The sequence below is a fragment of the Phytophthora ramorum genome (assembly GCF_020800215.1).
Source record: "Phytophthora ramorum isolate Pr-102 chromosome Unknown Phyram_PR-102_s0001, whole genome shotgun sequence".
Classification (NCBI taxonomy): domain Eukaryota; phylum Oomycota; class Peronosporomycetes; order Peronosporales; family Peronosporaceae; genus Phytophthora; species Phytophthora ramorum.
This window is the reverse complement of record NW_027150647.1, coordinates 446,658-579,212: the sequence shown is the minus strand read 5'-3', so window position 1 is coordinate 579,212 and position 132,555 is coordinate 446,658. Positions and strand designations below refer to the sequence as shown.

Genomic DNA, 132,555 nt, shown 5'->3' with positions numbered 1-132,555 from the left:
CTCCGTTCAGGTTGCGCAGGTGGGTGGACGGGATGATGGTGCCCTCCTGGTCCACGCCCACAGCGTTCGCGACGTCCTCTCCGAGACGAGACTTCAGAGCCTCCAGCGTCGAGATCTGGCGCTCCGGGATGCCGTACGCGCGCTCGGCAAAGTTCGTGCCGTGCGTGTACTGCACTCCGTTGGGGACCGATGACCGCGATGGACGAACCCGCCGCAATGGGCAACGTGCCGTTGTCGTTCTTGAGCAGGATGCCCGACTTGACGGCGATGTCGTACGAGATCTGGGCGTGGTCCTCCACCACGTCCTGCGGCAGCGGCGACGACCCCTCGGTGGTGGTGCCCAGCAGGCCGAACTCGTCGTACTTGGCCAGGATGTGACCCACGGCGCGGTTCAGGTACGACTCGCTTAGATTGTGCGAGACGTAGATGTAGTCGTACAGCGCGTCGTAGTACGAGCCCGTCGGCATCTCCAGGTCCATGCCGGCGATGAGACTCTCGGCGGTCGAGTGTGTGGCCCCCCAGTCGCTCATCACGATGGCGGAGCTGTTGTAGTCGTTGCGCACCGTGTTGAACAGCGGCTCGTACTGGCAGGCCGGGATGCCGTTGATCTGCGCGTACGAGCACATGAGCGTGGCGGCGTTGCCTTCCTGCAGGAGCGTGCCGGGGGCCACCCAGTACAGTTCCTGCAGCGTCTGCAGATCCACGACGCTGTTGGCATCTCCAGCGCTTGCTCCAGTGGACGACGGGCCGATCTGCTTGGCGTTGGCCATGGAGCCCTGGTCCTGCAGACCCGTCACGCCCTGGATACCTAGGCGAGCGTTCAGATACGGGTCCTCACTGTATGACTGCCAGAAGTTGCCCTCCACAGGGTCACGCAGGATGTTCACGCGCGGGGACAGAGCCACCGCCATGTTGAACAGCTTCGACTCTTTGCCCGTGATCACGCCGTGTTGGTAGGCAGCGCTCAGCGACCAGGTGGCTGCAACATTCAGCTGGGTGGGCGACCCCGTGGCGTTCTGGACGATGTTGATGCCGGCCTCGCCATCGGTGAGGCGGATGGCCGGGATGTTCTGCGAGGTGATTGGGACGCTGTAGCCGGCCTGCTGCTGGTCGCCGTCCGAGTCGACGGCGCCGTGGACGAGGCTGACCTTCTCCTCGGCCGTCAGAGCCTCGATGATGGTGTCGACCTTGTTATTGCCTGTGCGCCAGGAGACGGTGGCCAGCGGGTCGCCGGCGCTGACGAGTTGTGTGCAGAGAGCCAATGCGATTCCCCACGTGACGGAGACCATGGTTTGATGAACAGAGCCGATACTCCGAGTGTCTGCGTAAGTTGTCGGAGAAAAGTTTGAGAATGAGCTACGGAGGCTAGCTCTGTGGCAAAATACTTCTGCTCGTGCAGCTATGTATGTCCAAGCTCAGTGTTTACAGGATGGCGAGTATGGGGAGGTGGTCGCAATCAATCGCTGATGCCGTTGAAGGCAACGTGTTTGAGTTTTCAGCACGCGGACTTGATTTATTTTTTGCCAAGGCTCGACTGGCAGACTGCCTGCTATCCAAAGTGCTCTACAAACTTCAAGATGGCTCACCAGTTGCTGGAGACTGGTGTGTGCACGTTTTTGGTCAAACAGGTACCACTTCAACTTGAAGCTCAAAAGTCAAAGATCGGGCGATAACGTGATAGACCGACTAGCGATATACGATGTGGCCCGTCTCCGCCTATGTAAACCGCGTCGAACTTGGCACAGACAATCCTCTCGGTCGTGATATCCTGAGTAGTGATACCCTCCACGGAGAGATATGGGGAGGGCTCCCGATGACCGTCACCAAACAAGCACGAGTCAAATATACCTCTACCCTCTAGTTACTGGTTTGTGATACAAAACACGTCATTATCACTATTCAAAGGTGCTTAACTATTGCTAAGGTCCATTTGGTGCAGGACGTCCGAAGAAGTCGAGCATCGACTTTTGCTGCTTGTGGCCTTGTCTACACGCAAGCTCCTCTCTAAATACTCGCTGCATCGTTCGAAGCCCGATAACGTCCCTTGAACGGACCCCCATCGCACCGGCGGTAACGAAAAGTTGTGCTATCCATTGAAGACGCTCCTTCAGCTCCTCTGTGGACAGGTTTTCGGGCGTTGGATAGGTTGAAGAAGTGCTTTCTTCTTCTTCGTCCTCGATACCGCCATCACCGACATCTTGACCGCACCCATTCTCGCGCTCTGAAGACTCGACCCGGCAGAAATCTTCGTCCGTTGGTTCATCCGCGAGGATGTTCTCGTCCGGTGGGTTCAGCAGCTCTTCAACCGACATCGGATTCGAGGGGTGGAGACGCGTCAGCATCTCTGCCAGCTCGTTCACGATGTCATCCTCCACGCCCGGCTCGGCGTACTCGCACGTGTAGTAGTCAAGCAAGCCAGTCTTCTTCCAGCAGTTACTGAAGACGCTGGGAAGCAGGGCGTTCCAGCTCTCGATGCTCCACAGTACTGCCTGCTGTACGTCGACGCTGTAGAGCTGTTAAGTTCAAATGTACCAATTTTACGGCACATTTCTGCCTTGTAATAACTCCAGCGAGTGATAATGTGGTGGTTCCCGACGCTATCACAAAGGAGAGGATTGTCTGCATTTGTATGCTCGGGATCGGGATCAGCTCCAAGTGCCTGTCAACGGCAACCACGCATCAGCCATATGCCCGCGACTCCATTTCTCTATGCCCGCTGGCAGCAACCGCGGGCCCGCTGCACTGCAGCGGCCACGCGGTCTCCCCCTTCGTGCGGTGCGCTCACACACGCAGAAAGGAATAGTGCGTGTACATGTACAGTGGAGGACTACAGCGTTCTTGCAGCGGCGCTGGGCCAGTATTGAGCGCTATTGGGCAGCACCGCGACTTGGAGAGTTGTCAGACGCATCAGAACGGGAAGTCGTCCATCAGCCGACACTTGATTCAGAGGCGGCATCTTCGCCTTTTCAAATTGAACTTGAACTTCCCGGTGCCGACGAGATCCGTTGCTCAGGTAGCACCGCGCCATACCGGCCGCCCATGGACGGTAGCAAGACTCGGTGGTAAAGCGCAATTCTGTTCGGCGCGTGGTCTCGAAGGAAGTGCCCCTACAGACTGTAGAATACGGCAGAACACTGCAAGCAACCAAGCGCCAGCTCGGAATCGGCTTGCTCGAAGTTTAGCATTATTTAGAGTCGGGCTCCTCCGGCGACGGTCGCCGAAGCAGCGCTCGTACTGTAAAAATACTTCAGCCGAGAGATGCATTTGCGCCCAAGCACCGGCTCGATTCTCTGCTGCAGAGGTCGCAAGCAACCAAAACGAGCGTCTGGTAGGCCACGCGTTGCTGCCGAGCTTTCAGGCCGACTGTAGAAACGTGCAACGAGTCATCGTTTCGACAGTGAGCGACGAACTTGGCACTTCAACCTGCGTGGTTGCAGCATGGTGAGGCCCGTCATCAGGCAACCACAAACGATGATGCGAGGTCCCGGATTTCTACAGCGCGAAAGCAAAGTACACGTCCTCACACTGAGCGGAGCAAAGTGCTCGTTGTAGGATAGCTTCTTCATTCAACAATTTGGGGTCTGGTGCCTACCACAGCTTCCCCCTGAAGCAATTCACACGATGAGACCGCTCGCATACACCCTCGCCATCGGGTCGCTTCTCGCTGCGTTCTCTTCCGCCAGCGACTCGCCCACGGTCACCGTCAAGAATGGATCCTACTACGGCGTTTACCAAGACACCTACGACCAAGACCTCTTCCTCGGTATGCCCTACGCGCAGCCTCCCGTCGGAGACCTCCGCTTCCGCAACCCGGAGCCGTTGAACTCGACGTGGTCGGACTCCAAGAACGCGACGGAGTACTCTCCGGAGTGCTACGGCTACGGCAGCGACCAGTGGGTGCTGGGCAACGTGATCTCGGAGGACTGCCTGACGATCAACGTAGTGCGTCCGAAGGGCATCGCGGAAGGTGCCGAGCTTCCGGTTGCTGTGTGGATTCACGGTGGTGGATTCACGGAAGGCGGTTCTCGCGACCCTCGTTACAACCAGTCGCATATCATTAAGGAGGCTACCGATGCCGGTATGCCGTTCATCGGTGTCAGTATCAATTACCGCCTTCAGGCGTTCGGCTTCTTGTGGGGCACGGCCGTCAAGGAGGCTGGCGTGTCGAACCTTGGTCTGAAGGACCAGCACCTCGCGTTGCACTGGGTGCAAGAGAACATCGCAGCGTTCGGCGGCGACACCAGCAAAGTGACGATCTGGGGCGAAAGTGCTGGCGCTATGAGTGTCGGCTACCAACTTCTTGCCTACGACGGCCGCGACGACGGTCTCTACAGCGCCGCCATCATGGAGTCGGGTGCTCCAGCCAAAGTACCCTCAACGTACTTGAACAAGACTGAGTGGGATGTGTACTACAACAACATCACTTCGGCGGCCAACTGCAGCTCCGCTGCCGACACGCTGGACTGCTTGCGTCAGGTGCCGATCGATACGCTGTCGTCGATCTTTAACAGTTCTGTCGGCGTCTTCTGCGTCGTACCGTCCGATCATCGACGGCGACTTCCTCACAGATGACGGCCCGACGCTTCTCTCCGACGGCAAGTTCGTACATGTGCCGATCCTTCACGGTGTGAACAACGACGAAGGCTCGGCTTTTGGTGCAGCCGGAGCCACGGTGAGCACGACGGAGGAGTTCGTGTCTTTCTTGACCGACTCGATGGGCGAGACGGAGGAAACGGCTGCCATCCTCACCGAAGTGTACCCTGACATCCCGGAAATCGGCGTCCCGGGGACCATGCACGGCCGCCCCGCCACTGACTCTGGCTACGGCGTCATGTACAAGCGTGCTGCTGCCTACGGCGGTGATGCGGTGATGCACGCCCCGCGTCGTTATTTGTCGGAAATCTGGGCTGCCAACGACCTCCCGAGCTACAGCTACGTCTTCAACGTACTCACGGCCGGCAACGACGAGTACATTGGCGCGACGCACTTCACCGAGGTCGCCTTTGTGTTCTACAACCTGCTCGGCGACGGCTACAACAACTCGGTGGCCACAGACCCGTTCCTGAACAAGCCTGAGAGCTACAAGCAGCTCGCTCGTGTCATGACCCGCATGTGGGCGAGCTTCATCGTGCACGGGAACCCGAACGAGAACGGTGTGACGGCTCTGGAGTGGCCCGAGTACACGTCCGACAGCGCTCAGAACATCGTGTTCGACGCCAACGTGACGGAGCTCGCCTACGTCGCGCCGGACACGTACCGTGCCGAGGGCATCGCGTATCTGACGAGCCTGTATAATGCGACGGCCTAAGTAGGTTTCTGTGTTGTGTTTGACGAGTGGCAATACGTACTTCATCCTAAGGTCGTAATAAGCGAAGAATAAGAGTGTTTTAGCTTTGTGATACTGCGAGCTTGGGGAGCAAATACATGTAAGCTTATCTGTAAGTTGCCTTCTCTTGAGGTCTCAGCAGAAGAGCCTTTTTGAACGGGAGGAGCGAGAAGATTTCCTGAAGTTGAAGTTGACCGCTGAGTCAGCAAAATCTCAGAGCTATGCAAATGGCAACAAATGGGTAGAAACAGACCGGAATTAGATCAGGAGGCGCTTGTGTGCTACATATACATGCAAATGTAAGAGAGAGAGAGAGAGGCAGGTTGATCTATTTAGTTGTTAGTACTTCTAGATGCCTGATTGATCCTTAGCCTGGTTAGCAACGCCGGTTCCTCATTCGAGTGCGGTGGTTGTACGGGGCTTGTCCTTCTTGTAGACTGCTCTCGTGGTGGTTCTTCAAAAGCTGCACAGCATAGAAGCAACCAGGTCCCTTCTAGTATCATGTCTGGGCGTCGGCGTTCCCGCTTAGCCAATGCTTTCACTTGTCGAAGCCCTGTTGCCCAGAATTCTTGTGTGCTCTGCTCCAGTTTGATCTCTTCGTGCTGAAAGATGACTCGGTTCCTCTGCATCCATAGCATGGTGATGCAGACGCTGCTCATGATGCGCCATAGCCGTTTCCATTGTGTGACTATCTCTTCTTCCGTGTCTGGATATTCTTTTCTGAGTCTCACCGCTGTCACTGCTGACATTGATGGTGCTTTCCTGTTGGCACAGTTTGCCATCACGAGCTCCAGCTGCTTCCCACTCCATTTTTCCTCCATCCAGTGTCCGATGAGTTTCTGCCAACAGGCTTGTGCCGCTGGGCAGCTCCAAAAGATATATACATGCAAATGTATCAACCCCGACGAGCAGCGAAGCGCCTCGTCCTCAGCCAGTTCGAGAGTCGCGTCTATGAGCTGATACCTTGCGGCGGGACTAATCCGCAGATGGCAAGCATAATCCCCCAAGCGGGTCAAACTGGTTATGCTTGAATAACGCACTTCAACTTGGCCACAACATGCAGCCATGTCCTCAACACATCCATGAGCGGCGCCTTCGCCTCCGTAGCTCATTCTCAAACTTTTCTCCGACAACTTACGCAGACACTCGGAGTATCGGCTCTGTTCATCAAACCATGGTCTCCGTCACGTGGGGAATCGCATTGGCTCTCTGCACACAACTCGTCAGCGCCGGCGACCCGCTGGCCACCGTCTCCTGGCGCACAGGCAACAACAAGGTCGACACCATCATCGAGGCTCTGACGGCCGACGAGAAGGTCAGCCTCGTCCACGGCGCCGTCGACTCGGACGGCGACCAGCAGCAGGCCGGCTACAGCGTCCCAATCACCTCGCAGAACATCCCGGCCATCCGCCTCACCGATGGCGAGGCCGGCATCAACATCGTCCAGAACGCCACGGGGTCGCCCACCCAGCTGAATGTTGCAGCCACCTGGTCGCTGAGCGCTGCCTACCAACACGGCGTGATCACGGGCAAAGAGTCGAAGCTGTTCAACATGGCGGTGGCTCTGTCCCCGCGCGTGAACATCCTGCGTGACCCTGTGGAGGGCAACTTCTGGCAGTCATACAGTGAGGACCCGTATCTGAACGCTCGCCTTGGTATCCAGGGCGTGACGGGTCTGCAGGACCAGGGCTCCATGGCCAACGCCAAGCAGATCGGCCCGTCGTCCACTGGAGCAAGCGCTGGAGATGCCAACAGCGTCGTGGATCTGCAGACGCTGCAGGAACTGTACTGGGTGGCCCCCGGCACGCTCCTGCAGGAAGGCAACGCCGCCACGCTCATGTGCTCGTACGCGCAGATCAACGGCATCCCGGCCTGCCAGTACGAGCCGCTGTTCAACACGGTGCGCAACGACTACAACAGCTCTGCCATCGTGATGAGCGACTGGGGGGCCACACACTCGACCGCCGAGAGTCTCATCGCCGGCATGGACCTGGAGATGCCGACGGGCTCGTACTACGACGCGCTGTACGACTACATCTACGTCTCGCACAATCTAAGCGAGTCGTACCTGAACCGCGCCGTGGGTCACATCCTGGCCAAGTACGACGAGTTCGGCCTGCTGGGCACCACCACCGAGGGGTCGTCGCCGCTGCCGCAGGACGTGGTGGAGGACCACGCCCAGATCTCGTACGACATCGCCGTCAAGTCGGGCATCCTGCTCAAGAACGACAACGGCACGTTGCCCATTGCGGCGGGTTCGTCCATCGCGGTCATCGGTCCCAACGGAGTGCAGTACACGCACGGCACGAACTTTGCCGAGCGCGCGTACGGCATCCCGGAGCGCCAGATCTCGACGCTGGAGGCTCTGAAGTCTCGTCTCGGAGAGGACGTCGCGAACGCTGTGGGCGTGGACCAGGAGGGCACCATCATCCCGTCCACCCACCTGCGCAACCTGAACGGAGATGCCGGACTGAGCCGCAACGACTCCTTGGGCGGCTCCTCGACCGACGAGATCGTGTACTTCACGGGCACGTCTGCATTGGCCAAGAACGCGTCGTACACGTGGCAAGGACAAGTGTACGCGGAGACGGACGGCTACTATACGTTCTCGTTCGCGCGCGCCATCCCGAACTGGGAGAACCACTCGAACCCAGACTACGGCTCCATCTTCGCCATCGGCACTTTCAGCATCAACGGCACAGAAGTTGGTGAAGGCTACCGCTTGTACTGGTGATGGCGGCGTGAAGCCGTGGAGTAACTCGATCGCCACCCGCGACAACTGGGACAACATCAAGTCGTACGTGTACCTGGAGGAAGGCTGGCACGACCTGGAGGCGTACATGGTTGGTCTGATCGACGAGCCGACGTCCGTGCGCTTGAGCTGGGTGACGCCCGCCCAGCGCGCTGCCAACATCCAGCTCGCCGTCGACATCGCCAAGGAGGTCGACACGCCCATCGTGTTCGCGTTCGCCAACAGCCCCGCCGAGACGGGTCTGACGCTGGACGACGGCCTGGACGAGTTGGTGGCGAAGGTGGCGGCCTGTGAACCCGAACACGGTGGTGGTGCTGAACAACGCTGAGCCCGTGCTGATGCCGTGGCTGGCCGACGTGGCGGCTGTGCTGGAGATGCTGTACCCGAACCAGGAGGGCGGCTGGGCCACGGCGGACCTGCTGCTGGGCAACAACGTGCCACAAGGCCGGCTGCCCGTGACGTACCCTGCAAGCCTGGACTCGACCATGACCCGCAACCCGGACTACCCGGAGCGCGTGGCCACGGAGAGCGGCAACGCGACGTTCAGCGAGGGCCTCAACAACGGCTACCGCTGGTACGTGCACACGAACACGAGCGTGCTGTTCCCGTTCGGCTACGGTCTCAGCTACACGACGTTCGACTACAGCAGCCCGAACTTCGCGGCGGCAAGCTCCGCGCAGCAGCAGAGCAGCGATGGTCTGAACTACGAGGTGTCGTGCAGTCCGGACGACGCCGAGGCCGTCTTCAGCGTGTCGTTCACGGTGACGAACACCGGAAGCGTGAAGGGCGTGGAGGTGCCTCAAGTGTACATCGGCCCGCCAGCTGACGCCGCGACGGCGTATCCGGACGTGCAGTTCGCTGCGACGGTGCTGGCTGGGTTCGCGAACGTGGAGCTGGAGGCCGGCGGGAGCACGACCGTGAGCATCGGCGTCCGCGAGAAGCAGCTGAGCTTCTACAACACGAACACGACGAGCTGGGAGCTGGCGAAGGGCGAGCGTGCGGTGTACATCAGCAAGAACGCGGAGGAGGCCGTGTTCACCGGCCACGTGCAGCTCTAAGCTCGTTGGTGTGTGTGGTGAGTTTGCAGCGGGCCGAGCGGCGAAGCAAGACTGTAGCAATGTGCAGAAGATAATATCAGCGTCGCTTAGCCTGCCTCTCCATCTTGGGTTTGTCTTGTACGTGCTAGGCCTCCTACTTCGACCACCAGCGGAGAGGCTCGCTGAAAGCAACGGTGCCGCAGGAAACAGGGTCGGCAGCAGATGACGTGGTTGAAGAAGATGATCACTCCTCGGAGCGGATTACGGTACCATTTCAGAAATGTGACGAGGCAGCGGCAAGTTGAAGTCGACGGCGACGGGAAGGAATCTAGCCGCAACAGAGGCGTCAACGAGGCCACCTTCGCGTGGAGTGTTCGCCCACACATACACTGGACGCCGGATCAGATTCCGCGGGCTCACGTGTTCGCCGTCTGCCTGTGTCAGTTGCACTGTGTGCGTGTTCTCCTCCCCAGGGGCGATCTCCTGAGATCGAGCATTGTTTCCATTGGGATCGTTGGCATCATTGGTATTTTAAAATGCAAGTACAGTTTGATACCGAGCGCACCACCTGGTTGGTCCTAAGAACACAGAGTCCAAGAAATAGGCTAACCACGGCTTGCCCTGCCCTTTGAACTCAGTCCGTTGCAGTGAGGGCATTATTGATAAATGCAATAGCTTCGGCGCGGTAGATGTCCGGCTCAATGTACGCCAAGTCCGTCACGTTGACGTCGAACACGATGTTTTGCGGGTTGTCAAGCGTGTACTCGGGCCACGTGACATTGGCGACTCCGTTGTTGTTGGGCGTCTGGTCCACGATGAAACTCGTCCACATGCGAGTCATCATGCGCGCGAGCTGGGAGAACGTCTCAGGCTCGCTCTTGAACGGGTTGACAGAGACAGCGTTCTCGTACCCGTTGCCGTCGAGGTTGTAGAACACGAACGCGACTTCTTGAAAGTGCGTAGCGCCAGTGTATTGTGTAAGTCCGTTGACCAGCACGTTGAAAACGTAGCTGTAGCTTGTGACGTTGTTGGCTGCCCAGGCTTCAGCCGCGTAACGACGTGGAGCGTGCATGCTGCGGTCGCCCGCGTACGCACAAACCCGTTTGTACATTGCTCCGTACGCGGTATCGTTGCCTGGGTGTCCGTGCAGGGTGCCCGGAATACCGATTTCGGGGATATCCGGGTACAGATCAGCAAGGGCTGCCGCCGATTCCTCACGACTGGTTCGGGAGAAGAGGTACGCTAGGAATTGTTCCGTGGTGTTGACACCACGGGAGCCAAACGCTGTGCCTTCGTCGTGGTTCGCTCCGAGTAGAACAGGCACGTGAACGAATTTGCCCTCGCTCAATAGCACTGCAGTAGCTTCCGGAATGAAGTCGCCATCCACAGTTGGGCTGAAAGGCGCCGAGGAAGAGACAGAGCTGTTGAAGATAGCGGACAGTTCACTAACCGGTACTTGACGGAGGCAATCCAGCGTGTCCGTAACTGAACTGCAGTTGGTGGCGTCCGTGATGTTCTTGTAGTATACGTCAAACGTCGAGGCATTCGTGTAGCTGGATAAAGCACTAGCAGGAGCACCAGATTGCAATATCCCACCACGAAAAAGACCGTCGTCACGCCCGCCGAAGGCGACAAGCTGACTGCCAACGCTTCCAGCGCCGGCACTTTCGCCCCAAATCGTGACCTTGTCCGGGTCGCCGCCGAATGCGGCGATGTTCTCCTGCACCCAGTGCAGCGCTAAACGCTGATCCTTGAGTCCGAGGTTGGCCACACCTGCTTCTTTGACAGCGCTTCCCCACATGAACCCGAAGCCATCTAGACGGTAGTTAATGCTCACACCGATGAAGGGCTTGCCTGCTTGCGTAGCCTCGTTAATGATGCTGGAAAAGTTGTAACGAGGGTCGCGGTTGCCACCTTCGTAGTACCCGCCACCGTGAATCCAAAACCCCACGGGGAGCTTCGCGTCTTCCGCGACGCCACTCGGACGCACTACGTTGATCGTCAAGCAGTCCTCCGAGATCACGTTGCCCAATACCCATTGGTCACTACCGTAGCCGTAGCACTCCGGAGAGTACTCCGTCGCGTTCTTGGAGTCCGACCATGTCGAGTTCAACGGCTCCGGGTTGCGGAAGCGGAGGTCTCCGACGGGAGGCTGCGCGTAGGGCATACCGAGGAAGAGGTCTTGGTCGTAGGTGTCTTGGTAGACACCGTAGTAGGATCCATTCTTGACGGTGACTGTGGGCGAGTCGCTGGCGGAAGAGAACGCAGCGAGAAGCGAACCGATGGTGAGGGTGTACGCTAGCGGTCTCATACGTGGCATCGCTGGAGCACTACTCTGCTGTGAATCACGAAGCAGATTGCAGAATGAACTCGCTTTGGCTCACCGAGCTGATCAAAGATTGCGCGCTCTGGCCTCACCATATCGGTACATGTAGTTGCCTTCATGCGGGTTGAATGAATGAAGCCCGTAAAAGTTGCCACGTGAGCCTCCCTCCCATTGCTGCATGAATCTGCTTCCAAGTTGATGAGTGCTCTCTTGAACTCTGCGTTCCTCACTTTGCAGCTGTACTCGCGGGCGTGGCCGCTTCAACGTCAACTATCTACGGTCCTTGAATTATTCCCGCGTTGGCACCTGATCCCTTCGTGTCTGGTGCGGCCGCTATAGAAGTCGCACAAACCGCCAACGGGATTAGTTGGACGGTAGTGGAAACAGGAGCAGAAGACAACGCCACAGAGGCAGATCGAGCCAAGTTGCGGAGATTCCAGGATACGGGGAGCATTGTGTTCTACGCGCACCCTAGCGTGCATAGTATTCAATGGAGCGTACCGGACAACATAGCGAACAAGCACGTACTCACAGCCCTCAAGCAACAACCATTCCGCAGATGCAAGGAAGCCCAAGCCGGACTAGCAGCCCAAATTGACAAGTTGCACGCGCTAGCAAGAAGTAGTCCTTGGCAAGCGGCGACGCTCCACCAGTCTCCGAAGAAGCTATGGACTCACAGGCGGGAGCTTACAGCTTACCAGGTCTGGGTCTCTTATAGAGTCGCAACAGCGCAGTTGAACCTCTATCACAACGGGCGCCAAGATGACAACAGTTGCCGCAAGCTGCAGGCATGCAAAGGAACAAAAGAAACGTTAGTCCACGTGATGTGGGGCTGTCCGTGCGCTAAAGCGTGTTGGCAGAAGCTCCTCAGTAACTGGACGGGCAAGCACTGGGCAGGAAAAGACATCGAGCGATTCGTCACTAACTGTGCAAGTCGGACAGCACCGGAGCTCGCACAAGGCATAGCAGACCGCTTCAACCGCGAACATCCAGATGATGCACAGAAGTATGCGGCGATCTGGAAAAGGATATGGCACATACTTTGCAGCGTATGCATCACAACGCTATGGATCCAGCGGAACCGCGTCGTGTTCCAACAAGAGGATGCCACAGAGGAAAGCAGTGTCCAGGAATTCTGGACCACAGGAATGAGGCAGCTCAAGGCGCTCGCTAAACGCGAGCGCCGAAACCCCGACACAGTCATTCAAGGAACTCGGTTGTTTGTGTGCCAGCAAGCACTAGAAGAACAACCACGAGAGCAGTCAGCAAAGACGATAAGCCCCGTACAACCACCGGATCTCCAGGAGACACCGGCGTTGCTAACCAGGCTTAGGCTGTACCAGACATCTAGAAGCTGATAAGGTTAAATAGACCAGTCTGTCTCTCTCTCTCCCTTCGTGTCTGGTGCTTGGCTCGCTATAGTCGTTCAAGTTGAAGCGTACATGTATGTTAGCAAGCGACGCGAAAGAATAAATTGCACTCTGCTCAGCGTCGCCTCAACCTCGAACACAATTGCGTGCACGTTCACGAACGCACACTCGGCATACCCGCAAAGCATGAAACTTCTGCTGGTCTACGTAACTACGTAGAGTCAAAAGCATGAGCCCCTCCCCCCCCCCGGGGGCTTCCAGCGATCGGGTTGACCGCTCTGCTGAAGAAATTGTTTCGCGGTCAATTACTGTGGTGCTCAGTTTTGTTTGCTCAAGGGCTGCCTTCAGCAAAGCGGACGCTGAAGCAACGACGCGTTGTCTCAATCGAAGGGGAAGTTTTCACTCGACGAGTTGTTGCCTATCCAGGGCATTTTTCTACTCTCCGCTGCATCGCGCCAATCGCGGGCTCATTCCTTGATCTGCTTGGCCCCCCCGTAGCATTGGCAAGCTCATTCGATGCGTCCTCTCCAATCCTCTTTCGTTGCGGCACTCCTGCTAGCGACAGCTTCTGCAGCCAACCCACCCACGGTCACCGTCAAGAATGGATCCTACTACGGCGTTTACCAAGACACCTACGACCAAGACCTCTTCCTCGGTATGCCCTACGCGCAGCCTCCCGTCGGAGACCTCCGATTCCGCAACCCGGAGCCGTTGAACTCGACGTGGTCGGACTCCAAGAACGCGACGGAGTACTCTCCGGAGTGCTACGGCTACGGTAGTGACCAATGGGTATTAGGCAACGTGATCTCGGAGGACTGCCTGACGATCAACGTAGTGCGTCCGAGTGGCGTCGCGGAAGACGCGAAGCTCCCCGTGGGGTTTTGGATTCACGGCGGAGCGTACGTGCAAGGCGGCAACCGCGACCCTCGCTACAACTTCTCGTACCTCATCGACGAGGCTACGAAAGCGGGGAAGCCCTTCATCGGTGTGAGCATCAACTACCGTCTGCATGGTTTTGGTTTCCTGTGGGGTAGCAGTGTCGAGGAAGCCGGCGTCGGAAACCTCGGACTCAAGGACCAACGCTTGGCACTGCATTGGGTCAACGAAAACATCGCCTCGTTTGGTGGTGACCCGAACAAGGTCACGATTTGGGGCGAAAGTGCCGGCGCTGGGAGCGTTGGCCACCAGCTTGTCGCCTTCGGTGGACGCGACGATGGACTCTTTTGGGGTGGTATCATGCAGTCGGGAGCTCCCATTAACGGACCCTCCAAGTACACGAACGCCTCAGCGTTCGACGTCTACTACAACAACATCACTGCAGCTACCAATTGCAGCTCTGTCGAGGACACTTTGGCTTGTCTTCGCCAGGTTCCAGTCGCCCAATTGTCGGCCATCTTGAACAGCTCCGTGACTTCCTCAACCCCGTTCTATCCCGTTGTGGATGGCGAGTTCATCGAGAAAGCTGGCTTCACACTGATGAACGAGGGTAAGTTTGTGCACGTGCCAATTCTGCATGGCACAAACCACGACGAAGGCACTGCGTTCGGAACGACGGGCATCGATACTACGGACGAGTTTCTAGAGTATGTCGAGAGTGTCACCGATAGCACCGAAGACGCCGCTGTGCTTGCAGACCTGTACCCAGACATCCCCGAGGTCGGCATCCCGGGCACCCTGCACGGACGTCCAGGCAACGACACTCCGTATGGAGGCATGTACAAACGAGTGTCCGCGTACGCTGGTGACAAGACGATGCATGCCCCCCGGCGCTTTACGTCTCAGACCTGGGCGGCCAACAACGTTACCAGCTACAGCTACGTTTTCAATGTGCTCGTCAACGGACTCTCGCAGTATCTCGGCTCGACGCACTTCCAGGAGGTTGCGTTCGTGTTCTACAACCTCGACGGCAACGGCTACAACAACTCGGTCTCGGCCGACCCGTTCCTGAACCAACCCGAGACTTTCACGCTGCTCGCGCGCACGATGAGCAGCATGTGGACGAGTTTCATTGTGGATCAGATGCCCAACAGCAATAACGTGACGGAGATCGAGTGGCCAGTGTACACACTCGATGACCCGCAGAACATCGTGTTCGACGTGAATGTCTCCAATGTCGCCTACACCGAGCCGGACGTTTACCGCGCTGAAGGCATCGCGTACATCTCAAGCGGCTATAGCAAATTGAACTAGACTCGTGGAAATCGGAAACAGTAAATCCCTCTTGTCCTGGAATTCACCACCGCTGTCAGTCACCTTCAACTGGGGCTTTCCTGCTTCAACCACGAAGCAAATCGCGAATATAAGTGCGGTGGAGTCGATACTGTACATGTATTCGCAACAATGTATTATGCTGCTTGATTGGCGTCAACGTGACGTCCATTTCCTGTGCATGGTAGACACCATGTAACCATGCGCTCAGGGTCCCAGCTTTCTGCTTGCTTGATGCACTTCGAGAGCCGTCAACACAAATTGTGACCTTGGTCCAGTTGATTCCTTGGACACATCCGACGGGAGACCAAGTTGCAGTTGTTGGCGGCTCGTTTTTGGCAATCCTAACGAGCACACGCTGCTCGGTTGAGTCACAGCCACACTTTCCAATAGTCGACAACTTGGCCATGCGCGCGTTCCTGTATCCTATTGTGGCCGCCACGCTCTTGGCAGCGCCGGTTGATGCCTCGGATGCCCCGACGGTCACCATCAAGAACGGCTCCTACTACGGCGTCTACCAAGACACCTACGACCAGGACCTCTTCCTCGGGATGCCCTTCGCACAACCCCCAGTGAACAACCTCCGATTCCGGAACCCAGAGCCGCTCAACGCGACGTGGTCGGACGTCAGAAATGCGACGCAGTACTCTCCGGAGTGCTACGGCTACGGCAGCGACCAGTGGGTGCTGGGCAACATCATTTCGGAGGACTGCTTGACGATCAACGTGGTGCGTCCGAGCAACGTCTCCGAAGGGGACGACCTGCCTGTCGGTGTTTGGGTTTACGGTGGGGGTCTCATCCAGGGAGGCGCCCGTGACCCTCGCTACAACTTGTCGTACATGATGGAGGAGGCTGTGGCCGCCGGCAAGCCGTTCATCGGGGTGAGCTTCAACTACCGTCTGCAGGCGTTTGGATTCATGTCGGGTTCTGTTGTGCACAAGGCCGGCGTGGCGAACCTCGCGCTGAAAGACCAGCGTCTGGCACTGCACTGGGTGCAGGAGAACATTGCGGCTTTCGGCGGCGACGCCAGCAAGGTCACCGTTTGGGGCGAGAGCGCCGGCGCTCGAAGCATTGGGTACCAGCTCATTGCCTACGACGGTCGGGACGACGGCCTCTTCCGCAGCGCTGTGATGCAGTCGGGCGCCTCAGCGTATTGGCCTAAGAGCTTCAAGAACGCCTCCGCCTGGGACGTATACTACGACAGCATCACAGACGCCGCCAACTGCAGCTCTGCTGAAGACACGCTGGAGTGTCTCCGTCACGTTCCGATTGACACGCTGTCAGCCGTTTTCAACAGCTCAGCAGCTACCACGGCCATGTACGCGCCGTCCGTCGATGGCGACTTCCTCACGGACGTGGGCCCAAAGCTCATCGGCGAGGGCAAGTTCGTGCACGTCCCGATCCTTCACGGCGCCAACTTCGACGAAGGAACAGCCTTCGGCAAGACGGGAATCGACACGACCGAGGAGTTCTCCCAGTACCTCGTTGGAACCATGGGTTATAGCGGCGACGAGGCCGAGGTGCTTCTGAAGATGTACCCCGACATCCCTCAGATCGGCATCCCTGCCACGCTTCGTGGTCGTCCAGGCAACGACACGACCTACGGATACATGTACAAGCGTGTGGAGGCGTACGCCGGCGATAACAACCAGCACGGTCCTCGTCGCTTTATGTCCCAGATGTGGGCGCGCGACGGCGTGCCAGTGTACAGCTACCGCTTCAACGTGCTGCCTGCCGGAATCTCGCAGTATCTCGGTTCGACGCACTTCACCGAGGTCGCCTTTGTGTTCTACAACCTGCTCGGCGACGGCTACAACAACTCGGTGGCCACGGACCCGTTCCTGAACAAGCCCGAGAGCTACAAGCAGCTCGCTCGTGTCATGACCCGCATGTGGGCGAGCTTCATCGTGGACCAGACGCCCAACAACAACAATCTGACGGACGTGGTGTGGCCGCAGTACTCGCTGGACGACCCGCAGAACATCGTGTTCGACGCCAACAAGACGGATCTTGCCTACGTTGAGTCAGACCTGTTCCGCGCCGAGGCGATCGCGTACATCCACAGTCTGTACAACACCACGAGCTAAGCAGCTTCGTACAGATCAATATTGCGTACATGCAGGAGATTAAGTTGATGCATCGGAGTGTGACTGATAAATGCAAGCTTATCTATAGTCGTTGGTGGAAGGCAGTCGTGGACGTAATCGACGCTGTGGCGCAAACACACTGCGCTGTAGCGCCTCCTTATCCGGGTGGTGTCGGGAGTTTGGGCGACGAAACATGGCTGCAAGGCCATTGCGAGTGCATGGACGGCGTCGTGTCGGTAGAGTGCTCAACGATAGCCCATCATAAGATGTGAACCCCCATTACCACAAAATAAAGGGCGTTGAAGGGCAGACATCTTGCAGCAGCAGAATTGAGTTGCGAGCTCACCATCTCGTGACTCACGGGCCCTGAGGTTGCGCCGTTTGAAAGCGCATCGTTTTGCTGGCTTCATGCCCTTCACGAGCTCGCGGCCTTCAACGACCAGGATCGGACAGGGGTGCCACGCGCGACTTGATCGTGAGGACGTGAGGGCGTAGAGCTCGCTAGCAAGCCCGAGATTAGCTTTCAGAAAGACAAAAAGGTCAAGCGCTGCCTCCCACCCCGAGAGCACTTCTACACTGGGAGCTCTTTTACCGAGACTGTCGACTGGCTGGTCAACCCCAGCCAGCCTGTTACAACATGCTACATGTCCAGATCTGCTGTACCTATTGCTCTCCACTAAAAGGAAACGAAGCTCGCCGTCGTGGAGGTGTAACCGCACGAGTGAGCTAACGAGCATGCGAGCCGAGTCAGCGCAGCGAGCGGAAGCGATGGCAAAATGTCCTTGAAAAATGCTTGTGAGCCCCAGCTCAAATCGACGACAACGAAGCTGTAGTAACGCTGCGCACAGACGAACGAACGGAATCCGTTCACACAGTTTATTAATATACACGTTAAATCAATTATTACAGGCAAATTACAAACAAGACGTCCAAAGTTATAAAATGCTTAGAAGTGATAAATAAAACGGCACCAGTTGCAGCAGTAAATCGAATGATGCAGGTGCGGACAGAAGCGGGCATCGTTACATTGTGGTGCTTGGTGATCTGCTCGCGATTGTAGAGCTCAGGACGCCCAAGCTGCTGTAAATCCAGCCAGCGCGCTTCTTCCGCCGTCGTGTCATTCGCTAAACGGCCTCGAGCAGGAGGAATCGCTCGCCCCACCCGGTCCGAGTCCGCACTAGTGCCGACTGCATTCGTCGCTAGTATCTATCTACGTGTACCGAAATCCATTCAGACCAAGACGGTGCTGACTAGTTCAACCTGCGTAACGGCCGCCAGCGGAGACCAGCATGAAGTTTCCGCTGCCCAAGAACATCTTCCCGCCGCTGGAGCTCTCAGAGAACCAGGAGCAGAACTACGAGCAGCTCGCCAACGCGCTCATCAAGGCCACGCTGGCCGAGTATGACCAGTTCGTCATGCACGACCGCAAGCGCGTGGACGCCCGCAGGTGGAAGGGCGTGCGCTCGCGTGACGACGTGTCCATCTACCGCGAGCGCCTCGTGGACGGCGTGCGGCAGCAGACCCCGGCCAGCCTCGCGCTCTATCAGAGCGTCATCTCCACTACCAGCAGCCGACCCAGCCAGAACGCCCGCGGGTCGCACGTGACGTCCGACCTTTCGGACGGCCGGAACCCCAGCATCACGCTCAACGGCGGACTGCACTTCGGGCCCCCCATGACACCCAAGAAGACGTCGTCCTCGGAAATGGACCCCACAGAAGACAGCCGCGACACCACCGGCAACGACAGCTACGGCAGCGGCGGCTTGCTCTCGGAGCCGCGAATCACGACGGGGGCTTTCTCCAACCTCGAAAACGAAGAAAACTCCGGCTTGCCGAGGCTGCTCGCCGTCGGCACATTGCGTGGCTCGCTGGACGACGTCATGTACGGCGTCGTGTCGCCAAACGCGTCGTCCGTACGTCTCCGCAGCTCGTACCTCGGCGACCACATTGCCGATTGCGCGGTGCTGCGTGAGATCAAGAGTCCGTCTCCGGCCGACCCGTTCCGCTTCCTGGGAATTAAGTGGTTCGTGCGTGCCAAGCACCGCGGCGCTGCTCGCATTGTTCTGCCCCGTGACTTCGTGGTGCTCGAGTTCTCGGGCGTCATGATGCGGCCGGACAACTCTCGCGTGGGCTTCCACCTCATGCACTCAATTGAAATCCCGACGTGCCGCGAGCTGCACGAGCATCGCATCCTACGCGCTAAGCTATCCAGCTGCTATATCTTCGAGGAGACGCGCAACAACCGCGTCCAGGTCTTCATGACGGCGTCTGTGGAGCCGAATGGACACGTCCTGCCCCGCATGGCGATGCGCTCGGCCGCCACAGCTCTCAGCAACTGCTGGAAGTCTGTGAGCTGCGCCCACAACAAGAAGCTCGCCTTCTGTCTGCAAAACGAACGCCCGTCGTCGATGGGCACCAGCGCCATCACTTCCTCTCGAGGCGGTCACGCGCTTGGTACTGCTGTTATCAGGTCGTCGCGAGGCGGACTGTCGGCGCTTACGCCGGTGAACGAGTCGGCTGTCCGCGAGCGCGACTCGGTCCAGATGGAACCCGTATCCCAGCGCAGCAACTACAGCTCCACGGCCCACCGCCGTCAGTGTGGTGTGTGCCGCGGGAAGCTTGGAGTGCTGTCCAAGACGATTTCGTGCCAACTGTGCTGCGAGCAGATCTGCAGCCGCTGCCGCATCGTGCGCAAGCTCAGCAGCGACACGCTCAGCTCGCAGGTCACGCAGTCGTCCATTAACTTCTGTAAGAAGTGTGTGGCCAGCGTGAGTGATGAGAGCGCGTTGGAGATTGCTCGTCAGGAGCTGTGGGTCCGCGCCCGCGGCCGCACGCGCGCGTCGTCGGCGATCTCCAGAACGACCGCAAGACAGAGTTTCTCGTCGGAAAGGAACACGTACGCGACTGTGGTGCTGGGCCGTGGCAGTGAAATGAACAGCCGAGGCAGCACTGCTACCAGTAGTCTCGGGTTCAGCCGTGGCCCGAGCAGCTTCAGCCAAAGTCGCGGCCCCCAGCAGGAGGAATCCGCACTCGGGTTCTCTGTGGGTCCTCGTCCGTCCACTTCTACGCAGTCGTCGACCCCGGTGCAGCGACCCAGCTCTGGAGAGCGGTTGTCGAAGAGCTTTTCACTCAACACCTTCAGCATGAGCGCCGGCCCGTTGTCAAGCACCACGCTGACAAATGACGCGCTGTCACTTGCTGACCTGGACATGGACAACAACAAGCTGGCAGCTGCAGCCACCGCTGACAAGAACCCATCCGAGCCTGAGGAGCCGGTGGTGCTGGATCACCGCATGACCCTGACCATCCGCAGTCTGCGGCACTTGGACTACGTCTTGTCGGTGGGTGAACAGGACCTGGTGGACGAGCTCGAGAATGAGGACACGGAGGACTACGGCGACTTTGAGTGTGGCGATGAAGACGAAGGGCGCTCGAGCTTCGCCTCGTCAGTAGCTGTGCTGGACGATGACCACGAGTCGTGCGCGAGTGAGGCTGCGCAGTCTCAGCGCGAGTCTCCTATCGTCGAAGGTGAAGAAGAGGAGGAGGAGGAACCTACTAAGCAAGAGGTGCATCCCGAGCAAGAGACGGCTGAAGAGGAAGCGCAGGATGAACAGCTCGAGCAAACGATCGTGGAGCCCGAACAACAAGTGGAACCAATTGTCGAGGAGCCCCAACAAGCGGAGCCAATTGATGTGAAGACGGAACAAGAGGAGCTTGAGCGGTCTGAAGATGACAAGCAAACGACTGAGCAAGCTCCAAACGACAAGAAGTCGGAGCAGCCTCTGGAGACGGAAGAAGTGGACGAGACGTCGGTGGTGATGGCTGTGCCCGTGCACGACGACGGCCAGTTCGATGCGGCAGTAGCTGAGGAGGTGGAAGTGGTGGAAGCCGCGCCCATTGCCGAGGTGCACGCCATGATGCTGTCGCAGTACGAGCTGCAGAAATCGATGCCCGAGTCGGTCCCGGAGCACGATCTGGAGGAGCCGACGCCGCGTCTGCAGCGCGCGCACACCACGGTTCCGTCGTCCGGAGACAACTACCAGCACCAGCTCTTCCAGCAGATGCAGGATCTGCACAACGTCGTGGAGTCGACGTACCAAGTGGCCCGAGCCAACACGGAGGCGGCGTTCAAGGAGCGCGACAGTGGCCGCGTATCCAAGGCCTCGCCCAGTGACCAGACCGACTCACTCCACAACGTGCGGACGTTCTCTCAGCCTTTCGCCTTCAACGTGGTGGGTCTGCGCTCGACGCGCGCCATGACCGTCGGTATCAGCAAGTGAGTATGAGCTGTGGTATTTATCGTGGAGCAGAAGGATGCAACCGAACGAGCCCTAGACTCTAGGCTAGAGGGGGGAGCATTCCAGAATAAAGTATGTTTTGAGCTTTGCTAGTCGTTTCCTTCGTTGCTAGCCAAGTGTTTGTGCTGCTGGCCGACCTGGGGCCCTGATGGTTTCGTGCTTGCCATGTCATGCTGGACGCGTGTGCCAACTGAAGCAGGTGACGCGCGGTAAATGCCTGCAGCCAGCTGGAGCATGTCGTGTGGCTAAATGCTGCACGAGCTCGACTTATTCCGTCAGCGAAGGCATGTCTGTAGCCGCAGCCTACTGCATGTGGCTGCGGCGTTGGTTGGCCGCTAATTGCCGTGCACCTTTGTTGCTTCCTATTCAAAGGCGAGAGGCTACTCGTGTGGACGCATTCGAGCGAGTGGATATTTCGTGCCGGTGTGTCGTGCAGCACCGCTGCGAAGGTAGCAACGCGGACTGTCGGGCTCAGCTCGAGCGCTGGGCCCAGATTCGACGTTGAAGACGGATACAGACAGCAGGCTGAACGCGCGCGGTGGGACGGCGGCTAAAAGATGTCGCGCATGAGTGCAACGTAGCAATTACTTCGCGATATTAGCTCTCTCTGGAGCCGATCTTCACTTGGTCGCTGCGGCCTCCTCAATGTTGCATTGGCCCCCGAGATGGACAACACGCCCGCCGTCGTACCACGGCTTCAGCTGTGAGAAAGTTAAGCACGAGTCGCATTTAGCGCCGGGCAGTGGCACCAGCAGCAGTGGTGCTGCTTGGCCCTCGCCGATGCATGCGGAGAATCCACTTTCGCGTGGATTCGTAAAGGCATCTTGCTTCTGCTCAACAATTTTGCATCGCAGCCAGCCGTTCGTACTCGCCCCAGTTGGACTGGAGCTTGAACTCTACATCGGGGGACTTGTGGCCGAATTACCTCGAGACAGCCTCAAACGCACTTGGAAGCCACGAAAAGAGCTCGAGTCGAGTCTCTCGCCTGCCTGCTGGCACTTCCGAGTTTGGCGCATTCGGCGTGTTCATTTCGCAGTGGCAGAGCTCTGCCACATGGCTCATGGCCAGGGTAAACAATGGACACAAACAGCTTGCCTAGTTGAGTGCATGTGTCGCTCCGAACGTACACATTGCAGCCAGCGTCGTCGGCAACGATGTCCTCCTCATTACACAACCTTCTCGCTAGCGACTAAGTGAACCCCAGCGCTTCACACACTCAGGATGAAGTTCCCGTTGTCCCATGCGCCGTTCGGCAACTACCCAACGCTGTCAGAGGCGCAAGCCGAACTGATCGAGCTGGTTGTCCAGCAAGCACTAGCAGAGACCCTCGCAGAGTACGAAACACACCAGCAGAAGCAGCAGCGATTGCTACCGCGATCTCAGTACAAGGTCGTTAAGAGAGTCGAGAACCTCATCTGCTACCGTCGGCGCTCTGGAGTCTCTTCCGATGCAGCGATACCGGTCCAAGCGCTCAGTTCATCCCAAACAGCTACGCCATCTTCAGTATCATCGGTTGTATCAGCCTCATACGCAGTTCCGAAGCTTGTTACCGTAGGCACAATGGTCGGCACTTTGGACGACGTCATGTACGGCCTGCTCGCGACCGACGCCACGTCCACGTTTATTCGAGCTTCGTACACCAACGAGGAGCTCCTGGACTCCGAGCTGCTGCACTGCATCAAGTCTCCGACCCCCGAGAAGCCTTTCCAGTTCTGTGGCGTCAAGTGGCACGTGCTCGAGCTGTCCAAGATCACTTCCAAGCGGGATTTCGTGTTCGTCGAGGCATCGGGAGTCATCGACCGCCCTAACGGCGAGCGTGTAGGCTACCACATCATGCACTCCGTAGATCTCCCGGGCCTCGGTGAGCTGTCGGATAAGTACCAAGTGCTGCGGGCTCGCGTCGTGTCCTGCCACCTCTTCCGTCAGCTCCCGAACAATACCGTCGATGTGTTCATGGACGGCGTCGTGGACCCGAGCGGCCTCATGCCGGGCTCCGTTGCCATTGCGACCACAGCCAGCGCTCTTCTGAAGCTTGGCCACGCTGTCGAATGTGCGCAGAGCAAGAAGCTCGAGTACTTGCTGGAGCAGGAGCAACTGAAGCGCGCAAGCACAGCGTCCCGAACAAGTGGCGTCAGCACTCGGAGCAGTGGCTCGGTCAAGTCTACGAAATCCAACAACTCATCCAAGCCCTGCGCTGTGTGCGCCACCACCCTGCACTTGTTTCGCAGTGTCGCCCACTGCGAACTCTGCTCCCAAGCAGTCTGCTCTCGGTGCCGCGTCACCAGGAGGTTGAGCTACCGTGTCGCGCGCCCCAAAGAGCTCAAGCAGCAAAACACCATCTTCTGCACGTCGTGCATCACGACCGCCATCAACTACAGCTCTGCGGCAGTTGCTCGTGCTGAGCTGACGGTGCCGCCCTCCGTCAAGAAGACGCCAAGCGGTTTGAACACGTTGGTCTCCAACCAGCTCCGCCGCTTCCTGACCAACTCGACGGTGTCGAGCAACAACAACACTGTGCTGTCATCGTCGACCTACTCACGACTGGAGACGCCTGTGGAGGAGGACGAGGAAGATCTATCGTCCCGACGAAGGAGTCTCAGCTTCGACGGCGTCCATGTGCCGGTACGGAGGCGCTCGGTGACCCACCCGCACGTGGCGAGCGACAAGGTGGAGAAGCTCGCGGAGCTGGACCTCAGCCTCAGCATCGTGAGCTCCAGCAGCGACTACCTGTACGAGGACTTTTGCGAGAGCGAGGCAGGTCTTAGGCAGACCCATCCGCCCAGTGCGTTCTCGGACCTGCCCGAGGGCGAGTCCGCGGACCCGCTCGCGTGCTCAATGCCGCCCAAGCCGACGACGGCGGCCATGAACAGCCAGTTAAAAGGGCAGCGCGAGCTCATGCGGCGCATGGAGAAGCTGCGGCAGAACGCCGAGAGCGTGTACCAGCTCACGCGACGGAACACCGAGTCGATGCAGTGTGGCGGCGCGCCGTTCCAGTCGCAGTCCGTGTGTATTATGACGGGCGACATTGACTTGGACTGAGCTTCCCCGAAGGCAGGAAAGCTCCAAGTAAAAGCGAACCATTAAGCTAGATAATCAATTCCGAAGTTCGTCAACCGATCGATGCCTGTCAACGAGCCTCGAGAGTCGGTACTTGCATCAAAGTGACGCGTTCTCCATTGCCACATGCCAAGGTGGCGGAGTAAAATCCACGAGAAGGAGCTCATGCCACATGCAGTCAAGTTCGTCTATCGGTCCGCCCTGGGCTCTTCTGAGGACAAATCCAGAGACTGCCCGTACCACAGACGCATTCTCTATCGTTGTTGCACACAGCCAGCAATCAGCCGGAGGCGGCGCGACCTCGGCGCGAGAAAGTGGAGTATGAAGTCGCAGCAATGGCGTCTGCTGTCGCTACACTAAGCTGTCGGGTACATTCAGCGCTAACACTGAGTCATGCTGGTGATGCAGGCTTTACGTGTCCCTCGTGGCATCTTAGCGAACACGACGAGCGCACAACTTCAAGTGTACATGCCGGAGCTCCAGCTGTTCGAGCAGCAAGATACCTTTACACCGAAGACAGACGCCGATCCGCCGTTGTTGACACCAAGCCACTCTCGGATCTGCCGTCTACTGCGCACGTCGAAGCTGACCGGACATGAAGAAGTTCCCATTAGCGCACGAGGCGTTCCCGGCCGTGCCGATGTCCGTCGACGAGCACGAGGCGCTGGAGACGCTGGCCGAGCAGCAGTTGGCTCTAGCAGAGGACCAGTTGAACCTGCACTTGAGCCGAGACCAGGCAATCGTGGACAAACGCCGCTGGAAGTCGCTTAAGACGCGCGAGCGCATCACCGTCTTCCGAGAGCGCTCGAGCGCGGCGTTCCATCGCCAATGCCACAACCGCAGCCAAGTCAAGAGCTCACCAGCTGCAACCTCGCCCAGTGGAGTCCTGTGTCCCCAGAATGACGACGACTGGCCGTTGCCGCAACTGCTAGGTGTCGGCAGTCTGGAGGGGACGTTGGAGGACGTCATGTACGGCATCCACACGCCCACAGCCATCCACATGATGGCGAAGGCGGCCATCTCGGACGACGAGGTGGTGGACGCCCAGGTGCTCCAAGAGCTCAAAGGACCCACCATCGCCCACCCGTTCCGGTTCCTGGGCGTCAAGTGGCTCGTCAAAGCACACCCGTCCGCCATGGGCGCCGTCGTGCTGCCTCGAGACATTGTGTACGTCGAGCACGCGGGCATCAAGAGTCGACCGGATGGCTCCAAGCTCGGGCACTTCCTCATCCACTCGGTGAACCTGCCGCAGTATCCGGAGTTGAGACGCGAGCTGGGCCTCGTGAGGGCGCGAGTGTCGTCCTGTGTGCTGTTGCGACAGCAAGAGAGTGACCCGAACCAAGTGGACGTCTTCATGACAGGGCGAGTGGCTGCACGAGGCCGCGTGCTGGACAGCCTCGCGCTGTTGTCGACAGCCAACGGACTCACGTACTTCTGGAAGGCTGGAGTTTGTGCACAGCGGCGCAAATTGGCGTGGCGCCTTCAGCACAAACACAGGTTACCTCCTGCTGGAGCATCAGTGCCTCCAGCGCAGTGTCCGCTGTGCATGAAGCGACTGGATCGAGTCTTCAGCTCGCCCACACGCTGCGAAATGTGCGGCGTCCGAATGTGCTCGCGCTGTAGTGTGACCCAGAAGCTGCTGTTCCCCGGTGCGTTCGGAAGTAAGGAGACGCACTTGGTCGCGGTCGAACTCTGCACGCCCTGCATCACGCGTACGACCGAGGAAGACGCGATGGCCATTGCTCGACAGGAGATTCGCGCTGGTCAATATGGTGCGCTCACGTCCCCGCGGGGTGCCAGACAGCGCAACCGGGCATTCAATGTGGTCAAGACTCGTCGTAAAGCTACCTTCTCGGCTTCTGCAGGTCCACCTGCGACTAAGACCTCGCTGCCTAGTCGACCGAAGGTGGACTTCGCCGCTTCCGCTGGCCCAGCACGGATGAGGGGCGATGAAGGTGAAACAGTGACAAGACAGTCCTTGCAGGCTCTAGACACGTTGTTGGAGGACTCGACAGGTCCTAACGAGCAGCGAGAGCGTCATTGGGACGATTTAACAGGCAGTGAGGACGAGCCCAGCTATCCCCTGACACCGAAGCAAGCGCCCATGAAGTTGGAGGATCTTGAAGAACCTGAAAAGGGCGGCAGTATCGATGGAGCTGGGAATCGAGTGGAACCCACACCGAACACGACACACAGGAGCGGTTCGATGGCGCTATGGCAGCGAATGCCAGCGTTGCACGTTATGTCAGAATATACAGAGAAGACGCTGCACTGGAGCCACAACGGCAGCTCACCGACACTCTCTACTCGTCTCCAGGAAAATGAAGCCAAGGAAAGTTAAAGTGTCGAGCTGTGAAAATGGTGCACGTATTGTTGTTACCAATTGTCAAATATTGGAGCTGTCCTTCTGCTAAAAGCTACTTTAAAGTACGAGCGTTGCTACCATCTGACAGAAGTCGCGAGGAAGTCTCCATTGAAGTCACGCGAGTACAAGTCGATCCAAGACCTCAAACAGCACAACAGCCACTACTTGATGCTGTGTCATCCAAACGAACATTCATGAATCTGTGCTGGAGTATGGACAAGCCTTACGACGCTGCTCGTCCTTTTCGCGAGCAGCAAACTTCTCCAGCGACGCCAATACGTCTTGCATTTTCGGTCGCTCCTGACGCTGAGGAGATGTCATCTTCTCCACCAGTTGCCATTCATCATCTGCCATCGCTCCCGGCTTCTCAACCACTCGCTCCATCGTGCGCAGCTTCTCTCGTATCTCGACAGTTCTCCACCCACCTCCCCACGGAATGGCTCCAGTCACTGCCTCAATGATGCACATACCCAACGAATACACGTCCGACTCGAACGACGGATCGGTCACGGTCATCGTAGCGTACTCTGGAGCGCGCCACTGCATCGCTCCTAGCGTCGACTTCCTTTCTTGAATGGAGGAAGATCCCGACGGATGAAAACTCAGGCCGAAGTCCGTCAGCATTGCAGTTCCATTGGAGCTGACGACGATGTTGTCGCCCTTGAGGTCCCCGTGGACGACTCCGTTGTCGTGGAGGTGGCTCAGCCCCGCCGCAACCTCAAGCATCTTGCGCCAGACAATGCCCTGGTCTTCCTTTCCCAAATACTTCAGCAGCTCTCCGTTTGAAGCATACTCAGATATGATAAAGTATGGTTCGTGACGGTCGTTGGCGCCGTAGAAGTGCACGATGTTGGGGTGTTTGTTGTCACTCCAGACGTTCGCTTCGCGCCGAAATCGTTTCATGTCTGCATCGGAGTGGATGGCGATTTCCTTCAGAACGACATCGCTATTCGACCATCTCGCGTGATAGACCTTTCCGAAGCCGCCAGATGCAAACGGGGTTTGCTTGCGACTCACAACGCTAGGAGATATATACCAGGTTGATTCCTCTGCTTCTGGTTCACCTCGGACAATAGTACGTCGTGTAGGCTTTGATGCGTATTCGTCCACGAGAGCTTCGACATGGTGAAAGCCTCGGACACGCGCGATGGACTTTGCCGATTTGCCATCCTTGTTTGACTTTAGTGGGGGCGTTCCATGTTCTAGCAGCTCCCTCACAAGCGGACAGATATCATCTTCCTTGATCTTCTCGCGCAGTAGTAGCAGCACCAAAGCCGTGCTCTCGTTGTTGTCGAGACACGCGGCATCCACTCCAGCATCAAGAAGAGCGCGGATAACTTTAAACTGACCTCCCTTGATTGCTTCCCCTAGTGTTGTCGCCGCGTTTATCGAATCTTGCTGAACAAGATAATGCACCACCTCCAGATGACCATGATTCACAGCCCAAATCAGCGCAGTATTGCCATTCTGGTCTTTTGCGTCTTTCTTAGCTCCTCGTTCGATAAGATAACGCACCACTTCGAGGCGACCATGACAAGCAGCCCAAATCAGCGCTGTATTACCATTCTGATCTATTGCGTCTTTCTTGGCTCCTTGTTCAGCAAGATAGCGCACCATATCCAGACGACCATGACAAGCAGCCCAAATCAGCGCCGTCTTGCCCTGGTTGTCGGTTGCCTCTTTCTTGGCTCCTTGCTCGACAAGATAGCGCGCCACTTCCAGATGACCTAGAGAAGCAGCCAACATCAACACCGTCTTGTCCAACCAGCCTGTTGCCTCTCTGTTGGCTCCTTGTTCAACCAGATAACGCACCACCTCTAGATGGCCACTCTGAACAGCCAACGCAAGCAATGTATCACCAGTCCTATGGGCGATCACACCAGTACCATCCCCAACAAGACGCTTGACACCCTCAATGTCGCCTTTCCGAGCAGCTTTTCTGAGCTCTCTTCTTCCCTCCGCAGCGTTAACGCGCTCACTGCTTCCTCTGTTCCCCATCTCCTGCTGCAGTATAAACTGTGAAAATGAGGCCGTGAGGGACGTTCCGAGAGTGTACGACCCTCGATTTTCCCGCCTCGAGAACTCGCGAAGTCCATCAGGAACTGGCCCGATGTACCCAGTCTTAGTAAAACTCGTAAGGGTCAGTGCTTTGGACGCTCCGACTGTTTCCAGACCAATGGGCCGTCTGCAGGTTATCCATCGCAAGGCACTCTATGTCGACCATACTAATATAGCAAACAAAGAGGAACTTTGCTGCAGGCAGCTAGCTTCACAGACCGTACTTCACCCCGTTCCTCGCACGGCGACTCCGATGGTCCTTCCGATACTGCCGACTGGAGGATTTGTTTTTTGCATTTTTAAAGTTCTTTTCCACCAATCAACGACCAGCCCATCTTCAACACAGCATTCACTCTGCATTCCGCATTCCTCCCCTTCCTGGCACATGTGGCGATTCCCGGCTCGCTCGCTGGGCGCGGCATCCCTGGTTGTGGGCAGCGTCTCCTCCTTCTGCGAGCCCATCGCGGCGCCGGACGAGCCGCGCGGCGACAAGCTGCGGCTCACGCGCCGCTTCACGCGCCGCAAGCAGACAAAGCTGCACCGCTACGTGGTCGTGGGCTCGGGCACGGCCGCCAACGCCGCCATCGAGGCCATCCGCCAGGAAGACGCCAGCGCCGACATCCTCGTGCTCAGCGACGAGAATGCGCTTCCCCGTCTGGACTTCAACGCGGCCTCAGAGCCCGACGGGGACGACGCCGAGCCCCGCGAGGAGCCGCTGGCGCCCGCGCTGCTCGAGAGCTACAACGAGTGGCGGCGCCACCTGAGCGCACGCTTCGAAGAGGACGCGTCGCCCTCGGCTGGGCCGCCGCCGCTCACACTGCTGCTGGACAAGCGGCCGCTCGAGTTCGATGCCGAGAAGAACCGCGTGCTGCTGGGCGACGGCACCGAGGTGCGCTATGAGCGCTGCCTCATCGCGTCGGCGGGGCGGCCGCGCCACTTCTACGTGTTGGACAGCGACCGCCTCTCGTACGCGCTCAAGGACCGCGTCAACACATGCACGACCCGCGCGGACTTTGTGCGTCTGGATCAGCTGGCGGCGGGAGGCGGTGACGCGCACAGCGTACTGGTCATCGGGGCGGGATTCCTAGGCTGCGAGGTGGCCTGCGCGCTGGCCACGGATGAGCGAAACGACCACCTGAAGACCAAGCTCGTGTTCGTGGAGCAGGCGCCCGCCGCCAGGACGCTGCCGCCGTATCTGGCGGACGAACTGGGACGAAGATTGAGTCGCGCGGGCGTGGAGGTCGTACCGGACAAGTTGGTCACGAGTCTCAGACCGAGTGTGGACGACGATGACAATGAGAGCGACAGCGGCGTGACGGTCGGCGTCCTGGGCAAGGACAAGCCCGAGACGGCGCTCGATGCAGACTATGTGGTGCTCGCGTCGACGCACACGGACCCAGCTCCAACGCTGCGGATGGGACGAGCTACACGAGCTGGAGGAGGACTCGAGCGTGATGAGAAGAACGGCGGATTGGTGGTGAACGCTCAGCTAGAAGCGGTGTCGGGGCTCTTTGTGGCAGGTAATGCTGCCAGCTATTATGACCCTTACTTGGGAAGGCGGCGCGTGGACCGGTACGATCATGCTGTGAACAGCGGGCTAACAGCGGGGCGCAATATGGCTCGATCTCTTCGCGGAGCTGGAAAGATGAAGACGTACCGCCACCAGCCACTGTTCCGCAGCCACCTCCCTGGAGTAGGCGTTTTGATTGAAGGTATTGGCGAGGTGGACTCATCGCTACGGACTGTAGGCGTGTGGGTGCAACCGCCCAATATCGGCGTAGGTCCCAATGGAGGCCGGGGCATGCCGTACGAGCGAGGGGTGGTGTACTACCTGAAGGGGAACAAGATCATGGGCATTTTGCTGTGGAACGCCTCTGATGTGCTTGAAAGCGCGCGTCAATTGATGCTTTCGCGGCCGGAAATCCGCGACAATGTGGTTGAGGAGCTCAAGCACTCCATCTCGCTCGCGCCGAACGACTGGCTGCACGTGGTGTCCACTTAATTCGTTTTGTGCGATCATGTAGCGTGGGTGTTGACGTATCTTTTGCTTAAAGCCTGTACTATCCAACAGAGCTCGATGCAATGAATGACAGTTGGCGAGGTTCTCCTGTTTTCACCGCCTTCACCGAGATCTCGATAACTAACCGTTGCTGACTGTTTCATTTGTGAGGTTGCAGAGCGTCGCCCACTTTTTAAGAAGAGCTCCCGAGGTTGGCGATGAAAAAGTCCACTAAGGTTTACGTCGAAGGCGGTGACGCTGCGAGTGCTGCGCCGGAACCTTCAGCTGCTGAAAGGAAGGCAAAGAGGAAGCTGGTGTCCAGGTTGTCGCACGATATCTCGACGGAGCAATTGTTTTCTGATGACCTCATTGACGGGAAAGTGGCCGATGGTGAGGACGACGAGAACGGCTCTGGTACCGACAGCGAGGACCATGTCTCGAATGATGGAGCCCAAAAGGGACGCATGTACCGCATCGAATCACATTCAGCGCTGAGCTCGCTGGACGCAAAGTATCTCGAGAAGGTGCCCTCCACGGACGGCAGCTTGATAACAGCGATGGAGCCGCGAACAAGAGCTCGGACGCACAAGCTGGCACCTCTCCCCGGGAGTCCTACCGTTCGTAATGCTGAAGCCCCCACCTCCCCTGGAGAGTCGACATTTCAACCGCCTACGTTGGTCGCTAGTCCTGGAAAGGAGGAAACCTTTACTCAGCAGCAGCCACAAGTGTGTTTGCAGTGCAGCAAGAGCCGTGATATGCCGCCAATGCACTGTGCATCGTACAGTGGTCATGTCACCTGTCTAGAGCTTCTCCTTCGGAAAGCTGATGCAGAGCCTGAGCTAACTGAAGACCAAAGCAAGAAGAAGAAAACGACGTGGCTTGACAAGAAGCAGCGGACGCCGTTGTTCTATGCCTGTGCAGCGGACAGACTGGGGTGTTGTGCTTTATTGGCACGCGTGCGTCGAGTGTGGCTGAACACGCCCGATCGTCAGATGGACACTCCAGTGCACGTGTGCTGTTTCTTTGGTTGGAACAAGTGTTTGCAGCTACTACTGGATGCTGGCGCTGATCCCCATGGCCGCAACGCCAAAGGTTTCAAACCATCGCACTTGGCTGCCACACCGGAGTGTCTTGAGGCGCTTTTAGCCTTTGGAGACGATCTCCTTCAAGGTGATAAGCTTGGTCGGTCGCCGCTATTCGTTGCCTGTGCTCGAAACCGAGTCGCGTGTGTTGAGTTCCTCTGCGCCTGGAACAACCAGTCACGCTCCTGGATGCTGGAGCTAGAGGATCAGCGTGGTGACCGCGCCATTCACGCAGCTGCTTGCAATGGCAGCACCGATTCGCTGGCCGTACTTCTCCGCTATGGTTCCGATCCATTAACGAACAACGCGAAAGGAATGAGCCCGAAAGATCTAGCAATTGCTAACAAGCATCCTGGCTGTGAAGCACTGCTCGTCCAGGCCGAAAAAGAACTAGCAGCAAGCGCGGGTACATCATGGCTTGCTCCTGCAAATGCAGCGGACACCAACGACAATAATTACGGCGACTCGGAGACTGAGGGCAGCAGCAGCGATTGGGTCGAATGCTGGGACAACGACAGCGGGCAGGCATTTTACTACAACAACCTCACAGGAAAATGTCAATGGGAGGTCCCACCTGGCTTTGATGCTTCTCTGCAACAAGCGCAGAGCTCATCTAACAACAGCCAACAATACGGTGGATACTCGGAAAACGCAGGCGACACGGACGATGGCAATGAAGAGTACGTGTGGGTAAAGAAGAAGAAGCAAACGGTGTGTGTGGTGACTGGCCGCGAAACGGAGTGGACTGCGGTGCAGGATCAGGTGTCTCGGGCCATCTACTACAAGAACACCCGAACTGGCCAATCCCAGTGGGAAGAACCTGACGCAGTGCGCGAACTCGCGAGTGCTGCGGGGGCTCGTACATCGCAAGAAGTCTCGCGCGTGTGGGAAGGCCTAGATAAGTCTCGCTCGGCACTGGCAGCTGCTATAGCACGTGAAAAGCGCAGACAGCTTGAAGCACACGAGCAAACCTTGTTGCAGGCAAGGCTTTACATTCGTCAACGACGGGAAGACATTGCGAAGCGCGAAGAGCAGGCTCGACTGGCACAGTTGTTACCGCGCTCCTCCTTTGTGCGTCGTAAGAAGCAATCCATGATGATGAAGGTGACGACTCACAACCGTCAGGCTACGAACACTACTGGGAGAATACCCGGCGGCAAAGGCAAGAGGCAATCGAGTCTCGGTGAGGCTTTAACCGAGAACGACGAAGAAAATGGAGGACCAAGTAATGACAATGACGCGGAAGACGGGGAGGAAGAAGGAGGCGCCGAGGCGAGGCTGGAAGAAATTTGCTCCAATGAGCCTGCGTTGGACATGTTCTTGAGCACGTACCTAAAGCTGCGCGGTGTCCGCGACCTGCAGGTTCTCACTACGGAGAAGCGCCTGAGCAATTGCCTCTTCCACTACTATGTGGCACTTGTGGATCCGGTGAACCAACGCGGCTTGAGCAAAAGTCAGTTTCGAGTTGTGCTGCGGGATATGAACGTGATTCCAGGAGGAGCGCCTGCTGCATCGTCTTCAGCATCTTCCTTGGTGCCGTCTCGAAGCGGTGGAGGTGTTGGTAGCAGCGTACCTCCGCTAAAGTTGCACGTGACCGACCTCATATTTTCTCAGGCTGAACGCACAATGGCACAGGAAGGTTCACCGACCCACGCCTCGAGAATGGCTCACCGGCAAGCAGCTCCAATTGCCGGCGGAGGCGACACGCACCTGAGCCTCAGTGGGTTTACGACAGCAATGATAATTGTTCGGGAGCGGGTGGTCGCACAGGTGGAGCAGGCAATGCAGCAAGCTGGTGGAGAGGACCCCGAGATCGATGACGACGAGGAATGGTTCATGCTGCGCTATCTCGTACCGCTGTCGTTACGGCTTGGGGCGCGGCTTCTTACACAGATCCGTTGCTGCAAGGAACTGGATCTCCAGCTCACTGGTTCCCAAGAGCCTACTGCAGTAGCTGCGCGCCAGCTACTTGCAGCCAACCGGGCAGCTGTGCAATTGCTGCATCGTCACTACTCGCGCCGCGAGCTTCACGTAGACACTGATGGCGCTATTCCTATTGTTTCGACTCCAAAGGCTACGGCTCCGCGCCGACTAGCGATGCTCACGTTCCGCGGTCTGGCCATGTTCGCCAGCGACTTCAACTTGCTAACCCCGGGTGCCGGGCTTCCTGCGCTACATTTCCTCTTGGAGGCAATCAATTGGATATCCGGCAGCACCCACACGGAGGTGATCTCGTTCGAGAAGTTCCAGCTCTTGCTCGTGATGCTGGCTGTACTCCCGTTGTCAGCACCTGGCGCCAGTCCCTGGTCCTCTTGGATGAGTGAAAGCGGCAGTAGCGGCGCGTCATCCCAATCTGCTTCTCGACCACTTACTGAGCAGCTAATTGCGTTCTTCAAACGTCTAGCAGGTAGCCCAGCACTGGTTCGAGTCACTGCGGAATCGAATATTGGGGGTAGCGATGAAGGTCCCGCTGATTCAGGTCCTACTCCGACACTCAGCAACCCTCGATCTCTGTTTGTTGTAGTGGCACCTTCCGATGGCCCAGGCTCGATAAGTAACCAGGACTAGGTGGTATGTATTAGAGATATTTTCTTGGTTAATAGAATAAAATAGAATAATGTGTTCTTGCTCTTAGGAAGCTCCTGAGAGGTACGAGTCGCTGCAAACGTTAGCGTACTCCAGCTCAAAGCTGCATCGTCGACTGGGAATTGACAAACCAGTGCTGGTTCCATGCCTTGAGGTATTTTATCCTGCTGGGCAGCTCGTCTCGTCCGTCTTCGCCTCGGTCCATTTGCAGCTTTCTTGGCGTGCAAATTGCTCCAGCTGTCCGGCCACGAGCTTCAACGACACGCGTTGGCTCGGATCGCACACGCACATCCGCTGTACGAGACGCCACGCTTCATCGTCCATGCCCTTGGGTTGCTGCAGCTCGCCACTTCGTTTCATCTGGCGGATGTCTGTTGGCGACTTGCCCTGGAACGGGTCCTTTTTGCCGATGGTTTCCATGATCGTCAGGCCGAACGAGTAGATGTCCGACGCGAACGAGGGACTGTGGCGCAGGCCGAGGCTCTGTCCATTCGGACCAATAAAGACGCACTCCGGAGCAGCAAACTCCTCGCGCGTCTCGGGCTGGATGCTGTTGCTCTGGTTTCTGTCGCGGATGTACGACGCCCCGAAGCCGAAGAGCTTGACGCGGCCTGTGTCGGTCACCAGGAGCTTGGAGCAGCTCAAGTTGCCATGGACCACTCGGTTGCGGTGCAAGTACAAGAGTCCCAGCGCGGCTTGATGCAGCAAATGCCACAGTTCCTGCGGTCTGCGCTGGGCCCTGTACTCATAGAGACTCCGATTGCTCGCGTACTCGTACACGAAGAACGGATAACCGCCCCTCGACCCCGCGCCATACAACTGCGCAACGTTCGGGTGCAGAAGCGTCCGCCACACCGCCAAGTGCTTGTCGAACACTGGGTTCTCGTCCAGGAGCAGGTCGAACTTCTTGACAGCGACTTGAACCCCCTGCCACCTGCCCACGAAGATGTTCGTTTGGCCTTTGGGTCCAATTGGGCCTTCAGTGACGACTTCATCTGCAGCAATGAGCCACGTCGGAGGCTTCTTGACAGCTTTTCCGTCGGGAAAGTCCTTCTCGGCGATCGCGATGATCCGATGCAAGCCTCGCTCTAGTGAGGGAGCTGCAGTGTCCGTTGCGTCGGGCAGGTCACGCTTCACTGTGAGCACCAAGTCCCTGAACTCGCTCAGGGTCGGCAGCTCGTCTATGGCCAGCCAGATCTTCTGACACAGTCCATACACACACGACAACTCTTCCATCATAGTATCTGCGTCCAGCTTGAACTGGTTACGCCATTCGACCAGAATCGCCGTTTGCTTGACCGACAGGAGCGCGATGAGACTGTCAAGACGCTCGTTCAACAACTTGATGTCGTCCGAGAACTTGGAGACCTTCATCACGCGGTTGATGACGTTTCGTTCGCTGGCGTATTGCGTGACGGTGGCCATGCACTCCTGGATCAACATCTGGAGTCGAGGCAGCAGAGCTTCGGCTTGGAGAGTGACCGGGTCAATCTGATCCAGTTCCTTGGCGAATTCTACCAGTCGAGAGTGCAGACTGCGACACAGTTTCTTGCCCTCTTTCAGCTGCGTGTACTTGTTGTAGAGCGCTTTGAGGAGGGGGCTCACCGCCGGCAGCACAGCACCCAAAGCTACCATCGGAGTCGACGTGTGGGGAACGAGGGTGAAGTGATTCTGTGAGCTACCCACCAACGTTCCTCTCTGCTCGCTCGTCCAACATGGAATCCACTGCGCTGAAAATCTAGCGGGCAGTTCGTTGCCCTGGAAACATTGTGAATGTCCGAAACCGAAAGCACTGGACGTGCTCCCCTACGACTGGGTGCACGGGCCTGAGTCTGACGGACTGTTCTCGTGAAGAAAAGTTTCCTGATGTGATTTCTGAGTACACCTTCAACGGTGCTGGCGGTAACCGGATCTTCCTTCTCTCGGGCGCGAGCTCCCCCCCCCCCCCCCCCTCCCCTGTGTAGAGTCGAGGCTGGAAACAGGAGTTCTCCACCAAAGCACAGAGGACTTGGTGGGTCCCTCGTGCTCACGTTTTCCTCACCACCGAACGAAAGGCCATGAACAGGGTTTGGTAGTAGTCTCATCATTAGTATGGTTAGTACTAATAGTGTGCTAAACTATTAGTATTAAGCATGTTGTGCCCTGGCCTTCGGCTTTAGTAGAGCTAAACGGTTTAGTCGTGTGAATTTTGAATCGTTAGTACTACATAGCTCTACTAACTCCATGAACGCCTGCGCGGCTTTTGGATCTTTGATGACCGCTCGCAATGGGGGGCTCTCCTGTGATCTCCAGCATTCCTACACAGAAAGGATTATCAATAAAGCAAAGCCTCCAGCGATACCAGGACTCTATAGTTTCTAAGCTAAACACAAATAGAGGACCTCTTACCCCCCCCTCCAGCATTCCTCCACCTTTTTGCTCTCATTCTTCGGTTTTCGTTTGACCCCTCACTACGATGAAGTGCGCCAGGATCGATTGCAGCTTTGAAGACTTGGAGGAGACGTCTTAAGAGAAAATTATCGAGAAAAGCTGGGACGAGGAAGCTACAGTTATTTGAAGACGCTGAGATTTAATCACACGCTCAAAAGAAAACGCATTCATTCCAAAAGCTGCGGGTTGTCACTCAATACACTCAAGATGTGCAAGACTGTTGCCTACGCCGACCTTCAGTGCCTTAGTGCTCTTAAGTCGTTGGCTTCCTGTTACGTCTCCCTTCTGTATTTGCGGGCGGCAGGTGCATCACCTATGTAGCAATGATCTCTGCAGTAAAGCAGATCTATCACAACGGTGCGTTGGAAGAAAAACAACTTGGCTGAACTACCGTATCGAGTGGGTTGAAGTCGCTAAGCTCCAGATCGCAAATGAAGCCGAAGAAGCACTGTCCAAGTTAACAACAGAGAAAAGAAGAGCGTATGGAACGTAGAGCAACTCTGTAAGCACATCGACGTTTGCAAATGGTTTGCTGAGTCCGGGGAGAAAGCCTTCCCGTCGATTGCAAAACTTGCGCGAGTTTCGGAGTTCTTCTACGGCATTTCAAGAGCGTGCATTTTCAACTGGGTCGTTCGTCATGAGCTCGCTGAGGACGCGTACAGATAACGAGCGCGCACAGCGGCAGCTCGTGCTGCGCCATAATCGGGCTGAGGTTGAGCGAATGGAGGCGAGCAAACGAGGTCTATGGTGAGCCGATGATAGTACTGGGTTTAATACTGGTAGTAGCGATAATTAGTCTTAGTACTAAGCCGTCGCTGCGCATTTAGTAAGTAGTGCTAAACTAACACCTGAAGAAGCGAGGCAAATAGTTAGTCTTACTAGTATTAACGGACCAAACTACCAATCCACCCTTCGCATCGCATGCAAGACTTCGACCCACCTCCGCGTGGAAGACCTCCAAATCGCTGCCTCAGTTTCAACCCACAATGTCGCTCAGCCAGAGGATATCGACGCCGTCACCTTCCTGGTGGATGGCCCCGATGCCGGCATTGGTGGCTGTGCCCGAGCTCAAGACCACGTACCGGTGCAGCGAGCGAGCCGCCATGCCAGGAAGGGAAGGATGCGGAATGCAGAGTGAATGCTCTGTTGAAGATGTTCCGAGCGTTGATTGGCGGGAAATGACTTTAAAAATGCAACAACAACAAAAAACAATTCTTCCAGCCGAGTGGAGTGGAAATTCGAGGACTCTGCCATCCGAGCCACCCGGCGGTGAAGTGGGTCGGGAGCTACCTGTACCAGCCTACGTGCAACAAAGTTCTTCTCTGCTTGCCAGTCTGGCCGACATGGAGTGCATTGCGCTGGATTATCGAGCAAACAGGCCGTTACAAAGATTCTGAACAAGCACTGGACGTTGCCCTACGACTGGGTGCATCGGGCCAGGGTCTGACGGATGTATCTCGCGCAAGTGATTGACCAGTGCAGTGGGGTTGGTGGTGCCGCATTTTCAGTTTGGACTGAAGTAGGAGATGGGGAACACGGAAAGCAGCGAACTCGTTAACGCTGTGAGGGATCGCGACATTGAAAGGGTCAAGCGTCTTGTTCGGGGTGGTGCTAATGTGGACACCTCGGATACGAGTGGTCATACAGCGCTTACGTTAGCTGCTCGGACAGGTGATCTCGAATTTGTGCGCTATCTTGTTCAACAAGGAGCCGACAAAGAGGCCAGGGACCGAGGTAACAATACGGCTGTGATGGGGGTTGCTGTGAAAGGGGGTCTGGGAGTTGTGTCCTATCTTGCTGGGCAAGAAACCATCAAGGATGCAGGAGACTATGCGGGTGTGACGCTGATGAAGGCTGCTTGTGGAGATCACTTAGAAGTGGTGCGGTGCCTTGTTGAGCATGGAGCTAATAAAGAGGCAAGACGTTGGAAGGGGGAGACGGCGGTGATTTCAGCAGCTTCTTTTGGCCATCTTGAAGTGGTGCGCTATCTTGTCGAGCAAGGAGCTAATAAAGAGGCTACGGGCGGGAGTGACAAGACGGCGCTGATCTTGGCTGCTCAGAAGGGTCACCTGGGAGTGGTGAGTTATCTCGTCGAGCAAGGAGCTAATAAAGAGGCTAAGAGCGGGAGTGACAAGACGGCGCTGATCTTGGCTGCTCAGAAGGGTCACCTGGGAGTGGTGAGTTATCTCGTCGAGCAAGGAGCTAATAAAGAAGCAAAGGACACTGATGGCAATACGGCACTGACGAGGGCTGCTGGTCGAGATCATCTGGAAGTGGTAAGTTATCTTACCGGTACCCACCAAGATAGGACGAATGCGACGACGGCATTACTGAGACTAGTTCGGGAAGGTCCGACTAAAGCTGCTCATGTACTTCTTGACGCTGGAGTGGATGCTTCCTGTCTCGACAGCAACGAGAGCACAGCTTTGGTGCTGCTACTACTGCGCGAAGACATTACAGAAAAAGACATTTGCCCACTCGCGAAGAAGCTGGTTCAGCATGGAACGCCCCCACTAAAGTCAAACAAGGATGGCAAATCGGCAAAGTCCATCGCGCGTGTTCGAGGCTTTCACCATGTCGAAGCTCTCGTGGACGAATACGCATCAAAGCCTACACGACCTACTATTGTCCGAGGTGAACCAGAAGCAGAGGAATCAACCTGGTATATATCTCCTAGCGCTGTGAGTCGCAAGCAAACCCCGTTTGCATCTGGCGGCTTCGGAAAGGTCTATCACGCGAGATGGTCGAATAGCGATGTCGTTCTGAAGGAAATCGCCATCCACTCCGATGCAGACATGAAACGATTTCGGCGCGAAGCGAACGTCTGGAGTGACAACAAACACCCCAACATCGTGCACTTCTACGGCGCCAACGACCGTCACGAACCATACTTTATCATATCTGAGTATGCTTCAAACGGAGAGCTGCTCAAGTATTTGGGAAAGGAAGGCCGGGGCATTGTCTGGTGCAAGATACTTGAGGTTGCGGCGGGGCTGAGCCACCTGCACGACAACGGAGTCGTTCACGGGGACCTCAAGGGCGACAACATCGTCGTCAGCTCCAATGGAACTGCAATGCTGACGGACTTCGGCCTGAGTTTTCATCCGTCGGGATCTTCCTCCATTCAAGAAAGGAAGTCGACGCTAGGAGCGATGCAGTGGCGCGCTCCAGAGTACGCTACGATGACCGTGACCGATCCGTCGTTCGAGTCGGACGTGTATTCGTTGGGTATGTGCATCATTGAGGCAGTGACTGGAGCCATTCCGTGGGGAGGTGGATGGAGAACTGTCGAGATACGAGAGAAGCTGCGCACGATGGAGCGAGTGGTTGAGAAGCCGGGAGCGATGGCGGATGATGAATGGCAACTGGTGGAGAAGATGACATCTCCTCAGCGTCAGGAGCGACCGGAAATGCATGAAGTATTGGCATCGCTGGAGAAGTTTGCTGCTCGCGAAAAGGACGAGCAGCGTCGTAAGGCTTGTCCATACTCCAGCACAGATTCATGAAAGCTTACACTAACCGCAATACAATGGAGTGAGAAGCAGGTAAACGCAGCAAACATTTTAGCACACGGTCTACAAGCCGCTGAATAGCACGGTGAGGCAGCATACACATATCTAGCGTAGATAAAACAGCGCAGAAAGCGATCAAAACAGCAACAGAAACCACAACTGAAGACATCCAAGCTCACGAACTGGATCAAACGCTACAACGCTTCTGCACAGTTCAATGGAGCACCCCAGCGAAAGCAAGTCTTGAAGCAGTTCGCATACTCGCGAACACCAAACAGACAAGAACATTCAATTTACGAATATCACTACAAGCTGTGCAAGACCCGATCCATGCTTACCTATGCCGATTCACTCCCCACGACCAACGGCAATCTCCTCCACGACAGACGAATGACATCAAGTCACGTCTTGCATATTATAAGGCTTCTATAAGGGAAAAAAACACATAAACATCAAATAGAAGGACATGATGTCAACACCCACGGCAACAGAGCCATTGCAACTCGACATGTGAATGATTCGATACCACACCAGCACCACAGCGAAAGGTGGTGGTTGGCTCGTATACCGATTGAAAGAGGAGGAAGTCTGGGTATTGTATGCAGCCGGCAGTCTCATTCTCGATGCACAAAAGACGCAAAATGATACCACGACATATCTCCTGAACCAGGGCCGGGAAATTATTGCTAGGACGGCAGACCCGGCCAAGATACTTCGCCAAGTTGAAAACCTTGAGTCCGCTCCACGCAGACAGACTGAGATTCCACCGACGAACAATGCTCTTGACAAATTATTTGCAGTTCAATGGGTCAAACCAATATGGTCATCTCTCGCAGCAGCGAAACTCCTGGCCAAGTCGAAGACCTTGACTTAGTATACCATTTTCCAAGCAACAGCACACCCAGCCCGACTCAGATCTACCTTGACAACAGCGTTGGTCGCCTCACAAGAGGCAAAGCCACAGCACAACCCCGACAGACGGACTCTTTGTTTGGAAAGCGGAGGTATCCGTTGAGGCGGATACCTTTATTTCCGGAAGCATGAGGCTTCGCATCTTAGGTAACCACTCTGCCAACAATAGACATAGCGGTAGGCAGAAGCAGTGGAGAGAGAACCATTCGGGTTTTCTCCCAGCAGCACACAAGTCGACAAAGCGCAGCAACTCAACCTCAAGTTCAACTCTCTTGTCCACATCAAGATGGCCACTCCCCCTGCTCTCGGCGATCTGGCATTCGTGGGCCCAAGTCATGTTGAAGGGCTTGCGGACTTTCAGTATGTGGCGTTAGTTGCAATCGAAGCCAACATGGCGATCGTCAAGGTGGTGGGACCAGACGCAGAGGACGAAGCAAGCCGACTGTCCATACCGTTGGACATGTTCGGCTACCGGACTGTCCAGAACCTTGAACGAGAACTCTGGCCGGGTTCATTCGTAGCCCACCCCGTCGCGTTCATTCGCACCTCGGCTGCAGGTCCAGACGAATGGGCTTATGGAGTGGTGTCCGGCTACACAGCGAGCGAGTCTGTTACAACATTGCACCTTGGCTGTCAGGATACCACCACTCGACTCCCGCTGTTACCTGAAACTCCGGTCATTAAGGTCGATGCTCTCAATTATGCCATCCAAACCGGCGGAGGTGCGAACCCCATCGCTCTCAGCGCCACTGAACTACTCGCGGCGCAGAATAACGTCGTTGTCTTGTTCCGCCGCCGGCGCTCGGGCCTTCCCGATACGATCACAAGGTCCCTGACAATACCATTTAATGGTAGCGACGTGGTCCCGCTTATACGGCCCACAACGCTGCAGCTCGTCCGCGTTAGACGGCAACACATCGTTGATTTTCACGTCGCTGCGAGAACCAAGCGTCCGGACAACATGTATGTCGACAACCACGCCCAAGACATTAGTACCACAACGGCATCGGAGGATAACCCGCCAAGGCTGGGCCGCCGCCGGACTCGACCCGATGATGATGACGAGAGTGATCCCGACGACAGCTCTGAGCACGATCATGAACCAGTATTAGCAGACATTTCTTCAGATGACGAGGATGTAGACATTGTGAGGCAAATGCATCGGCCTCTCTCCAAACGACGGCGGATCAGCCGCAGGAGGGACTCCAGCTCCGACTTCGGCAGCAGCGCCAGCGAAGATGAACACAGCAAACGGAGAGACCGAGGAGTTGTCTTTCACCCATCCCCGACGGAGCGCCGAGTCCACAAGGCCATCGTTCGCCGACGACACAAAGGTAAGCTTCCTCAATTCTTGCTCCAGACGGCCCAACAGTCCTCTTCTGTCGATTTCATTGGAACGCCACCGATACTCCGGGGCGCCTGGCATTTTGCGTTCGGTGCTGGCCTCTCAATCATGCACTTCCGGCGGGCGCTCCCAACGGATGAGGTCGCGGTCATCGAAAATGGGGTGAATATGTGGGATTTCTCCTCAAAGAACAATCTAAGCCCTCCTCCGAAAGCTGCCAGCTGCAGCGATCTCATCGGCGCGCTCTCAGCTTTCTACAAGTTCGGGAAGTTTCTCTACAACAAGGCCACAACGCGTTTTATTGCTGCTGCGCGCAACTTCATCATTGGCTACGCCGACAACGCACCGCAAACGGTAGTCATGGCACGGCTGCTCACTCACTGGATCAACTGCAAGTTCAGCAGATTCCGTAGCCTACTGGTCACGAAAGGACTGGAGTCCGCCCTTCATGTTCGCAAGGAGTTCACCCGCAACGACGAAAAACTGATAGCATTGAAGGAGTCCATCCCGTCGTGGCAGCAACAGACGGTCGGTAGTTATCCTAGGGGAACCGAAAGCACCGGCGGTAAGCCCCAGCGTCAGCCAGACCAGCGCAGGCCGAAAATTCCATCATCTGTGATAGCATCGCTCCCGAAAGGAGATGACGGCCGACGCTTGTGTCTTCGATATGTGTCGAAGGCAGGCTGCACATTAGCAGACTGTGCCCGAGCGCATTTCCGACCAGAATCGCTGACAACCGACGCCAAGAACGTCATCATACAGAGGTGGAAAGGTCTGGCCGACGAGTGCAAGGACTTATGAGGCCAGGCAACCCGACTGGGGATCGAACCCAAGAGCGGAAACAGTGACAACCACAGCGCTAGTTCGTGCCATCAGCATTCACGATTCATGGCGACTCTCAGCGCTACACACCGGCTTAACGTCACTACAGTTCGCGAGCACTGGGCATCCGTGGCGGCTCAGTTCGACATGAAAGTGCCGGGGTCAGAGTCACTAGCCGATCAAGATGACATAAATTATGATGAGGTGGCCTTCTGGTCCCAATTGGCGTATCGCGGCAAGCTAAGCTTACCCGAGGTTGTCAAGGTGTTGCGCGGCCAGACTCTATCTGATCCACGTCCAAATAAGGATCTCTTCGAGCTCCACCAATCGAGCGACCCAGCAATCGCAGATACCGTAGCTCAATGGAACGAGATCGTACGACACGGCATCGTTCCAAGGTGGAACGTGTCAAAACCGAACCTTCAAACCATTCGGCCAACGAACCAGCGCGGCGTCGATGACCATCGGCAACATATACGCCGTCACCTCCGCAAAGGTCAAAAAGAAGGCCGGTACCTGATTGTCAACGCGACATTGCTAGACCAATGGCCAGAGGTTTTCATCAGCCCGTTGGGGGTGGTGGACAAACCCGGTGCAGGCGAGAATGACATACGTCTCATCAACAACTACGCGTACCCATCTAATGCCTCGGTGAACGATTACACGGATCGGAGTGATCATCCTCCGATCTCGTACAATCCGCCGAGAGCAATCGCAAAACGAATTCACGGACTCAAAAAGTCCGACCCTGCTGCATCCGTACATCTAATGCTGGGAGACGTGGCTGGGGCGTTCCGCCACATTCCCCCTCGCGCAGAAGATGTACACATGTTCAGCTTCCTGTTCGATGACCTCCTAGTGATCGACCTCTCCCTCGGTTTCGGTTGGTGCGGATCACCAGCTTACTACGCGGTAGCTGGAAAGCTCATTAACCACCTCTATGAGTTCGGCGACAGCGACTGTCAGCGTTTCAAAGGAAACGTGTGGTGCGACGACCACACGCTGGTGGAGATCAACGAAGGCTCAAAATGTCTCGAAGCCAATCTGGCACTCCACCGGGCAATGGCGACGGTGCTGGGACCGATCGCAATTAACGAGAAAAAATTTACAGGGTGGTCTACAAGACTCAAGGCCCTGGGACTATTGTGGGACACCGAAGCTGCGTCCGTCTCGATTCCACCAGACAAGATCCTGAAAGCGATGAACAGGGTATCGGCGATATTGGCAGCTCGGGTTTCAACAAAGAAGACGCTTGAAAAGGTTTTGGGCAGCTTACGTCACGTTGCATCGTGCTCAAGACCAGCTCGTGCCTTCTTCCAAAGATTACAAGTCAATGCCAATGAGAGGCCAAGATTCGGATCGAGAGCTCTATCAGAAGATGCTCGTAATGACCTTATGTGGTTCCGCGCGGTACTCCACCAGCCTCAGCACTTCAACTCGATCCCGGTAGCAGAATTTGCAGACTTACTAGAACCCGAGGTCTACGTACACATGGACGCTAGCGGTGACGGACTTTGTGCATTGGACCCTCAGGCGAATCGATATATCCGTCAACGGTTTAGCAGCGGTGAATCGGAAGCCTTATCTATCAACGTACGAGAACTCCGTAGTGCAGTACTAGCCGTACTTCACTGGGGTCCACGCTGGAAATCCCCGGACAATAAGCTCAAGCGCATTGAGTTTCATATCGACAACACTACCGCTGTTACCTGGGCTAATCGGCGAGCCAGCAGACATCCAACGGCACAGATGTACAACAGACTACTCTCACTGGCAGAATTCCAGTACAAACTAGTGTGCACGGCATCACACATACCCGGCAAGCTCAATGTGATGGCAGACGCGGGATCGAGGGCCTGGAGTAACGCCGATCCCATCTCAACACTGTGGACTAACGTATCTAAATCGTGGTCACAGGACGCAATCAAGCCACCATTCGACGATCTATCGGCCGTTTGGGCTCAATGCTGCTCCGGCACTCCCTGGCAGGCGCTACCAGTACCAAGTATCGTCAGCACTGGAAGCAATGGTGCAGATTTACACAGCAGATGGGGTGGAATCGGTGGCTCACTGCAACAAACGCCTCCCGTCGACTAGGATATTTCGCTACTTCATGCTGGGCACAAGGCGCCAACCAAGAGTTCAAGGGCAACCAACACAGTACCATCATGCTGAAGCTCGCCAGTATTAAATGGTTCCACCGGCGGTATCGCGATATACAGCTCGTATCATCTCCGCGGTTGAGTATGCTACTCCAGGGCATCAAACGACTGTCGCTTCCCAAGAGGAAAAAGCAACCAATCACTACGCCATTTCTACACCTGCTTCACCGCACCCTCGACTTGTCTCGGCCGCATCACCAGCTTCTGTGGGGCAGCGTCCTGATCGGCTACTTCTTCATGCTACGAAGGTCGGAGTATCTGCAGATCGGCAAGCAACGTCACTTTTACTGCCTCAAAAATGACAACGTGTATTTCTCAGACAAACACGGCAAGCGGGTCAAGCAGTCCAAGGCCTCTGCCGTCACGATGGGACTAGAAGGCGCAAAAACTGATCAGTTTGGACGAGGCTCGTGGAGAACCATGCATTCATCGGGAGATGATCTAATCTGCCCGGTCCGAGGGCTGAGCCACATCAGGCAGGCCCGCAAGAAACTACACTGTGAATTGAACCCCTACCTGTGCGGGAATCTGACGGCGCTCGCAGTCTCAAACGCAATCAAGTGTACGGCACGACTTGCTGGAGTCCCTGAGCACGAGTACGCCACGCATTCACTTCGCATCGGTGGGGCGACAGCCCTCGTCGCGGGCGGGGCAGATCGGCTGGCCATAAAGCTACTCGGCAGATGGGCATCGAACTGCTTCGAAGAGTATCCTCGTCTTTCAGCAAAAGCGTCTATGGGGATGTCGAGAAGAATGGTGCTTCACAGAGAGTCAAGTCCACGGCGAACAATTTAACAACATGGGGCCGTCCACCGCGCCCTTCAACTCTCAATGAACACATTTTTCCCCAAGCCGGTTGCGTGATGGAAAGCGGAGGTATCCGTTGAGGCGGATACCTTTATTTCCGGAAGCATGAGGCTTCGCATCTTAGGTAACCACTCTGCCAACAATAGACATAGCGGTAGGCAGAAGCAGTGGAGAGAGAACCATTCGGGTTTTCTCCCAGCAGCACACAAGTCGACCCGCCTCACCGCGCCCTTCAACTCTCAATGAACACATTTTTCCCCAAGCCGGTTGCGTGATGGAAAAAAAGATAATTGCCATAATAGAGCGCCGTTACCCCATCGGCCACCTTACCACCACTACAATGGAGTGAGCATGCTGCATTGGCCAAGAAACTACATGTAGCACAACTAAGAACAGTCAGCCTACAAATGCTCTCACTCACTCATTTCCGGCATGTAGACACTACAAATCAGGTCAGCCAACGCACCCACCTATTAATACATCTCGACTTAAACTTCGCTCATTCTCCATTTTCCCTCCTGGTACCGCAAGTCCAAGTCTCCATTAGCTCCGATGCTGAACCTGTATCCTCCGGCCAACCACGCCGTGCACAACGGGGTCACGCTCAACTTTGCGCCGGATATCGACCACGCATGCCAAACCATCCACGACGCCTGCAAGGGGCTGGGCACGAACGAGAAGAACCTCATCGTCGCTCTCGGGACCAAGTCCGCAGACCAGCGGTACATCATCTCCGTCCGATACCAGCAACTGTACGGGAAGGAGCTCAAGAAGGTGCTCAAGGGGGAGACGTCGGGCCACTTCGGCCGCCTACTGCAGCTCATCTCCCGGCCACTACCAGAAGCCGAGGCTGCCATCATCCGCAAAGCCACCAAGGGGCTCGGGACCAAGGAGAAACTCATCTACCCCATCGTCATGGGGAGGACCAACGTAGAACTAGCCATCTTGAAGAGAACCTACTTCGATAAGTTCGGCCACGACCTGGGCTCCGTCCTAGACGGGGAGCTCAGTGGCGACCTGAAGAAGGTCATCTTGGCCGCTCTGCAGGCCCCGCTGGAGCAGTTCAACCCCGCCCTGCACACGCCGCAGAAGGCGGAGGCAGATGCGAAAGCGCTGTACAAGGCCGGACAAGGCCGCCTGGGCACGGACGAGCGCACGTTCATCGGTATCCTGGTGACGAGTCCACCGCAGCATTTGCGAGCGGTCAACGCGGCCTACGTGATGAAGCACAAGAACGACCTTATCAAGGCGGTGAAGAAGGAGTTTGGCGGGGACGCGGAGGACGCTCTGCTCTTCCTCGTTCGCATGGCGCTGGAGCCACTTGAGCTACTGTCGGAGCTGTTCGAGAAGACTATGAAGGGCTTCGGCACGGACGAAGACGCGCTGAGTGCGGCGCTTGTGCGCTACCAGTTGGTGCTGCGCGATATCTGCCCCGTGTACAAAAAGACGTACCGCAAGGAGCTCCGTGACCGCATCCACGGCGAGGTCAGCGGTGACTACAGGAAACTCTTGCTGGCCGTTTTCGACGCCCCGGGCTACTAACTGGCCGGGTACTTGTGGAGGTTGAGCAATGCTTCGTTGGTGTTGGCAATTTGTAGCCAAGATTGATCCTTGTAAGCTCAAAGCCCCAACACGATCATTAACTGTATCGCGCAGTTGCCAAGTGCTTCAAGTAATCCAACGTAATCGATCAAACAAAGGATGTGTTGGTGACAGCAGTTGACGGAGAACCCCTAACAATTTTGTATCCGCCAGACACGATATGTTGCCTGCTTTCATTTTCACGTCGTACAACGAGCATCATGACCTCGATGGAAGAGATTGGTGGTAAGGTGGCCTTCTATTTGATGTTTATGCGTTCTTTTCCCTATCTTGGAAGATCTCAAGCACCCGAGACAAAGTTGTGTTTTGATTTTCGTCAACCGTGATGCTACGACTTCAAAATATAACTCTGCAAATGCGAGTCCAAAATGCTAGTTTCCTCTCCAACAACTCAAGATCGGCGTTCACGTATTTGTGTACTCTTCACGGGCTTTTGCCTTCTGCTCGCCCTAATCGCAAACGACGATCTTTTTCGACGGTCAGACCTGGTCCACGACTGCCAGATTCAAGACGCTAGCGCTGTTCCTTGAGTACGAAGGAAACATGCAGAGGTTGCCGCGTAAACGCAATGGATTCCAATACAACGAAGGACGCTGTCTCAGGTCTCAAATCGAATGAACCGATTAAGCCGGTTCCCAAAGCCTTAGGTGTAATCTAACGATCGGCTATCTAATCATGAGCACAAGGTGGCACCCAGCAGTGTGGATCAATACCACCAGTCCGCAATCCACTCGTTTGAGCTCAAGCTCGTCAGCTGCTTGTTCGTCTCCAAATATGCGTCTCTACATTATTTTGATGGCGGCCGTCTTCAGCCAGCTCGCCACCTCCGGAACCCTCGCATCAAGCTCTCACCGAGTCCCGACGTCATCAATCACCTCGCTCGATGCTGAGCACAAATTTCCCGCCAATTACTTCACCGTCGACGGCAGGAGATCACTACGAGCCTCCAAGTCTATTGACGACGAAGAAAGAGTTATCCCGGCGATCTCAAAGTGGATGAAAACAACGTTTTGGCTCAATACCGGAAAGTCTGACGAGCACGTCAGGAAGACGCTGGGACTGGAGGGATTATCCGGAGCTTCTCTCAAGGCTTCCCCGAACTACGCGTACTACGAGCATTTCTTGTACGCCCTTGAAGGGCGGAAACTAGACGACATGCTGTCCAGAGAGGTTTCCACGCAAAGTGTATGGAACGAGAACAAGTTGGATGATATCCTTGCAGCCCAACTCAAGGACAGCGACGGCTTCAAGACGTACGCGCGTTATGTGACGATGTATGACGACAAGATGATCAGCTTAAGAAACAAGGACAAGGATGTCAATCTTGAATTTGGGAGTTCGACAGCGGAGAAGAATGCGAAGGTGGAGATCTGGATCTCGGCAGAGAGGCCTAGCTGGTACGTGCGGAAAGTGCTGAATCTCGATGTTCGATCTAAAAATGCGCGTCAGGGAAGTGAAAACTACAAGTACTACAAGAACTTCCTGCATGGTATTGAAGGGCGTAAGATGGACAGATGGCTGTCCGCGGGAGTCACCACGCACCAACTCTGGGGACTCTACCAGCTCGATGAAATGTCGTATACTCTTCTCAAAAAGAGGAGCTCGCTCATGTCGTACGTGCGGTATGCAACGATGTATGACGACGAAATGTTCAAGTTGAGCAGCAGCGGTAAGGAGGTCAAGATTGGCAGCGAAGCCAGCCCAGCAGAGATTAATATCAACGTGGAGATCTGGGCCTCGGCGAATAGACCAAAAGAGTACGTTGAGAAAATACTGGGCCTGGAGAAATCTGCGCTGACGACGAGTCCAAACTACCCGTACTACGAGAGATTCTTGCAGTTACTGGCAAAAGAAGCAAATTAACACTACGTAAGACATACTCGACGTTACCAGCATTTGTGATTCATATCCGTTTAACATCAGCACTGGAATTCGCTGTCGAGGGGCGAGCATTGAGCAAATCCAGCTGGTCTGCTGTCAGAATCGGGGCGTTCTCGTAGCAAATACTTGAGAACCCCGCCGACTGCCACACCATAGGGGGCGAGACGTCTCCTGACAAGTGGACACGCGCAAAGTCCATTTCTCCCAATGACTTCGTGTCGTCGACTGCGTATCTGCCCTGGCATTCCGAGCTTTGCGTAGAAAGCGATCCTGGTACCCAATGGGATGCCTGACCAATCTGCCGCTCGACTTTTGTTGTCCCAGCAGCCAGTCAGCGAGTAGCACCGTTGCGCCGTGCTGAATGAAAACGTTTTTGAAGCATCTGTAGGTCAACTGTGAAGGCTTCCGAGGGTACGGAAGGTCAATTTTCGTGAATCTTAGGTCGATTTTTATTGTTAAGATGGTTCTTTGTTTGCAATATTTCTAGGATGTTTTCTTGTTGCTTGGCTTGTGCCGCTACTCGTATTGTTACACCTACTTCTGGGCCAAGAACGCGTGCTCAGCGAGCTCTAATGCCGTCGCTCGCTCTGTTTCCAGCAACGTAAACAGTCAGTAGTGCATAGGAAACATCGCTGCACGAGTAGGTCGGTTACCTTCCGGGTCGATACAGAAGCAGCGCCGGAGAAACGATCTCGCGTCGGGCGATAAATGCTCAGGCAGCGGCGGTGGAGAAGTAGCCATCGCGATGGTGTACATGACTGCGAGGCCGTTATGACAGTGCGGCCACGGATGTTTTGCCGTCGCCATTTCAATCACGGTCGCTCCGATACTCCAAATGTCCGCCTTGTATCCATGGCCAGTTTGCTTCACTATCTCGGGCGCCATCCACGGAATGGAGCCCCGAATCGAGCGCAGAGATTCCTCCAGACTCGTAGTCAACATCTGCGGGATTTGCTTCGAACAACCGAAGTCAGCTAGCTTGGACACGCCTTGCTCGTTCACCAAGACGTTGGCGCCTGAAAAATGACAGCACCATAAGAGAATATCACTCGAGAAACCCGAGTTTACCCAGCTAACCTTTGATGTCGCGGTGGATGATGCCCATTTGATGCAGATAAATGACCCCGTGCACGATTTGCCGAGTGAATATCCGAATAAGGTCTTCACTGAAGGCGTCGAACTGCTTAAGCATACTGATTCGCAGCATGGACAAGTCAGCGACTTTCAAGAGCAGGAGGATGATCCAGTATTGGCGGCCACGCACCTGGCTATCGACCCACCCGGAACGTACTCCATGAAAATGAAGAAATGGTTTGCCGCTCTGTGGCTCCCCTTGTAGCTAGACACGGAGGGAAAATACATTAGAGCTAGCCGTGCTGAGCAGAGCGCACAAAGGACGCTGAACACACCGAACAATGTGCTTGTGGCTGAGATTATTCATGACTTCGATCTCCTCGCCGAGTTTCTGCATCTGGGTGACCTGGTCGGCGTTGGGGCTGGAGTGGATCTCAATTTCCTTCAGTGCAAAGAGCTCGCCTGTAGAAATGTTCAGGCCTTTGTAGACCTGACGTACCACAAGAGTATGAAGGGTTAAAGCCTGTAGTGCTGCCAGCGCAACGTACGTCGTACCTTTCCAAAGGTACCCTCGCCAATGAGCTCACCCCGCTTCCACTGCGTAATCGGGTTACGGCCAGAAAAGTTTGTTTCTGCCTCCACTTGCTGGTTGTTTGTCCGCTCTGTTGCTGCTCGTCGAAGGGAAGTGTCTGGTAACGACGAGAACGGCGACCGTCCGATCCGTGGCGATGTCGAGCGTGTGAGAGACATCGACTTTGGGATATCCAGCGCTGACAGAGCTGCTAGATGTGGGTGCGTCGCATTCAGCTGCGAAACCATTTCTCGAGCCGTTGGAGGCTGGGTTTGCGTACTACCTTTAGCCCCCAAAGACTGCATCCTGCTGTGGCTGACTGGCTTGGCTTGCTCCACGCCGGACCCTGAGAAGATAATCGCGTCCGGTAAGCGTTTGCTCTTGGAAGCGTTCCCCCACAGTCCAAAGTTCGACATGGCTTTGGCTTCGACCTGCTCTTCCTCGGCCGGTTGCCCGTGTGCTTCCGAGTTGTTGTGTGATACGTGGCCGTGTGCGTCCCAGTGGATCTCGTCGCTCTCGTCGCTGCTGTATCCATGCTGCTGGTCGTCATCGCTGCCCCTCGCAGCAGTCTCTGGCTTTTCACACAGCTCTGCGAGTCCTTCCGGGTCCGTAGCGGATCTCACCCGCTCGAGGTCTTTCAGGACATGAGCCGAGATGGAGAAACTGCTGCTGCGTTGCAGAAGACTGTCATTGTTCCCAGGTCCATTGTTGTTGTTGTTGCAGTCGGCGCTATACAGTCGTTGCCTGCTTTCAGGCCTCCGTCCGGACGGTGCTCGAGGCGTCAGCGCGTTTGGCGCCGAGAGCAGCGCTCCGTCGGCCAGAGAGAGGTGTTTGAGCCTCAGATTGCGTCCGCTCGAGCTGCGGTGCATCTCCACCACTGGCGATTGGCGCAAAGCATCCACCGCTCGATGACTCAATGGCGCGCCACTGGTACCTGCAGGTTCATTGTCCGATCCGGACGCGGACATGGCACCCTTTCGCCTCTCGCTCGATCCGTCGGATTCGGTCGTGCTCGAGTCGTCGTGGGGCGTCCGTTGCACTGCAGCAGACACTTTGGCGTCCTCTTCGTCCAGGGAAGCCGCCACACTTGGAGCAGATCCGCCCTTCATCGAGAGACTGCGGTATCGGAGCCCAATCCGCGGCAAACAGGCGACTTGGCCGCTGGAGGCGCAGCTTGAAGTGATCTGCTGGGCGGGCGCGCGTCGGTTCAAGCGCATTTCGGTTAGCTGCGACTTGACACGCATCCGCCACGCTTGACACGAAATGGCTTCATTTACGACAATGCCGGAGCGTTGGCTAGCGCTACCAGTACAATGTGAAGCTGCCTACGTTGCAGAAGCATTGGCGATGATACCTGCCTCTCCGCTGCCACTTGACGAACTATTGTTCACGATGGCGCTTTCCTCACAAATGTCCACTAGTCCGTTCACAGGGTAGACGCTGTACTGCCAGACCATGAAGGAGCTCGTCTTGCCCTTGAAGCCCACGGTGGAGAACTCGAGCGCCCAGGAGGATTTGTCGTACCCTTTGACGTACGAACCTGTGCAGCCGTCGCCGTCGTAGAAAACGAGGCGCCCGTCACTGGCGAGGTCCTCCCACGACACGAACGCGGCCTTGTTGTCGAAGCACGACATGGAGTAGCACCGCTGAGTCTCGTCGGCCGAGTAGTTGATGTGCTCGGCGGAGAGGCTCGCACTGGTGGAGAACACCAGCCGCGCGGCGTCGACGAGCGACAAGATGAGTGTCAAGGTGGTGATTGTCAGGAGCACCACCTGCATCGCTCGTGTGCGGTTGTCGATGAATCTCGAAATGAACTCGAAATGAACACGAGGGGAAAAGCTTCTTTTCATGTCGCCACCGGCTACTTTCTATTACCGGTGGCTTTTTTCCATGAGTGCAGTTACATTGTATTTCGATGACTATTATTGATTTCGTAGCTGTACGAAATTGATGTAGCGTTCAAATGAGGATGCACAGAGACGAAAGGGCAAGAAGTGCACGTTTTGGAAACTGATTGGAATTTTACATAGAAATTACTTGATAATATCATACTTTATCTGACGATATGTTCTCTATGAAATCTCTGCTCGGCGGAGCGGAGGCGATGTTCACTTCGCATTTGCCATGCGAGCTCTCAGGCACATTCGCTCCGCCGTCAACGATGCCTACGACGGCATCCGGCGCCTTCGACAACAGCTTCGCGATGCTGAAGAGACGATCCGACGCCAAGCGCGCGAGATCGATATGCTAACGACCTCGCTGCGCCGGATCAGACAGGGCCGCGAGCTGGTCTCTGAATCCGCTTCCGACACGGAGGACGAAGAGATGTGGGGCTTTCCATCGCCGCGCCGACCAAGGACACCGGAATTCGTCGACAACTTCAACTCCACCACGCCAAGCCCAAATCTTGCAGGCTATTATAGCCAATCAAGCGACGACGAATCTGAGGATAGCGATTGATTCTGATTGGGTTGTAGCCAGAAAATTTCATTCATTGCAAATTTCATTTTGTTCGTTTCAGTACATTGTAGGGTAGTAACGTTTAAGTCAAATTTCTTTCTGGCGTTAAAAAATTATCTGTGCTGCTTACAATGCGGTTTCTACTAAATCCAGATAATATACCACAAAGAATTTTCTGAAGCTCAATAACTGAAAACAAATGACATTCGTGCGCTATCCTTCCAATATAGAGCGCCTTTGCAGCTGACGTCTCCGTCGGCTGCTCACGCTGACATGCGTTTGTGTTCTCTCGTTGGAGTCTTGCTCACTTTCAAATTAGCCTCAAAGCAGTCTGCCTATAGACTAACCGCTCAAGTTCCAACCGATCCAGCCACAACAGAAGCCTCCCACCACATCAGCTTTCCGCATCTTCCCTTGCTGTCAAGTTGCTCCGCTTGTTGTGACCCGCTAGGCTCCATACGCTCGCGTAGAGCTCAAAGAAGGCATTCCCGCCGGTTGGTGTCAGCTATCAGCAGCGACGTCCCCAACACTCAACCGGCGACGGCCGTACCCTCGCAATCACCGCCCCGTGTCAGTGATGCTCAAAGTAGTTCACGGCGGTCACTGTCGTCAAGCAGCAGCGACATTCCCACGACTCAACCCGCTACCACGGTGCCCTCGCCATTGCTTCAAAGTGCGCGTGAAGATAGTAGTACACCGACTCCGACTAGCCAACCTGTGATAGCTTCGTCATCCAGCGAAAGCGAGGACTTTGCATGTGAAGTAACCCCGCGACGACAACCACCTGCATCAATTGGAAGCAGTGGCAGCGGTAATGAACTGTTGCAGAGCCATACAAGCGCAAGTGCTGCTGAACTATCGGCTAGTGACAGCAATTATTCGTACGCGAGTGGTGGCGAAGAACACGAAGGTGTATCTCTCGTAGCGAGCATGGAATCCGGATCCAGCATACCTCACAGTCGAGAAGAGTTTGTTCACCCAGTCACATTCATAACGAAGGCCGAAGCCCGGGCGCAGCTCGACGGGTTGGAGAACGCTCGATTTTCTGTAACCGGCAACAGTCGCTTCTCCACGCGATTGTCGTGTACAACTCATGTTGATTGCACTGCAGAAGCTCGAATTAAGAAAGAGCGCAACGGACAGTTCCGCCTTTTTCGAAGTGGGATTCACACTACCGCAAAAGTGGCTGTGATGGCGCAGCGCACTGGCATCCACAAGCCGTTCCTTTCGGAGATTGACAACCTACTTCTTGGTGGTCAGGGCCCGCGTCAGTGCTTGATCACACTGCAAACAAAGTACATCGACAATGAAGATACATTGACTTTGCTGCCTTCAGTTACACAACTGAAAAACCGAGCGCATAAACTCCGAAAGCGAGGTGATTTTGACATTACGACATATGCAGACATCATGGAGTGGGCATCGCCAAGAATGTGCTTTACCAAGACCACATTTTTCAAGGATATGAGGTACTTTGTGGAGGATGACGCGCTCCGGGTTAGCCACCAGCCCTTGCAATACCAGAACGAACTGCTCGTTTTAGACATCTTTACGGACGCATTGGAGATTGGACAGACTTCCGTGGGGATTATCTTCACATCGAGGCGATTATTTCGAACGGTTACTCGCATGTTGTTGGGCCAACGGAAAGAAGTACTCATGGCCACCGATGGAACGTACAAGCTTCATTTTGGTGGTTGGACCCTTGTCTCCTTCGGAACATATGGAGTGAGATATACTGCAACACACCAATATCAGCAAAAGTTTTACCCGGCTGCGTTCATGTTCGTTCGGACTGAGACCGCGTACGCATACGTTCGACTTTTTACAGTCGTCAAGGATCGCACCAAGGAATTTTTCGGGGGAATCCTGGACGTACCGTTTGGATCAATGGATCATTCTTCGGAGATTGCAAATGCATTCCGCCAGGTGTGGCCGGACATTAAGCTGTTGAACTGTTGGCCACATTTGGATCGAAATGCTCGACGAAAGAAGAGCCTTCTAACAGACTCTGACCGCTACGAGAACATCATCAAGCCGCAGCTCGACTATCTGAGTCTGTCGCGGTCGTTCGACCAATTCGAAGCACTATCTAACCTGGTAACATCGAATTGGGCTGCTCTAGGGGAAACGGAATACGCTCATTGGTTAGAGGACCAATACCTCGTTGATCCGTGGGATCTGTGGTTCTACACAGCCAGTGACGAGCCTGGGATCGTGCCCAACCAAAACCCAATAGAGTCCCATCATCACGCCATCAAAGCAAGTAGTGTCATGCACCTTCGCGCTGCTACTGGCCATGTATTAGCCGGGACGTTGCCAAGAATTCTAACGCAATGCGCCATGGACTTTGGCTCGGAAATCATATGTCACTACGCAAGTGGCCCGGTCGGAGCAGAGATACTCCAAGCTGCAATGAACCTTTGTGCTCATGAGAACCACTTTCCGAAGCACCGAGGAAAATCGAAACGAGCAATCCTTTGCATCGGCGAGTACTACTTCAACGCTGATTACTACGTGGTTCAAGATGACAACGTGCACGGTCTTAACGTCGATACAGCACGAACAAAGCTGTATAAGCGTTCTCTCGGCGGAAATATGAGAGCACACGAGAAGATCGAAAACGTTCAGCTTCGATATCTATCTCTCCACCGCGTGACAATTCTCGAGCGAGTGTCGTTTGAGCATAACTGGGATTCTCCGTCTTGGTGTGTGGATGAAATCAAGACAATTCGCCAAAAGTTCAAATGCGACTGCAAGTCGTTTTACCAATCTGGATGGCTGTGCGCACACGTACTAGCTTGTTTAAAGCTAGTGGACGCAGTGGATTTGAGCGCAATGCTCCGGGGTTTGCCAACTCGTAGACCGCCTGGGCGTCCTCGAAAGAAAGCTAAGTGTCTGGAACGCGACGGTCTCAGGAGGTCACAATATAGTATGACCGCACTGATCAAGAGATTAGTCGATAAGCCCGCGAGTGTTATCAACTGGAGTGTTCTGGGAACCTGGACCAACACAGGTGACGATGGTGTTGAAATCAGTCGGGACTTCGTCGGAACAATCAAGCCACCGTTTTTGCGCGGTGGTAAACGTCACTGGGATGTGGATTTTCACGAAATTGAGAAAGAGGAAGAATATGAGGCTGAAGAGCTTGCCACTATGATCAACTACTCGTTTCGGATGGGGCACATCATTGTTCGAAGCTGATCGGTAAGTAGTGTGTGCACTACCGCGTCTACATTTGTATGCCTGCATTTCATTCAAAGCAAAAAACTCAGAAAAAGAAGATAAAACAGAAAACACTAGAAAAAAGGAGTTGTTCCACCCACCTCTCCAAAAAAATCTTGTGTTAAAATCTGACATACAATTTAGCCGGTGGCATACAATAACACCGGTGGCATACAATATCACCCTCCGCATGGAAAATAGCTGGCGGGGAATAAAAAGAAACCGAAAATGCACGCAATAAAAAATAGCCGATGAAAGCATGAAAAAAAACCGCCCCCGAACACGAGGATGCTGCGTTGCTGCTTGATTCGTCTGTGATGAAAGTGCTCGGTCATCAAAGGGGGCAAAGGGAGGCAGCCCCCCACGATGTCGCGAGCTTTGCTTGCCCCAGCTCATCCTGTCGACTTGACGGAATAGTCGTGTTTGTGCACTTCCAGCTCACAATTCCAAGTGATCTCCAGGCAGCAAGTGAACTGCGACTCCATGGCAGTGCAGTCCAAGTCAAGTGCAGTCGCCAGCGTCAGCGCGTTGGTCGGGTTGGCGTTAGCGATCCGTGAAAATGGACGTCGGAAGGTCAATTCTTCATATCAAGAGTCGGCGTCCGTGACGGCGCGAAAGCAACCTGGTCAACTGAAGGCGGCGGTGAATGGCGACTTCTACCGTCGGTTCCTTCGCCTGTTCCGAGTGATTGTGCCTGGCCCATTCACGGCTGAAGTGGGGTTTGCAGCGTTGGTGGCCGTCATGCTGGCGGCCAAAACGTCCTTCGACGTCACGGTGCTGCACCTGTTCACGTCCATCGAGCGAGCTATCGTGTCTCGCTCGCAGCAGGATTTCATGCGCCAGCTGCGTCGCTTCATGGCGGTCATGCTGCCCATGTCGTGCGTCAATTGTCTGCTGAAGTACGGCCAAACCGAGTTGAGTCTGCGTTTCCGGGCGAGACTGACCCAGCACCTGTACGACCAGTACCTCCAGGGCTTCGTGTACTACAAGGTGGCCAACCTGGACAGCCGCGTCTCCAACACTGATCAGCTGCTGACGGTCGACGTCGAACGCTTTAGCAACTCAGTGACGGAGCTCTACTTGAACGTGTCCAAGCCCCTACTGGATATCGCCATATACTCCGCTAAGTTGACATCGTCCGTTGGTGTTCAGGCTCCCGCGATCATGTTGAGCTACTTAATGACGTCGGGGGTGTTCCTCACGTGGTTGAGGCAGCCAATGGGCCGCTTCACGACTGCAGAGCAACAGGCGGAAGGCGCCTTTCGCTTCATGAACTCGCGGCTGACCACGCACAGTGAGGAGATCGCCTTCTACAATGGGAACGCCCGGGAGAAAGGCATCCTGGACGAGTCGTTCCACCGGCTAATCGATCGGATCCGTTCGGGTCGACAGTTCCGAATCGCGGTGGGTGCCATTGACACCATCGTGGCCAAGTACCTGGCGATTGTGGTCGGCTACTACGTCGTCTCCAAGCCGTTCATGGATCCTTCGGGTGCGCGGCTCGCTGGCTTGACGTATGCAGAGCGCATGGAGGACTACTTTCGGTCGGGCAAGATGATGGTCAACTTGGCAGAGGCCACAGGACGCCTGGTACTGTCGGGTCGGGAGCTCACGCGCCTCGCCAGCTTCACCGCTCGGATCACGGAGCTCATGGACGTCTTAGCGGACCTCAGCGATGGCAATTGCCAGCGCTCCCTTGTGGAGACTGACGCTGTCAAACCGAAGCTTGCGCTGCAGTGGACGACGGGGGAGCTGCATTATTGTGACCATGTGATCCAGTTCGAGAATGTGCCTTTGGTGGCTCCGAACGGAGACGTGCTGGTCTCGTCACTCAACCTGAAGGTCACGACTGGGATGAACGTTGTGGTCGCGGGGCCGAATGGATGTGGGAAGAGCTCGCTGTTCCGGACTTTGGGCGAGCTCTGGCCGCTTTGTGGGGGCAAGTTGACCAAACCGCGGCGCAGCGGACTGTTCTACATCCCTCAACGTCCGTATCTGACCTTGGGGAGTCTCCGTGACCAGGTGCTCTACCCTCACTCGCGGAACGACTTCCACGCAGCAGGCCACTGCGATGAGGACCTCATGCACTTCCTCGAGAAGGTTCAGCTGCGCCACTTAGTCGAACGCGAAGGCGGCTGGGATGTTGTGCGCGACTGGACGGACGTGTTGTCAGGTGGGGAGAAGCAACGGCTGGCTATGGCGCGCTTGCTCTACCACAAGCCGCAGTTCGCCATCTTGGACGAGTGCACTTCGGCCGTGAGCGTCGACGTCGAAGGTGCAATGTACAGCTACTGTCGCGAGCAGAACATCACGCTGTTTACAGTGTCGCATCGCAGGTCGCTGTGGAAGTATCACGAGTTTGTTCTCCAGGTGAGTGCTGCACTATTGTAAAATGACGTGACTGCAGGGCTGACGCTTGGTTATCGTTGTTTGACATGAACAGTTTGATGGACGAGGCAACTACCAGTTCAAACGAATCGAAGAAGTCGATGGCATCTTTGGCTCGTGACTCAGAGGCGAGAATTGCGATCAAAGCACGAGTCTGTATCAAAACGGGTAAAGCTTGGAGCTCGCGTAGTTTGGGCCGTCACTTACGTGATCGTCGATACGCGCACCCAACCGCAGCCAATTTGTGTGGAATATCTCTTGCATTTGCTATTGCTTGCTTTGTGCAGACTTGGTCGGCGCTATCGGTGGGTACTCGGTTTGGTCTCCATCTCTGGGCCGCTGACAGGCCCAACGGTGACACATCTCACGAACTGCAATGGTGCCGTACTCACTCGGCCACTTGATCGTTGCCGCTCTAGGCGTCTGGTCCCAGGTTCCGACGTTATCTTGATCTAAGCAATTTGTGTCCTCAGCCAGAGGCGCAGTGGTCACAATACTAAAAAAGTTTCTCTAATTGACATTAGCGATACAGCGCATGGCCTTTTCCCTGCCGTTAGCATTGTCATATTACACCCGAAAAACCTGCCACTCCTTCTGCTATTGACTCCCTTCTTCTTTTCTGGTACGGCACCGAGTCTCCTTGGACTACTTGTGGTCACATGTTGTGGTGCCGCACACGGCCACTTCCTCGGCCTGGAGTACTGGAAAGTCCCGGGCTGCGTCCCGGGAGACCGTCCTGCAAATATGAATCCTCCGTGTACGTGAAGCCCTTGAACGGGTCATTGCCTGTGAGGCTGCTGCCGTACGCGGCACCGTTGGCGGGTCGTCGTCCCATGGCCATCGCCATGCCGCGCACGTGGTTGTCGGGGCTGACCACGGGCATGTCCGTGAACTCGCGATCGAACTGGGACGTGTCAAGCGCGCCCGAGAACGTAGGGCGCCATGGGGGCGGCAGCTGTCCCGTTGCCAGTGCGTCCCATTTAATCTCTGCGAAGAACGGGTGGTTCTTGATCTCGCCTGCGTCGGTAGGGCCGGTCCCCAGACGCTGTGTCGGGTCTCGCTCCAGCAGCTTCTTCAGCAAATCCTTGGCGTTCGGAGACAAGTACTTGGGAAAGCTCAGGTCGCCCTTGCGGATCTTCTCGAAAAGACGGTCGCGGTCGCGGCAGTAGAAGGGAGGCAGTCCTGTGAGCATCTCGTACAGCAGTGCGCCTAGCGACCACCAGTCCACAGCTCGGCCGTGTCCGGAGCGGTTCAAAATCTCTGGCGCCAGGTACTCGGGCGTTCCGCAGAACGAGTTGGCGCCCGAGAAGTCGTCCTGAATACCCTCCTTGGAGAGTCCAAAGTCCGTCAGGCGGATGTGCCCATTCTCATCCAGCAGCACATTCTCTGGCTTCAAATCGCGGTAGATCACATCCAAGTTGTGCACGTATTCGATCGCCAACGTGATCTCCGCGGCGTAGAAGCGCGCCCGGTGCTCCGGGAACCGCTGCACCTTGCCCAGGTGGAAGAACAGCTCTCCCCCTGCGCAGTAGTCGAGCACGAAGTACAATTTCTCTGACGTCTGGAACGCGTAGTTCAGCCCAACAATGAACGGGTGACGCACGTAGCCGAGCACGTGCCGCTCCGTGCGCGTGTGCTCCACCTGATTGCGCTTGATAATGTTCTCCTTGCGCAGCACCTTCATGGCGTAGATGAGTCCCGTATCGCGCTTGCGCACCAGCAGCACCTTGCCAAAGCTGCCCTTGCCAATGACCTTGATCATGACAAAGTCCTCGAGCGTCACCTTCTCGCTGCGTTTCTTCTTCTCCTGTAGCTGCTGGTTGTGCTGCATCTGCGTCTCCTCCAGCAGCGTCTGCTGGTCCAGTCCCGCTCCAGACATGTCGGTGTTGTAGTCAAACTGGAACATCTACAAAGAAGAAAAGGAAAATTCTCCACCATCAGCACGTCGCTCACTGTCTGCAATTCTCGCAAAAGCTTCTGCAACTCACGTCGTCGTCGCGCAGCTCGCGCGGGTCGTCGTCTGTGGTGGAGTCGAACATCTCGTCCATGTCGAGGTCCCCCACCACGTTGGCGGCGCGTCCGCCCATAGCAGGTCCCTGCATCCCCGGGGGCGGCACGTTGGCGTCAGCGCTCACAAAGTCCACGAACACGTGCGACTGATAGATGGGCGGGTGCTGCAGCAGCTGCATCATCCACATGCTCAGGTCCACGCGCGCCTTCTCCAGCGAGTCCGGGAAGCGCATGTCGAACGTGTGCGGCGGACAGGCCGGCACCGCCTGGCCGAAGATCATGGCGAGCTGCTGGCCGAGCCGCTGGAAGGCCTCGAAGGGCCGGTAAACCGTCCAGGGACCTCCGCCGCCCTGCTGCACCGTGCCGAGGAAGACCTGTAGGGACCAGAGAGCGGTGAGAAACGCCGCGCATACATCACAGGGCATGCGCAGGCCTAGCATACCACGCAGTCAGCCTGCCCGCCGTCGCGCGCCACGCCGAAGCCCGTGATCAACACGCTCAGCGTCGCCATCGGGTCGGGATATTGAGTAGTGGCGACTGACTGGCTGCGCTGCCGGCGCGTCTGATTTCGCGGCTCACTCGGGCTCAGTATGGAGGTCGAGAAGCCGCGGCGATTGGCAGAAAAGAGAGCACTAGAGCCAGAATTGTAATTTCGCAGCTGTTTCCCGCCTCGCAGCGAATTGACGACTGCCACCTGCCACGTACTTGACGTGAGACTGACCCCGCAGACGACGGCAACGTTCTCGTCTGCTGCCCGATATAGCGGAGAGCTCTCGAGAGTGGCGCCACACCTACGGGAGAAGCCGCACGCGCGTCCATGCAGCGACCGCAGCTCTCCGAGGCGAATAATCCACGCTTCACTTTCATCATCAAACACGCTCCTGCGATTGGGGGCGGGCTGCACTGCAAGCCGCAGTAATGGCTCACTCGGTTGGGTCGTCGTGCAGTTGCACTCGCAGAGACCAGCCAAGCTGCTACGCAGGTTGCTGCAACAGGCATTGCAAAAGGTATGGCCATTCACTCGTCTCATCGCCCCACATTACGTCTCGCTCCGCTAGTCGTTCTTCTTGTCCGCCTTGGCCGCTTTGATTGGTTTGTCGTTCTCGTCCACGAGCTCCCAGATGTCGCTAGAGCGACGCCGCGGCTTGGGCTTCGGGATCGGGTTGCGCGTGCAGTACATGGCAAGAACGCCCGCGGCGACTAGTCCCAGTCCCCCCGCGAGCAGCCAGGTCGCCACCGGCGGTCTGCGGCGCTCTTGCTTGGCCTTGCGCTCCAGCAGCGCCGCCGTCGGCTGGATGGACAACCGCATCACCCGCTTCCTTTTGTGTCCTCTCGACGGCTCCTTCTCACTCAGCTCCCACGCCGCAACCACCGAAAAGCGCTCTGTCACCAGATGCCACAGCAAATTAAGTCCACCAAACCCACACACTCCTCCGCTATAAATGACAGCAAAACTCACTCTCGGCGTCCAGCAGCAGCTGCACCTCGTAGCTCAGCGGCGTCTCGTCACCGTCCTTCCTGGTTCCTGTTCCCGTCTTGGCCGGGAAGCCGCTGCTCGGGTCCTTCTTGGCACGCAGCACCAACTCCACGTAGTAATCCGTCGTCTGTTTCCCAGCGCCCGCTTCCTGCTCGCTGAAGCCTGAGAGCGCATATCCTCGAGCGTATCCGTGGCGCTGCAGCTCCTGGAAGGCGCGTCTGGCCATGTCAATGTGCAGTGCGAACTGCGGGTCTTGGTCCTCGATCTCCTGCAGCTCCTGGCGCTGCCATTGCACCGTCTCCTCTGCGTCTGTGGGCTGCAGCTTCTGCTGCTTTTCGGCGCGTTCCCGAGCCAGCTCTTCGAACTCTGCGGCCGTGAGCTCCCGTGTGGAGCCGTCCGCGAGCGTCACCGTCACGGGCTGATCCGCGTCCAGCTGCAGCTTGAGGTCGGCGGCGTCCGAAGCTGAGACGACGGCACACACGAGCAGCAGAGCCGCCAGCAGCACGAGTCGCGGGGTCATATTGAATAATGGACAACACCACGCACACACCACATTGACCATCACTCTCCTCGTCACTGATTGGCCAAAATCAGCTTGAAGTAAATCAGCCAGCTCACTTGCGATCTTTCCATCAAGTGCGCACTCAAGAGTGCGGAATCGATTGTTGCGCTTGCACATACTGAAGCGCAGTCAAGATGGCGGAGGTGGAGACTCCGCGCGTGCGGCTCGTGGTGGCTGGCGCCTCAGGCCTCGGCGAGGGGCAGGCGACGGCCTTCGACCCGTGTACGTGGCTCTGCACCTGCTCTGGCAATGCTAACCTGCTAACGCGTATGTGCAGACTGCCAGGCGCAATGCGGCGACGTGGTGCTGCGCACGGCCGCGCAGGCCAAGACGACGACCCCCACATGGGCGCAGAACTTCACTTTTGGCGTCAAGAAGCCACTGGGCGACGCCGTCACCTTCAAGGTCTTCGGGCTCAACGAGCGCGGCCGGGACATCCTACTTGGCAGCGCTTCGCTGGCGATCGAGACGCTCACGCCCGACACGCAGACGACGCACAACTTGACGCTGGAGGACGCTGGAGCACAGAGCTGCGGACAGCTAACGGTGCAGGCCACGTACGAGCCCACGTTCATGGCTCCGCCACGCAAAGAGGGCGGTGGAACGCCCAAGAAGCAGCTGGCCGATCCAGTGCCCCCTAAATCAGGGAATACACCGCCTGATATAGGTGAAGACAAGCCTTCTGCAGAGGATGTCACTGGAGCTGCACCTGCTGCTGCATCACCTGTAGAAGCGGAGGTGCAGCAGCCGACACAGCCACCGAATTGCTATGTGGTGACGGTGCTGGAGGCCTTGGGGCTGCTTGCCTGTGATGGAACGGGTATTGAGGCGACGAGCGACCCGTATGTACGGATTTCCTGTACGAAGAACCAGTCACAGAGAACGAAAACGCAGCAGCAGACGCTGCATCCGTCGTGGAGACAGAGGTTTTACTTTTCCATTGTGCCTGGAGAAAAACAGCTTCTGGAGTTGAACGTTGAGGACAGTGATTTGCTAACGAGCGACTTCATGGGGAGATGCGTGATTGATTTGGATGAATTTACCAAGCGGTTCCTAGGAGAGAAGCAGACGTTCTGGCTGGCGTTGGAGCAGCAGCCTGAAGCGAAGGATAAGGACGCCCCGAGCGACTTGAGTCCACAACGCAAAATGAACTACGGAAATGGCAAGATCTGTCTCGCTATCGAGATGCAGTATTTGGACCGGGACATCAGCACTTTGGAGCAAGGAGAAATCGATAATGTCACGGAGGTGCCGAGTGGCCGAGGGTTGCGTGGGCCAGGAAGCTCAGACGCAGCGGTGGATGACGGTGGGAATGACGGTAACCACGCTGACGATCCAAACGAAGAGACTAATGACGGCGGTGACGACAATGATGCCGACGCTAAGCGAGAGGAGGCTGAAGCGCAGCGGAAACAAAAGGAAGAAGAGCGCCAGAAAATGCTGGCGGAGCTGTCGAACGTGCAGTTTCTATCAGGTGACTACCAAATCCGGGTGCGAATAATTGAAGTGCGCGACTTGCAGCCGATGGATGCCAACGGTCTTTGCGACCCAGTGGTTTCGGTGGAGTGCCTTGGACAGCGCCAACACACCGTAGTTAAACAGAAACAGCTCTCGTGTGTGTTTGATGAGTACCTGTACTTCAACTTCAGGAAGCTCGATAAAGATACTGTCCAGCAGGGGAGCATCAAAATTTCGGTGTTCGACGCCGATGGACCTGGGTCGTCGGCGAATCGGTCAGCTATCTCTCGTTCGTTTGATGATCTCGTTGGATTCTTCTCCGTCGATATTCCATACGTGTATTTCCAGCCAGACCATGAATTGAAGCGAAAGTGGGTGGCTCTGGTCGGCAGTGGAACAACCAACAGCGACAATATCCAAGGCTACGTTCTGTACGTTCTTGTTTCCCCATCTTACTGACCAAATACGTTTCTGACAGATGATATTGTTATGCTAAATCGTTTGCAGGCTCTCCCTTGTCGTATTGGGGCCTGGAGATAAAATGAAGCTGTATGACCCTGCGGAAGACAGAGACCCTGATGAGCATCTGGTGAAGACAAAGGCAGACATTAACTCAATGGTTCTGGTCCCACCCCGAGTCTCTCAAAAGCTAAGCTTTCTGGTGGTTACGATTTATCGTGCTGATGAACTTCCCGATATGGACTACAGCATGATGATGCACGGAGGTATCGATGGGTATGTGCGAGCGTACTTCGCTGGCCAGGATGTGCTGGAGACGAAGAAGATTACTGTGAAGGGAAGCGAAAATCTCACGGTGATATTCAACCAGGAGCTTTGGTTCCCAGTACTGCTGCCCACCATGAGCGATAACATCTTCCTTTCGATGTGGGACTGGGATATGACTACGGCGGATCAGCTCGTAGCCAATATTCTGAGACCATTTTCGTTCAAGCAGGTGCAGCGCTATCCCAATCAGTTTAAGCACATGTGGTCAAACTTGTATGGCCCTCCAGTGGGATATGATACCGATTCCAGTGTCCTACAGCTGATGCAAAATCATCCCGCACATGCCAGCACGTATCGTGGGCGTCTCCTGATGTCACTGCGCGTGGAAGACGGTCTACAGTCTGTGAATGACGAAGCACACGTGCGAAACCTACTCAATGCGTCAATATCTCCGAGAATGAAGAGGTACACGTTGCGCACGGCGCTGTTTTACGGGACGGAAATTCCTGTTTTTACGAGCAAAACGAACTGGAACCGAAACACTCGGATGTCTCTGAAGATTTCTATCGGTCGTCACAGCGTCGAATCTTCGCGTGCGGATAACGTATCTGGTATCTGCCACTTCAACCAGTATATTGATATTGTTGACGTCGAGCTGCCAGAGGACCTTAACCAAGTCCCCGACGTATTTGTTCACCTTGTGCGCCAGACAATGAACGAATCGCGGTGTATTTGCTTTGCTCGCTTTAACGCGAAAGATCTTTTTTGCCAAGATTCAGAAGCACTTAAGACCATCGCACCACCTCATTGGGTTGTGCTCAATGAAGACAAAGTATTGGATGAACTCGAGGACCACGACTTTACGGGAAACGTGCTGATGAATTTGCGCCTTGAGGATGCTGATCAAAAGAGGCGGAAGGAGGAAGAAGTTGCGCAGCAGTGGCGGCAGTATGCGAGCACGACGGTTCAATACATGAAATACGTGCTCTTCATCCATGTCTTTCAAGGAAAATGCCTGCCGTCTGCCGACTTTGACGGTCTGTTGGACCCATATGTGAAGGTGGTTTGCGTTGGATCTGAGGGTCAAGTCAGCACTCGAATGTCAACTCGAGACCCTTGTTACTATGAGACGGTGATACTCGACGTTGAACTACCCCAGAATGAGCTGTTCCTGCCCAAGGTATCGCTACAAGTTTTTGACTGGGATCGCTACGATGCGGATGACTACATCGGTGGGATGAAGTTCAGCTTGGCGGACTTTCCGCAGATGTCATCGTCGGAGTATTCCAAGATTCGGGCGAGCGGCGAATACTCGGCACCCCGTCCAAAATGGTACCCCATTTGCTATGAAAAGGCCGGTGACACACAGGGCGAACTGCTGCTGTCGTTCGACCTCATCAAGAAAGACACGCCGGGCGTGATTGTGGAGCCTCCAGAGTCGATCCGCCCACCTGCAGAAGAGGCTTTCGTGGAGATCATGTGCCTGGGATGCCGAGGGCTTCAACCAACGGGTTTTATGCCTATTAACACGCCGTTCGCAAAGTTTGAGATTGGCGAAATTACCAAGACAAACCAACCGAAGTTCACAAACCCGTCCTCCAAACCGAGCAGTCGCAATCCTAACTTCTTGCAACGAATTGTCGTCCCGGTGAAGTTGCCGATTGATTCGCTTTTCGCGCCGAGGCTCAACGTCACGGTGTATGACCAGCTTCTTGGTGGCTTTTATAAGCCGGTGATTGGTGTCTGTTCCGTTGACCTAAGTCGAAAGATGCCGCTGTCGAACGGAGAGCCGAATCCTCTTTACATTGAGGAGTCTAGCAAGAGCGTCACCCGCGGGAGTAACCCATACGTCGACTACGGCGACGATCTATCGACATTCCCGGGCACTGTACCCTCTGGTGTCTTAAACGCTCGGTCTCCGAATGCATCTGGAGAGAAGTCGGCAGCCAACAAGCCAAACAAGATCGGCGTTGTGGGAATATGCTCGTCTGGTAGTTTCGGCGTTTATGACGATGACGAAGACGAACTCCCGCATTATATGAACCAGCGGCAAATAATTGAAGGGGAGCTGGAAGATACGCTGAAGTCTCCATTCGAGACATACACTCTTTTCCGAGGCTACTCATCACGAGATCACTGCGATTCGAGTGAGCAGTCATCGGACACTTACCGATCGGTCGGGAAGTTTAAGGGCATTGTCCGCGTTCTGAAGTCGCGCGATGAGCCACCCCTGTTTGATTTGGAGCAGTTCCTAAACCCGCAGCCGTATCTTGTCCGCGTGTATGTACTGGACGCCCTGAACCTGCATCCGAAAGATGCAAACAACAGATGCGATCCCTATCTGCGAGTGAGTTTGGGAGACGGCCGACGTCGCGAACAACTGTTCAATGATCGGGATAACTATCAGGCCGAGACGCTGACACCGAAGTTCCACAAGATGTACGAGTTCAAGGCGGATCTTCCTGGTGCGTCTGAGCTGAAATTAGAAGTGCTGGATTACGACTTCTTTGCGATTCCGACGCTTCCGACTGGACTAAGCAAGGCTTTGAGTACTGCGGTGGGGACTACGGTGGATGGCGATGACTTCGTTGGTGCCACGCTCATCGACTTGGAAGATCGCTGGTTTGATGCGAAGTGGCAGGAGCTTGGTCTGACTTCCGAGCGTCCTGAGCGCCGCAAGCCGCTGGAGGTTCGTCCGCTATTTGCACCTTCCAGCACTCTTCCTCAAGGAAACCTCCGAATGTGGGTTGATATCCTCACTGGTGCAGAAATGAACGTAGTGAGACCGCTGGATATCTCTTTACCGCCTCCGCAGATGTTCGAAGTCCGCGTCATCGTCTACAAGGCGAAGAATGTAACCGCAGGAGATTTCACAGACTTGAGCGACCTGTTTGTGAAGTGTTGGCTTCAGAACCGCGACGACAAGTCCCAAAGCACGGATACGCATTGGCGAGCGAGGCACGGACGTGCATCGTTCAACTGGCGCATGAAGTTTGACGTGGAGCTGCCGCTGGACCCAGAAAAAGAAGCGGACCGGGGCTACCTTCACTTCCAGATGTGGGACCGCGACGTTGTCTATGACGACTGTCTGGCAGATGCTGTGGTGGATCTGACGCCTTTCCTCAAGACAGCATTCAAGTCTAAACAGGCAGTAAACGTGTTTGCCAACCCCAAGCCTGTTCGCATTCGCGGCACCGAGAGTATGCCGTATGAAGGTGCTTCGAGGCGCTCTGGGTATTCTGCTGTAGAAGACGCGACCTCTGCAGCTCGTTTGAGGTCACCTCATTCTGGTGAGGTGGTAATCTCTATTGACGAAGAAGGGAGAGACAATGACAGGAAACCTTTGCTGTCTGGAGAAGATGCTGATATTGACGGCGAGGCCGAGACGGAGACGGAGGACGTTGACGCTGACATGGAGAACGCCGAGTCGCTCGTCAAGTCCTTCATGCACCGTCTAGGCATGGGAGACGACCCGGAAGAGGCTAGCTGGCTTACCATGACGACCCGGGACTCTCACACTGGCGATCGTGTGCGCGCTGGCGAGCTACTGATTTCAGTAGAAATCTTGCCCAAGCATCTAGCGGGAGTCCGATCTGCAGGTTTGGGGCGTGGGGAGCCAAACAATTTCCCTTTCTTGCCGGAGCCCGCCGACCGCCTCCACCTCTCAGCCATGTGGAACCCCTGCTACGTGTTGGAGGCACTAATGGGGCCCAAGTACTACCGCGCCTTCGCTTCCTTCTTCCTCTGCACCGTGTTCGTGATACTCGTGCTGTTCGCCGGACCGCTGATCAACGTGCTGCTGACGCTCTTTGAGCTGATACCAGAGCCGTTCGGGCTCATACTCTTTTTCCTAGCCCTGGCAGCGCTTATGGGCACGATTGTCTATCTGCTCTACCGTTGCCGCCGAGCAATTATTCGTGTTTCCGGCGGAGGGGCAGACTTCAAACCGTCTACCCGATCCAAGCGCAAGGCTCGTCGGGCGCTGCGCTGAATTCGCCATCAGAAGGTCCGTGTTGTATCTGTCTAACGAAGTGGTCTGTGTAGATGGCAGTGTTGAGTCTGAAGGGTGGCTTTCTGGAGACCTTACACACCCATATTGCAGCTAGGAAACAACTGCAAATGCAAGAGATATCCTACACAAATTGACTGTTTCGATACATGGAGACTCACATTTTAGAGCAGCAGGCTGCGAGGTACTGTAGTCTCCTAGTCTTGTACTTTCGTGCGACCATGCCGTCCAGCTTCCAGGTGCCATTCCCCACTTTGCTGGTTTCGACGTCAAATCAGTCGACGAGCGTGGCGTTCAACGATCTTGGGGAGCAACTTCGTGTCATTACGTTCGTACTCAAGAGCAATACGTATAAAGCGGTTCCAGTATAGCACCTGTGCATTGTTGTCCCAGTCCGTTCCAGCGAAGTGGTTTTATCGTATGCGCCACGAATACCAGCGACCCTTTTCCAGCCGAGTCGAGATATTGTCTCGACTTTTCTGGCTGCCTGTCACGAGGGGCTCCAGCATCGAGCGAGTATTCACGCAGGTTCCCACACTTGGGAATCGCAACCAGGAACGATCGGCGCTCACTTTCTGATAGCACCAGTAAGACGCAATTGACACAATACTTTTGACCTACCTATCGTCCCTCCCGACCCCGAAGAAGCTTACACACGGCAATTGATAGCTCCGACGTTGTCGTAGCACCAAGCGATGCCCCGCTAAATAAGTCTTTATGAAGCTGGTAGAAGCTACGCCCAGCACAATGTGGTTCTCACTCGGACTGTCTCGGGCCAATATGGCGACCGGCGATTCCACCTTGGGCGAGTCTTGCGGCGCCATGAATGAACACGACCGGAAATTTGTGCTGTGGTTGTTGAGTTGCTAGCCTCCATGCGAGTTGCGAAATGACGTAGAACAGTGCATGTGTGGTGAACCACTGCTTTACTAAAAGGCTTCTACAGGAATAACATAAACATCAAATAGAAGGTCGGAATCACTGCTTTACTTGCGGTTGACGAGGGGCTATAGCTCGTAATCAGCTGTAGAATGGCGCGCGAGTTCTACTACCGTGGGGATACGTTTGATGATACCCGTCATTGGTAGAAGAACGAGGCGTTGCGTCCTGCCATTCGTACTCCTTGCTCATCAGTGTGAAGAGACTTTTGTACAGGTTGGCGGCGTTGCTGTCCCAGTACGTCCCTGCGAGATGGTTACTGTCGACTCGGTACACGTACCAGCGTCCCTTTACAAAGCGCCTCGATCCGTGAGGCTGCTCGTCGTCCGTGTCTCGGTTGAAACCATCGATCGAGATGTGAGACGCACAGCGTGCCAACGCAGCGTCTTTCAACGACGAAGAGGACGACGTCGCCAGGAGAGAAGGTGCTGGCGGGGTCGAGTCATTGCTGTGGATCTCCTTCTCCATCTCCTGCGGCGTTGGGAACCACGGACGCAACATGGAGCGGATGTTCACCACGCCGTCGTTGTGCTCCCAGCTGCCAGGTTCGAAGCCGTCGAAGATCATCGGGAGACTTCTCGCGCGACGTCGGATGAGCCACTTGAGGCCGTACATGGTCGGCATCTTGGACACGTCGAGCTTCTTCAACTTGAACCACAGGTAGCACAGGACTAGCACACTGGCAAATGCGCGCACACTGCGGCTTTTCCCCAGCGCTGGCCACCATTTCGGGAATCTCCCCCAGCGTAGCAGACCCAGCACCGCTATCGCCACACCCTCACCGACTGGAACGTGGACAGTCTTGGGCGACGTGGTTATGCTGAGCAAATGCAGTTTGTCCATGTGCTGCAGCTGGGCGTTGAGCGAGATGCGGCGTTCCGGCAACGTGCCATGGACCACCAAATCACATGACGAGTTCACGGGTCCGTCGGCCGCCAGCATCTCCTTGAGCGAGTACCTTCCCCAGTGACCCATGTGAAGATTCAACCCGTTCTTGAGCACTGGGAACTTGGCGTACAGCTTGACCCAGAAGCCCAACACAATCCCCAGCAAGTGCACGGGCCCTCCATGGACTACTTTGCCGTTCTCCATGCCGATCATGTGAGTCAACGTGGAGCCCGTCAACGGCCCAGCGATACACGTGATGCTCGCCACCCACTTGTGCGAGCTGCCGACGCCGAAGAAGTCTGCAGTCAGCATCTGGAACAGCTCGATGGCCGTCGTGGACCCGAAGCTGTGGCCCAGCAAGTGCACAGGGTTGTCTTCGCTCCACTTGGAGTGCAGAGCCTTGTGGTACGTCTCTCCATGACGATCATGACCTGGTGAGCACACAAATCGTGAGTTTTCAATGCAAACTTCGCGTTTGTCAAGGCCACAGACCTGCGTCCTGGGAATGCTGCCCCCCGTAGTCCACGCGGCCGCCTACGAGTTGGTAGAAGACTTCACAGGCTCTGTCATGGTCCGACGACACGCCCCCCACGTCCACTACCAGGTGGTTGGGGTTGATGCGCTGCAGCTCCCGCTCGGGCCAGTAGGGGACCCAGTGGCCCCACAGTGGACGTTGCCTGCCAAAGCCGAAGGCGCCTGCGAGCAGAAAAGGAGGTCAACACGAACCTCAATAAGGATTGCAGGTTACTGAAGGGCCTACCGTGTATGAGGACAACGGGGAACTTGGTGCAGGAGCTCATGAGGGCGGGCGAGCAGTGCACGGCTGTCACGGCGTGATCTGTAGTGACAGTCGAGAACGATTCGCGCCCCTTCAACGTCGGAAGTCGGACGAATGTAGCCATTTATGGGATGGCTACATTGGTTGTGCGAATTAAATCGCGCGGACTTTTGCGTCTCAAATGCGAACTATATAATACGCATACAAGAAGAACGACTGCAACTGTTCTCTGAGAAGAGAATTCACAAAGTAGGTCCTCTGGTTTTTATAAAGCACCACGCTGATAATTTGACGAGCGTGTACTGAGAGCGAGCGCCTTTGATAGAGTGGAGTAAACTATGCAGATTCATCGAGCTTTTGACACGTTCGAAGCTCTGTGTGTGAAGGACGCGTACTTTGATGCAGTCTATATTCTGCCTGATATACTCATTAGAGTTGCTTTCACACCAGTAGCATTTGGCTGCTGCCAGAAGCCTCTGCACAGTTTTATCTTGTTCTTGGTCATTTGGCTCGTGTAAATCATGTCAAACATGTCCAGCAAGCTGGAGCTCAAATATGAAGCTACATTGGCGTGCAGATCAAGTTGTCACTGTGGAAGATGATAAAGAGACTCCCGTCGGAGAGGCTCCTCAGTAAGTTTGCGATATACTGCAACCTACTTCGAAATTGTCAACAAGAATACGGCGTTAGTTCGAACTCTGCACTGCCAATCGACAAGCAATGTCCGCTTTGACTCGAAAATGGTGTGTTCGACCTGCATGAACGCTCTTCACGTGAATAGGCTGCTCGCTGTCGCTGTGCAGCAAATACCATTATGTTCTCGTAAATCGATGAGGGAGGGAATACATATATTTCCATAAACAAGCCAGTTCTCAATCCCTCGGTTTACTGTCTCCTACGTCCATCGAAGTCAATTATCCACGTCGTTTCAGTATGTCTGGGCTTTTGCAAGCAGGCCTTCTTCGCGTCATACTTCCGTCATCAATGACGCCCCGCAGCGTTGATGCAAATACGCCCGGACACAATGTATTACTCGTCTTCACGCCGTCTGGTCGACACTCCATGCGCGTTGTCGGCTCTGATCTCTTGCCATCGCCACCGCCGGCTGCTGCTACAACGAGTCAAGCCGTGCGTTGGACATCCCTCGATATCCGTCGTCCTCGTCTTTGGCCGTCATTTCCGCCAATCGTCAGCTGCGACATCGAATATCCACCAATGCCTGTCATCGCACTTAGTGCGTCGTGACTCCTTGCCACTCTCTGCATTATCATGTTCACTCCCTTCTTCTCTACCAAGCGCCAGTCGAAGACTTGCTCTCCTGTAGTTGCTGCCAATGGACACGCCCGTGCACCAGATCAACGAGTCGAGCCTCCTGCTGGGCAACGCCACGGGCGACGCGCTGGTGCTGGGGCTGCCGCTCAACTGGGTGGAGACGCACCGCGCATCCAGCCTGCTCCTGGCGCTGGGCTGCTGCGTCGTGGCCTCGCTGCTGAGCGTGTACAACATCGTGCAGCACCTGGCGCACTACTCGCGACCGCAGCTGCAGCGGTATATCGTGCGCATCCTCGTGGTGGTGCCAGTCTACGCGCTGGGCTCGCTGCTCTCGCTCTCGTTCGTGAACCAGGCGCTGTACTTCGACTCGATCCGCGACTGCTACGAGGCCTTCGTGGTCTACAGCTTCCTGGCGCTCGTGCTCAGCTTCGCAGGCGGTGAGTCCGTCTGCGTGCTCAAGATGCAGAGCGAGCCCGACATCCGCCACCCGTGGCCGCTTAGCCGCTGCCTGGACCCGCTCGGACGCGACGGCCGCCTGCTGCGCCTGTGCAAGCGCGCCACGATCCAGTTCGTGTTCGTCAAGCCCATCTTCGCGGCGCTGTCGCTGCTCATGCTGGCCTGTGGCAAGTACCACACGCTGGCCTACCAGCTCATCCTCGTGGTGGTCTACAACGTGTCGTACTCGCTGGCGCTCTACGGCCTCTGGATCTTCTACCTCGCCACGAGACACATCCTGCAGCCCTTCAACCCCGTGCTCAAGTTCTTCGCCGTCAAGAGCGTCGTCTTCCTCACCTTCTGGCAGAGCAGCCTGCTGGACTTCATCCCGGGCATCACCAACGAGCAAACCTTCGCCTGGAAGGACCTGATCCTGTGCGTCGAGATGGTGCCCTTCGCCTTCGTGCACCTGCTGGCCTTCAACTCGAACCAGTTCAAGAAGAACCTGGACCGACTGCCCGACTCGGAGGTGCTCAAGAACATGAAGGAGGTGCTCAGTCTCTCGGACATCCTGGCCGACGCCTACCACAACTTCATGCCGTCCTACCGCGACTACATGCTGCAGCGCGGCGGCGAGTCGACTGGCCGAGCGCGTCGCAAAAACGACACGACCGGGGGATTTGGCGACACGTCGTCGTCGGAAGGCAGCCCGACGCCCATGGCCCACTCCAACCCGCGGGTGCCGCGCTTCGTGATCGACGACGAAGACGACGACGAGATGGAGGACATCGACCTCGAGTCGAACGTCAGCACCACAACCAGTTCAGCGGAATTCCCGGCTTCCTCTACGCACGACAAGTTGCCCGAACTCAAGCTGCCGGCCAAGAAATACGAAGAAACAGTCGTTGAAGCGGACGTCGCCATGGCCAACCCGCAGGACGACGACCACGCCAAGACTGCCGACGCCGCCCTCGAGGAAGGTAACGCCGCGGCTGCTGACCAGCGGCCAACGGTGGACGAAGCTCCGTCTCGCCAACGATCCAACAGCTCCCCCAGCGCTGCCAGTGCCCATGAACGCACGCGGCGCGAAGAGGACAGTGCTACTCTATAGACCGCTAGCTAATACTTGTAATAACCTATCGTATCTTCAAATGCAACCCGAAAACGTTGCGTAACCTCACTGTTCCAATGGCAGAGCTCTGGCAAGCCTCGGAGTGGCCAAGCTATAACGAGAGAGCAAGGAGAAGCGGTTTATCTGGGACGGCTCCGTCGAATTCGCTGGTGTTCGCAACCTCCATCGGGTCCGACAATGCAAGCACACATTCCTGCATCAGCCAACAATGGCGAGCTCCACCACATCCATGGCATTCCCATTCCTGCGTCGTCCCTCCAGCAACACCAATAAAGCATTACGATCGTCCATCGGATTGGCGACGAGCATGACGTCCACCGCCACGAAAGCTCCCGTCGTGTTGATCCACGGCGTCTTCGGGTACGGGAGAGCTCGTCCGCTTTGGAATTCGTGGTCACCTTACTGGCCGGAGGAAGCTCTACGCGAGATGAACAGCAACCACCTCATGGTTGACGTCGGGGCACTGTCGTCTGACCATGACCGGGCCTGTGAAGCCTTTTACCAACTGTACGGTGGCCGAGTTGACTACGGGGAGCAACACAGTCGTGACGCAAGACACGACCGCTTCGGCGCAACGTTCGAGACTCCACTGCATCCGACATGGAGTGCGTCCAGCCCCCTACACTTGGTAGGTCACAGCTTCGGGGGCACCACCGCACTTGAGCTGTACCAATTGATTTGTGCAGACTTCTTCGGCGTGGGCAGTGACTATCGGTGGGTGGTCAGTCTGGTCTCCATCGCTGGGCCGCTGACAGGCTCAACCGTGACGCATCTTTTCGGGCTGCACGAACTGCACATGGTGCCGTATTCGCTCGGCCACTTCATCGGCGCCGTTCTAGGCGTCTGGTTCAAACTGCACACCGACTGGCCTGTGCTGCGCCAAGTGTTCGACTTCAAAATGCCGCAGTGGAAGGGTGTGAGTACATTCCGAGAGCTCTTGTCGCCCCACGGCCGCATCAACGGTTCCACCGACCTCGCAGTGTTCAACATCTTGCCTCGTGAGAGAATGAAGCGCAACGCGCGGCTGGTTCACATGGACAAGATCTTCCTAATCTCGGTTGCTACATCCAGTCACGTCAAGATGCCGCTCGCTGAGGTCGCTTTGAGTGCACTATCAGCTATCTTGGCGATTGCTGCTGTAGTCGGTATCTCCAGCGGGCAAATTGTGTTGGCCACTTTGTCGATGCTTGCCTGGGTTGCATCTCTTCCGATTTTACGGACATGTATCCGGACTCTCGACTACGCCTCCATCCCTTCACTATATGCGCTTTTGTTGATCATGCGCCGCCACGTTCGCACACTGCACACGATCTTCGACGGCTTTGATCGCGAACAGTGGGGAGAAAACGACGGAGCTGTGAACCTGCACTCCATGCTGCAACCCTGGGCGTCAGTGATCGACACGAAGATTTCCCGAGTATCTGCTGAAAGTGACACAGAATCCACTGCATCGACTGCTTCATCACTGTCCACAGCAGCTGAACTTGCATCCACTGAAGTCACAGCATTGTATGAAGAAGACTTGGACTACGATATCGACCCCACCATTGCTGCCAATTTCTCCAAGCTGCGTCGTGGAAACTGGTACGTGCATCGCGTCGAGAAGAACCACATGGCTGGGACGCACTTCGACAGCGATTCACCCGCACTGTTCCAACGGCTCTTTCGAGTCATGGTCAATCGCTTCGAGTCCAAAAGAGACCTGCAGGCTCCAACGTCCACCTTGTCACCTTGATCCAAAGAATTTGTCATGACTCGGGAAGCACTACGAGAATCTCGATGGTCGAAATGAATTCGGCTCGACAGGATTAAAAATGAAGTCCAACCCGCCGTCTTGGTTAAGCTGTCTATTTGTCGTTCGCAACTTTATCCCGAGTGCCAAACTCACTAAAAACCATACATCTGTTCCTCCGAATTGTGTTTGGCCTCCCCTCTGTTGTTGAAATTGCTTGCATGTATTCGCCTCGCTGTGTTCCTCTTACCATGAGCCGTGGTGGTCGACGGTAGCGTGGTTGAAGTCGACCTCTCCAGAAAGTTTCAGGTCCAGTTATCCAATATCCAGTTATCCAATGAATCGCAATCTCGAATAACACTTATTCAAGGCCGCCGCCCAAATTGCCAATGTCCGAACAGTCACTCGAGTTCCGAATTAACTGGTGCATGTACGTCATCCCAACGATAGGACGGATACCGGCGGTCCGATCGCGCGTCTTGCACGCCATCTCATTCTCGCTTTTGCCACCACGCGCACTCGTCCCTTCAAGATCCTCACCTCCTCTTCTTCCAGCAGCATGGGCAGCGACATCCTGAAGGTCCACGTTGCCAACCCCGTCGTGGAGCTCGACGGCGACGAGATGACGCGCATCATCTGGAAGGACATCCGTGAGAAGCTCATCCTGCCCTTCGTGGACCTCCAGATCGAGTACTACGACCTCGGACTCGAGCACCGCGACGCCACCAACGACGAGGTGACGCTCGACGCTGCGCGTGCCATCAAGAAGCACAATGTGGGCATCAAGTGCGCCACCATCACACCCGACGAGGCGCGCGTCAAGGAGTTCGGACTCAAGAAGATGTGGCTCAGCCCCAACGGCACGCTGCGCAACGAGCTCGGCGGCACGGTCTTCCGCGAGCCCATCGTGTGCAAGAACATCCCCAAGCTCGTGCCCGGCTGGAAGGAGCCGATCATCATCGGCCGCCACGCCTTCGGCGACCAGTACAAGGCCATCGACTTCGTGGCCAACGAACCCGGCACCTTCCAGCTCTCCTTCACGCCGGCGCGCAGCGGCGCCGAGCCGGAGGAGTATCACGTGTACGACTTTAAGGGCTTGGGCGGCGGCGTGGGCATGGGCATGTACAACACGGCCGAGTCCATCACGGGCTTTGCCAAGTCGTGCTTCGAGTACGCGCTCGAGCGCAAGATGCCACTATACATGAGCACCAAGAACACGATCCTCAAGCGCTACGACGGCCGCTTCAAGGACATTTTCCAGGATATGTACGAGAAGTCGTACGAGGCCCAGTTCAAGGCGGCCGGCATCTGGTACGAGCACCGCCTCATCGACGACATGGTGGCGCAGTGCCTCAAGTCCAAGGGCGGCTTTGTCTGGGCGTGCAAGAACTACGACGGCGACGTGCAGTCGGACATTTTGGCGCAGGGCTTCGGCTCGCTGGGCCTGATGACCAGCGTGCTGCTCACGCCGGACGGCAAGACCATGGAGGCCGAGGCCGCGCACGGCACGGTCACCCGCCACTACCGCGTGCACCAGAAGGGTGGCGAGACGAGCACCAATTCGATCGCAAGCATCTTCGCGTGGACGCGTGGGCTGCTGCACCGCGCCAAACTGGACAGCAACAGCCAGCTCAAGCTCTTCTGCGAGGAGCTCGAGGCCTGCATCGTGGAGAGCGTCGAGGCCGGCCAGATGACAAAGGACCTGGCGCTGCTCGTCCATGGCTCGGACATGAAGCGCGAGCACTACCTCGACACGTTCCAGTTCATCGACCAAATCGCCCAGAACCTGCGCTCGCGCCTCGCGGCTAGCCCGCACTTCCAAGTGTAGATAAGATAAAATGCAGGCTCCAAGTTCAGTAAATAATGACTAATCGAATACTTCAACTTGCGTTTCACTTGGCTACACTTCGACTATCGACACTTCTCAATTCAATACCACGTCACTCTGTCGAGGTACGTCTTATCCGGACTTATATCTGTATCCGGATCTCCTTCTCACGACCTTCATTCTTAAAAAAAGGTGCTCGAAGGAAGCGGCGATGAGTGCGCGCCGGTCGATGAGCGACGCCAGCGACGCCAGCGACGCCAGCGCGGACGACGACGAGTTCCTAAACGCGGCGCTGGACGAGCTGGTGGAGGAAGGCGCGTTGGCCCGTGAGCTGGCGCGCAGCGGCTTCTTCGGCGGCGAGTTGGACACAGAGGAGGCTCCTGCCGCCCCTGCGCCGCCGCGACGAGGCGTCAGCGCGAGAACAGGACGCGGTGGAGGTAGATCCAACGCCGCGCGGATGTTAGAGGCACTGGAGGCGCTTTCTCATGACGCGGAGGGGGGCGCAGGCGTGCCCCAGTCGCTCCGTGGCCTGCTGGAGCAGCTGCACGGCGGAGACGGTGGCATGTTCCCGCTCTCGCAGTTGCTACAGAGAAACCCCAGGTTCCAGCGGATGTTGGAGCAGGTCGGGGCCGACCAGCCCGTCCACACACAGATGGCGGGGCTCTCGGAGCTCTGCGAGACGCTCTCACTGTCGACAGAGGAGGCGCTGGCCGTGTCCGGCTTCAGCGTGGACAGCTTCGTGCCGGCGGTCGTGACGCTCATCCGAGCGCCCAGCTCCATGGACGTCTTGCTGCTCGCTGCTAGGGCGCTGTCCACCATTCTGGAGTTGTACCCAAGTACAGGTATCCAGAAAGCTACGGCGGAACACGTGATCCCCTCGTTGTGTGAGAAGCTGCTGGAGATCGAGTATATGGACGTGGCGGAGCTGGCCTTGCAGATCCTCGAGAAAATTGTGTGCAAGGCGGAACCGGCGTTGGCGTCGACGGTCACGAGTGTGGCGCAGCTTTGTGCCCAGTACCGGATGGAGGTGATTCAGGAGAATGGCATTGTGGCGCTGCTTCAGTTCGTGGACTTTTTCCCGCTGGAGATTCAACGCCGAGCGGCTCGGATTGTCTGCCAGCTATGCACGGACTTCCCGCTCTCGATGGAAGGCAAAATGCGCCAAGGACTGCCGTACATTACGAACCTGCTTCGGTCGTTTGACAATGAAATTCTGCAGAGCAGCTTTGCGTGCTTGCAGAAGTTGGGCGAGAGCACGGTGTTCTCGGAGAACTCGGCGTTTGCTTCGATGATTGCGACTGAAGAGATCTGCGGTCTACTTGTTAACAAACTGATGTCGTACGCGAGCTTGGAAGGAGCAGGGAGCAGTGCGTCGTCGCAGCTGTCACCGACGGGATACACGAGCATGCTGCGCTTTTTGTCGTGCCTTCTCTCCTGCGTCGTGAGCGATATGAGTGCATCAACGGTGGTACCCAGCGCGTCGCACTTGCGCTTTGTTAAACTGCCGCCTATTGTGACGGCACTGTTGGCCAAGCAAGAAGTGATTTCGGAAAACCAGTTACTTCGTGAAACGCTGAAGTTGGTGATCGTTGTGCTTCCCATTGCAGAAGAGCTCTCCTCGACGGACACGATTCCTCCTGAGATGCTCAATCTTGCGCACGAAATTTTGCCATTGATTACTCGAGTCTACGATGCGACCTCGCGCGCCGATCTGCGGTACGACTGCTTAGGGGTCATCTTCCGAAGCTGCTCGTTGATGCATGCTAGCCAGCAATCTTCCACAGCCCAGGGGCGCACAGAGCTGTCACGGCTGTCTGCTTTCCTTGCACGCGTGCTGCGACCCAAGCACAATGGTACAACGGCGATGTCTGTTTCTGGACTAGAGAAGGATCTCATCCCAGTGCAGCTTGCATTACGAGTTATTGAGGTCCCTCTACTGCATCCTGGCTCACGGGATGCGGCAAAAAACATTTTTGAGCGCCACGGCGTTGCAAGCATCATTCGATTTTACGCATCCAGCCCAGAGCAGGATGATGCAAGTGAAAGCGGCATGCTGGAAAATCAGACCACCTCGGCCCGGCTTGTTCGGGAATATTTTGGTGACGAAAGCTCGGCTGTGAGCGTAATGGCTCAGCTAGAGCACCTTGTGGAGGAGCTTCAAGTGGCTCTGTCAGCCAACAGCCCATCTGAAAACGGCCAGACCTCGTCACTACTCGATGTGCTGCTGAAACTGCGGGACTTCGTTGCTCAAGGAGAAGATTTCCTAACCGCACATGAAATTGCTCGCAGCGGGCTTGTGAAGGCACTCGTTCAGATTCTATCGGTTGACAAGGGCCAGCAAGCTTTTTCTCAAATGCTCGAGGTGCACGGCCCTGACAGTGGCGGGCTGGGATTCGTCACGTCACTTTTGCGATGTTTGCAAGATGCCATTTCTTCCGAGAATGATGCATTTACGGTTTCTTCAGCTTCGTCGGTTGACGTTGGGCTTTCGTCCGGTAGTGTCGCCACTGATTTGGACCAGTTAACGCAGCATATCAAAGTTCGTGTGTTGGTTGAGGAGATCAAGCCAACAGCAGAGCCCGACAATGAAGACCAAAGCACGCAACAAGCAGACTCTCGCGAGGAGCAGGAAACGGAAGATGCCGCTCTTCGATGGATGAAAAAGAGTTCGTCGAAGCGGAATGGAAGTAGCTACAAATTGAACAAGCGCGCTGTGCACGATACGGTTGTGCTTGTGGAACCTCTTGCTCGAATCGAAACGATGGAGGATTTCATTGCTGACAAGCTATTTGGAAGGGGCGGGAATGTCGAGTCCATTGTCGATGAATTGACTAGTACAGGCACTGAGAGTGAAGAGGGGGGAGAAATTGACGAGAGCGGAGAATTCGCAAACGACGTTGTTAAACCGCGGAGGGTGGTAGCACTGTACAAGGAACATGTTTTGCCGCCTGACATGAGCATTCTTGAAGCAATCGTTAAGTTTGGAGGCGCAGCAGCGGCTGGGGATGGGAAAGTGGATACAGAGCATGTGCCTGCGGCCGGGAGTGCGTCGGTGTCCCGATCTCGTATCTGGAAATCATCACCTCATGATATTTCGTTCCGAGTAGCAGCTTCACCAGAGTCAAGTTCTTCGGAAGATGCTGCCGATCCAGAGACTGCTGCTGAGGAGTCCAAGATCGCCATGGCATTCTCTTCTTCTTCACTCCCAGCAGTACCTGCTGTGATGGGTCAGTGGTGGGATGACGTGTGGGACCTGCTGCTACTCCTGAAGCTTGTGCGAAAGCAGTGCGTCGACAAGTCGTTTGGAGCTTCACTCAACTTTGTAAACAGTTATCTTAGCTTGCAAGTTCGGCGTGCTCTGCAGCAACCCGTTCGCGTGGTGACGAACTCCCTTCCGGAGTGGTGTTTTCGTCTTGTGAACGAGTTTTCGTTCGTGCTTGAGTTTGAGACGCGATGCCATTTCATGTACGCGACAACGTGTGGGTGCTCAAGGGCTATTCAGTATCTGTGTCGGTCAGTATGGAGGAAGGCTGTGATGGAAGAACCGGCCCCGACGCACCAAATGCGGTTAAGCACCACGGCAGGTCGGCGCCGCTACCGTGATGGCTCAAGTCGCACTCGGACAAGTGGCTTAGATAATATTTCGCAAATGGTAAAGCTTCCTCGGCTTAAGGTACGAGTGGCACGGCCACGCCTGTTACAGTCGGCGATGAAGCTGCTGGCAATTTACGGCGGCAAAAAGGCGGTGATCGAGATTGAGTTCCTCGGGGAAGTCGGTACAGGTTTGGGACCGACCACCGAATTTTTCACTCTAGTGTGCCAGCAGATGCAGTCAAAACAGTTGCAGTTATGGAAAGATGATGATCCCGTTGTGGCAGCGCCAGGGTCTTCAGCCAGCGTAGCCGTAGACATGGAGCAAAAGCGAGAAGCTCTTGAAGATGGCGTTGAGACTACTAGTACAGACCAAACTGCGAGCTCTCTTGCGATTCGAGGGTATCATCGTGTTGCAGTGTATCACTGCTCGAAATGCAAGACGTTTCACGTCCCGACCTGTTCGGTACACCGCCAACTACTTACGCACGAGAAGAAGCTGGGAGGCAAGGAAAATACAAGCAGTGACGAGCCCGAGCAAACCAAGTCAAAGAACGGTTCGTCTTCAAGATCGTCAGCTCGGCGGCAGACGTCGAAAAATTCCGTTCCGCAGTGTGCGCAGTGCTTAGATGACCACGACTGGCATTCTGATGCGACTTTATGCGAGTGCAGTACTGCTGGGTGCACGCTGAAGTGGTGGATTGTGAGTGCCGAAGAGGTGCAGTATCTTGCCAAGGTGTTCCCTCGGCATACGAAGAAGGTGAACCATCCGGTGCTGCAGTGCGCGCACTGTGACACGGTGAACTTTCCTGGCACGGATGCCGGCATTGTCGTTATGGATGGAGATCGCATGGTGTCTCGGTCTGGTCGGCGCATGTTCGAGAGGGACTATCGTGCCGTGACTAAGCATGTATCGCCTCTGTGTGAAGGCACGCCGTTGAACGTGATGATATCCGCCATCGCGCGAAATGATGTGGACATACTGGTGGAAAATCTCGCGCAAAGCCCAGAGGTGCTGGAGTCTGAAATCGAGTCGCTGAACTACCTGAGTGAAGCAGCTCTTGCGGGCGGCAGCGTTGGTGGAGGCCCGCCTGTTGTGGCTCCGTTTGGTCTCTACCCGAAGCCATACCTCAGTGAGCAAGACGCTGCTGATTCGGTCGAGGAGTCGAAAGCGGCCGACAGCACGGAGTCAAGCGATGCCTCCAGTTTAGAAGCGGACGCGGCGTCTCTCGGTGACGAGGTGGATGTGCTGGCATGGTTCCGCTTCTTGGGCCGTTTTGTGGGCCAAGCGATGCTGGACGAGCGGCTCTTAAATTTGCCATTTGCGCGGCCGTTCTTGCGCGCGCTGCGTGGTGAGAAGATGGTAGGGAACGGGGTGAGCGTGGGAGCGTCTCTCTGGTTCGTGGAGGAGCTGGATCCTGCGGTCGCCAACTCGCTGCGCTATCTGCACAACCTGGCGGCCAAGTACGCAGCCAAGGAGCAGGAGTCCGGAGGAAGCGCCGAATCGGAGGATGTTGCGGCGTGGACGACGGAAGTGGATTCTTTGTGTCTCGCGTTCACGATGGTCGGCGCCGACGATATTCCACTTGAAGCCGGCGGTGAGGATACCCCCGTCACGCTGGACACTTTGCATCGGTACGTGACGCTGAACTCGGAGTTCCTGCTGGACCGAACGATCAAGAGCCAAGTGCGCGCGTTCAGACAAGGCTTCGAGCAGATCTGCGGCGGCAGCGGCGAGCGACAGCTCTTCCGCTTCCTGCAGGCCTTCGACGTGCGCGAGCTCGAGGAGCTGCTGAGCGACCGCGGCGCTGGTAGCACCATGTGGGATCGCGACGGCGTCGACTTGCGCGAACACATGGTGTGCGACCACGGCTACACGGCGGACAGTCGTGCCATCGCCAGCCTCGTGTCGATCCTGTGCGAGCTGTCGGTGGACGAGCAGAGGCTCTTCGTGCGCTTTGTGACGGGCGCGAACCGCTTGCCGCTGGGCGGGCTGCGCCGCCTCGAGCCCAAGCTCACGGTGGTGCGCAAGCTCACGGAGGCGGGTGACGCCAGCAGCTCGAAGGAGAACGACGCCGTGCTGCCGTCGGCCTCCACGTGCACCAACTACCTCAAGCTGCCGGATTACTCCTCGCGCGACGTCATGAAGCAACGCCTGCTGTACTGCATCAACGAAGGCCAGTGCAGCTTCCACCTATCGTAGTAGCAACAGCCGGCGCGGCGAAAAGGTAGGCGTCTCAATGCGTCCAGCACCAACGTAGGTGACCCCTTGCCAGCTGGCGCGTAAATGAGCATTGATTCCTCCTCCTTCTTTCCCGACAGTTCAGCGCCGCTTTCTATTGACATGCCACGACGTCGCCTTAGCGGGGCTTCATGCTGCTAGCTGTAGATATTAATATAGCTGACGAAATGGCCGCAGCGCAGCGAAAGGAACGAACGGGATAAATAGTGGTTGCATATACGTTACAGAGCTAGTCGTTCAGGAGTGTATTTCGCTTGAAGAGACCCTATCACTTCGGGCCACTCGACAATGCACTACCTAGAACGGGGGGGGGAAAGTGTCTCGTGTCTACGCTCGACTCGATAAATAAACAACCAACTGGCGCGCGACTCCGGCCAGCCTTCTCCAAGTCCGCGCCACAGTAGTTGGCGTCACCTGGGGGGCGGTGCAAGGCCGCCGTCTCTCTTGGCTTGGCCAGACGACACCGCTGGTGTCTGGCGCTCAAGAGCGTCCAAATGGCCTCCGGTTGCGTCGTTCTTTCGTGCGAATCGGACGCGGCCTAGAAACTTTCCTGGCTGCGACGCAGCTCGTCGCGCGAGTACCAGACGCGACGCTTGTAGTCGGCGTCGAAGCTCGAGCGCGAGGGGATCTCCACGACATTCACGTCGTCGTCGAAGCTGATGCGGCGGTCGTGGCTGCACGCGCGGACGCGCAGGATGCCATCGTCCTCCTCGTCGTCCGTGTCGTCGTCCGTGTCGGCCAGTGAGTCGCACGTCGACGTGCGCGCGCGCGCCTTCTTGACCAGGTCAAAGGACACGCCGGCCTTGCGGGGCGCGCCCAGCTTGGCAATGGCCATCCAGTCGTCGTCGTTGTCGTCGTCCTCCTGCTCGGGGGCGCCGCTGCCGTCCGTGCGGAAGTACTCGCGCACGTTGACGACGCTCTTGGTACGTTGGCGCATGCTGATCGATGGGGGGTTCTCTGTTTTTCTGGTGTTTTGGAAGCTGCTAGACTCCGCTGCTGGTTGAGATACCGACTGCTGAGCTGAGAACGGTGCGTGTGGGGGCCTAGCAAGGAAGGAAGAGCACTGTGTCGCCACGAGTCCTTTCGGTAAATGAGAGCGCTGTGAGTCTGGACCAGCAATGACAGGGCGCGCGACACGACGACGAGCGGACGACCAGACGAGGCAAGTTCCGACCCCTATCCCGCGTTCTATTTTTGCGCGCTTTCGATTCGACTTGTGTATGGGCTGATGCCGTCGCGTTGTGGCCAGGAGCTGGGGGCCGCACGCCGCCCGCCGGCTGGAGCTCCAGGCGGTGGATTTCCGACGCCCCGTTGTCGCAGTGCGGGTCCGAGCAAGCGGAGGAAGGGGCTCGGTCGGCCGTGTTCGCTCTGCAGGCCCGAGCGCATTGTCGTGGCCTTTGCGGGCCAGAAGAGCCCGGACGAGCGTTTGTAGCCGTTTCCGGGTTGACACGGAAGGATTCGCCACCCAGCGGCGCAGCAACTCGTTGTAAGTCACCCCCTTTGGACCAAGGCTTGGGCGTTGTGGGTGTTGCCTGCCACCTTCGCTCGCGGCTTTCGGCCACCTACGCTTTCCAACGCCGTGTTTCTGCATGGTCAAGTTCCCTCCTTCCTCGTCTGCGAGGGCGATTCATCATGCAGACCGCGTGGGACGTGCGTCAGCAAGAGCTGAAGCGAGCGTTCCCTCCTGGGAATCACCCGCGTGTATCGGCGTGCATGGATTTTCACGGCGACAGCGGCAGCAGAGGACAGCAAAGGAAGCCGCTGCCCTAGATATACTACTGGGAGCTAACTCATTATCTGCACGCGTTGATGCCGCACGCCAGCGCCAATCTCCCTCCCCCCCCCCCCCCTACATGCGAAAGATATCGGAGCAAAAGTCTCCGTTGCCTTCGTTTGCGATGGTCCGACTGGCTGGACTGACTCCCCGTGCGCAGAGACGAGACGACTGGATAGCGGGCTAGGGAACCGGTCAGCGAGACTCGCTTCAACCACCGCTTGCCCTTTGCCGTGTCAACCTCTTGCAAGCCGCTGCGAGCGCGTTGTTCATGGAAAACTTCAATCCAAATCAGCGCCGCCGTGTGTGGTGCTGGCTGCGCAAGAGGCTCCGCTCGGCGTCCTGGGCCACCCGCCCACCGCTCGACAATGCAAAAATCAGCGCCAACTGGGCGCCACGCTGCCGCTGCAACCCGACGCCGACCAGGACCGCGTGCAGGTCGATCGGCGTCGTCGCTCGGGGCTCGCCGCAACCGCCAGCTAGCTTCCATCCTCCCCCACGATCGCATGGTCGAGTCGTCGCGGCGGTGCCTGTTTGCTAAGCATAAGTATACTGAAAACTTACTCGGCGACGCCTAGATAATGTAACCCAGGAGGCAACCTGGCGACGAACGCGCAAGCCGGAGCACACGCCGAGCCAATTCACATGTACGGAGGATCATGCAGGAGGATCATGTAGCAGAAGGATCACCCGGCGTGAGCATGAGCAAGGCGCTGACCAGCGAGATCCGGTCAAAAGGTCGCTGCTCTGCAGGAGGCAAATCCCCTATGTGTAGTAATAGCGCCTTGTCCCATTGCGTTGGGTTTCGCCTGAGCGCATGACCAGTGATACATGTAGAGAGCGATTTCTTTCGCAGTGAGCGAGTATCCATGTAGCAGGCAGCAGATGGCTCGGCCTGCGAAGCTTCGCGGCAGGGTTCGCCTTGACAGAAACCTGCTGGGCGTACAGCCCCGTGGGGTAACGGCCTCGAGCGCCGCGAAATCGCGACAGCAGGGCGGTGAAACGCGGAGTTGCAACAGCAGCCAACGACTTGAGCTGCGCGCCCGCTCGAGGGGACCACCATGTAGAAGTGCCCGCTCCAATCGCAGCCTGCGATCTCGAGGCTCCGAATGACAGCACGCCAGGTCTATAGTACGCCGCCGAGAGGTGCCCGCAACCAGCATGGCGGTCCGGCTCGCGTCGGCAATGACTTGCTTGGTGGGCGCCATTGGAACGGTCAGCCTGTGCACAGGATGCGCCGCGACAACGCGTCTATTATCCTACTGCTGGTGCTGTACACGAACTCCTTTTGCCTCCGCAACCTTCGATCAGAAATGGGCCAGCTCGTCACGATTGCTCGCGTGCAAGTTGCAAAAGGTGTGCATGTTACAAAGGCTACTGCTGCGTTAAATACATATAAGCCGGCTTTCAGAGCGCCGCTGCGCGCGACACCATCTCGATGAGCTCCGGCCGGTGCTGCAGCAGCTCGCGCGCCTCGTCAAGACAGACCTGGCCATTCAGACGATTAGCGCCAACTCGCAGTTTAAATGACGCGACAACAAGGTGAACGCACCCACTTGCGCTGGCGAGTGTTCTCGGCCCAGTCGCTGAAGACCTGCGTGGCCGCCATCTTGAAGCCGTAGAACCGGCACGGCTTGCCCTGCTGGCTGGCAAAGTCCAGCGTGCCCAGGGAGCCCACAATGTCGCCCGTGACCTGCAGCAAGGGTCAGAAAAAATCTTCCCGACAGCCAAAAATGGCCCAAACACCAGAAAAATTCACTAGACGGACAGACGCACCCCCGCTTCCTCGTCGGCTTCGCGTAGCGCGCTCTCGACCACGCTCTCGTCGTTCTCCCAGCCTCCTTTGGGCAGGATCCACTGCGTCGGGTGCTTGGAGCTCGAGATGAGCAGGAACTCGTCGGCATTGAGCCGCCGCCGCGAGACCACGATGCACGCTAGCAGCCGCGTGCAACCGTCGTAGCGCTGCTTGTCGCGTCCCACGCGGGACTGCAGCAGGCGGCTGGCGAGCCGCGGGTGGCCGTCGTCCAGCAGCTCCTTGCGCATACCTGAGGGGCTGCGCTTGTTGGGTGGCGACAGCACGGGCTGCACCACGGGGTCGTCCGAGGGGCGGTCACTGTCCATGGCGGAGCTCTCGGTCATGGTGCGAGACGCGGAGGGAGCAGGAATAGCTCGATGGGGGGTTAATAGCTGGTGTTCCTGCAGACACGCGGGGCTGCTTGGTGGACGCTATGCAGGAATAGCGATTCTGAACCACCTGGCGAAACGGACTTGGTTCCTGTAACGGTTGTCTCACGGATGGATAAATGCATAAATACATACCCTTTAATAGGTGATCCATACATTTTTAATTGTAGTATTACAATTGCATGCAGGAAATAGTTCCCTGTTATATTAGCATTGATGATAATGCTGCAGTCCCAAAACAAAACGGTGCTATCGCTGCGTGATTTTGCAGCGAAGATTGCAATGGGGACCGCCTCACCAGCACATGGCTACATCCGTAAGATGGACTCTGCTGGGCTACAGTGGTCTCTCCAAGCAGCAGGCAATCACTTGCTCTGCCCAACCATCGAAACTCCACTCATATCCAATGCAAAGTATATGCCCCGCCATCTCGACGTTGGTGGGCGAATTACTCGACATGTTACACTGTAGTAACTTACAGTACCATTCATATGTACAGAGATCCCTCTTAATACGCGCAGGGTTTACCGATTCGATTTACGAGGGAATAGAGATATGCACCCGGATATGTACTGGTTTATATTTCTGCAACGATCAGAAATACCGGTATATCGAAACGACGAGTGCGCTTATTGAGAGGGGACCTCTGTACATGTATTGAATAGTGTGTGTGTTTGCTTGACCGCTCCCAGGTGTCTCACAGTCGAGCCTACCAAATCCTGGTTTCCATGCTGGGGTGATCGATCACAACCACGTAAGCACCATGAAAAGCGATTGCTTAACCGCACGAAAGACTCTCTTCGGAGAAGTAGCAAGTGTCGATACCATTGCCGTTATTATAAACGATCCGAGGATTGCTTGACTCCGCTCGTAATCACCTCCTGCCGTCATTCGGGCCCAGCTTGGCACTCTGTTTGGCATCTCGGTCACTTCGGAATTCACCGACAACTACTCACACCAAGCAACCAACAACAACAACGACCACCACCATGGCCCCCGCCTCGTCCGACAACAAGATGACCTACCGCTTCCTGGGCAACTCCGGCCTGCTGGTCTCCAAGCTCTCGCTCGGGAGCTGGATGGACGTCAGCGACAAGTACACGGCGGACGCCTGGTACCACATGATGAAGCTCGCGTTCGAGAATGGCGTCAACTTCTTCGACAACGCGGAAGCGTACGGCGGAGGTGTCGCCGAGAAGAACATGGGAGATGCCATCAAGAAGGGTATCGAGGAGGGCACCTGGAGCCGTGAGGACTTGGTCATCACCACCAAGATCTTCTTCGGGGCTGGCGCCTTTGGTTCATTGATGGGACCCAATGAACAAGGTCTCAGTCGCAAACACATCATTGAGGGCACGAAGGCGTCGCTCAAGCGCCTGGACCAGGACTACGTGGACGTCATCTTCTGCCACCGACCGGAGCCCTACACGCCTATTGAAGAGACTGTGCGAGCCATGAACTACGTGATCGAGCAAGGCTGGGCCTTCTACTGGGGAACCAGTCAGTGGAGCTCAGCTCAGCTCATCGAGGCATGCGAGATCGCGGACCGCCTTGGCTTGATCCGCCCCATTGTGGAGCAGACCATCTACAGCATCTTGGACCGCTCCAAGGTGGACTTCGAGTACGTGGACCTGTACAAGAAGTACAAGTTGGGCTTGACCACGTGGTCTCCGCTGGCGTACGGTGCTCTCACGGGCAAGTACAGCGCCGGAACGCCGGAGGGCTCCCGTATGGCGGATCCCATATTCAAGGCTTTCTCCCCAGACTTTGCGGAGCGTGTGAAGAAGGCGGACAAGCTCAAGCCCGTGGCCGACAAGCTCGGCATCTCGCTGGCCGAGTTGGCGCTGGCCTGGTGCGTGAGCAATGAGAACGTGTCGACGGTCATGATCGGCGCCAAGACCTTAGCGCAGTTGGAGCAGAATCTGAAGGCGCTGGCGGCGGTGGAGAAGATCACGCCGGAGATCAAGGCGGAGATCGATTCGCTGGTGCCGTTTGTGCCCGAGCTGTCGAAGCCGGACGGATCGGAGATGATGCGTGCGAGGCACCTGTAAGCACTAAAATGTGCTGGATGCAAGTTGAAGTACTTGTATTTGTCGAGGGATATTTTAAGAGAGTAACACGAAGTCCTTCACGATGAAGAAATTGTCTTCTATCTCGTGTACCCCCCTTTTGCTGAGGCTCATTTACGTATTGACAACCCGTAGGCCTGCGTTACTCCCGGCGCATTAATCTTGGTCTTCACTTTCCGGCACGATCTTCTGCACACCTCAAGGTTCTGCTAAACCTGCTCACTCGTTACGGCACTGATCAGCACAGTAAGCGCCAAGTGTATCATGAGATGCCTAACTACAGACTGCCAGTCCAAGCTTGCACTTCCTGTACATGTCAGCAATCCGAACTCTCTCCAACCAATGAGTCAAGATTGCACTTGGCGCGTTGTAGTGGCATTGTTGTCAGGATATTCCGAAGTGATCGATAGCGTTGACCTGAGCCAAAACGTCAGCCTCTACTACTCGCTGGGGTGTCTAGATAATGTGCCACCGCATCCAAACAATGGGGATGCATCGAGATCAGCAACCTAGAGGAGAGAACAGCGAGTCACTACAAGCATCGGCAACGGCCTACAACAACATTTAAACAAGCAAACGATAAAGACTGTTTGCCTTTGCAATGTCCAGCTCAATGCAAAACTAGCTGAAACAACCGCTTACGCCTCTAGAGGTGGCGTCCACGAATCATGGCCACCTCATCAAGCTGGCCTAGCTTCGGGATGCATGGCATGAGAGCGTCGACCTTGGTCTTCACCTTTGGGGTGATCAATTCGACGACCTTCAGCGCCTCGAGGTTTTGCTTCAGCTGTTGGATAGTCTTGGCCCCCATCAGCACGGAGGACACGTTGTCGTTGGAGAGGCACCAAGCGATCGCGAATGCCGCCATGGAGACGCCCAGCTCCTCCGCAATGGGCTTGAGTTTGTCTGCCATCGCGACTCGATCCGCGAAGTCTGGCGTGAACTGTTTCCAGTAGTCTGAGCTCAGGCGAGAGCCGTCCGGGGTTCCGCTACTGTACTTGCCTGTGAGGGCGCCGTACGAGAGAGGCGACCACGTCGTCAGTCCGAGCTTGTACTTCTGGTACAAGTCGACGTACTCGAGCTCCACCTTGGAGCGCTCGAGCAGGTTGTACTCAGGCTGATCGACAATGGGGCGGACGAGGCCAAGACGGTCCGCGATGTCACACGCCTCCTTGAAATCCGCCGAGCTCCAGGAGCTCGTGCCCCAGTAGAACGCCCAGCCTTGGTTGATAACGAAGTTCATGGCCCGCACAGTCTCTTCAATCGGCGTGAAAACTTCCGATCGGTGGGCGAACAGCACGTCCACGTAGTCGAGCTGCAGTCGCCTGAGCGACGCCTTCGTTCCCTCGATGATGTGCTTGCGTCCTATGCCCTGGTCGTTCGGCCCAGCACCCACGAAGCCCTTGGAGCCCAGGTAGAGTTTGGTTGTGATCACGAGGTCCTCTCGGGCCCAGGTGCCTTCAGCAACGCCCTTCTTGATGGCACCGCCCATGTTCTTCTCCGCTAAGCCGGCCCCGTAGATCTCGGCGTTGTCGAACAAGTTGACGCCGTGCTCGAAAGCCACCTTCATCATGTCGTACCAGGCGTCCGCCGTGTACTTGTCGTCGAGGTCCATCCAGCTACCGAGCGACAGGCTCGACACGAGCAGACCGGAGTCGCCCAGGAATCGGTAGGGCATCCGAGTGGGAGCGTTGTCGGCAGTAAGGGGCATGGTGGCTTGTATTGTTGTTGGAGGTTGCTGGTGATTTTGCAAATGATTAATTGGCGTTCGGTGCACTAGAAACTTCCTAGTAGAAAGTCGCAATGAGTGGAGTTTCGGCGGCTGTGCAGTGGAAGAGATTGCTTAACCCCATTGAGTCGCTTTGAGAGATTACTTTACTCTGTGCGCGAGCTGAAGTTCACTGACTGCACTCGAATGATCCCATCGCTTCTCAGTGATCGATCGTGGGGGATTTGCACACAAGTCATGGATGTAGCCATGGATTTAGCTGCGGAGACTGGTGTCATATTTGGCAACTCGGAGGCTCCGATATCCGATAAGGAAGCCTTATAGGAAGGGTTCTGTGCTGTGAAGTCCATTCGCTGCAAGCAGCTAAGCGAATGCCTTGGAAGCTCGCAAAGATGCTCGCTCTACTCTCTTCCATTCTGCAGCGTAGAAGAATCTAAGCTTACGAGTTTAAACATTCCTCGTCACACCCGGGCAGGAGGTAGTGTCAGTACAAGTTGTATTATACAACAACTTTGCGCCCAGAACTATGGCTGAGACTTCCTCTCGGTGGCAGCAACAGCGACGAGGACGACGTGGACGCCCGCGCGCTGCTGGGGGCGCAACAGCAGGCGGACAACCGGACGCCCCGTTCAAGCTCAGCACGGATGACCGCAGCTTCCGGTTGATACTCAAGAGACCTGGAGATTTCAGGATGAAGGTTCTGTCGACCTCAGGAAGCTGCTGGATCAGGTGTAACAGCCTAAAGACGAGGCTGGGAGTGACTGTGGAGTTCGGACGCTGGACGACGTGATGAACCTCGCGGAGAGAGCGAGTCGATTCATGGGCGAGGACTTGCTTGAGTCTGGCGGCTGTGGAGGACCAAGATGACGTACGCTGCTGACGATACAGCAGCAGGGAGATGACCGCACGTACGTGGACACGTCGTTCAAGATGGAGCAAGCACCGACAGTGGTGAACGACGAAGAATCTCAACTTCCGGCTGACGTTGTCGAGACCTGGAGGCTTTATGGTGCAGAGTCAAGAGGTTTGGAGCGGCTGGAAGAAGCTGGTGCAGGAGCCGCGGGGTCACATGCCCACTGCTAGTGAAGCTTCTGGCAAAAGTGGAGCTATGTGGAGTGGCACAGATGACGCCACGCGACGTGCAACATTACCTTATGTGCGACACACTACGCGCAACACTCGCCATTGAATGGCGGTCGGTCGTTCAGATTCCAGCTCACTTTCCTTTTTCTTGTGTCAGACGCTCGTCCTTTGCGTGTCAGCGTTTACAGTGCTTATATATTCCTGCTTTATCGCAGTCAGTGGTCCATATGAAGATTTCAAACAACACCATCTTTCGACCGAGGGATCCAACCCTGTGGCGACAATTCTTCTCATCAGATCTGATGGACCCCAGAACTCGCCGCATAGCTGTAACGTCTCCAATACTGGAGACCAGTCTCCAATACTGGAGACCAGTCTCCAAATGGCAGCCTCTAGTCAATCTGCACTTTGTGTCTCTGCGTCATGGCCGATGAGTGCGTACCGCAGCCAATGCCAGTCAATCCGTTGATGCTTTGAGCCTGGAGGTGTCGGTCTAACTCGAACATGAAGAACAAGTTGCGACTCAACCAGTAGCCTTCATCACTGAACGACTCATTTACATAGCTAAGTACATTTGATTAATGATATTCCAGCTTTTTGCATTATAATCTACCCAGGGCGATCTGTGAAGGAGCAAATACATGTACAGACCGACGAGGCAACTGGAGGAATACACGACACGAATCACTGATGCTTTCTTCATCGTAAAGGACTTTGTCTTATTCTCTTATATCAGCCTGCGTGCGCTAAGTTATCCCTTGATTGATGCATGCACAGCACACACCAGTAGCAGTATGATGTTTTTTTTTTCTTCGTCAAGCATCAACACCACGGTCCAGGCCGTTTACAGGTGCCTCGCGCGCACCAGCACCAATCCGTCCGGCTTCGACAGCTCGGGCACAAACGGCACCAGCGAATCGATCTCCGCCTTGATCTCCGGCGTGATCTTCTCCACCGCCGCCAGCGCCTTCAGATTCTGCTCCAACTGCGCTAAGGTCTTGGCGCCGATCATGACCGTCGACACGTTCTCATTGCTCACGCACCAGGCCAGCGCCAACTCGGCCAGCGAGATGCCGAGCTTGTCGGCCACGGGTTTGAGCTTGTCCGCCTTCTTCACACGCTCCGCAAAGTCTGGGGAGAAAGCCTTGAGTATGGGATCCGCCATACGGGAGCCCTCCGGCGTTCCAGCGCTGTACTTGCCCGTGAGAGCACCGAACGCCAGCGGGGACCACGTGGTCAAGCCCAACTTGTACTTCTTGTACAGGTCCACGTACTCGAAGTCCACCTTGGAGCGGTCCAAGATGCTGTAGATGGTCTGCTCCACAATGGGACGGATCAAGCCAAGGCGGTCCGCGATCTCGCATGCCTCGATGAGCTGAGCTGAGCTCCACTGACTGGTTCCCCAGTAGAAGGCCCAGCCTTGCTCGATCACGTAGTTCATGGCTCGCACAGTCTCTTCAATAGGCGTGTAGGGCTCCGGTCGGTGGCAGAAGATGACGTCCACGTAGTCCTGGTCCAGGCGCTTGAGCGACGCCTTCGTGCCCTCAATGATGTGTTTGCGACTGAGACCTTGTTCATTGGGTCCCATCAATGAACCAAAGGCGCCAGCCCCAAAGAAGATCTTGGTGGTGATGACCAAGTCCTCACGGCTCCAGGTGCCCTCCTCGATGCCCTTCTTGATGGCAACTCCCATGTTCTTCTCGGCGACACCTCCACCGTACGCTTCCGCGTTGTCGAAGAAGTTGACGCCATTCTCGAACGCGAGCTTCATCATGTGGTACCAGGCGTCCGCCGTGTACTTGTCGCTGACGTCCATCCAGCTCCCGAGCGAGAGCTTGGAGACCAGCAGGCCGGAGTTGCCCAGGAAGCGGTAGGTCATCTTGTTGTCGGACGAGGCGGGGGCCATGGTGGTGGTCGTTGTTGGAGGTTGCTGGTGAGTTTGCAAATGAGGCTGCGGTCTCTGATCGATCGGAAAGCTCCAGCCGCGACTTCAATTTAGCGCTCTATTGAGTGCTCGGTGGTTGTGCTGTGGAATTGATTACTTGACCCCGTTCGGGCTGCTGGGGGCGGAGGGTAATCACATTGAGTTGGTTCATCACGAGTTATTGAAGAAGCTATTATAGTCCTTGTAGACTTCTCGTAGTCAGCGCGTGCGTGCTCATGTTTGCTTAACCGCTCGAATCGCGATTACTGGACCCCCTCCTCAAACGATTCAACGGGGCTCTCCTATCGTACATGTAATCTCACGTCACTTGAGTCCGCTGGTCTGTTTGATCACTTCGGAATTCACCGACAACTACTCACACCAAGCAACCAACAACAACAACGACCACCACCATGGCCCCCGCCTCGTCCGACAACAAGATGACCTACCGCTTCCTGGGCAACTCCGGCCTGCTGGTCTCCAAGCTCTCGCTCGGGAGCTGGATGGACTTCGACGACAAGTACACGGCGGACGCCTGGTACCACATGATGAAAATGGCTTTCGAGCACGGTGTCAACCTCTTCGACAACGCCGAGATCTACGGCCGGGGCCAGGCGGAACGAAACATGGGCGCTGCTATCCAGAAGGGTATCGCTGAAGGCACGTGGGGCCGTGAGGACCTTGTGATCACAACCAAGGTCTTTTACGGCTCCAAGGGCTTCCCCGAGGGCCCATTCGGCAAGGGACCCGAGAGTGGTTTGCCGCCCAACGAGCAAGGTTTGAGCCGCAAGCACATCATCGAGGGAACGAAGGCGTCGCTCAGGCGACTACAGCTCGACTACGTGGACGTCATCTTCTGCCATCGCTCCGACGCCTTCACGCCAATCGAGGAGACTGTTCGAGCCATGAACTTTGTGATTGACCAGGGCTGGGCGTTCTACTGGGGCACCAGCTCATGGAGTGCGGCTCAGATCATCGAAGCGTGCGAGATCGCGGACCGACTTGGCTTGGCACGCCCTATTGTGGAGCAGCCCGAGTACAACCTGATTGAGCGCAACAAGGTTGAATTCGAGTACGCCGATCTGTACAAGAAGTACAAGCTGGGCTTGACGACGTGGTCTCCACTCGGGTTCGGCACCCTCACCGGCAAGTACAGCTCGGGCAGCAACGACGGTGCTCGTCTCCGCAATCCGGAATGGTCAGCAGTCGTCCCCGACTTCGCTGATCGTGTCGCCAAGGCTGAAAAGCTCAAGCCCATCGCGAAGGAGCTTGATGTGCCGATGGCTCTCCTTGCCATCGCCTGGTGTGCTAGCAACGACAACGTGTCGACGGTCCTCCTCGGGGCCAAGACCCCAGCACAGCTCGAGCAAAACCTGAAAGCCCTGGACGTTCTTCCTAAACTGACCCTCGAGGTGAAGGCGAAGATCGACGCGGCTCTACCATTCACTCCGCACGCAGCTCAAAAGGACTGGCCATCCTTCATGCGCCAGCGTCACCTGTAACTACGAGCATAAAGATAATATCTTCACATCGCACAATGTAGCCATATCTTTTGAACATGGCTACAGCATCTTGAAAGGACACTCGCGGATCTTTTTCCATTTGAAGCAAGTGAGACCTTGGCTACCGAGTGCATCACCATGAAATCCCAGTACTTCCTGCTCCATCTCGCCTGCCTGTACGTTGTGAAGGCAGCGGACGAGTCGGGGAACCTCATTTCCCAGTACATCCACGTGCCCACCTCCTGCGACACCGAGTCCTGTGTGGCAGGCGGTTGCCTCTTCGAGAACTGTGCCAATCCCCTATCGTGCAAAGGCGGACTCTGTTACTTCCGGTGAGTACCATACTCAGCAGCAATTTGGTTCTTCACTGCTGTGGGGCGATGGTACAGTGCCACTTGACGCTTAAAACTGATAGAGGCGCGACGTTCTCCATGTCTCGTGGCAGGAAGTGCAAGGAGGCGGTGTGTGAAGGAGGGGCCTGCATCTTTGACGACACTGCTGAAGCCGCGTGTCCTGGGGGTGGCTGCCAGTTTGTCAACGTCCCAGCGACACTGGGGGACGGATACTGCGACGGCGGAGGCTGCACGCTGGAAGGAGACAGCCATCCATCCAGTTTGACCGGATCGCTGGCTGAGTGAGGAGATGATCTGCCTTCTTGGCTACTGAAGGTTGAGCCGAACGAAGCCAGAGAAACATAATTGAAGCAAACAGAGCAGCTCTATTGGTATGACAGAGGTGAATTGTGTTCGTCTGTGGTACATTCAGGACATTCCAATTCATACGAAAACAGAGCTGGAGTCTGCGGCCTCCTATTGCTACGTCTAGTAGTGGATAAGAGGATGCACAGGCCACACGCGCTGCGATTCCAGCTCCACATCCACCGGTTTGTCGAAGAAGCCAAGATACTCCTCAAGCGTCATGAGTTCGTCACGGCCTATTAGCCACAGCACCAGGTCGGTGGACGGCAGGAAGCTCTGGTCGGTGTTGGAGAGGTTGGTGAGGCACTTGCGAATCTCTCCCGGCGGCATGGGGCCGATCTTCTTGACGAACTTGATCAGGTTCAGAAAAGTCTCGACCACGCACTGCTGGGCGGCGTCATCCGTCCACTCACTGGCATCGCTGCGGTTGAGCACGATTTTCTTAAAGTAGAGTCCCTGGAGAATCCGAGCTCCGTGGTCATCCGAATTCGCCAAGATCTTCATGGAGCTCGCCTCGATGATGCGTTGCTGCTGAAGCTGCTTGAGAAGGGCCACGAATTGCTCGGCCGTCGTCTCGAGGAAGATGACCACGGTCGCTTCGTGCAGCAATACGAGGCCGGTGGCCTCGCACTGGATCTTGCTCAGCACTTTGGCAAAGTACTCCTGCGTCTTGCGCGCGTTGTCAGCGGACGGGTCTGCCAGCTTCCCGATCACCGCCGACCTGGAGAGCCGCAAGTCAAACTTGGCCGACGTCTTGACGGCACTCAAGGAGCTGCTGCTGCCATGGTGCGACTGATTGTCTTGGACAGTTAAGTCTCCTCCGTTGGTACCTTCTCCTGCGTCTTGCTGGGACTCGAGCACACGACGAGGTTGGGGAGGGTTCACGAACGTTAACACCTCGGAAAGCGACGGACCGAGAAGCTCCAGCGCGTCGAACGCTGAGGTGGAATTGGCAGCGTCTTGGCTCGTTTTGTCGTCCTTTGGTAGCCTCGGTCGAGAGCCGCTATTTCCTAGCGACTGGGTCGAACTCGAACGCCCAGGAACGCGCGCCGACGCCTGTCGATTCACGCGTGGCTTCTCCATAGCTTGGAATTGGGCAAATGCAGACGGACGCGTCGTTTCAAACGGGATATCTTGGCAGACGCCATTTCTACCTTGATGCTTCCACCTTGACCGTCATCGCCGCCTCGCCTACGGTAATATAATAGATGAGCTTCTCCATCTGAAGCAGCTAATGCAGACAAACGCTTGGGTGTCATGCAGTCCGCCTCATCTTGGCTCGCCTGACGTGGTTTAACGCTTACGTCGACATCTTGCCGTATTTCAGCCAATCACAGACTGGTACAGTGTACCGTCGGATCCCGCCGTCTCGTCAGCCGCAACACACATCCGAAAGCCTCGTGCGACGCGCAAGAGCCGCAGCTTCTTCTCCGCGCTATGGCGGCGTTGTCCAAGTCTCACGCGGCGTCCGGCGCCTTGTCCATCGCCTCCCTCGTACGTCCGTCTTCGTATGCGCGCTCATCTTGTACAAGCTACGTAATCGTCAGCTAACCGTGCGTCCTGCTGCATGTGTCGCATGGGCAGGTGGCGCTGGCCGTGGCGATCCGCGAGAATGGACAAAAGAAGGCGAACGCGGGCTTCAGTATGGAGTCCGAGTTTATGACGAAAAAGCACGGCAGTCGCCAGAAGGTGGCCGTGAACAAGGAGTTCTACCGCCGTTTCCTGCGCCTCTTCAAGGTCATTATTCCCGGCCCATTCACGGCCGAAGTGGGCTTTGCAGCGCTCGTGGCCGTCATGCTCGTGGCCCGGACGTCCTTCGACATTGTGGTGCTGCACACGTTCACGGCCATTGAGCGAGCCATCATCTCCCGCTCGCAGACGGAGTTCCTGCGCCATTTGCGGCGCTTCGTGGCCATTATGCTGCCAATGAGCTGCGTCAACAGCCTGCTCAAGTACGGCCACACGGAGCTCAGTCTGCGCTTCCGAACGAGACTCACACGGCATCTGTACGAGCAGTACGTGAAGGGATTCGTGTACTACAAGGTGTCCAACCTGGACAACCGCATCTCGAATGCGGACCAGTTGCTGACGGTGGACGTGGAGCGGTTCTCGAACTCGGTCGCTGACTTGTACTCCAACATGTCGAAGCCCATTCTGGATATCGCAATCTATGCCGTCAAGTTGTCGTCGACGATCGGCGTGGAAGGGCCCGTGATCATGCTGAGCTACTTGGTGGCGTCCGGATTCTTCCTCACGTGGTTGCGCCAGCCCACGAGTCGGTTTACGATCGCAGAGCAGCAGATGGAAGGCAATTTCCGCTTCATGAACTCGAGACTGATCACACACAGCGAGGAGATCGCCTTCTACAACGGCAACGTGCGGGAGAAGCGCATCTTGGACCAGTCGTTCAGCAGGTTGATCGACCTCGTGCGCAGCTCGCAGCAGTTCCGGTTCTCCATGAGCGTCATCGACAACATCGTGGCCAAGTACCTGGCGACGGTCGTGGGGTATTCGGTGCTGTCGAAGCCGTTCTTGGACATGTCGAACAAGAGGCTGGAGCACACGACGTATGCGGAGCGCATGGAGGACTACTTCCGCTCTGGGAAGATGCTGCTCAAGATGTCGGAGGCGATGGGTCGCCTGGTGCTGTCCGGGCGGGAGCTGACGCGCCTCGCAGGGTTTACTGCTCGTGTGACGGAAATGATCGACGTGCTGAGCGATCTGGACCAGGGCAAGTACCAGCGCACCATGCTGAAGGCTGAAGAGGAGGACCTCTCGGAGGAATCCAAGGCGCAGTCGACGTCAGCCGAGTCGCTGGGGCTGTACCCTAACAAGGGCGAAATCAGCTACCGCGACCACGTGATCCACTTTGAAGACGTGCCGCTTGTGACCCCGAACGGCGACGTGCTGGTGCCGTCGCTCAACATCAAGGTCAAGTCTGGCATGAACGTCGTTGTTGCGGGCCCCAACGGCTGTGGCAAGAGCTCGCTCTTCCGTATTCTTGGCGAGTTGTGGCCGATGTTTGGTGGCAGGTTGACCAAGCCCGAGCGCAACGGGCTGTTCTACATCCCCCAGCGCCCGTACTTGACGTTGGGTTCGCTTCGCGACCAGATCATCTACCCGCACTCGCTCAAGGATATGCAGGCGTCGGGGCTGACGGACGACGACTTGGTGCACTACCTGGAGAAGGTCCAACTCGGCCACCTTGTCGAGCGTGAAGGCGGATGGGACGTCGTTCACGACTGGGCTGATGTGTTGTCTGGCGGTGAGAAGCAGCGGGTGGCTATGGCACGTCTGTTCTACCACAAGCCCCAGTTCGCTATCCTCGACGAGTGCACATCTGCTGTCAGCGTCGATGTCGAAGGAGAGATGTACAGCTTTTGCCGCGAGCAGAACATCACGCTGTTCACCGTGTCGCATCGCAAGTCGCTGTGGACGTACCACGAATATGTGCTTCGGGTGCGTACTTCGTGTTATCCCTGTATAGTGCTGCTTTGCCTGTGACCTAACTGATTGCTTTTGTTTCGACTGCAGTTCGACGGCCGCGGCCACTACGAATTCAAGAAAATAGACGAGGCCGACGAAGCGTTCGGCTCTTGAGGATCGACCTACCCGGCAGATCGCCTACGTCGCCGGGCAGTGTAATTTGGTGACGTCCTCATCCCCAGTTAAAGAACTCTGAACATCTTACACCTTGTGTTGCTTGTAGGCATGATGTCTCTATTTGGTTTCAAAAGGCAGTCTCTATGGTTGGTTCTCTATCTACCTAGCGAAAGGCTCTTGTCGTACCCCAGCAGGAACAAGGCGCGTGCCAGTTCGTGCTCACGCGGTCGAGCGCTTTCATCTCCGAGCTGTTCGCGCCACGTCTCCATCTCGGACAGCGTCGCGTTCATTTCAGCGCCGTCTGTTGTCTCGAAGAGCCGAGCGAAGTACACTTTGCCTTGGCTTCGGACTGCTGCGTCACTGACGGGGTCCAGCAGGTCTCGCAGCCAGCCCCAGTTGTCGTCCGCCAGCACGGTATCCGCTACGCCGAGGTGCTCGAGCTCTTCGTCGTTTGACGCACAACTTCCGCAGGAGCTCGGAGGGGATCGATTCAGCGTGGATTCGATGGACGACTCCAGTGCTTCGGGCGTTAGCGACGGCATTGGGGCTGTGGACTTGCGAGTGTGCGCTGCAGGAGGCAAGTTGCTATGTGTGACGTGTGCTAACTTGGCTGTCCGTTACGCCTCTTCGCAGGAAAAAGGACTGGCTCGCGAGCGAGGATCAGATGCGTAAGCGTTAAGTAAGCGCTAAGGCGTCCCAGCTCCGACATCTTGTCTTAGTTATTAATATAGTAGCTATATTTTTGTCCTCTAGTGTCGCTTCTAAAATAGGTCAACTGCGGTTCCGAGCTACGAATTTTCGAGTCGGCGATGGTTGCTGTATCACCGGTACCTGCGGGAGTCCACATCGCGCTGCGACCAGTTGGGAGGAGCGTGAGGGTCATCAGAACCGTGGGTCGATGGATACGACGAATTGCCGGCCGAGTCCCAGGAGAGTACACTATCGGGAAACTCGATGCGTTCGATCGGTTTCGAGAAACGTCGACATCATCATGGGAACTCACGATTCTCATCGTGTCGCCAATTCCGTGCTTGCTCACGAATGTGCTGCTTGAAAGTATTCCGCTGGCTGACCCTGCTCTCGGCTTCAAGAGCTCGCTCCACTTTCAGATTCGCCACTACCTAACAGGTTTCATCGTGTCGATGATGCCCGTCCTCGCGAAGTTTGATTGCATACCGCAGCTATCAACTCGTTCGTGGAAATTCGCTTTCGCCTACAGCTGTATACTTGGTGGCGTTGCTATAGGGTCCAATGCAGTCATATCGGATGCGGCGGGTGTTTTTCCCGTTCCATTTGCCCAGTTTGCACCGTCGGTGCCACTTGCCATTGTCGGAGGACTGCTAAACCGGCAATTCATGGAGAACTCAAGCATCAAGAAACGGGCTGAGAAGATCGATCAATGGATTGCGGTGGACGTTGTACCGATTTTTGTGTACCCGCTTTTCACGGCCGTGTTCATGGCTCTAAAGCCAAAGCAGCAACTCTGGCTATCACTGCTACTCCCCATAATCAAGCGTCTACTCCGTCGCGTTATCTGGCTGGTGCTAAAAGACGACTTGGATATCGTTGGGGCGACCACGTGCACTGTCAGCCACCTCTACCACGTGCTCTTTACGGCAATGTGTCTGCAAAACGCCAAGTCGCTAGATACACTGGGGGCAATTGTGCTGGTAAATGTTTTTCAGATGCTGCTCAACTGCCGCGACATTATGAAAGACGCAGACAGAATACAGCGAGCAAAAGAGCAACTTCGAGTCTCCTCGATCTTCATGGCGGGAGAATTGGTTTCGGTGGGTTTGAGGCTAGCTCAGCTCGATCACGTGTCCAGGTCTCTCCACCGCAAGTCTCCATCGCGTATGTTTTCAAAGTATCCGGGCTACCAGCGCGTTAACTTGATGGTGCGGTACCACAAGCTTTTGAATCTGGATGAGGTGGCGTCGCATAATCTGCCGCCATCTACGACGGACCAGGACATTCGTCTTGCACATAAGAACTTTCATCGAGACAACAAGCATCGGAGTTTATTGAGTACGAAGTCACTATCAAAGCAGACGACGCCTCCCATGGAGCAATGCTTCGCCCAAATACTTTCCCAGCCGGACGAAGCAGTGACTTTGATGGAGTCGACTACACGAGAGAGAAATGGAAAACATGTTGGTGTGGGCCGCGCCCAATCGGAAAGAGGGCACCATACTCGCCAAATCGAAGCCTATATCCACAACATCACCTCGACACTACACCAGACGGAGATGATTCTACTACGGTCCTACATCACAGTCTTTGTGCTGTTGTTTTACGGTTAGTACGCTTGCGATTTTGGATTGATTTCCAGTGGTGTGTCTAATGTGCTCCTTCATGTTTTCAGGCATCTACCTGGTGCTGGTGTTTTGGCTTCCCAACAAAAAATATTACGCTACAATGACCAGCACCGAATCGTTCTCTGACGTTGACAGCACAGTCTTTCATTTAATACTCCTAGGCAGCTTGGAAGTTGTCTTCATGGCCATGTACCTGATTCTTATCTCGCGGCGACTGGGAGTCTCGGGGATCCATCAATTGGCGTTCGTATTATGGTCGCAGCGGATTTTGATCCAAGCCAAGTTCTTGACACTATCTCTTATGATTCTAGGCTTCCCGCTCGAACATTATGGCAGCAGGGTCATCTTCAAGCTGCGAGCAGAATAACGCAAGCTGAATCAATACAAATCGTTTTCGTGAAAATGCTGATTTAACAAACATTTTTGACACGCCAGTTTCCAGGCTAGTTTTCAATAAAATGAAGCAAAGTTGGTGTCATCAAAAGAACGATTATTTTTACTGTTGCTGAGAGTGGGGCGCAACGCCCAAATGCCACCTTCAGGCTACTCAGCTTTAATGTGTCAGTAGTCTACCTTGATGCCTACCAGTCACTAAACAGAGGTGACAGATTATGTCCCGTCTCTGAACCCTCCAATTAAGGACATCAGGCATAACGCGCGGTAAGCTCATTAAACCACAAGATGAATCAAACAAACACCCTACCCCTGTGGTCATTAAACTGGCGGTAACGCTGCCAACTTATCGCTTACTTCACGATCCCGAAGGTTTGCATTCATTCATCTTCTTCAGAAAGCACAGTTATTTTTTAAGTATTACATGGCTGATTCTTCTTTTCTGGACGACGTTGTGGGCTTCCTGCACAGCATAGACGACCCCGCGCTCTCCGGGACGGAGCTGGTCCGGTCACTGGACACGGACGACGCCCTGCAGCTGCTGGACGTGCCGCCTCTGGACGAGCTCTTCCCTTTGAAGAACAAGAAAACCCAACAAGAAAGTATTTCTTCGTCTTCGTCTCCAGCCAAGGAGAACGTCGTAGTGGACGTCCGCTCTCGAGACGCCATTCGCCGTAGCAGCTACCGACAGAAGCAGAAGGCGCACCGGGATGGCTTGCTTCAGCAAGTGGAGGACCTTTCCCTCCAATTGACACTAGAGCAGAGTAAGAAAGAAAAGAGAACACCACACACTCAAGTGTGGAAAGCTCTGGCCAATCGGCATCTGCAGGCCAGACACCAAGCAGAAGAAGAACATCGCAGACTCCACCGAGCGGTTGAGAAGAAAGCGAAATTGATCCAGGACCTCGGTCTTCTTATCCGGAAAAGAATCAGTGAAGAGCAACCAGAGGAGACTATTCCAGTGGGTAAGAGGCTACGAAAGGGGTCGCCCGATAGAGCGCTCTACGAGGCCTATATGAAGGAAATGGATGGGCTGTATGCTCAGACGGACCGGGTTTTCAAGGAGACGATTTTGGAGTCGAACGACGAAGAAAGAGACGAATTCTACTCTTCTCCGCATAAAGTTGACAAAAATTCGACTTATCACGAGTTGGTGGGGAAGTCGTCGACGCCGTTCGCTTTCGAGCAGGTTCGGAAGCTTATCGGTCGTGAGTGCTGCATGGAGAGCGAGCCGTGGTGCACAAAGATTGACGGTCCGTGGGTCCCAGAAGACACAACTATCGCTAAGCTGCGGGTGGAAGTTGGAGATGGAAGTGCACTCGTTCAGCATTGCATTCTGCGCCGATACAACGAGCCTGGACGTGTTGTTCTTATCACGAAGAAGTTTACGGAAGGGGAAGGCGCGTTCGCTGGTATGCACTCGGATGAAACCGGCTGGAGCATCGTGCGGCCGTCGCCGGTCGAGGGAAGCATTGGTACACTGCTGGAGTCTGTCATCCGCTTTGTTCCCTTCAATTCCAGCAGAGCTGCTGGATCTGGTGCTGCAGTGAAGCACTTTGCAGACGTGATAATCCGAGCTGGAGAGGACAAGTGCCAAATGTGCATAAAGATGCTGGATGAGATGCTTCTGGACGAGGCGCTAGGCGTGTGTTGAGGCGAGGGGGGTGATTTGTATTCGTCTTATGAGTTGTGGAGACAATTTTCATGCTACTGAGCCGTATCAAATGGAAAACCATGTTGTCAACATAAAACAATACGTCATTCTAGCGTACTTTGATACAATGAGAGTTATGAGCTCCCACGAAGAAGTTGTTTCCTCTCGAAACCGGTCAAACTCCACGATGGTGCTCTCCTGGCAGGTGAAAAATCATGTACCTGTCAACGCCTGCAGACGTAGGCGTATGGGCCATAGTAGATAAATCCCTACGGAAGTAAATTGCAAAAGAAACAGGTTAACAAACCCAGAGGTGCGTCTGTTTTGATAATAGATTCGCGCTTGGCAAACTCCGGTGTCTGTCCCCGCGGCGTGTATTTCCTTCCCGGATTAATACCTGAGAGGCCACCCGTCATTCTGAAATACTGCAGTAAAGATGGGGTAGACTAGGATCGGCACCATGTCCATGCCATTGATCAATCTGACGATCGCCATTGGTAGTGCCGGTATGAACTGTGTAAATGGCACGGGGAATACGTTTGCCAGCACTGAAATGATTGCATTGATTGCTATCGCAACAATTGCTGCGACCGAGCCGAATCCAAGAACGAGTTTCCACGTTCGTTGAGATAGTTCTGGTACACAATTGAGCTTGATGAAAATTGGCATCGTCGTCATGATGGTAGCAGGCAATGAAGGCCGTATACCCCAGAACTATGCCGTCAAGGCGTTTGGGTGAGGGCTGTAAACAAAAGCAAGTTAAACGCACACACTATATTCAAAAAGTTGCATGAGGTTCCTACGCGTCCTTATTCAGGCGGAATATGCCTCCATTGCCGTAATGGGCAAGCGGAAATCCGAGAATCATGAGTGACAGCATTATGAATTTGCCTTGGATGAGCACACGCTGTGACCACAAAACGAACGCGAGTTGGTAGACGCCAGAGATGCCAGTATATCGCCAAATCATCGTCAGGTACACACTCATGAAGAGAAATTCAACGGTGCACAGCAGGAGCAAATACAGGATCATTGTTGTGACTGCATCGAACGAGGTCATGAAGGCCATCGTGGCGAAATATGGGTGATTTGGTGACCAAAAAATAAAAATCGAGTAGATTCCTGCACAAATAAACACAAGAGGCTTAATGGTCATACAGCATGGAAAACAATACAAAAAAAAACATTTCGAACCGTAGAATAACAGGACAAAAATCGTGATGTAAGACCGGAGTAGGATAAACTCTGTCTGATGCAAAGTCGACGTGACGCTGCGAACAAATTCTTCTTTTCGTTTCGTGTCATTTTTAATCGACGCGGATGCCAGTCGATCATGGGTGACCTTGGGTTTGTCTGGGCTCGTTAGGATCGCGGGGAGAACTTGAGCTGCGTTGTGAAAAATCGGAGTTTGACTTGGCGTATCGAAGGTGACGCTGCCGCTGTACTGAGATCTGAAATGCCGATTGGATATTCGTTCAGTTTTCACGCGATTATCTCCACGAGTTGTTGCTTCGAAAGAATTGATTGTCCAGAGTTCGCGGTGTTTTGTGATGAACTCGACGCCTTGGTATCTGGGATATGGTGAAATAAATCTCGACGGCCTCTTCCGGTGGAGACACCTGGCAACTTGATCCATCTGAGCAATTTTCAACGCTGTAGAAAGCATGCCCCCCGCCATTGTATCTGACGAATCCACCAACTTGGCGTATGATGCGTTCATCTGAGTCGCACCACGCAAAAGCTCTCGGCAATTGAGCAGCATGTGGGTAGTGTTCACCATCACAACTGCGATTAGTGTCTCCAAGGACTTTGCGTTCTGGAGGCACATGGCTGTAAACAGCACGTGGTAAAAGTGCCCAATCGTGCAAGCTACAGACGCGACCAGGTCCAGATCAGCTCTTACTACCAGCCAAATCAAAAATCTAAGGAAATGCTTAATCACTGGAAGTAGCAGCGAAAACCATAGTTGATGGTTCGGCTTCAGCCCCATGAAAATCGCCGTAAAGATCGGGTAAACAATAATCGGCGCGACCACCATACCGAGCCACTGGTCAATTTGTTCCAGTCGAGCTCTCGTTTCGGGCTTTCTAAGCAAATGTTCAATGAGCCTCCCGACGATCGCCATCGGGATCATGGGCGTAAATTGTAGCGATGGGACAGGGAAGTCGTCAACGACGTAAATCACAGCAGCAATCGTGCACGACGAGATCGCTCCAAGCAACATCCCGAGCCCAAGAACAAGTCTCCAGGACTTAATAGTGAGCTGAGGTATGCAGTCAGACTTGATCCGGAAAGGTACCATGGTAACAACGGTGGCCGTCAGGAAGTTCCGCAGCAAGAACGGGAGAGATCCGTGGAGTCCAGTAGTGGGGTCGCTCAACGGGATGGTTTCCACCAAGATATTGGCGAGGAAGCACGTCATGGGCGTCAGGAGCAGTATACCCACGACTTGGGCTGGCGTAGTGTGACGTCGAAAGTGATCGAAAGCGTCGAGCTTAGCAGCCGTATACTCCCCAGGAAGGCGGCCGGCGATTAGGCTTGACCATCGAAACACTGCTCTACTGATTCGAGGAATGCTACAGAGTGGAGATTGAGCGGAGTCAACATCAGCAGAAGTTGGCGACACGGCAGTCATGCTGTACGCGCGTGAAGTGAAGGCTGAATGAAGCACCAGTACTCTGCGTTGGTGACTATAAAAAGCTGTTCGGTCCAGTGTTGCGTTCAACCTGCTGTAAATCGATGACGTGCCATTATTTTTATCCTCTTCTCCTGTCTTGAGATCCCGTTGCCGAAGTGTGCGTGAGGGAGTGAGGCCAAGCATCACGATTGGGAGCAAAGGCCAGTTGGTAGAGTCCATCCGAGCGCAGATGAACGCGAGATAAACGACTGCAAACTCAGGTTGGCATTGTCAGTATGTCGCCACCACATTTGGGCTACATTCGAGCGTCTTACCATCGAAGGATGTTGCAAGAATGGTGATGTCGGATCGTAGGAGAATCATTTCGGTTTGGTGGAGGGTGGAGGCGACACGGTGCACGTAAACTTCTCGAGCGGTGGTTGCTTGGGGTTCTGTACGAGATTCGGACGGCAATTCTCGCCCGTCGAGCGACTGCAGCAAAAGGAGCGAGTTCGGGAGGGCAGCACTGCTGTCGAGTGGAAGAACCTGGACAAACCCACTTCTCGCGATGCTAAACTGAGCGAAGAATTCCCGCGAACGTGTCTACGGCGTCTTCGTAGAATGACATCCGTGAAGAGGATATGGTACAGATGCCCAGTGCCGCAAGTGATGACTCCGACAGGGTCTTCGTCGTTTCTCGCGGCTAACCAGAGCCACTGGCGAAGCGTCAGTTTTATCACTGGAAGCAGCAGGGACAGCCAGAGCTGCTCCAGCGGCGACACTGTCATGAACAGCGCAGTGAACACGGGATAAATGAAGGTGGGGAGCATCTCCATGCCGAGACGGTTGTCTGCTTGGGTACTTTTCGCTCGAAAGTCTGGCATTTTCGGGCCCCCGCTACGCCGGTGATAGCAGATCAACGTCGGAGATTGGTCGCCAGACACGGCATCGGCGTTAATAGTAGAGCAGCTGCCACCTGTCGCCCTGAAGTCTTGAGTCGAAATCGCTCGAAGGCGTCGAGTTTGCTGGCTGTGTATTGGCCAGGAAGCCGTGTAGCAAGAGCGCAGCCCCAGCGACAGCGCCGAATTCGCCCGGAAGCCTGTTGTATAAAGGTCGAAGATGGCGCAACGATCGCCATGCCAACGTTTGATTCCACAGCCACGTTATTCAGAGAGCAGCTTACTGCATGCTATCTCCAGGTTCCTCTCTCGGGACTAAAATCGCAGGATGCTGTCGTTGCCGTTGTGTGTGAGCGGGAAGCCCAAAATGACGATCGTCACGTAGAGTTTGGCTTGTATGACCACTCGCTGGGACCACAGCACGAAAGCAAGCTGGTAGATGCCCGATATCCCGAGGCGTTTCGATATCAGCACGAGGTAGACAGTTAGAAAGGCCATCTCCATCGCACAGAGCAGCAGAAGGCGCTCAACGGTGCGGTCCACGGCTTTTACGGTGGTCAAGTAGACGAGAGTAGCGAAATAGTGCCGATTACTGAGTCGGAAGACAACCTGCAGGTAGATCACTTGGATACAACACGGGTTAGTGAGAGGATAATAGCAGGATAATCCACAAAAGCAGATTTTCTAACCGTAGAAAAGCGTCATGCAAATGGTGATGTACGATCGTAGCAGGATCATCTCGGTCTGGTGGAATGCCGAGGCAACCTCGTGGATCACGGCTTCTTGCCTCGCCAGCCGCCCTTCTTCGCGCTCAGCATTCGCCCACGCACTAGGATCGCTATGAGACCGAGGAGGTCTTACGAAAGAAGGCCGCGCCTTCAGTCGAATGACTTGATCCGAAGTTTGACGCGTCACCTTCGTGCCCTCAGCCCACGGCATGATCCGTGAAATGCCCGGAGGTAGCCCCGACGCGGACGCTGTCCGCACAGCTATGATGTTTGGGGCTTGAACGTTCGAGTGAGGTCCTCGTGTGGCGGCCGTCTTTGGACTGTTGTAAACAAAGGCAGCATTGTACAGCGTGGCGGCCCGAAGCATTTCTTGATGCTGCTCGATGAACGAAGCAGCCCGATATCCTGGATACGTCGACAAGAGCAAAGACGGCGTTCTCCAGTGCAGATTCTGAGCGATTCGCATCTCCTTGGCAAAGTTTAACGCTAGTTGCAAGTTGCCTGCATCCTTTTGGGGCTCGTTCCTCTCCGCTTTTGCTCGGACTTCGTTGATTGCGTTCGAGTCGCTGTAGATGCACCGGCAGTTGAACAGCATCTGCCCCGTGCTGAACAGGACGACCACAGTCAGCGTTTCCAGAGACTTGGCGTTCTGGAGGATCATAGCGGTGAACAGGACGTGGTAGAGGTGCCCCACACAGCAAGTAATGACCCCAACGAGGTCGTCGTCGTTCTTCGCAACAGACCAAAGAGCCCCGCGAACTGTAAGTTTGAGAGCTGGAAGTAGCAGAGACGCCCAGAGCTGCTGGGAACGCGACAGCACCATGAAGACCGCTGTGAAGACCGGGTACACTAGAATCGGCAGTGTTTCCATGCCCAGCCACTGGTTCACCTTGTCGCTTAAGACGTGGAATTGCGGGTCGTCCGGGAGATAGCGATAGAACACGAGCTTCCCGCCCACGACCATGGGAATGATGACTGTGAACTGACTGAATGGTACGGGGAAAATGTCGGCCGAGAGAGCGATAATCGCGTTGGTTCCAATGCAGATTGTAGCCTGAAACAACGCGTAGACTGCAATGGCCCGTGGAGAACGGACCGGGAAGCCTGGGACGCAATTCAGCTTTTGGAGAACGGGGGCGATGCTGCTGAAGATCGACGTGAAGAACATCCGCAACTGGTAGCAGCCGGATCCCCAAAACCCGTGCGCTGGGTCCTTGAGAGGAATGCATTCCAGCAGGAGGTTGATGACCAGCCACGGGAGTGGAGTCAACAGAAGGATCAGAGCTACTCGCCACGGCGGCGTCTCGAGTCGAAATCTCTCCAACATGTCGAGTTTACTCACGGAGTCTTGGCCTGGCAATCGTCCTGCAAACTTGGCGATTTTTCTCCTGACACGACCAAAGCGGCCGGGGGCATCACTGTCGAGCGGTATGCTCACTGGAGATGGAGCAACGGCTGGCATGGCTGTTTTGTGGCCCAACGCCCGCCAAAGTGACAACATTTCCGACATGGGTGGCAGCCTCGAAGTGAATTGCTATTTGTAGTGGATGAGGCATCACCCCAGAAACGAGCACTCGTCCCCTTTGGAGGTGAGAGGGATTTCGACCGTCAACTGGACCTGCACGAGAGCAAGTTGTGATGCTGGTACATTGCTGAAACTTCCAGATGAAGACAAAATGCATGCCACGTAGCGGTAGAAATCGCACAATGGAGTTTCAATTGGTGTCTCTTGGCTCTTGAGCTTTGGCTCGGCAACCTCAAGTATCTGCGGTATTTGCACTACTACTGGGCTCCGATAGCATTTGCTTCTGACCTATTTCGACCTGTAGCTCGCTTCAGTGCAGGGAGACTTCGTTGGGTCATCAAGCATATGCAAGTACTGTTCGTTCCTGATTTTTGGCCCTTACGGTTTATCCAAAGGAAGGAGCATGTCATTGCCAAAGTGCTTGAGTGGGAACCCCAGGATAGCAACCGTCAGCTGGATAAACTGTGTCTGCACGAGCACCCGTTGGGACCACAGCACGAACGCAAGTTGATAGATACCCGACACCCCAAAATGCCTTCGTACCAACGCCAGGTAGATACCAGAAAAGATGAATTCCGTCCCGCAGATGACTAGCAATCGAGTGACGGTACTGCCCACCGCATCAAAGCTTGTCATAGCAGCTTGAGTAGCAAAATACTGGCGGTTCGGCAGCCAGAACACAGCAACTAAGTAGATCACTGGAGGAGGCACACACACACACAAGTTAGACATAAGAGCAGACCCATGGGAGCAAATGCGGTCATGAATCGAGCTCTTACCGTAGAACAAAGCCATGCATATCGTCACGTATGACTTCAATAAGATGATTTGGCTATGGTGCACGGCGAAGGCGAACTTTCTGACAAAATATTCACGCTTGGCCGTCGAATTGACTTCACGAGCGGCAACTGCCCAGGCCTGGGCCGTCGGAGTACTTTTTGACCTAATCGAATTAAAAGTCAACGGATGAGAGGTTGCTCGTAGTACATGGATCGTTGCTTGTCGCGTTCGCTTGGGTAGCCCCTTCCACGTCAGGATGTTTGTCAACGTCAGCCATTTATCCTGAATGGCGGTCGAGGCCTTTAGTAGTCCCTCATGGTGCGTCAAAAATGCACCTCCATGGTACTTTGGGTAGGTAGACAGCAAGAGCGACGGAACCTGATTGTGTAGTGCCTTTGCAACGCGCGGCTCATTCGCAATTCGTAGTGCCGTGCTGAAATAGTCGTCCGAGCAATTAGCATCGTCCAGCCTTGCTTTCGCAGCTTGAAGCTCCTTGGAGTCTCTCAGGATGTAGTGACAGTTCAGGAGCATTTTACTCGCTCCCAAAAAGAAGACGACCCCCATCGTTTTCAGAGACTTGGAGTTCTGGATAATCATGGCGATGAAGAGTACGTGGTACAGGTGCCCCACACAGCACGTCATGACAGCGATCAGGTCGTGGTCGTCCTTTGTGATGAACCAAAGCACCCGGCGAATAGCAATTCGAAGCAGCGGAAGCAAAAACGATGCCCAGAATTGCTGTGTAGGGGTGAGCGCCATGAACGCGACTGAGAACGCTGGATACATCAAGACTGGAAGCACTTCCACCGAGACCCACAGATTCACTTTGTTGCTTTGAGCATGGAATTGAGGATCCTTTGGCATATGCCGATAAAACAAAAGCCTCCCAGCGATGGTCATGGGGATAATGGGGGTGAACTGGCTGAGCGGTACCGGGAACACGTCTGCGGCAAGAGCGATGCTCGCATTGGTGATGAGGCCGATGCAAGCTTGGGACACTGCGAACAGTGCTAACGCCCTCGGCGAACGTATTGGAGATTCTGGCACGCAATCAAGCTTCTTGAGAGAAGGCATCAGGCAGCTGAAGAAGCTTGATAAGAACAGTCTCAGTTGAAAGCCGCCCGATCTCCAGAATCCCGTCGATGGATCAGTAAGCGGAATGCATTCTATCAGCAAATTGATGACCAAGCACGGTAGTGGAGTTAGCAACAGAATGGTGGCAATTTTCCGCGAGGACGTCTCCTGCTCGAACGTTTTAAATGCGTCAAGCTTGCTAGCGGTGCATTGCCCCGGCAATCTATCCAAGAGATCGTGAATCCACCGAAACGTTGCAACCAGAAACTGCAAGACACACCCGCCGAGTCGTCTTGGACGTCTGGTGTGTGTTGAAAGCGGAACCACTGCGGTCATACTGTGCTTGGGCGATACATGAACACAGGTCATCCTGTTCACCGTCCGTGCGCAGCTCATTTCGTGCCCGTCCTTCGACACGAATTCCAAGCACGAGTCAGACGTCAAAGGCAGCCCGGCAATCGGTAAAAGGCTCCTCCGTCGATAGTACCAGTTCGTTGTGAATTGTTCCAACTTGATTTGCTCCAACATGAGCGCCAACTATTTTCGAAGAGGACGCTTTGCTCCCGTCCCATGTTTCAAATTCACGAATAACTCGGTTGAAACACAGGGAGCTCGGATTATTGAACGCGTGATAGATGCAGTTTCACGGGTACGCGTATTTTGGTGCAGATAGACTTGGGTTGCTCCACGCAGCATCGAGAATAGAGCATCAGAACCATTGTCGAATCTGGACCAAACGCTCCTCGACATACAAGAGCTGAGGGGCTCATGAGACTCATATCTCTTCTCGGGGCTGTTTGCAGTTTTGTCACTGCGCAGAGCCACAGTGAAGACGACAGCATTGGCGATCGGACGTCTGCTACTGCACCGCTTGGAATTGACGTGGGACGGCAAGCAGCAGCTTTGATCGACTGCACCCAAACGTTCGACTGCGAGGTGGTGTCGTATGACCCAGTGTGCGGGTCCGACGGGATCACGTACGCCAATGACTGCGTCTTTGCCTCAACGTTCTGTTCCGGGGGAAGTGACCCAGACACGCTCTTTATCCGAGCTCTAGGAGTTTGTCCTCCTTTGACTGACGACAGCCAAGACCAAGAAGAGGTCTCAAGCGCGCCACCCTCCGACATGCAGGTCGAAGTTCTCGACCCTAATGAGCAGCTGGATTCCAGCACCCAAGTAGACCTGAAGACGGTGTTTTGCTCTCTCACGTGCAAGCTGACCCCTGACCAAGTGTGTGGAACGGATGGAGTCACGTACATCAACGATTGCCACCTTCTGTCGTCGAAGTGCGAGCACCCAGAGCTGGAAAAGGCCTCACACGGCGAATGTGCCAAGAGCCAAGATGCAAACGACGCTTTGGCTGTCTTGGAAGTCGACGGAGAGACTGCCACCGACGAAGGAGTTACCGCAGCACCGGAGAAATGCAACCCAATGTGCGAGCGCATATATGATCCTGTTTGCGGCTCAGACGGTATCACGTACGCCAACTCGTGTCTGCTTGAGTACGCTGAGTGCCGCAACCCAAGCATCAAGGCCTTCGGAGCTGGCAAGTGTCCGCTACACATGCTAGCTGCTCGTAGCGCAAGCACACCCAGTAACGCCAATGGTGGAGAATCATGCGTCCCCGGACCTTGTCCATACACCTACGCGCCCGTGTGCGGGTCCGATGGCCAGACTCACGACAACCTGTGTCTCTTTGCCAACGCGAGGTGCCAGCACCCGCAACACGCGCTCACAGTTGTGCACGATGGCGAATGTGATGCGGATACAGAGCTTACGTGTGAAACGATGACCTGCCCCGCCTACACTGAGTGCCTTGAACAGATCGAACCCGACGAGGCTGTTGTTGCGTACTGTGCCGACGTATGCTCACCAGATCGCTGTAGTGAGCGCGAAGACTGCGAGCTCGTAGACTCGGACTGCTACACGGCACCTTGCTCGCCTGTTGCAATGTGCATCCCGAAAGTTCAGGACGGATAGACGCCATCCCCTTCAGTCAATTCATCCAATTGCATTCAAAAAGTGGATTATTCTTCCGTGAGATCGATCATTTCCACATCTTCGTTGGCAGGTTTGGGCACATGAACATCGAGGATGTGGAGAGGAGCTTGCGACCTCCAGTCTTGCTCCGACTCCGCGTCCTTGCAGCCTGCACCACCATCGTTAGCGTAAATCCCATCGTCTTCAAACCAGCCATCCGAATTGTACTCAGCCGCAAAACTTCCTGAAGAAGGCGGCGACCCGATGATAATCGCATCCACTCCCTCTCCGTCGCATCTTTTTTGCCTACTATCATCTGGAGTTGGGCCTTGCTCCACAACACGCAGAGGGTGTGTTTCTTCATCATTCGTCCCTTGTGCAGTTGCCACGCGCACTCTTTTCTCGCCTTTTCTGCGTCCACCACGTCGTCTCTTCCGATTCTTCTTCTCCCCATGATATTTCGTCAGCAAACGGCACTTAAGAACCTGCTGACATTGCGGACACTCTCCACTCGTCTCTTCGTCCTCCTCCGAGTCTCTCATGGACCGAAAATGGTCCACCAAACACTCGGGATGGCAGCACATGTCGCACCCGTCATGATAACACCCCACCGCGTCATCCAAACTGTCCTCTACTGTGGACTCACAAACGAAACAATTGCAAGTTGAAGTGACGTCAGCAAAAGTGATCAACGCTCTCGTGTCGCACTTTGCAGCGCTGTATCTGCCCCCCAGCGTCCTCGCAATGTCGTGCACCTCGTCCGTCGTGAAGCTCACGGTGAGGTTCAGCGTCTTCCATGGGTCCAGGTTGACCATCTCCAGCATCTCCACCACCTTCCTTTTGACCGACCGTGGAGCCCCCAGTCCTCTCGAGCCTCGCAGGAACTCAAGCTGGTTCCTAGTGAGTTTACTCACCGATGGATGCTGCCAGACCCACTCGAACTGCAGCGCGCGGAACTTGCTGGGGAATCCGTGCACTACGGCCACCATTTCCCTATAGCATTTCACATGGGATTTAATACATTGTGACTAGTAATTTTTAATATGAATATAATATTAATTACGTATTCACTTACCATGGTCGGTTCTTGCGTGTACGCTTAGCCCCCGCCGCCAGCTCGCCGTTGTGCTGCCGGATGCGCCTTGCAGGAGCGACCGTGAAGCCCACGTACGTGCAGCGGAGTCGCTGCGGCGCCTGCACGGGCGTCAGCAGGTAGCAGGCGAAGAAGGTCATGTGATTGGTGGAAACTAACTTTAAGCGAATGAAAAGCGCTCATTTCCCAAAATGGACGTTTTGGATCGATACGCGCGCGCTGAGGCGGCCAAGCACACGTTGGAGGCGGAGATGGAGGCGCTGGCTGCCGAGTTGACGTCTGGGAACAACCCGGGGCTGCGCGGACCGCTGGTGGACAGTGAGGGCTTCCCGCGCGCGGATATCGACGTTCACAGGGTGCGTCAGCTGCGACACGATCTGGCGGTGAAGCGCACGGACCTGGGAGACTTGATGAAGGAGATCGAGACGCTGCTGCCGTTGGTTTTCGAGGTGAAAAGCGGACAGAAACAAGAGGAGACAGCGAGGAATGTGGGGAATGCGGAGACGGCCATGCAGCAGCTGGAGAGCGAGTGGAAGCGGAAGCTGAAGCAGGTGACGCACGAGGAGACGCAGCTGCGGCCTTTTGCAGTGGTGCAGAACGTGCACAAAGAGTCTCCGAGTGCCGCGGCAGGACTGCAGCCTCAGGACCAAGTGCTGCGTTTCGGCTCGGCAGATGCTACAAACCACCGCGAGCTGGCGGCTGTGCGGGACATTGTGACGAGCAACATTGGCAGTGGGATTCGGGTGCTAGTGCGTCGAGGGGAGGAAGTGCTGGCAGTGGAACTCACGCCTATGAGATGGAGCGGAGATGGCGTGCTCGGATGTCTGCTGCAGCCAATGTAAGAGACAGATATTGACAAAACTTGAGTCCGAGTAAGCAGGTTTCCATTACAGTCGCGTGGTTAGACTAACTAGCCAATTGAGAGCAGAGAAACCAACAAAACCCGTAGCTCGCGGGGAAACGCGGAGCGAATTGGCTGCATGCACTTCCCAGCAAAAGCAGCCGCTGCCAACGCCCCACCCACGAGCGAATTTGAGAACGCTGTGTCCCATCCTCCGTCTGCTTAGAGACGGCGACCACGGCGACCGCCTTTTCGGCGGGTGCTGTCCGTCGGGATGGGGGTGACGTCCTCAATACGTCCGATCTTCAGGCCATTGCGAGCAAGCGCACGAAGGGCTGACTGCGCGCCGGGGCCCGGGGTCTTGGTCCGGTTGCCGCCCGTAGCGCGGATCTTGATGTGCAGAGCGGTGACGCCAACTTCCTTGCACTTGGCGGCCACGTCCTGAGCGGCAAGCATGGCGGCGTACGGCGAGGCCTCGTCACGATCGGCCTTGACCTTCATGCCGCCCGTCACACGCACGATCGTCTCGCGGCCCGACAGGTCGGTCACGTGCACGAACGTGTCGTTGAACGAGGCGAAGATGTGGGCCACGCCGAACACCTGCTCACCCTCCTTGAGCGTGGGGCCAACGCGCACCACCTCCTCTACTTCCTTCGTCGCGGTTTTCTTCGACTGCAGAGCGAGGCGAATAATAGCATTAGTATGGGAATTGGTACAGTTGGGGATTGCTGTCGAGTGCAGCGAGTTCAAGGCGGCGAAAAGTGCAACCGACGTGGCTAGCAAGCCCAGATGCCGCGCGTCATGGACTTGAAAGTTGCACGTGGTGACGCCCGCTAGAACCTGCTAAACCGCGCCTCGAAAATGGCATCGCTACGCACCATGATGGATTCGGACTTGAAACTGGGAATGACTCGGCGGGGGCGCCCAAAAGTCCCAGCGATGCTGGCCGCCAGTCAAAAAGCATGAACCGCGATTGGCAGAAATTCATGACGATGTGGCGTACAAATGTGGGGTAATGTACACAATACGTACTTAGAGGAAGACATGGCTGCACTTATCATGGCTACACGAACTTCAACCTGCTGTCGAGCAGGCTACCTTGAAAGAAAGAAGACGCAGACCAGCTCATAGCACTCAAAATGACCTTTTGTTGGCTGTTTCGTCGCTGTCTCCATTGTGCCTTCTGTTTGCATGGGTGGCATTGGTCGGTCTCCTCCAGCCAAGGTGCCGAAGGCAACAGGCCCTACAGTCCGGAAGTACGTTAAGTACCGTTGGACTGGCAAATCGAACCATTGACACCTGACTGGCTGGAACAGTAAGCGACCTGTACTGCTGAACGATTACTGTCGCGCGTCCAATAGCGCTTGATGAATACGGGAACGACTGGCACACTGTGTGTTCGTTGGTATTAGTTTGGCTCTAGCAGCTAACCTCCCGTACAAGCAGGATAGTACGAAAGCTGTGGGCGAGATGCAAATGCTTCTCAGTTTTACCAGTCAGATTCAAAAATTGATTTATCTATTTGAGGCCTACCGATAAGCATCTTCCTCAGTCGGCCTGTGCAACCAAATAGCATCCCAAAAATACTACTGAAGTACATATTCAATACAATTTAACCTGCTTCACTCTGCGTAAAAGCCTTTCCTAGACGTTCAGTAAAGCCATGTATGTTGACTGACTCACGGCAATCCAGAATTCAGCAGAGGTGAGAGATTCGCACTGGATGACACAAAACAAATCGAGATTTGAGCTTAATAAGCAAAGTGATTTCTGCAACAACAAAAAATTGAAGTTTATTCCCAAGGCTTTGTCATCATAGCGATCATTGCTCACAAAAATGTCTAGGACTCCGATCGCTTCGTCAACTTCAAGAATTCCAGGTAGTACTTATTGTTCGGGTTGATTTCTCGCTTAGCTTTGGACAAACCATCCAGCCTCAGCATTTCCTTCACGTACCCATTATCTCGTTTCGCATTGGCCCAAATCTGTACTTTCACCTTCATCTCCGCTGCACTGCCTCCGTAGTGAATCTTGGGCTCGGCAATGGAGTTCTTGTGGAGCCAAATATCATCGTCGTACTTGGTCGCATAACGCATATATCTTCTAAACTCGTCGGTACTCTTGCGTTGACTCTCACTCATCATCTCCAGCCCCAAGTTGCCCCACACGTATTCCGTCGACATTCCTTGCCTAACATAAGCGTCCATCTCACGACCTTCGCGCTTGTACCAGAACTTCTCCAGTTTCTTGTAGTTCGGGTGGGCCTTCAAAGCAGCACCCGTCAGCCCTTCCATCTTCAGCGCCTTCTTGACTTGGTCGTCGGACTTGCCGACTGCCAGCCAATACTGCATTTTCCCCCAACTCTTGATGGACGACCAGATGCCCCTCTCTTCCGTGTCGATGGCATTTGCCTTAGCAGCGTCAGCCTTCCGCAGTAGCCTTCCACGGCCGTATGCAACATTGGTAGTAATGCTGGATCGGGTAGACTTTTCCGCGGTCACGGTGGTCGCGAGGAGGATCAACAGAGTTGCCAGGAAGGCATTGCAGAAACGCATTGGAGGAAGGCGCCAATGCGAGGGTTACCTGGACAATTGCGAAGTGATAAAAACTACAACTGGCTACGGCAAACGCTTTGTCGGTCCCCAGTGGGTCTCCCCAGCATGACACACTATCCCGTCGGTACCTAATCTGGAACAGGATCTCAAAGTTTTCGAGTCAAAAACCGGATCAATTATGATTATGACATGTAGTGTACAGGATGATGAGTCTCGCTCCAAAGGGTCATCAATGGTGACCCTTTGGGAGTGAAAACATAACGCGCCAAAAGCAAAATGAGAGTGACTGGACCGATTACCGCAAGTTTTATCGCTTAGATTTCGTGTATAAATGAACAGACACTTTTGCTTAACTTTAGATTTTTTTTGCTTACTTTTTGCTTGAGCCAACTTGACAGTTTCCCGCATCTGTCGGGGTACCCCCCCCCCCCCCGACAAATTTATAGGCTGCCTAAAATCGTGTCGAAAGTGATTTCACTATGGTGCCTGGAACAATGGTCATCGTAACAACGGGTTGTACGCGATCTGTACAGGCAAGGTTTAGACGGAAAACTGCTGCGGGAATCGGTCCACTATTAATCAGACTGCCTAAAATCCGGTTTGGACGGACTAAAGCTCACGAGCTTCCAAGTTGCTGTGCCGGTTATGCGTCAGATATACTCGTACTGCTTTGCTTGATTATCCCCTCCAGCGAGAGGTTCATTACCTCGTTCTTCGCCATTTTCGCAATAAAACGTATTTCCTATGGGCCCAATTTCGCGATCAAATGTCGATGCACGAAGCGCGCGCTGCAACTGCGCTACCATATAAAAATTGGGCTAATATAAGTATTTCTACTAACCCCACGAAGGCCCATTTTTATCAAACCCTAGTTGTGAGAGCTAAACCTGTCCTCGGCGCATTTTCTGTTAAAGTTTGCGTTGTCGGAATACAAACACCAAACAGCAACAACCTTCACAACGACTGGAATATCACTTCTCGAGTGACACCAACCTACTCCTACGAGCAGAATCGTTTAGCTCCTAATTCTAAAGTAGCATTTATTTGGCTCTCCATGCCCCGAAATGTGGCAGCACCAGCATCGCTACCTTCGCAGCAACAAAACAAGTCAGCACTCTTGTCCTCTTCACCATGGTAAGCAACTGCACAGGACGGCAGGACAGCGTACAGACACTGTGTCTCGATCTGAAAACATTGGCCGTTTGACCTCACAAGAGACTCATGCGCACCGCCACCACCACGCCTTGCACCAAAACCCACCAAATGATGGGGGGAATTGTTGATTTAGATCGGGTGACTCGCATGGAAGCAAGAGGGTCATCAAGTCCTCTCGCCGCGGTGGAGAATTGGTACACAGTAGGGCCACCAAGTTATCCGTGCTTTGGTGCTTGAACGGAAACGCGAGGGGCTCACCAGGCCCGAGGGGCTGTTGGTGGGAGATCTTAACACGAAAGGGTCACTAGGTTCCACACGCGGACGCTTAACATTGATCTCGTGTGACAAACGCCAGGCAGCCGACACCATGTCCGGCGCAATTCCTCTCCATCGCGCCGAGAAGAAATGTCCGGAGGCGCCGGAGATGACTAATTGCGAACTGAGCCACCAAATGACTGTGTGGAGCGGCAGCAATTGGACTCGAGAACAAGGATCTGCAGACAATATTTGTCAATAATTGTGAATCACCATATTTGGGGGGGGGAACTCGATTTTCATTAATTCCGGGGAAAAAAAAACAAGACAGACTTGAAACCAACACAGTCGGAACGACTGGTATTTACAATGTCATATCGCGCTGGCTGCGTTCGCTCAACGCCAAATGCCCTCCCATAACAGCAGCGTGAAAAACATGCCTCGATAGCATTTTGTATGGAAATTTGTATGGAAATTTGTGCAATGGAAGCTGACCTAATTTTAGTACTCAGCAAATTCATGATGTTCTGGCTGTGGTCGTATTAGCTACAGACTTACCGAGCTTATCGAGGAGAACGTCGATGAATTGCTCTTCGGCAACGGCAAGCCGTGCTCAGTGGCCAAGACCGCTGACCTGGGTCTCGTCATCGAGACTCTTCGCTACCACGCTGGCTGGCTCGACAAGATCGACGGCTCCGCCATACCCACGTCAAGACCATACCTCTGCTACACCAAGACCGAGCCTATCAGTGTTTGCGATCAGATTACCCCGTGGAAGTTCCCGTTGCTGCTTACGGCGTGGAAGCTGGGTCCCGTGCTGTGGGTAACACGATCGTGCTGAAGCCTGCTGAACAGACACCGCTATCTGCCCTGCGCGTGGGTGAGCTCATCGTAGAGGCTGGATTCCCCAAGGGTGTGATCAGTATTGTGCCTGGCGTTTTGCGTCGCGTTGGGATAACTAATTCACGAAGGTCGGGATACTTTCTAAGGAAACGATTTAGCCATTTGCGTTTTGGAAATGATTTTGCGGTAACCTTAGAATTGCGCGTGGCTGTCGCGTGAACAAGTACGGCAAGCTCGTCAAAGTTGAAATTTGCGTTCTTTTCAGCGCGCTCGCGAACGAGAATTTGAATGCGTTCTTCATCCTGATCGGTCAGGTATCTTCGGTGAGCGGATGGGAGTCGCGAGGCTAATATTTTTCGTGTCACTCGTCACCTCAGTGCCGACCTGTCTGCACCATGCTGTCGTGCAGACAAGGTTGCGTTAAAGCCATCTTCCGTTGCTGCACATGTAGCTGATCGCCATGTAGCTTCGTCGTTATCTCCCATGTCTCTGGTGATGCCACGACCGCGCCACATGAAAGGTACACAAAGCAGGACATTGCGAGCCGCTTCCACACCAAAGATACACAAAGAAGGACATTGCGACCCCTCAAAATGCACACAACGTCATTTAATATGGCAAAGAGTATGAGTTCATCTGGACGTCGATATGAAGGACAACGGCACAGGCTTGATACACCACACGTGACCATGTTGATGAAGACGGAAAGGTGAGTATGTGTGCCAAGTTTGACACCAATTGGTGCTTTTCCGGATTTTTTCACTTTGCAATTACCCCCTTTGTCTGCCCAGTTCTTACGGAGACTCTCTGTTAATAACACGAAGCAATTAACACTAAATGACTGAGAAACACATACCGGAAATGCCCCTTATTCGGAGTGCGGTCAAAAGCTAACTCTGCGAATAATCGCTCGATGCTTCTGCAATTTGGTCATCGCATCGACACTCACTAAAACATTTAAAATGGTGGAGCCCGTGTCCTCAGGATCGCTCTGACGTGCAAGTTATTAGAGCGCGAATGTCGGTGCCGGCGCGTCCAGGAGGCATTTTGGCCGCGGCTTTTCGCGTGAACCCGACTTTGCACACCCGAGTGTATAAAGCCGGGATTCGGCTTGATTGCAGAGCTTTTGCATCATAACCTGTGCCATACAGTGATACTTACTTCTACAACGTGACAACAACGGGGGGCATGTGGCCTCTGGACGTTTTCCTTCACGAAGAAGCTGTCTTGGACAAACAGGCACTTAAACAGGAGTATTCTCTAGCTCATTGTATCTCTCTGGTAAGGCTCAACCCGAAAATCGGTACGGTTTTCTCAGTCATTTAGTGTTAAAATTCAAGATGCAAATATGTAGAAATGATTTCTGCAGCAGCAACATTCGGTGGCCAGGATTGAAATGCATTCCTAAGTCATCATGGTGACCATTGCTCACAAAAGTGGTTGGGACCGTCATTTACCTTTCCGATCACTTCGTCAAACCCAAGAATTCCAGGTAGTACTTGTTGTTCGGGTCCGCTTCTCGCTTAGCTTTGGACATACCACTCAGCCCCAGCATATCCTTCACGTACCTATTACTTCGATTCGCCTTGGTCCAAATCTGTAATTTCACCTTCATCTCCGCTGCACTGCCTCCGTAGTAAATCGGGACCTCGACACCGGTGTTCCTGTAGAACGAAATCTCATCGTCGTACTTGGTTGCATAACGCACATACGATTTGAGCTCGTCGCTATTCTTGCGTTGCGTCTCGCTCATTCGTGCCAACCCCAACTTGTCCCACGCTTCTTTCGTTGACATTCCTTCCGCAACCCGATCGTCCATCAGCCGACCTTCGCGCTTGTACATGAACTTCTCCAGTTTCTTGTAGTTCGGGTGGGCCTTCAAATCAGCACCCGTCAGCTTGTCTATCTTCAGCGCCTTCTTGACTTGGTCGTCGGACTTGCCGGCTGCCAGCCAATACTCCGTTTTCCCCCAATTCTTGATGGACGACCAGATGCCCCTCTCTTCCGTGTCGATGGCATTTGCCTTAGCAGCGTCAGCCTTCCGCAGTAGCCTTCCACGGCCGTATGCAACATTGGTAGTAATGCTGGATCGGGTAGACTTTTCCGCGGTCACGGTGGTCGCGAGGAGGATCAACAGAGTTGCCAGGAAGGCATTGCAGAAACGCATTGGAGGAAGGCGCCAATGTGAGGGTCACCTGGACAATTGCGAAGTGATAAATACTACAACTGTCTACGGCAAACGCTTTGTCGGTCCCCAGTGGGTCTCCCCAGCATGACACAATATCCAGTCTGCAGTTTGCGAGGTGAATCATTATCCCGGGATTGGAGTAGTGCAAGGGATTAATTACTTCTTCGATACATGTCTTCACATTTGTAGTTCATCACATCGTCATTCTTAGACCTGTACTACATTTTTTTTTAGCGAAGGATGAATCCCCAGAACTTGGGCGTCATCCCTCCGCTAAAATGTGCATGCCCATGCCGCACAATCCTCTCCCCCAGCAGCTGCGGGGCTGGGACAGCCCCCTGAAGCGATTATGACATGCACAGTGTACATGATGATCATGCTGGTTAGGTAGCTTAGAAACTGGCTCAATGCAATGTACCGGTAATGTGAAAGTTGAGTTGTGTAGTTTTTGACGCTACTGTGCATATGGTACAGTAATCTGCCTCCTCAGCGAACGAGTGTGCATGCATTTGATACGAAGGCTAACGATGGCTCATCCATTCTTAATAAGGTCACTAAGTTCTGGAAATGTACTATTAGGTTAGGGCCGTTCGCTGTAGAAGCAGAGTGGTTCCTCAATTTTCTTACAAGCCTGCACGTATAAATACATGTAGAAAATAGGTGGCTACTCGGTTTTTGATACATGTACAGATTCATTCTCGAGATGCTGATCTGGTGATTATGCCGATTATGAAGACAAGGCCGAGCGCACGTGATGATGAGGACACTTTGGCCTTGCTTTGCATCACACTCTCAAGTTGAGAGTGTGATGCGAAGCAAGGCAAAGTGAGGCGCAACTGAGTTTGGTCCTTAGCACTTTTAATCTGATACTCGCATATCAGAGTGAAGTCGCAATTATTTTAATATACTACTCCCTCCAGTTGGAAAAGATTGCCTGCCCAAATAAATGTCGAAGTGTGTTTTCTCCTGTGTCCTCGCTGGAATCGACTAACAGTCTTCTGAACGCCAAAACTGTTTGAAAACGACGAAGCTTTGGCCAAAACTTATGAAGAGAGACCCTACCATTTATGCACCGTTTTAGCGCCAACGCCACCACCGCCGCCAACTACTTTATTATAATAAATGATCCTTGCTGAAGCCTGTGGAAAGGCCCTCCAGGCAATCAAATCATCCACTTATCTGGCAGAAACGTAGGGTTGATTTTCGCAAGGTCATTGACAGATATTAGGCTAAATGCCATTGAGGTTGTGTACATGTATGGGCAAGACAAAACGCAGGTAGGCATCAATAAAATCTGGTAGTGCTGCGGAACCCGTTGAGCGTTCTGGCACCAACTGTATTGCTATTTTCGAGCAGGAACTATTCGAATTCAGCTGCAGTAACATGGATTTGACCACTTTTGAGCAAAATAGAGAAGAGATTCTAGTGTCGTCTACATGAGGTCGAGCGCCGACGTGTTGACAGCGTCTTTTTGACGAATAGTGTCAGTCGTTGCTCGTTGGATTTCACGGCGACGAATTGCACCAAACGCACATAAATCATGCCCTTTACAAATCTAAATGATTATGGTTGCTACATACTAGTACCATTTTGAATGATAGTAAAAAAAAAGGAGCGAAAGTTCCTACGAACCCATACAAACGAGTACATACTTGCTACGAAACAGCGGCATCCGCATCGACGACTCCAATCGCTACCTGTCAAGTGCAAGCAAACCGATTCGTGTGCGGAGTGTACTCTTACCGAAGTTCCCTCAATAGGTGTAAGGGGTCGCCGAATCGAATTCTAGCGATCACACCCGAAGGAAGTATCAATCGAGTTGTCAACCAAATAGAATTATTAATGATTTTATCAAATATTTTGCTAAAATGTATTAGCACTAAATGACTGAGAAACACATACCGGAAATGTCCCTTGTTCGAAGTGCGGTCAAAAGCTAACTCTGCGAATAATCGCTCGATGCTTCTGCAATTTGGTCATCGCATCGACACTCACTAAAACATTTAAAATGGTGGAGCCCGTGTCCTCAGGATCGCTCTGACGTGCAAGTTATTAGAGCGCGAATGTCGGTGCCGGCGCGTCCAGGAGGCATTTTGGCCGCGGCTTTTCGCGTGAACCCGACTTTGCACACCCGAGTGTATAAAGCCGGGATTCGGCTTGATTGCAGAGCTTTTGCATCATAACCTGTGCCATACAGTGATACTTACTTCTACAACGTGACAACAACGGGGGGCATGTGGCCTCTGGACGTTTTCCTTCACGAAGAAGCTGTCTTGGACGGCTCATTCCGCGTAGCTGCATGCTCCTTCACGTCTAGTCTCCTGTGTTTAGTGAGATAAAGCACCGTTGTTCAAGGATATGTAATCCACGTTGTTTGGATATGCTTGCGTTTCTGTTTAAGGTGGCGGCCAAATGATGCAATTTTTCGTGTCTATGGTGGAGATCGACCTAGACTTACAACAATGGCGGACAAACAGGCACTTAAACAGGAGCATTCTCTAGCTCATTGTATCTCTCTGGCAAGGCTCAACAATCTTGCGCCGTTCCAATTTGACTTTAACTAATATTGACGAATATGGCCTGAAGAAAATCCCGAAAATCGGTACGGTTCTCAGTCATTTAGTGTTAATACAAGTAATGTTATGCAAGCTCGATAATGAAAAAATAGACGGATCAAGCTAGGCTGTCCAATACTAGTAAGCTCCGTATTAAATGAAAATGAAGAAAAGCCACTGCATCATCATGAACATTGGATTCTGAATGCTATCGTAAGTGATAACAGCGACCGACGACGTTTGCTTCACTTCACATTACTACAAATACACAGAAGACAAAAGCGCACTCGATGGAGGACGAGGAGCTTGACTATCGTCCAGTGGGCTAAGTCCGGGACTTGGGCTGGGACTGCTGTTTCTGCTAGGTCCGGGCACGTAAATTTCGGCCCAGTGCTGTGCTGCCAGCTCCGTCAGCACAAGATGATCTGCCAAAGTCACCACACTGGCCACTCGCGAGAGAAACACATCGCACACAACCAACAAAGGCATCGTGGCAGGCAGCAAACTCGCAGCACCGGACGCCTGTTCATTCACAGCAATAGACCACAAGGTGCGTGCCATCGCCAGTGTCAACCGAGAGCTTCCACCGCAGAAACAGCTAAGGAGTGACATCAGCCCCACGCTGAAATAGTCCGACGTGCTCAGCTTCAGCTCTTCGGTCGACGAAGTCTCCAGCAGCCACAGCACCATCAAAGGCAGATACAGCGCTCGTGCATTCCGAATGAGAGCTGCTGTGACGGACGCGGCTAGCTGCGCGGCCGAACGAGTCACCGTCAGCACACGAGCGTAGCACTGCATCGTGACTGGAGCTGTGAGCGCTGCATTGTCGGTCGTGAACGCGAAAAGGAACGTTGGTACAAAAGCCCTCGCCGTAATTGCTAGTGCCAATCGACGACGACCACGGAAGAACTGCTTAAGCACCAAGGGCAGCACCACTGCGGTGTGCAGTGTCACCAAAATCAACACGCCAACGATCAGAGACGTCATTGGCGAGGTAAATGAGCGCCACTCACGATGGTGCAGCACCACGTGCCCCAGCATAAGCGAAAAGAAACCTAGAGGCGCCAAGTATCGCTCCATGCGGCGCACAATCCACTCCAGCGCCAGCTGCAGCTCCATCAAGACGCCTACGATGTGGTGACGAGACCTCCGTGGGTCCTCAGCAGCTCTGTCAGTGCTTTGCAACGACTCGAACATTGCAGCTTGGGCATCACGGCGCAGTCTCAATATCCGCTTTCCGCTCGTATAGCCTAGTAGAAGGCTGAACACGATAAGGCCGCCCAACGAGGCCATCTGGTCGCTGGCCACAGCAGTAGACTGCGACGCGATGTTGTCAGGAGCTAGCGCCGACAAGAGCGAGCGCGTCATATTTCCACCCGAACCAAATGATGCTGGATAGTACGGCGACGCCGTAGGTGCTGCTAGCAGGTTGGTGACTTCGTGCAGCGCGAACACAGCTGGGCCACTATCCGCCACGCCGGTGGAGTTGGTACTAACCTCTTCGTACAAAGGCAGCGTCAAAGAAGCATTGGAGCAAGCGAAGACGTCGTAGCCTAGACGCTGCAAGTACTCGCCATCGCCAGTGCACAGCAACCCCGCTGCTCCTTCAGGCAGAGGCGTGACGCCCATTGAATCTGACAGTGTTGCAGCTCCGGCACTGGCCGCCATTTGGAACCAACCACACTTGTGAGTGATCCACATGGCTAAGACCCCTTCCATCGTTGCCAGCAAAGCTAGAAGTAGCGCGTATCCAAGCGAGCGACAGCTCAGCACCAGCGCAGATTTGTCTGCACAGCCCACGAGATCCGCTAGCGATGTACCAACGTAACAGACCAGCAATGGAATGGACACCGCGCTCCATACCCGCAAAAACAAATGCCCAGGCAGCAGTAGCCAACGTACACTGGGTGCAAGCACCAGTGCGCCGTTGCTCTCCTGACGATCACGTACTTCCTCGCCGGACAAGTTGAACACGCTAGCGTTAAACACTACAACTCGTACGAGGACGGCCCCGAGGGACAGACCCAGCACCGCGCACGTCGCCAAGATCAACCACTGGCGAACCCACGCACGATCGCTCTCGACGTGCGTCTTCTTCCGATGCTGTTGCAACGGTTTGTTCAGTCCTGGTACCTTGAAAGGCGCCTGGTAGAAGCCGTTCTGGTCGAAGCCTCGCGGTAGTGCTGCAGGTGCTGTGCACTGCGACTGTGGCGATGTTAAATTGTTGGCGTCGTTGTGTTGAGCGTTCCAACCGGGCAAGAAGCGACGCAAAGTGCTGGCTAACGAAGCGGAGAAGCTCTGCACGCGGCCAGCAAACGTAGGTCGCTGTGAAAATGAAGCACCAAATGGCGCGTCGGCGGCCGATCGCTTCAAGCCGTTAAACCCGCTTCCTGTCTTCCAAAGGAACCCGCTGGCTGTGCCTGCAAACCCCACGGGTGACTTCCCTGGTGACCGCCCAACATCCACACCGCCACTCCCACCGAGACCATTTGGAGTCATGAGTGAGGTCATAAATGGAGAGAACGCAGGAGATTCATGTGCCGAAAGCCGCGGGAGTGTTGGAGTCAACGATACATTATCGGCGCGCCGACCGTCAATTGCTCCAAATGGGCTGATGTCGTCGCCTCCAGGACCCGAAGAGACCGAAAAGAATCCACTGCCTCCGCTCGAGTTTGCTGCAGCTTTCACTGCTGCAACCTCCTTCTCCACCTGTACCTTGGGCTTCTGGGAGCCAGCTGCCTGAGGGCTTATCACATAGTTTTGTGGCATTGGAATGAGGTCAGATGCCATTGACCGCGTCGCTGTGGTGCCTGTGCTCGTGGTTCCAAAAGTCATCGTGGTCATGGCTGCCTGTCTAGCGGGTTCTTCCTCCCGCTGGGGCTTTACCGACACGTCGTCCTTCAAGTGCCAACCCGGCTGCTTCTCTCCATTGCGCAAATTCTTGAGGTCGATGATTTTGGCCGCCTTGTTGCCCTTGAAAGCGAAGTTGTGCGGCTCCTCTTCGATATCGTCCACGCATTCAATCACGGTCGTGCGAGCGCGGGTTGTACGTCGAGTCCAGCGATGAACCTCTCGTTCGTCGAAGTCGTCCACATCCTGTTGATATGTCCGCCGGAAGAACTCCTCCACTTTAAGCTGAGACTGACGCTGTAGCATGCGGCTGTCGCTGATGGAGCGCTCGAGTCTTACAGCTAAAAGATCAAACTTTCGCTTGGAGTCATCTGGAGGTTCTTGCAGTGGTTTCTCGCGTTTGGTCTCCGATTGAGGTGGAGCTGCCTTCGGAGGGACACCATTATTACGCGAGGCTTCGAGGCTGTTCGCTGACCCACGGTACACGCCGGTGAAGTCAAGGTGGTCTGCAGTGCCCGTCGAAGACGCAAGAGAGGAGCGTGCCATTGACGACGTGGCTAGCGGCGATGCTGAGATTGACGGAGAAGACCGCCCGCCCTGCGCGGACACAAACGATGATGAGAGTGATCCTCGACCTCGAGTAACCAGGTTGATCTTGAGTGGGGCTGCCAACGGAGGCAATGCACCGAGGGCCACGTCGCCCGCTTCTGTTTCTTCTGACCGGGTGTCTGTGCGTGCGTCGCGCGTCTTGATAGCAGCTAGAAGTGCCGACGAGAAACTTGAAGCTCCACTCGTATACACCGAAGGCGATGCTGAAGGCTTGGCAGTCTTCGCGTCGCTGCCAAGAGGAAGCACGATCGACTTGTAGAAAACTTGCTCGGATTCGATGGCAAGTTTCTGACGGGCTGGAGTGGCCCCTGCTGAGTGCTGCTTTACTTCCTTTTGCTGCGGCTGTGGAACTGGTTCTGTTGCAGGAGAAGGCTTGGCCACACTGAAGGACACAAAGGAGAGTTCGTCACTTGCTGCCAATGACTGCGACATCGCTGACGATGCCAAGGAACTTCCCAGACTCGTGCCAGCGGAGCTTCCGCCCCCACTGCTGCGATTCCCATCAAGAGCGTAAAACCCCTCGCGGTCTACTAGCTTGCTGAAACTCCGATCCAGTCCCACGGCGGCGTCGACAAGGTCGCTGTAGCTCCGGTCCAAAGTGTCCGTGCCAGAAGGATAGGACACGTCCTGCGATATGATATCGCTGCTACGCCTTTCGTTTTGGTCACGAACGTCGTCCCCGAGAATGGCAACGTTCGTGAACGAATCATCCCCTGAAGCTCGGGAATCGAGCGACAACGAGCTCGCGGACGAGAAGCTCTGCTGAAGGTCGTCCACGAAGAAATTGGCCTGTGAGTGGAACGAGGCGAAACTCGATGCATTCGAGGGTGCAGATGCCACTGAGCTGCGCTCTTCGAACGTACTGCTGAGACGCTGACGCTGTTGCTCAGTCGAAGCAGCAGATGCTCGTGGTGACTGTAGGAGGCCAGCGAGAGGTCCGAGTTCTTCGTCGAAGGCATGCTTACTCTCCCGAAAGTCCAGCGAAGACACTCTCCAAGACTCGCGAGTTGCCGTCAGGCGGTGTTGCTGAGTAGAGTGACCCTGTGATGAATGCGTCGACGATACACTGGAGTGGCGAGACAGAGCAGGCTTGAGAGAAGCGTCGGCACGCGGAGATACGACCACTTCCAGTGCGTGACCCACATTTTGCAACGTTTTGTCTTTGTCGGAGGTAGCTGCGAGGGTTGGAGGCGACGGAGCCGTGCTGCTACCCGACGATGCATCCTGAGAGACGTCGACGGCGGTTGAGTTCGAAGTCGTCGATTCTTTCTTCACTGGGGCCCCCGTGACTGACGTGTCAAGCTCTGGGGGGGATGAAGACGCGCAGCTGTCTGTAAGTACACTGCTGAAGCTGTCGTCTACCGCAGCTACAGCTCCTTCGTCGTGCAGAATAAATGACGAGTCGGTGCCCCCAAAGTTATAAGCACCGGCGTCACTGGAGCGGATGAAGCTGGCTGCACTCGGACTCAAGAATGGGGGCGGTTTTTTTTCATGCTTTCATCGGCTATTTTTTATTGCGTGCATTTTCGGTTTCTTTTTATTCCCCGCCAGCTATTTTCCATGCGGAGGGTGATATTGTATGCCACCGGTGTTATTGTATGCCACCGGCAAAATTGTATGTCAGATTTTAACACAAGATTTTTTTGGAGAGGTGGGTGGAACAACTCCTTTTTTCTAGTGTTTTCTGTTTTATCTTCTTTTTCTGAGTTTTTTGCTTTGAATGAAATGCAGGCATACAAATGTAGACGCGGTAGTGCACACACTACTTACCGATCAGCTTCGAACAATGATGTGCCCCATCCGAAACGAGTAGTTGATCATAGTGGCAAGCTCTTCAGCCTCATATTCTTCCTCTTTCTCAATTTCGTGAAAATCCACATCCCAGTGACGTTTACCACCGCGCAAAAACGGTGGCTTGATTGTTCCGACGAAGTCCCGACTGATTTCAACACCATCGTCACCTGTGTTGGTCCAGGTTCCCAGAACACTCCAGTTGATAACACTCGCGGGCTTATCGACTAATCTCTTGATCAGTGCGGTCATACTATATTGTGACCTCCTGAGACCGTCGCGTTCCAGACACTTAGCTTTCTTTCGAGGACGCCCAGGCGGTCTACGAGTTGGCAAACCCCGGAGCATTGCGCTCAAATCCACTGCGTCCACTAGCTTTAAACAAGCTAGTACGTGTGCGCACAGCCATCCAGATTGGTAAAACGACTTGCAGTCGCATTTGAACTTTTGGCGAATTGTCTTGAT

At 55.2% G+C, this 132,555-nt stretch overlaps 45 protein-coding genes across 46 annotated transcripts in view; 25 read left to right on the top strand and 20 right to left on the bottom strand.

The window, feature by feature from the left end:
* The window catches only part of KRP23_113 (Beta-glucosidase B), a gene marked incomplete at both ends in the record, with an annotated part of 2,635 nt that extends 1,346 nt beyond the window's left edge, over positions 1 to 1,289 (bottom strand). The window contains 2 exons of the mRNA XM_067881786.1: positions 1 to 46; positions 138 to 1,289. The exon at positions 1 to 46 is cut by the window's left edge and continues 1,346 nt beyond it. Of these exons, the coding sequence (XP_067750668.1) occupies positions 1 to 46; positions 138 to 1,289 (1,198 nt within the window). The remainder of the gene's footprint in view (positions 47 to 137) is intronic.
* Positions 1,290 to 3,621: 2,332 nt separating this feature from the next.
* KRP23_112 (Lipase 1) lies at positions 3,622 to 5,308 on the top strand (the record flags this gene model as incomplete). The annotated part of the gene is made up of 2 exons (XM_067881675.1): positions 3,622 to 4,510; positions 4,569 to 5,308. 2 exons carry the CDS (start codon positions 3,622 to 3,624, stop codon positions 5,306 to 5,308), a joined length of 1,629 nt encoding a protein of 542 aa, XP_067750667.1.
* A 1,192-nt stretch (positions 5,309 to 6,500) lies between these two features.
* On the top strand, positions 6,501 to 8,060 carry KRP23_111 (putative beta-glucosidase L; the record flags this gene model as incomplete). The annotated part of the gene is made up of 1 exon (XM_067881562.1): positions 6,501 to 8,060. The coding sequence occupies one exon, from the start codon at positions 6,501 to 6,503 to the stop codon at positions 8,058 to 8,060; it is 1,560 nt and encodes a 519-aa protein (XP_067750666.1).
* Positions 8,061 to 8,166: 106 nt separating this feature from the next.
* Positions 8,167 to 9,136, top strand: KRP23_110 (putative beta-glucosidase I; the record flags this gene model as incomplete). Its single annotated transcript, XM_067881448.1, has 2 exons — positions 8,167 to 8,358; positions 8,408 to 9,136. 2 exons carry the CDS (start codon positions 8,167 to 8,169, stop codon positions 9,134 to 9,136), a joined length of 921 nt encoding a protein of 306 aa, XP_067750665.1.
* Positions 9,137 to 9,749: 613 nt separating this feature from the next.
* Positions 9,750 to 11,435, bottom strand: KRP23_109 (Lipase 1; the record flags this gene model as incomplete). The annotated part of the gene is made up of 1 exon (XM_067881337.1): positions 9,750 to 11,435. The coding sequence occupies one exon, from the start codon at positions 11,433 to 11,435 to the stop codon at positions 9,750 to 9,752; it is 1,686 nt and encodes a 561-aa protein (XP_067750664.1).
* A 1,892-nt stretch (positions 11,436 to 13,327) lies between these two features.
* Positions 13,328 to 15,001, top strand: KRP23_108 (Lipase 1; the record flags this gene model as incomplete). Its single annotated transcript, XM_067881225.1, has 1 exon — positions 13,328 to 15,001. The coding sequence occupies one exon, from the start codon at positions 13,328 to 13,330 to the stop codon at positions 14,999 to 15,001; it is 1,674 nt and encodes a 557-aa protein (XP_067750663.1).
* A 425-nt stretch (positions 15,002 to 15,426) lies between these two features.
* On the top strand, positions 15,427 to 17,106 carry KRP23_107 (Lipase 1; the record flags this gene model as incomplete). Its single annotated transcript, XM_067881111.1, has 1 exon — positions 15,427 to 17,106. The coding sequence occupies one exon, from the start codon at positions 15,427 to 15,429 to the stop codon at positions 17,104 to 17,106; it is 1,680 nt and encodes a 559-aa protein (XP_067750662.1).
* A 1,289-nt stretch (positions 17,107 to 18,395) lies between these two features.
* Positions 18,396 to 21,386, top strand: KRP23_106 (uncharacterized protein; the record flags this gene model as incomplete). Its single annotated transcript, XM_067880999.1, has 1 exon — positions 18,396 to 21,386. One exon carries the CDS (start codon positions 18,396 to 18,398, stop codon positions 21,384 to 21,386), a length of 2,991 nt encoding a protein of 996 aa, XP_067750661.1.
* A 1,239-nt stretch (positions 21,387 to 22,625) lies between these two features.
* KRP23_105 (uncharacterized protein) lies at positions 22,626 to 24,443 on the top strand (the record flags this gene model as incomplete). Its single annotated transcript, XM_067880887.1, has 2 exons — positions 22,626 to 22,738; positions 23,690 to 24,443. The coding sequence occupies 2 exons, from the start codon at positions 22,626 to 22,628 to the stop codon at positions 24,441 to 24,443; spliced, it is 867 nt and encodes a 288-aa protein (XP_067750660.1).
* A 613-nt stretch (positions 24,444 to 25,056) lies between these two features.
* KRP23_104 (uncharacterized protein) lies at positions 25,057 to 26,802 on the top strand (the record flags this gene model as incomplete). The annotated part of the gene is made up of 1 exon (XM_067880772.1): positions 25,057 to 26,802. One exon carries the CDS (start codon positions 25,057 to 25,059, stop codon positions 26,800 to 26,802), a length of 1,746 nt encoding a protein of 581 aa, XP_067750659.1.
* Positions 26,803 to 27,018: 216 nt separating this feature from the next.
* On the bottom strand, positions 27,019 to 28,824 carry KRP23_103 (Serine/threonine-protein kinase TNNI3K; the record flags this gene model as incomplete). The annotated part of the gene is made up of 3 exons (XM_067880661.1): positions 27,019 to 28,553; positions 28,639 to 28,656; positions 28,713 to 28,824. The coding sequence occupies 3 exons, from the start codon at positions 28,822 to 28,824 to the stop codon at positions 27,019 to 27,021; spliced, it is 1,665 nt and encodes a 554-aa protein (XP_067750658.1).
* Positions 28,825 to 29,269: 445 nt separating this feature from the next.
* KRP23_102 (Apoptosis-inducing factor 1, mitochondrial) lies at positions 29,270 to 30,886 on the top strand (the record flags this gene model as incomplete). Its single annotated transcript, XM_067880551.1, has 1 exon — positions 29,270 to 30,886. The coding sequence occupies one exon, from the start codon at positions 29,270 to 29,272 to the stop codon at positions 30,884 to 30,886; it is 1,617 nt and encodes a 538-aa protein (XP_067750657.1).
* Positions 30,887 to 31,101: 215 nt separating this feature from the next.
* KRP23_101 (Serine/threonine-protein phosphatase 6 regulatory ankyrin repeat subunit A) lies at positions 31,102 to 34,533 on the top strand (the record flags this gene model as incomplete). The annotated part of the gene is made up of 1 exon (XM_067895668.1): positions 31,102 to 34,533. The coding sequence occupies one exon, from the start codon at positions 31,102 to 31,104 to the stop codon at positions 34,531 to 34,533; it is 3,432 nt and encodes a 1,143-aa protein (XP_067750656.1).
* A 177-nt stretch (positions 34,534 to 34,710) lies between these two features.
* KRP23_100 (putative serine/threonine-protein kinase drkC) lies at positions 34,711 to 36,186 on the bottom strand (the record flags this gene model as incomplete). The annotated part of the gene is made up of 1 exon (XM_067895550.1): positions 34,711 to 36,186. The coding sequence occupies one exon, from the start codon at positions 36,184 to 36,186 to the stop codon at positions 34,711 to 34,713; it is 1,476 nt and encodes a 491-aa protein (XP_067750655.1).
* Positions 36,187 to 38,507: 2,321 nt separating this feature from the next.
* Positions 38,508 to 40,487, top strand: KRP23_99 (Serine/threonine-protein kinase TNNI3K; the record flags this gene model as incomplete). The annotated part of the gene is made up of 1 exon (XM_067895439.1): positions 38,508 to 40,487. One exon carries the CDS (start codon positions 38,508 to 38,510, stop codon positions 40,485 to 40,487), a length of 1,980 nt encoding a protein of 659 aa, XP_067750654.1.
* A 1,204-nt stretch (positions 40,488 to 41,691) lies between these two features.
* On the top strand, positions 41,692 to 43,551 carry KRP23_98 (uncharacterized protein; the record flags this gene model as incomplete). The annotated part of the gene is made up of 1 exon (XM_067895326.1): positions 41,692 to 43,551. The coding sequence occupies one exon, from the start codon at positions 41,692 to 41,694 to the stop codon at positions 43,549 to 43,551; it is 1,860 nt and encodes a 619-aa protein (XP_067750653.1).
* A 5,267-nt stretch (positions 43,552 to 48,818) lies between these two features.
* On the top strand, positions 48,819 to 50,006 carry KRP23_97 (Secreted RxLR effector protein; the record flags this gene model as incomplete). Its single annotated transcript, XM_067895847.1, has 1 exon — positions 48,819 to 50,006. The coding sequence occupies one exon, from the start codon at positions 48,819 to 48,821 to the stop codon at positions 50,004 to 50,006; it is 1,188 nt and encodes a 395-aa protein (XP_067750652.1).
* Positions 50,007 to 50,558: 552 nt separating this feature from the next.
* KRP23_96 (Mitogen-activated protein kinase kinase kinase 2) lies at positions 50,559 to 52,913 on the bottom strand (the record flags this gene model as incomplete). Its single annotated transcript, XM_067895096.1, has 6 exons — positions 50,559 to 50,611; positions 50,678 to 51,040; positions 51,102 to 51,217; positions 51,289 to 51,363; positions 51,434 to 51,588; positions 51,654 to 52,913. The coding sequence occupies 6 exons, from the start codon at positions 52,911 to 52,913 to the stop codon at positions 50,559 to 50,561; spliced, it is 2,022 nt and encodes a 673-aa protein (XP_067750651.1).
* An 81-nt stretch (positions 52,914 to 52,994) lies between these two features.
* Positions 52,995 to 53,447, bottom strand: KRP23_95 (uncharacterized protein; the record flags this gene model as incomplete). Its single annotated transcript, XM_067894982.1, has 1 exon — positions 52,995 to 53,447. One exon carries the CDS (start codon positions 53,445 to 53,447, stop codon positions 52,995 to 52,997), a length of 453 nt encoding a protein of 150 aa, XP_067750650.1.
* A 4,390-nt stretch (positions 53,448 to 57,837) lies between these two features.
* On the top strand, positions 57,838 to 59,863 carry KRP23_94 (ATP-binding cassette sub-family D member 3; the record flags this gene model as incomplete). The annotated part of the gene is made up of 2 exons (XM_067894872.1): positions 57,838 to 59,724; positions 59,798 to 59,863. 2 exons carry the CDS (start codon positions 57,838 to 57,840, stop codon positions 59,861 to 59,863), a joined length of 1,953 nt encoding a protein of 650 aa, XP_067750649.1.
* A 534-nt stretch (positions 59,864 to 60,397) lies between these two features.
* KRP23_93 (RAC family serine/threonine-protein kinase-like protein) lies at positions 60,398 to 62,263 on the bottom strand (the record flags this gene model as incomplete). The annotated part of the gene is made up of 3 exons (XM_067894760.1): positions 60,398 to 61,648; positions 61,731 to 62,126; positions 62,195 to 62,263. The coding sequence occupies 3 exons, from the start codon at positions 62,261 to 62,263 to the stop codon at positions 60,398 to 60,400; spliced, it is 1,716 nt and encodes a 571-aa protein (XP_067750648.1).
* Positions 62,264 to 62,806: 543 nt separating this feature from the next.
* On the bottom strand, positions 62,807 to 63,749 carry KRP23_92 (uncharacterized protein; the record flags this gene model as incomplete). The annotated part of the gene is made up of 2 exons (XM_067894649.1): positions 62,807 to 63,135; positions 63,212 to 63,749. 2 exons carry the CDS (start codon positions 63,747 to 63,749, stop codon positions 62,807 to 62,809), a joined length of 867 nt encoding a protein of 288 aa, XP_067750647.1.
* Positions 63,750 to 63,925: 176 nt separating this feature from the next.
* Positions 63,926 to 69,966, top strand: KRP23_91 (Dysferlin; the record flags this gene model as incomplete). The annotated part of the gene is made up of 3 exons (XM_067894536.1): positions 63,926 to 64,013; positions 64,069 to 65,680; positions 65,757 to 69,966. The coding sequence occupies 3 exons, from the start codon at positions 63,926 to 63,928 to the stop codon at positions 69,964 to 69,966; spliced, it is 5,910 nt and encodes a 1,969-aa protein (XP_067750646.1).
* Positions 69,967 to 71,004: 1,038 nt separating this feature from the next.
* Positions 71,005 to 73,653, bottom strand: KRP23_90 (Lipase 2; the record flags this gene model as incomplete). The annotated part of the gene is made up of 4 exons (XM_067894424.1): positions 71,005 to 72,242; positions 72,304 to 72,507; positions 72,572 to 72,649; positions 73,623 to 73,653. 4 exons carry the CDS (start codon positions 73,651 to 73,653, stop codon positions 71,005 to 71,007), a joined length of 1,551 nt encoding a protein of 516 aa, XP_067750645.1.
* Positions 73,654 to 73,922: 269 nt separating this feature from the next.
* KRP23_89 (Transmembrane protein 184B) lies at positions 73,923 to 75,407 on the top strand (the record flags this gene model as incomplete). The annotated part of the gene is made up of 1 exon (XM_067894313.1): positions 73,923 to 75,407. One exon carries the CDS (start codon positions 73,923 to 73,925, stop codon positions 75,405 to 75,407), a length of 1,485 nt encoding a protein of 494 aa, XP_067750644.1.
* A 328-nt stretch (positions 75,408 to 75,735) lies between these two features.
* KRP23_88 (Lipase 2) lies at positions 75,736 to 77,163 on the top strand (the record flags this gene model as incomplete). The annotated part of the gene is made up of 1 exon (XM_067894196.1): positions 75,736 to 77,163. The coding sequence occupies one exon, from the start codon at positions 75,736 to 75,738 to the stop codon at positions 77,161 to 77,163; it is 1,428 nt and encodes a 475-aa protein (XP_067750643.1).
* A 556-nt stretch (positions 77,164 to 77,719) lies between these two features.
* On the top strand, positions 77,720 to 78,988 carry KRP23_87 (Isocitrate dehydrogenase [NADP]; the record flags this gene model as incomplete). Its single annotated transcript, XM_067894082.1, has 1 exon — positions 77,720 to 78,988. The coding sequence occupies one exon, from the start codon at positions 77,720 to 77,722 to the stop codon at positions 78,986 to 78,988; it is 1,269 nt and encodes a 422-aa protein (XP_067750642.1).
* A 211-nt stretch (positions 78,989 to 79,199) lies between these two features.
* On the top strand, positions 79,200 to 84,782 carry KRP23_86 (E3 ubiquitin-protein ligase TRIP12; the record flags this gene model as incomplete). Its single annotated transcript, XM_067893971.1, has 1 exon — positions 79,200 to 84,782. The coding sequence occupies one exon, from the start codon at positions 79,200 to 79,202 to the stop codon at positions 84,780 to 84,782; it is 5,583 nt and encodes a 1,860-aa protein (XP_067750641.1).
* Positions 84,783 to 85,359: 577 nt separating this feature from the next.
* On the bottom strand, positions 85,360 to 85,758 carry KRP23_85 (uncharacterized protein; the record flags this gene model as incomplete). Its single annotated transcript, XM_067893858.1, has 1 exon — positions 85,360 to 85,758. The coding sequence occupies one exon, from the start codon at positions 85,756 to 85,758 to the stop codon at positions 85,360 to 85,362; it is 399 nt and encodes a 132-aa protein (XP_067750640.1).
* Positions 85,759 to 88,002: 2,244 nt separating this feature from the next.
* Positions 88,003 to 88,734, bottom strand: KRP23_84 (Nudix hydrolase 21, chloroplastic; the record flags this gene model as incomplete). Its single annotated transcript, XM_067893744.1, has 3 exons — positions 88,003 to 88,083; positions 88,148 to 88,288; positions 88,372 to 88,734. 3 exons carry the CDS (start codon positions 88,732 to 88,734, stop codon positions 88,003 to 88,005), a joined length of 585 nt encoding a protein of 194 aa, XP_067750639.1.
* Positions 88,735 to 97,224: 8,490 nt separating this feature from the next.
* Positions 97,225 to 97,724, top strand: KRP23_83 (Secreted RxLR effector protein RXLR-C08; the record flags this gene model as incomplete). 2 transcript variants are annotated; one of them, XM_067893632.1, is made up of 2 exons in its annotated part: positions 97,225 to 97,418; positions 97,532 to 97,724. In XM_067893632.1, the coding sequence occupies 2 exons, from the start codon at positions 97,225 to 97,227 to the stop codon at positions 97,722 to 97,724; spliced, it is 387 nt and encodes a 128-aa protein (XP_067750637.1). The 2 variants fall into 2 exon arrangements, with proteins under 2 accessions (XP_067750637.1, XP_067750638.1); XM_067893633.1 differs by having other exon boundaries at positions 97,502 to 97,724.
* Positions 97,725 to 97,907: 183 nt separating this feature from the next.
* KRP23_82 (uncharacterized protein) lies at positions 97,908 to 98,867 on the bottom strand (the record flags this gene model as incomplete). The annotated part of the gene is made up of 1 exon (XM_067893519.1): positions 97,908 to 98,867. One exon carries the CDS (start codon positions 98,865 to 98,867, stop codon positions 97,908 to 97,910), a length of 960 nt encoding a protein of 319 aa, XP_067750636.1.
* A 354-nt stretch (positions 98,868 to 99,221) lies between these two features.
* Positions 99,222 to 101,384, top strand: KRP23_81 (ATP-binding cassette sub-family D member 3; the record flags this gene model as incomplete). The annotated part of the gene is made up of 3 exons (XM_067893402.1): positions 99,222 to 99,278; positions 99,369 to 101,243; positions 101,319 to 101,384. 3 exons carry the CDS (start codon positions 99,222 to 99,224, stop codon positions 101,382 to 101,384), a joined length of 1,998 nt encoding a protein of 665 aa, XP_067750635.1.
* Positions 101,385 to 101,542: 158 nt separating this feature from the next.
* On the bottom strand, positions 101,543 to 101,929 carry KRP23_80 (uncharacterized protein; the record flags this gene model as incomplete). The annotated part of the gene is made up of 1 exon (XM_067893287.1): positions 101,543 to 101,929. One exon carries the CDS (start codon positions 101,927 to 101,929, stop codon positions 101,543 to 101,545), a length of 387 nt encoding a protein of 128 aa, XP_067750634.1.
* An 813-nt stretch (positions 101,930 to 102,742) lies between these two features.
* On the top strand, positions 102,743 to 104,072 carry KRP23_79 (uncharacterized protein; the record flags this gene model as incomplete). The annotated part of the gene is made up of 2 exons (XM_067893176.1): positions 102,743 to 103,685; positions 103,753 to 104,072. The coding sequence occupies 2 exons, from the start codon at positions 102,743 to 102,745 to the stop codon at positions 104,070 to 104,072; spliced, it is 1,263 nt and encodes a 420-aa protein (XP_067750633.1).
* A 450-nt stretch (positions 104,073 to 104,522) lies between these two features.
* Positions 104,523 to 105,752, top strand: KRP23_78 (uncharacterized protein; the record flags this gene model as incomplete). Its single annotated transcript, XM_067893064.1, has 1 exon — positions 104,523 to 105,752. One exon carries the CDS (start codon positions 104,523 to 104,525, stop codon positions 105,750 to 105,752), a length of 1,230 nt encoding a protein of 409 aa, XP_067750632.1.
* Positions 105,753 to 109,583: 3,831 nt separating this feature from the next.
* KRP23_77 (uncharacterized protein) lies at positions 109,584 to 111,458 on the bottom strand (the record flags this gene model as incomplete). The annotated part of the gene is made up of 2 exons (XM_067892952.1): positions 109,584 to 109,891; positions 109,958 to 111,458. 2 exons carry the CDS (start codon positions 111,456 to 111,458, stop codon positions 109,584 to 109,586), a joined length of 1,809 nt encoding a protein of 602 aa, XP_067750631.1.
* A 441-nt stretch (positions 111,459 to 111,899) lies between these two features.
* KRP23_76 (uncharacterized protein) lies at positions 111,900 to 113,375 on the bottom strand (the record flags this gene model as incomplete). Its single annotated transcript, XM_067892841.1, has 2 exons — positions 111,900 to 112,219; positions 112,301 to 113,375. 2 exons carry the CDS (start codon positions 113,373 to 113,375, stop codon positions 111,900 to 111,902), a joined length of 1,395 nt encoding a protein of 464 aa, XP_067750630.1.
* A 768-nt stretch (positions 113,376 to 114,143) lies between these two features.
* Positions 114,144 to 115,355, top strand: KRP23_75 (Extracellular protease inhibitor 10; the record flags this gene model as incomplete). The annotated part of the gene is made up of 1 exon (XM_067892725.1): positions 114,144 to 115,355. One exon carries the CDS (start codon positions 114,144 to 114,146, stop codon positions 115,353 to 115,355), a length of 1,212 nt encoding a protein of 403 aa, XP_067750629.1.
* Positions 115,356 to 115,402: 47 nt separating this feature from the next.
* Positions 115,403 to 116,588, bottom strand: KRP23_74 (Structure-specific endonuclease subunit slx1; the record flags this gene model as incomplete). The annotated part of the gene is made up of 2 exons (XM_067892611.1): positions 115,403 to 116,348; positions 116,431 to 116,588. The coding sequence occupies 2 exons, from the start codon at positions 116,586 to 116,588 to the stop codon at positions 115,403 to 115,405; spliced, it is 1,104 nt and encodes a 367-aa protein (XP_067750628.1).
* A 51-nt stretch (positions 116,589 to 116,639) lies between these two features.
* On the top strand, positions 116,640 to 117,290 carry KRP23_73 (26S proteasome non-ATPase regulatory subunit 9; the record flags this gene model as incomplete). The annotated part of the gene is made up of 1 exon (XM_067892500.1): positions 116,640 to 117,290. One exon carries the CDS (start codon positions 116,640 to 116,642, stop codon positions 117,288 to 117,290), a length of 651 nt encoding a protein of 216 aa, XP_067750627.1.
* Positions 117,291 to 117,511: 221 nt separating this feature from the next.
* KRP23_72 (40S ribosomal protein S14) lies at positions 117,512 to 118,170 on the bottom strand (the record flags this gene model as incomplete). Its single annotated transcript, XM_067892388.1, has 2 exons — positions 117,512 to 117,961; positions 118,168 to 118,170. 2 exons carry the CDS (start codon positions 118,168 to 118,170, stop codon positions 117,512 to 117,514), a joined length of 453 nt encoding a protein of 150 aa, XP_067750626.1.
* A 960-nt stretch (positions 118,171 to 119,130) lies between these two features.
* KRP23_71 (Secreted RxLR effector protein) lies at positions 119,131 to 119,844 on the bottom strand (the record flags this gene model as incomplete). Its single annotated transcript, XM_067892274.1, has 1 exon — positions 119,131 to 119,844. One exon carries the CDS (start codon positions 119,842 to 119,844, stop codon positions 119,131 to 119,133), a length of 714 nt encoding a protein of 237 aa, XP_067750625.1.
* Positions 119,845 to 123,562: 3,718 nt separating this feature from the next.
* Positions 123,563 to 124,264, bottom strand: KRP23_70 (Secreted RxLR effector protein; the record flags this gene model as incomplete). Its single annotated transcript, XM_067892160.1, has 1 exon — positions 123,563 to 124,264. One exon carries the CDS (start codon positions 124,262 to 124,264, stop codon positions 123,563 to 123,565), a length of 702 nt encoding a protein of 233 aa, XP_067750624.1.
* Positions 124,265 to 127,098: 2,834 nt separating this feature from the next.
* Positions 127,099 to 131,258, bottom strand: KRP23_69 (uncharacterized protein; the record flags this gene model as incomplete). The annotated part of the gene is made up of 2 exons (XM_067892048.1): positions 127,099 to 131,088; positions 131,163 to 131,258. 2 exons carry the CDS (start codon positions 131,256 to 131,258, stop codon positions 127,099 to 127,101), a joined length of 4,086 nt encoding a protein of 1,361 aa, XP_067750623.1.
* Between the last annotated feature and the right edge of the window lie 1,297 nt (positions 131,259 to 132,555).